The sequence below is a fragment of the Hydra vulgaris genome, chromosome 03, assembly GCF_038396675.1.
Source record: "Hydra vulgaris chromosome 03, alternate assembly HydraT2T_AEP".
NCBI classification, from domain to species: domain Eukaryota; kingdom Metazoa; phylum Cnidaria; class Hydrozoa; order Anthoathecata; family Hydridae; genus Hydra; species Hydra vulgaris.
The window spans coordinates 61,070,331-61,209,598 of record NC_088922.1 but is presented as its reverse complement, the minus strand read 5'-3'; the positions used below and the strand labels follow the sequence as shown (position 1 = coordinate 61,209,598).

The 139,268-nt window shown below is 28.2% G+C and overlaps 4 protein-coding genes across 6 annotated transcripts; 2 read left to right on the top strand and 2 right to left on the bottom strand.

Annotated features, from left to right (window-relative positions):
- Positions 1 to 18,095: 18,095 nt before the first annotated feature.
- Positions 18,096 to 20,318, top strand: LOC100209836 (innexin inx2). The gene is made up of 2 exons (XM_065793910.1): positions 18,096 to 18,650; positions 19,302 to 20,318. Exons 1-2 carry the CDS (start codon positions 18,428 to 18,430, stop codon positions 20,237 to 20,239), a joined length of 1,161 nt encoding a protein of 386 aa, XP_065649982.1. The 5' UTR covers positions 18,096 to 18,427; the 3' UTR covers positions 20,240 to 20,318.
- Positions 20,319 to 24,478: 4,160 nt separating this feature from the next.
- Positions 24,479 to 90,590, bottom strand: LOC100203856 (drebrin-like protein B). 3 transcript variants are annotated; one of them, XM_065793907.1, is made up of 16 exons: positions 90,395 to 90,590; positions 81,187 to 81,276; positions 66,760 to 66,815; positions 66,543 to 66,655; positions 66,287 to 66,361; positions 55,763 to 55,903; positions 50,255 to 50,332; positions 43,716 to 43,802; positions 43,576 to 43,640; positions 36,808 to 36,943; positions 36,182 to 36,652; positions 29,299 to 29,347; positions 28,901 to 29,136; positions 28,116 to 28,170; positions 25,918 to 26,121; positions 24,479 to 24,672 (listed from the first exon to the last, which is right to left on the bottom strand). In XM_065793907.1, exons 2-16 carry the CDS (start codon positions 81,267 to 81,269, stop codon positions 24,536 to 24,538), a joined length of 1,986 nt encoding a protein of 661 aa, XP_065649979.1. In that variant the 5' UTR covers positions 81,270 to 81,276; positions 90,395 to 90,590; the 3' UTR covers positions 24,479 to 24,535. The 3 variants fall into 3 exon arrangements, with proteins under 3 accessions (XP_065649979.1, XP_065649980.1, XP_065649981.1); XM_065793908.1 differs by lacking the exon at positions 90,395 to 90,590 and adding an exon at positions 90,031 to 90,188; XM_065793909.1 differs by lacking the exon at positions 90,395 to 90,590 and adding an exon at positions 89,999 to 90,076.
- Positions 90,591 to 96,374: 5,784 nt separating this feature from the next.
- Positions 96,375 to 114,521, bottom strand: LOC100207442 (heme A synthase COX15). The gene is made up of 8 exons (XM_065793906.1): positions 114,353 to 114,521; positions 110,177 to 110,363; positions 109,698 to 109,884; positions 103,492 to 103,662; positions 102,854 to 102,935; positions 97,223 to 97,377; positions 96,977 to 97,090; positions 96,375 to 96,792 (listed from the first exon to the last, which is right to left on the bottom strand). The coding sequence occupies exons 1-8, from the start codon at positions 114,459 to 114,461 to the stop codon at positions 96,655 to 96,657; spliced, it is 1,143 nt and encodes a 380-aa protein (XP_065649978.1). The 5' UTR covers positions 114,462 to 114,521; the 3' UTR covers positions 96,375 to 96,654.
- A 1,530-nt stretch (positions 114,522 to 116,051) lies between these two features.
- On the top strand, positions 116,052 to 116,991 carry LOC136078321 (uncharacterized). Its single transcript, XM_065793905.1, has 2 exons — positions 116,052 to 116,178; positions 116,273 to 116,991. Exon 2 carries the CDS (start codon positions 116,420 to 116,422, stop codon positions 116,864 to 116,866), a length of 447 nt encoding a protein of 148 aa, XP_065649977.1. The 5' UTR covers positions 116,052 to 116,178; positions 116,273 to 116,419; the 3' UTR covers positions 116,867 to 116,991.
- Positions 116,992 to 139,268: the final 22,277 nt, after the last annotated feature.

The following is a 139,268-nucleotide window of genomic DNA, read 5'->3' as shown; positions in this document are numbered from 1 at the left end:
TACCTATCATTACATTTTTTAGACCTAATTTTGTTTGCTGATGATTCCAATCTTTTTTGTTCTCACAGAGATTTTAAAACACTTTTTAAAATAGTTAATGAACAGTGTAAAGTTGTTATGTAAAGTTAATGTGTTATGTTAAGTTATGTAAAGTTAACTTTACATAACAGTGTTATGTAAAGTTAAGGAATAGTTCGTAAGTAACAAACTTTCACTAAATGTAGATAAAACAAAATATATACTTTTCAATAAAGTAAATAAATCAGAAAACATTCCTCTTAAATTACCAAATCTTATAGTTAATAATACTTATATTAAAAGCTAAATATACGCAAACTTTTTAGAACTGGATGAAAATTTACTGTATTCACATGTAAACTCAAATATAATTTGAAGTTAACACCCTATTCAATTATATACCGCGGACCTTATCTGTGGAAAAAATCCCCACATATTGTCAACAACAACAAGACTACATTAGAGCAATTTAAGAATGAATCAAAGCGATTACTACTGTTCAGGGATCTTAATTTATCCGACTTTTTTTTCCGATGTTTTTCTTATCCGATGTTTCTTTTAAAGTAAGCTCAATCAAATAAAAACAGATTCATTTATATTAATGAAATTTAAGTGATAATGTTAAAAATAGTAATTATGTTAATTACGAAATTTGTATTATATAAAAAAATTGTATAACTTTTTTTTTATTCAAAAATTTTTAAAGTGTTTCTTAAATATTTAAGCTTTTGTAAGCATTCTAACACTCCTTAATTATTTGTTATTTTCAATTTCTCGTTTATTTTGCTATTTTGAATTTCTCTTTCCTTTTGCTATTTTGAATTTCTTAGTTATTTTCTGTTTTAATTCTGATTTATGTTTTTATTAAAGATGTTATGGTTATATAGAATTTTTTATATATTTGGGCTCAGTGGTTAGGCAAATGTGCCTCCTTCTTGCTCCAGCCATTAATTTCAATATATGTATATGTAATGTTAACATTCTCTAACGGCGAAATAAATTACACGCACGTAAAAAAAAAAAAAGAATGTTATTCGATATAAAGCTTGATAAAATCATATAAAGATGTTTTTTATCTATAAATAAAAATCGTCTTTAAATAAAAAAAATCTCCTCTTAGTTTAACAATCGTATCCGACATAAAATTTAGTAAAATAGACCATAAATATCATTTTTTTACTTAGAATACATTGGCGGAACTACCATACCGCAAAACCCCGCAATATATTTATAGTTTGCAACTAGAGCAAAAATCAAGGTAGTATGATTCGGTTTCTTGTTTTTTATTTAATTTATATAGTTAAATAGAGTTGTTCGTGCTAAGCATATATTTGTATATACCATATATTTGTACTTAAATATACAAAAGTTAGTTATAACATAAACATAAACCGAAGAATCGCATTAAACTAAATGGAAATTAAACATAGCACGAACAACTCTATCTCACTATATCAATATTACCATTTTGAACCATTTCATGAACTATAGCAGTTGAACTATGTAAAAACTAAATATAAGGTGAATTATTTTTACTAATAACCAAGTAAACTAAATTATAACTAAAACGGATCTTTGTACTAAAGTATACAAAAATTAGTTCTAATATAAAATTAAAACGAAGAACCTCATTATACCATCTAAACTAAATGGAATTTAAACATAACATGAACAACTCTATTTAACTATATAAGTTAAATAAAAAACAAGAAACTGCATTATACTACCTTGATTTTTACTCTAGCTGCATACTATAATAATCACAGAATGTGAATAAATAATAATATATATAAAATAATATATATAAAATAAGAAAAGAATATATAAACACAATATGTTAAAAAATAAATCGGTAATGAGAGACTTTAAAAATGTAAAAGTCAGGGATAAAAAAATATTTTTGTACAAAATAGTATTTTTCAATTATAGTTAAATGACACAATTAGTTTAACTGTAATAAAAATTAAAAAAAACTTTATAAATAATACTAAAATATTTAAATTTTAATATTTAATAAATAGTTAAAAACACGATGTTATAGATCAAAAATTACCCCTTAAAATATTAAACAAACTTTAAAAAACCCGTTATATTTAAATTTTTTGGTAAATTATGATTTTAACGCTCACAATCACCACCAAATTTCCAAAGTGCGGTACATGAAAACAATGCCTTTACACATGTACAAAAAAACTCTACAACCTTTCTCTATTTTGCTGCCATATCGTATAAGTTCATTGCACATTTTGGAAACTTCCGGAATTGTCATCCAAACAATTTCGTATATATTTTCTTCCATTATCCAACCCCACTCAAATGGATGAGGCAATGATCGATTGTTATACAATGATTGTGCCCAGCAATACGAAGCTTGATAAACAGCTCTAGAGTAATTCAGTTGCAAAGCGTCTTGCGTTGGGGTATGGTATCTGATAAACTTCCTTTTTTGAAAATAAGTCTTTTCTGCATTCATTTACACTACTGTAAGAACTTGCAGGGTCATATAGTAGCACAATAAATCTTTCAATTAAGTTGAAAATACTACTGATATTATCCTTTGAGGGATAATTGGAAATTGATTGCTAGGCGTTAGTAAGATCTTTAAATTTTTCCCAAGTTTTACAGGAAAGTTTTTCCCTTTTTCCAGCAAAAAATGAACTTGATCGCAACTTGTTATTGCGTGAAATAGAGGTAAAAGTTTCTGTTTTATCAAGACGTGCAGTGAAATGAAGCTTTGATTTTCGCCAGTACCAAACCATATCCATAATTCTTCTTAATGTAGCTTATGAAAAAGTTCTAAACCTAAAATTAGAAAACCATGATCATGTGATTTTTAATAAAAATTATTTTCATGACTTGAAATATTTTCTGACTAAAGGATAAATAATAAGTTTTTCTACAGTTCTGAGCTTTTTTGAGTCCACTGCTTATAAGTAATAGCAGCATTATATGTGTGAAGAAGTACACTAATGTTTGCTTCTTCATGTTTGCAAGGATCAAGATTAGGTTTATTGATATTTTGGCTTGATATCACTAAGTCCTAGTAGGTCACAACAATCAATCTATCTGTTTGAAGACTAGATACTTGGACTGAAAAGAACTTAAATTAAAAACAAGGTAAAAGATGTGATTTATTTTCACTGTGTCCGTTTTTTGAAAGAGGCGGTGGAAAAGTGTGGTTTTTATGAGCAAAAACTCGTTAAGGTTGCCATCTCGGATCTAGTAGGAAATGTACGGTTGCAAAAACAATTGGCAGTTCTTTTTAAGCATAGATATTTGCGATTAATCTTTTAACTTCCTTTTTGTATTGACATAACTAAAATGTGGTAGCTTATTTCGTTTTATTGGATTAAAGATACACTCCTTTATTCCGTTTGGAAAAAAATGGTTAAATATTTTTTATCCGAAATTCTTAATTGAATTAACATTATTTACCACTTCTTTATCTTTGATATCATGGGTATCAAGCACAAGAAGATCTAGGCTTTCTACTTTTAATGGATTACCCATGTTTGAAATTGAAATCAACTAAATTCGTTCATTAAGAAACAAATTGATTTTGATGACTTTTGTTTTACTCATGATGTTTAAAACTTGTTTCCACAAAATCATCTTTATAATTTTCTGCGCCTGGTAAATTTGATTTAAATTCATATACGCATCGAGCTAACTTAGGTCCACAAATCATCCAACGGAGTAGTTCTTAAATATCTTTCGTCAATCCGATTGCGCCTTAGGTGTTTTACTTATAAATAAGAAACAAATACCAAAAAATTACTTAAGCAACTTCAAAAAATTTAATTTTTTCAGATAAGCTTCTATAATGGACATTTTTTTGTTATTGTAATAAAAAAACAGCCTCCTTCTCCTTTGACGCATTTGTTATTTTGCTCATGTTCATGGTCTAACCCAAAAATTTTTTTCGTTTTGTTTATAACAAACATGCCGTTCTAAAATAGTCTTGCAATTTCTGGATTTGTTTCTACCAGTTGAATTATATCTGCTAAATGTAAGGATAACCAGCGCAAGTAATGCGTATGGTCAGGTGAAAAAAACCAAAGCAGCAGTTGTTGAATGCACTGCCTATACAAATCAAAATTTCCAGTTTTTTCATTTGTTGCACAAAAGCGAATATTTTCAACTCAAATCTGAAATACAATGACTGAGGAATACAATGGCTGGTCAAAAGTAATAAAAGGTGTTTGACCTTTATTTAAAAAATCAATGATGTTTTGATCACATCCATTCCATGTTTGATCGGGATATAATGGGAGAAACGCCGAATGAACTATGACGGCATTAAACAAGTTTTTTAAACAACTGTCATGCCGAAAAAGACGTGTAATTAAGGAAATATTCAATTTTTTAATAATTTCAGAGGGAAAGTACTATGAGATTGATTGTCGTATCAAAGTGTTTTTATATAAGGAAGAGTAAAAAAAATAAACTTATTTTATATTTTAAATAAATAAAAATCTTTTAAAATTTTGCACATGGTCATTAAAAAAAAGAGAACTGAAATTTATAAATAGCACAAAGTTTGCACCAATTGGCTGCACTATAACTATTCCAGCCGGCATTTGGTCCTAAAAAGACAACTTATAAACGTTCAAAAGACGTACTGAACGTCTTTTGAACATTCAAAAGACGTCTTTTTAGGACCAAATGCCGACTGGGATTACACTAATACTTTTTCTAATATAATCGATTACTTCTTTTCTCTGAGGTATTTATGGGTAAATATGCTCCACTAGTAACTAGACTTACTTGTTCTAGTTGCAAACCTTATATAGAAACTAAATATAGAACGAATTATTTTACTAATAACCGTATAAACTAAATGTAAGCTAAAACGGATATTTTTACTAAAATATACAAAAGTTCCCAGATATCACATAGGAATCAGGCCGACATTGGTGTGACATAATGTAATTTTTACATGCTTTTGATGGTCGGCTGCTCATCAGCAGGACGTCGAAAAAGACGTCAAAATAACATTAGCGCAACATCCGCATCTGATCAAATAAAGATGTAATTTTTTATATATTTTTGATGGGCGACTGCTCATCAGCAAAACGTAAACGAAGACGTCAATATAACATCGGCTCGTTGTCCGCATTTGTACATTTTATTTACGTCCTGCTGATGAGCAGCTGACTATCAAAGTTACATATATATATGCGTGTGTGTGTGTGTGTGTGTGTGTGTGTGTGTGTGTGTGTGTGTGTGTGTGTGTGTGTGTGTGTATGGGACTTTATTATAAGTTTTATAAAAAGCCATATAAGATAAAATAATAACTAAAATAGTGGTGAATTTGTCAATAAATGCAAATAAAAACGTCAATAAACATATTTTCAAAAATATTAGATTTTGCTGGCAATTTTGTAAGTCTTTTAACAGTCCAAGGCATCCTCATAAACATAAAATCTTATAAATTCTTCAAGAAGTATGCTTTAATGTTATTATTGGCTCTACGTTAGAGTTACTTTATACTTTTGATTTCCTAATTATTACTGTAAGCTTGGTGTTTTATATCCAAAAGTCTTTAATTGAACAAGCCTCAGGAACATTTGCTTGGTCCTCAATTCTTTTTGCATGCAAGTTAATTTTTTCACTGTCAAGAGGTGTTGTGACTTTTTATTTATGATAAGATGATAACTGGCCAGGCTTAAAAATACTATTCAATTTTAATGACTGCCAGTTTAGCTTTAACTCCGAACGATTGTTACAAGTAAGTGAACAGCTACATAAAGTGTAAAAAGCTTCATCATTCAAAATAAAAGTACAAATTTTATAATTTTCATTAAGTTTATAGCACTTGCGTAACATTTGTTTTAACTGTGAAGCAATTTACTCATGATCTATATTTTTTATTGAACTTTAATGTTTTTTTTATTTTTTAACCAATTCTTCAATGTATTCTTAAAAACAATTTTATTTTTTAACCATTTGCTTTCGGCTTTTCCCACTGCTATGATTGAAGTATTTTTTTAAAGCAGTATATGTTCTTTTTAGTGTCTATTTCCATAAGATAATTGCTTCTAATTCTTTTATCCTCTGATTGATCTTGGTTAATAAACTTAATAAGTCTGTATACCGTTAATTTATTGTCGTTAAGGAAATGTTTGGCAACGATGGAATTTTTCTTTACATAATTTAATGCAATTTTTGAACATTGTGATATTGAGTCTAAAATATCAATTTCTATTAAAATTTAATATATTAACAAAATTTAGTATTTTAATAAATTTTAATATATTAACTTTATAATAAACAACATACAGTAAATTTGGGTAACCTTTAATTTGTTTTGCACAACTTATACATAATTTGTAAATATGCAAACTGGCATAAAACTTACTACAAGTTTTTTGCTAATTAATATTTCTCTGTAATGTCTAAATCTGTTTTAAATTTTATACACCAAAGTTTTAATCGCAAGTCATATCTTTTGTACGTACTATGAAACATGTCAAAACTAAAGAATATTATATATATATATATATATATATATATATATATATATATATATATATATATATATATATATATATATATATATATATATATATATATATGTATATATATACATATATATATATGGAATATTTTATGGTTTATTTTGTTTATCCAGCCGACATCGGCCCGAAATATAATATAAATATATATATATATATATATATATATATATATATATATATATATATATATATATATATATATATATATATATGTATATATATATATGTATATATATATATATATATATGTATATATATACATATGGAATATTTTATGGTTTATTTTGTTTATCCAGCCGACATCGGCCCGATGAAGTAAAAAGATACCGATCTAATACTGATGTAAAAGATATCGGCAAGACATCAAGGCCACGTCCATGTGTTATCTGGGTTAGCTATAATATAAATAAAAAACATAGAGTTGCATTAAACCATCTAAACTAAATGGAAATTAAACATAACACGAACAACTCGTATTAACTGTATAAGTTAAACAGAAAACGAGGAACCGCATCATACTGCCTTGATTGTTGCTCTAGCTGCGAACTATAATAATCACAAAATGTGTATAATTTGGTCATGATTTTGGCTGCCTTCAAAAATAAAATAAATATAAAACAAGGAAAAAAACAAATTAAGTAATAAGACGGATATAATGTTCCCACTTTCTTCTCTTAATTACCAGCTTTAACACTGGACATCTGCTCAAAGTAGTATAACTATTACACTTACACTTTTTCTAATATAATCAATCCCTTCTTTTCTCTACGGTTACATATGTTTCTCTTATTACGGCTACATATGTTTCTCTTGTTACGGCTACATATGTTTCTCTTATTACGGCTACATATGTTTCTCTTATTACGGCTACATATGTTTCTCTTATTACGGCTACATATGTTTCTCTTATTACGGCTACATATGTTTCTCTTATTACGGCTACATATGTTTACTGAACAGTTTTATAAAAAGAGGAGTTTAATAAAACTTCAACAAAGTATGGAACGGTTGAGAGGTTGCGGTTATGTTATTCTCCTAAACTAGATGCGGTCTATTGCGAGCCTTGTTGGTTATTTTCAAAACTTCATAATAACCGGCAAGCACGGGGAATTAGAGACTGGCAAGACCTTACAAAAAAACCAAAAGGACACGGAAAAAGTAATTATCATATGCAATCATATTGTATATATGATAAGTGGAAGTAAATTGAAACAATTTATAAAAGCTTATAGGAGGAAATTCGATATCAATCAAAATTTTGGTTACAAGTGTTAGAGCAACTTGTTAATATAACATTATCATTTTCTAAAAATTGTTTAACTTTCCGTGGTCATCGCGAATCATTTGAGGATGAATATAATGGTAATTTTATAACCCAAGTACATCTTTTATCAAAATATGATACTGCAATGAAAAAAGTTTTGATCATGCTCCATGGAACTATTAAAATTTAAGTCATTAAATCCAGGATGAAATTTTTCATTGACTTGCCACACATTTGAAGACAATGTTAATCACTATATTAACACTAGCAATGCTTCTTTTTGTACATATATCATGGATACCATGCAAGACATAGCAAACAAAGACCAACTAAGTCAAGTATTTACATATGTAGAAATAATAAAAATGAAAAAGAGGAACCAACATAATATATAAAAAAGCATTAAATCTGCTTGAAAATAATAGTATAACATTAAATAAATGTTATATTATTATTTTCAGGCTTACGACAGGCTTACGACAGAGCAAATGTTATGCGCGGGACTTACAATGGTATTCAGTCTCTTCTTAAACAAGATAAATCTAAAGCTATATACCTACATTTTGCAACTCATAACTTAAATCTAGTTATAAATGAAGCTGCGAAAAGTTGCCACGAAGTTTCGACAGTTTTTGTAACTCTAGAAAGTATTTATGCATTTTTTGGCAATAGTGTAAAAAGGTCAATGTGTTATCATAATTTACAGGTGAATCTCAGGTTATACTTAAAAGATTGCATCCAACTTGTTGTGCTGGAAGGTACTCTTCACTTTTGGCAGTTAAGCCTCGCTTTGTGGATGTAATGAAGCGCATGCTGAATTATCCTTGGCTTCAGAAAACATTTGAATTTGTATTTCTATGCGTAGTATGTTCAAAGATTTTGAGTGAAGTTAATTTACCATCAAAATTGTTACAAAAAAAAAATTTATATTTCATTACCTAAATTTGAACAAATATATTATATTTCATTACCTAAATTTGAACAAACTCAAGCTTTGGAACGAACGATTTTACACAGAGTTGTTAGTCCTTGGCTTTTGCCTTGCCCTTGCCTTAAGGCCAAAAATTGAGGTCTTAGCTTTGGTGTTGGCCTTGAAACTATTGAGGCCTTGGCCTTCAAAATTTTGACCTTGGCCTTGATTGTTTTGGCCTTGGCCTTAAAAAAAAAATTTTTTTCTTATTGACTTCGTTGAACTCTGCGCATAACCTTGGTCTATTTTTACAAAATGTTGTTTTATTGTTACAGCACTTGTTATTTACAGTTTTGTTGATAATTGGCCTTAACGTAAGACAAAAATTGAAGTGTTTGAACTTGAAAATGTTTGCGTAGGCCTTAGCCTAGAAAGTCTTAATCTTGGCCTCAACCTTAAAACTCTAGGCCTTGTAACTTTTGGCCTTGGTCTTGGCCTAGGCCTTGTAACGTGTGGCCTTGGCCTTGTCCTTGCTACTTTTAGCCTTGTTAACAACTCTGATTGTACATAAATGAGGACTTTAGTGAATATACTACCAAGTTACGAAAAAAACTTTTTAAAGACACAAAAGAATTAAGAAGTAAAGGTAAGTACGCTAAAGTAATTTATAATAAATTAATCACGCGTAACAAATAAAAAAAAAAAAGAAATTCTTATATTTTTTACACATTATAGTATACAAAAATGGATTCAAATCAAACTAAAAGTTTTGAATCAATTTTGGTTTGATTGAATTGATGATTTTTTAATTGATGATAAATCAGATCCAGATCTAAATTATTATAACGGAACTGGGGCTTTAAAAATTAATTGCAATTACTTTTATACTAACGAAATAAAAAGAGTTTCTTGAACCTGATAATTTAAACGGTTTGCATTTTAACATTAGAAGCTTAAAAAAAAATTTTGAAAATTTTTGTAATATAATTGAGGAAACTTTTGAAATTTTAACGTTATTTGCTTAAATGAAACGTAGTTTAATGATGATGACGCTTGTACTAATTTTAATTAGCAATGTTTTAATTTGATACCATTGGCGCGAAAAACTAAAAAACGCGGAGGCGGTTTGCTTTTTTACTTAAAAGAAAATTTACAATTTTTTATCAGGCATGACATGAGTATTTCTGACAACAATATAGAGGTTTTAACTATTGAAATCTTAACGAAAAGAACCAAAAAAATTTTAATTAGCTGTTGCTATCGGCCCCCATCTAGGGTAATTAAAAATTTTAATACATTTCTATTTCACAATATAATAAAAAAATGCAATCAAGAAAAAAAAAAATCTTCATATTAGGAGACTTTAATCTCGATTGCTTCGAATATCACGTCAAAAAAAAAATTAAAATGTTTTATAATGCTTCATTTGAAATCGGCTCCATTCCCCTAATTAATAAACCAACCCGAATCACTCAATCAACAACATCTCTTATAAATAATATAATAACTAATGATTTATTTAATGAAAGTATTCAAAAGAGCATAATTAAAAATGATATCTCAGATCATTTACGAATATTCTTCTCGATTATTAATAACAAAATATTGCCACATACAAACCAATGTCACATTAAACTTATTTCTAACGAAGCAAATTTAAAATCATTTAAGGAACAAATATCTTTACTCGTTGGGAACATATTATTACTCTAGATGATGTAAACTTAGTCTACAACACTTTTTTTAAAACGTTCTTTGAAATATACGAATCAAATTTCCCACAAATAAAAATTCATCTTAAACCAAAAAACAACAAATCACCATGGTTACCAAGGGACTAAGAAAATCTCCGAAAATTAAACAAAAACTATATATTAAATTTTTAAAATCAAAATCAGTAGAAAGTAAATCTATTTATAAAAACTACGCTAAAATCTTTGGGCGACAAAGAAAAAACCGTAAATATAAATACTATACTAATTTGTTAGAAAAATATAAACTAAATTCTAAACGCACTTGGGAAATCATTTGAGAAATTACAGGCATTAACAAAACAAAAATGGCTTTACCCAAAATGATTAAAATAAACAAAGAGTTCTTGATTAATCAAGAAAAGATGGTTGCTGAACTAAATAAATATTTTGTATCTGTTGGCTAAAACCTAACCAAAAAAGTTCAATCAACTAATATTTATGAAAAATATCTTTCTTTCCCCCTAACGTCACATCTTAACTCCTTTGAACTAACTTTTGATGAATTTGAATGTGCCTTTAAAATGCTCAAACCTAACAAAGCCGTTGGTCATGATGATATTGCGGCCGTGGCGCAGTGGTTAGAGCGCTTGCTTTATAAGCAGGAGATCCAGGTTCAAAACGAGCTCTGGACAAATTTTCGCGTCACGGTAAGGAAGTAGGCGTGAACTTCCTGGTTTAAATGCACTTCCGCGGTGCTCTGTGACAAGACCGTTAGAACTTCTTGGGGCACCTAAAATAAAAATTGAAAAAAAAAAAAAAAAAAATGATATCAATGAAAACATTGTTATTAATTTATATGTCTTAAAAGATATTCTTTTTAGGATATTTTCATGTTCCAACACACAAGGAGTTTTTCCTAATCAATTAAAAATAGCAAAGATTATACCAATATTTAAAGGAGGAGATTTAACTAATATTAGCAATTACCGTCCTATATCCATTCTTTCCGTTTTCTCAAAAGTTTTAGAAAGAATTTTTTATAATAGAATATACAATCACTTATTAAATAATAATCTCATATATATAACAACCAATATGGCTTTAAAAAAAATAATTCTACGGAACATGCAGTTATCCAGTTTTCAAAAAGTATAACTGAATCATTTAAAAATTCCCAAATTACTTTAGAAGTTTTCATAGATTTAGCAAAAGCATTTGATACCATACAGAGCCGGAACCAGCTTTTTTTGGTCTTTGAGATAACTAACTTCCATAAATGGAGCAAACTCCAAACATTTATATGTTTATAATTATGTCAAATAAGGATGCTTTGCGAAAAATTGCGATGATTGGAGGCTGGGAACAAAAAAGCCCCAAATTTTGTGCCCCCCTGCTCCAAACGTGAGAGCAACAAGTTGATGAAATATTTTTTGTACTGTTTTTAACTAGACTAATATTCATGGATAAATTTTAAATTTCATAGAAAAATATTTTAGTTTTCAAAAATTATGACCATATAAAGTTTAAACCCCCCTCAATTTGAGGGGGTTATAAATTTTATATGGTCATTATTTTTGAACGTTGAAAGATAATACTATGAAACTTAAAATTTATCGATGTATATAAGTCTAGTTAAGAACCGTTTAAAAAATAATTCATCAACTTGTTGCTCTCACGTTTGGAGCAGGGGGGGGGCACAAAATTCGGGGTTTTTTGTTCCCAGCCCCCAATCATCGCAATTTTTTTGCAAAGCATCCTTATTTGACATAAGTATAAACATATAAATGTTTGGCGTTTGCTCCATGTCTGGAAGTTAGCTATCTCAAAGACCAAAAAAAGCTGGTTTCGGCTCTGCCATAGATCATGAAATTCTTATAAAAATGTTACAATATTATGAAATAACTGGTAATGTTCTAAAATGGATTACAAACTATCTAAGTAATCGCAAGTAATGTCTACGATTCAAATTGACATAGAAATTTGCTTGATATAACATGTGGAGTACCCCAGGGATCAATATTAGGGCCCTTACTAATTCTTATTTACATCAATGATCAATATAAAGCCTCAAACTTAAAGACCATTATGTTCGCAGATGACACTTATCTGTTTTTATCTCGCAACAGCATATATTATCTACTTGAAAACATAAACAACGAACTAATTAAAATCTCTGATTGGTTTAAAATAAATAAAATCTCTCAATATTGATAAAACCAAATAGATTTTCTTCCACATTTTCTCATTTTAAAAAACACTTACTGCCAAATGGCATGTTTTTTCTTTTGATTGACAATTCTCTAATAGAAAAAATTAAGCTTTTTTTAATAATTCCAATACTTTTAGATATTTTATTGCCTCTAATTTGGGCAATAAAATATCTAAAATTATTGAAATATTATATAAAACAAAAAAACATCTTAAATAAGCACACCTTAACTCAACTATATCATTCATTTATCCAATGCCACCTAAACTATGCAAATGTTGCGTTGGGTAGTACAAATAAAAGTAAACTTGAACCTCTATATTGTCAAAAAAAACATGTTGCACGCCTTATTAATTTTAGGGATTGTTTTACTCATGCCAAGCCTCTCCTAATTGATATGAATGTTTTTAGTATATACGAGCTGAATATTTTCAATGTTCTTTACTCTATGTATAAATGTAAAAACAGTTTATCTTCTGAACCCTTTCAAAATATATTTACTTTAAAAGAAAAGAACAAATATATCTTAAGAAATGATAAAGCTATTCGACAATCTGCTTACTATACAAATTTTGGAAGGGGTATGTAAGGTAGACCGCGTAAATGCCGACACACGAGGCAAATTCGACACCCAGCTCTGTAGTTTTATTTTGTGAGTTAAGCGCTGTTGTATAGTGCTGCTACCTGGCGGACAACACTAAAACTAACCCTTAGTGAGTTTTATGCGAGTACGCGTACTGCTTGTTTTGCTATAAATAACTAGTTTTTTACGTTTTTCATGTTAAAACTCCTGGATGAACTGAGGTAAGATTCTAATTGTTAGTATTACTAAAAAACCACTTAGCTAAAAATTACATATTAAAACCAACATTTTGGCATAGCGGTTTTAGGATTTGGAGCTAGCAGTAGTTTGTAGGGTTAGGTTTCCGCCATCTTGTTCCACCTGGGTAACGCCGACACACCACCACGAGGCAGTGCCGACAGGTGTCGGTATTGCCCCATTATTTATAACTTATTTAAGGTGGTCCTATACTAGAAAAAATCGAAAAAATCATTTTTTTTAAAATTACAAATTCTGAAATTTCAAACATTTAACATTCCGATATATACAAATCATTATAATAAATTATATTTCAAATACTCTAAAATTGTAAGTTTTGTAACGTAGTTATAACTTTTCCTAAGCAACACCCCTAGCAACGGATTTTTTATATTATATAATAACAGAAAGCAACACTCCATAATCATGACAGGAACCCCTATGAAAGCAGTTTTGGAAGAAGCTAAAAAGAAAAAAGAAATTAAAGCCAAGCTTAGACTAGAAAAACTTATGGGCAACCCTAAGGTGATACCTAAAGTCAAACTTAAACTCTTAAAGAATAGGTCTAGCAATGTTGGAAAAATATTGAAAACTAAAATGAACACCCATCCTAAAAATAAGTCCGCAGCTAAAAGAAAAACAACAAAGAAGAGGTGTCGTAGACAAATTTCTTTTGAAGAATCAACTTCTGAGGAAGATATTGATGAAACTAAACTGTGTGATGATGACGAACTTAACGACGGGATTGATTTATTTTCAAAGGACACTGAGATGTGTCTAGTTTGTGGTTAATATAGAAAAAAAACTGAACTCTGGTATTGTTTTGTCTATTGTGGAAAATGGGTGCATGTAGATTGTAGCGATTATGAATCCCCTGAAAACTATATTTGTAACTTTTGCCCTACTCATTAACCTTCGATTTGAAAAAGTTTTTTTTTGTATCTCAAAGAGTTAACCTGTCTTACTTTGTTATTATCAATTATATACTACGTCTATTTACTCTATGTAACAATAAAATATGTTTGGTAAAATAATTGTCTTATTAATTACTAATGTCGGTATTACCCCAAAGTGGTGTCGCAATTACCCCGATGGCTTGGGAAATACCGACACTGTGCTTAAATTACGAAAAACATAAATGTAACAATTGTAATGTAAATAATTTTAAAACATTTCATATTAATTTGATGCAGAAAATTAGGACAAATCGTTAGGTACTTTCACCAAAATCGTAACTAACCTAAAAAAAATTATAAAAATCAAATTGTATTAAGGTGTCGGCATTCCCCCGGTCTACCCTATGTATGTGTATATATGTATGTGTATTTGCATCTATGTATATCCTGTAAACACAGATTGGTTCAGAATCGGTCAATATTTAGTCAAAATTAAACGAAAAATGGATAAAAAGTTTAGCGACCTATTATGCATTAAAAACTGAGGCTTGATTTAAAACGTATATTTCCAACTTTTTTATATATACGTTTACTAAACGTCGATCTTTATATACGATGTCGATATATACTTATATCAATATATACGTATACTAAACGTCGAAACGTTTAGAATATCGACTTACATTAGTCAATACTGTAAACTTTTAATCAACCTTAACTAAATGTAATTATTTATAGATTTAAAATCTACGCTTTAAATCTTTTAATACATACGTTTATTAAACGTCGATCAAACGTTAACAATATTGATTAATATAGGTCGTTTATCTAAACGTTTGATTGACGTCTAATAAACGTTTATTATATTATAATATAGTAATATAGCCATTGGTCAGAAGACTAATATAACAACTTATGTCACGCGGTTTAAATAGGCATAATTATAACGATATAAAAACTTATTAAAAACTTATTTTTTATTGGCTAAATAATTATATTAGACTTAAATGCAAGATTCACTTCCTTAAAACAACTGAAAGCAAAACAACTGATTGATAAATAATAAAAGAGTGTCGGGTGTGCCATTTTAATTCATGGAAGTTACTGATCTACCTTACTAATCTACCTTCCTAAATGTTAACGAATCAATGGACTCAAATGTTTTAGAAATTATTGATGGCGACATTGACAAAGTTAAAAAATATGAGTTACTAGTCTCTCGTTATGAAAGTCATGCTGCAAGAACGTTTTTCGTAAGTTTTATAAACAGTTTAAATTCATTTTGTAAACGCTAGTTTGATTGCGTAGCAGTAGGTATTCATCTTTGCTAAAGAAAATTGGTGGAACAGAGCTGGTAAAAACCACTGCATATATTATGTCGCGACGTTACTAATTTTTTTAAGTCAAAAATAAACATGGAGGGTACAGGAAATTTTGGAAACTTCCATTCAGAAAATCCTCTATACGTAAAGTTATTCTGTGTAATTTTAATTTTGATTCATGAATGAACATTTAAAATGCTAACTATTTTACGGTTAAGTTTTAACTAACCTAGTTTTTTGCGGTTACAAATCAGGTTACGAAATCAGACGATCAGGATACGAATGTAGAAGATGATGTTGCACAAGCAGGTGTATGATGTGCAAGCGGTAGACGGTATTCTAGGAAGATTTTTGATAATGCATAATCCAGAGAAAACAGTGATCCAAAATATTTATTTATGAGTTTATTAATTTTATTAGTAATCTTTGACATATTCTTAAAGTAAACTTTTATTTTGTGCTAATGAGAAAAATAGTTGATAGAAATTGTTACTATAAAATTTCCACTGCAAAAAGCTTGATCATTTAATTTTTTTTTAACTATCGAAACATAAACAAGTATAGTGCACAAACATTTTTTCTCTAACCCCCACTATATGAAAACCTTTTATAAGTTTATAACTTATATAAAATAAACTATTCAATAATGTGTTTCCAGAAGTGTTTTACAATGGTTGAAGAAAGTATCAGTTTTGAAGAAGAATGAAAAATTCGTCAAGAAAATTGTAATATAGGGGAAAGGCGCCTTGGCATACTTAAGATAGCATACTTAACTTTGAAGCTTCATTATTCACTACCCTGAAGACCAAAAATAAAAGTTTTGATATGGATACATTCCTTGTTACATGTAGAACAATAATATCCCTCGGTTTTCATCAGTTTTGTTTATTCTATAAGTTATTCCTATTTCAAAAAAAAGCACAAGTTTGCTATCATAGGCAATCAGTGCTCCTATGATGACATAGGGGAGGATGGGGCTGGTTAGGATCAAGGATAAACTGATGATTTCATTTAACCTTAGAGTCTTCCCTTAGAAAAGCCAGAAATTACTCGTAACCATCTTAGTTTACCATTTCATGCTACATAGCAGCATTGTAAAGTTTCACGCATGCGCATAGGATAAATTTATGTATTTTTTGGACCAAAAAAAACTTTTGGAGCATCGCTTTCTTTTTACTTTCCTTAAAAGTAAGTTTTTCTTATTAAAAAAAAAGTTTCCCCGACTCGTCAATATTGTAACACATCCAACTCGTCAGTATGCCATCATGGGAAGGAGTCATCGTGTTCATTAAAACAAGCTGTGTCTGTTTTGTTCAAAAAATAAAATTAAAGTAAGCATTCCACTAAATGCACAAAACTTGGATATAAAATTCATGAAAATTCCCTTTCTGATAATAATAAAATCACAATCTTAAAAATATGAAGGGAATGAAACTACAACAGCATATCCCAAAATCAATTTTTGTTGATTATAAAAACAATATTTGTGCACAAGGGATCTTATCACTTTTTCACCAAAACCAATTTTTATGGAAATATGACCGGTATTCAAGCTTCCATTTGTACGTTTGATTAATCAAATATAAAAGAATAGTGGGTTCACAAAAAATTACATTGTGGTGTTTTGTGCACAACCTTGTTTGTGAATAATTTTATTTTAATTTTAATGATTAAACACTTGTTGACTTTATCTTGAGGACTGCAAAAGCGACAAAGGATATGAAAACTTTAAAATTAAATCTTTTTTGAAAATTCCAATTTAACCAAAAACAACTTAAAAACAATATTTTTGAAAATAATTTAGTAATAAAAAAAAAGTCAATTGAAATAATCTTAATTTAAAATGTTGTCAAATCAAAATTTAAAACTTAAAACTAAAGTCCCTAAATAAATAAATAAAATCATTGTCGTATATCAGACAGGTCTGATTTACAACAAAGATCTTATTTATTTGTATGTCTCACATTGAGACAAAAACACACGAGAACGAAACACTGTTCTTTAGCAAATGTAACTTAATTAAGCTAAAGTGCATCTAAAATAAAAATAAGAAAGTCATTTGTCTTATCCAGAATTATAAAAAAAATTAAACTTTTATTTGCAGATTTAATTAATGAAGGAAATTTTCAATTAAAAAAAAGGGATAAAATTGTAAGTTAAAAAATAACAACAACAAAAAAGCTTTTTTATAATTTGTTTATAATATTTTTGGTTGTTTTTATTTAATTAATTTTTTTTTAATTTATTGTTTTTAAATAAAACTTTGTATTCAAAATATGGCAGTAATGGAGATGTTAATCATGTATAAAAAAAATTGTAATTGTATTATTCTCAAACATAACGCGGATCAACAGTTTAGACGTGTAAAATGAAAGTAATAAGTTTTTGAAAAGAAAGACTTGACAAGGATTTACTGACTCGGATAAATAAACAAAACATTTTAATTAATGTCTGGAGTGTTTAATCAAATAACGCTTAATTTTTTTTATTTTATGCATGGCAACAACCAGGATCTTTGTAATGTCATGCATTGACTGTCAAAACTTTCGCACAAAAGAATATTTATTAAATAAAATAAAAGTTCAAATCTCACGTTGTTTTTGAATTATTTCGATTACGGAATTAGAGGTTACAGCCAATCATTTTAAAGAAACATCAAGCCTATAAATGATTGCTAGCACTTGAAATTCTATTCACTTATAAAAGAGTAGAAGACAGCACCTAAATAGTAACTGCTTTGCTTTGAAAAGATACTTTCAAATATTTTTAAAAAATGTCTATCATTACTGGAAACCTTAAGTCGTTACTTACAATTAAGTTCAAACCAAGACATGATACGTTTACAGATCAATTTAATCGTATTTTTATGGTGAAAATGGCAATGGTTGCATCATTTTTACTTGGTTTAAATTGGTTTAAAGATACAATTACATGTATTGTTCCGGCATCAGCTGGAATAGATAAGGGTTATGTTGCACAGGGATGTTGGATCCAAGGTAAACTCGTATATATATACATATATGTATATACATATATATATATATGTATATACACATATATATATATATATATATATATATATATATATATATATATATATATATATATATATATATATATATATATTCTTTTAAAAAAATTTTCTAAATTCATTTTTTATTTAAATTTTTTTCTTCTGATAAATCTAATATTGCAATTAAAGCAACGAAAAGCCGTTTATTCACACAATTCGATATCGCATTTTATGTGGTAATGTTTTATGTAAAAAGCTATGGCTAGCATTTTTCAATAAGTCTTAAAGTCTTTTAAAAAGCTTTGTTTAATAGTTATAGTCCTTCGAACTACCTATTCCTGGCTTATTTCCAGTCCATCAAACTATCGAGCTTATTCCTAGTAGTTGAGTCAACTTTCTTACATGGTTTGTTTTTAAAATTTTTTACGCAAAAACCACCTAATGTTTCTAATTAATTTATAATTCTTGAAGGATCGGTCGGGGTTAAATTATAAATCCGAGTTGTATAAGTATAAGTACGACGCTGCTTCACATAAATTACAAACAAATTTTTTAATAAAAAAATTGAAAAATTTAGTATGAAAATATTTAATAACTGTTTTAAAACTGTGAACAAATTCAACCTGTGTTTTAGGTTTTTATATTTACAAAGAGCTTAAACGAGTTCCTGGTCTTCTTGGCTATTACGGCGTACCAAAAGATATATATCAAGACGGAATGTTTGAGGATGGTACTCTTTGCAAATCTAGCGAAAAAAACTGCATTCCAATGACAAAAACTTTTTATTTACAGTACCAATGGTTTCCTTTTTATATTGCCAGTCTCGGTTTGCTTTACTATTTTCCGTACATTGTTTTCCGTTTCGTAAATACCGACTTGATCAGCTTGAGAACTAGCATTAAAGCCATAAACGTAAACATTGACGATTTAGTGAAAAACTACTTTAATTACCAGATAAACCCACCAAACAGAATGCGCATGCGTCTCTTTGGAAATTTGGGAGTAAAGTTAAGTTATCTTATTGTAAACGTTGTTGCATTCACGGTCACTGATGGTCTTATTAACAATGACTTTGGGAGCTATGGTTTTAAGTGGTTAGGGTGGAGTAAAGGAACTAACCAAGAATCTTATGATTACACTGCAAGCCGAGGTTCCTATAAAGCCGGAGAAGTTCTATTGCCAAATTTTGGTTTCTGTGACTTACTTGAAATAAGTCAAGATATTAAACAGACAACATTCAACAACCATCGATTTGTGTGCGAAATATCTCAGAATATTCTTTACCAGTATGTTCTGGTCATTTTATGGTTTTTGTATATAATAGGAATGATTATAAGTTCGATAGGTTTTCTTTGGAAGCTAGTTAATCATTTCATTTTAGTAGGATTCCTTTATCAGGGATCTGAAGCAAAAAAAGTATATGAAATGTTAACTTTTCGCGAACGTGAATATTTAGAATTCGTTCGAAAAAAAAATATGACTATTTATGGAGAATTAATTCGTAAGCTCAAAGATGATCGTTTGCGTGACGTTGCAACTTTAAAGCTTCTTGAAGATTCAACTGGTTTTTGATTTATTTTTTATCATTAAATTTTTAATATTAGTGATTTTATATGAATTCAAATAAAAATAAAAAAATATATATTCTCAATTTTTTATTGTTATTACTTTCTTCAGTTTGATATTTTAGTCGTGACAGAGTAAAATATGATAATGAAAAATATTTACAGCCTGCTAACAATATGAACTGCTTTTCAGAATAAATATCACAAGGGTATAAAAAAGTAAACAAACATATTAAGTAATGTAGATTTAATTTACTGAATAGTTATAACAATAATATATAAACATATAAGCAATATAACATATAAACATTAACATATAATATAGATGTAATAATAATATAATATATGAAAGTGAAGAAGCTGAGTAGGCAATAGATCTTAGACACATCTAGACATAGGCATAGACTGCATTGAAAGTTATCAGGAAAAAAAATTAGCAATAAAGCTTATCTAAATAGTTGAATTATAAAATGACAAAAAGACTGTATTAAACAAATTATAAATTATGTAAAAAAACTTTTTCCCATAAAAAAATTAAATTATTTTTTAGTGAATACATAATAAACTAATTTAGGAAATAAGTAACTTCTTTCTTTTAAAACAATAAATTAGGTAAGCGTTAATGCCAAATGAAGTACATATTAATTTTGATATCGGCACATCTTGCATAAAATAAACTGGTAGTGATACGCAACGACAAGCTTATGAAAATGTATATATATATATATATATATATATATATATATATATATATATATAATATATATATATATATATATATATATATATATATATATATATAAATTAGTAAAAACACCTATCTGATTTTTGTCTTCAACAAGTTGTTTCTTCTTCAGTAGATTCATCAGGAAGAAGCATATATTTTCAAATCATTATAAAATATGCAAATTCAACAAAGCAATGAGATCTAGCGTCACCTTTTTTCCTAAACGAGAACTGGTCTAGCCGGTAAAGAAACAGTTTAAACAAATTTTTATGAATACAATAACATTAATGACAACTTTATATAGCTTTAAGCAACAGAATTCCTCGCAGCAAATTAAAGATATGCGCCTCTTAAAACCATTTGTTATAATTATTTAAATTCATTCAGTTAAGGAAGGTTTAATGTAGCTTTCAAAAGAAATTTATTACGTTCCCCGAAAGAAAATTACGTTTGAAGTTTGAAATGTACTTACAGTTACGCAAATAAGTGTAAGTAGATTTTATTAAACTTATATAAATTATCTAAAGATATAATAAATTAATGACGAACGCCACTACAGCTAATTATAAAATACCTATTTAAAAATAAAAGATTACATTCGTAAAGAAGGAACAATAGTTCTAAAAACCAAAATGTTTTCAACAAATCCCATATAAATATATTTTCCACCTGTTTACTCACAATTAAAACAAACAAAACAAATTAAGCAATGCTGAATAGTTAGCGAGTACTTATAACGTTATTTTAGCAACAACAGTAGCTGCAAAATATATACAAAGTTCATTATTATCATTAACAAATGTAGACCAGAGAGCCTATATACTGAGTATATAGGCTTTCTAAAGACTAGTTAAAATGTTTTTTAAAGTGATAAATTTTAATGAAGCTGATAAAGGTAAATATTTAAAAAATTATAATTTATACATTTATTATTGTAAGAGGTGTGAAATGATAGGGTATGTTTGGGTAATATCAGCATCTTGGTAATATGAGCATACCAAAAGATTTCTAAGATGTTGGTAGCGAATTTAAAGTTGCTTTGTATTTTTTGAACCAAATTTATGTGGTGATAACAGGAATCAGTATAATTAGCGTAAATTTATATGCAGTAATTAGCGGTTTTTATCTAATTAAAACACTATTCAATTTTTGACGTTGTTAGAATATTATCAATACTCATGAAAGAAACTGTGGCGCAAAATTTTAATGTTAAAATAAAAAAATTTAATTTTTCATAAAGAAAAATATGTTAGCTAGAAATTTGTTCCATTTTTGTTTGAAAACCAATGCCTAGAAACATTTATTTTTGACTTCATTAAAAGATACATTGGTCAAAGATATAACACTACGTTGTACCTTTGACCGATGCGTGTTGTTCTTTTGACCAAAATGTCACTATTAAAGAATTATGCAATGTTCGGAACTTTTTAATATTTTTTTAATAATATTGTCAGACTGACAAAAAGTAATATGCTTTGCACTTTTTTTTCTTTTTCTTGAAGAGGACTTCTTACATTGTTGGTTATCAAATTTTGAATCTAGAATAAGCTTAATTTCAGGTGTATCAGTTAAAATACGCGATTTTCCTTACACCTTTTTGTAGAACTTTTTTTTCTTAACTTGGTTTTGGGATGAGGTTGTATTATTTCAGGTGAAACAATGAATGATATTGATGGTAAACTCACAAGAGCCATTTCCACTTAAACAATAGACAATGTTGATGGTAAACTGGCAGGAAAGCCAATATCAGTAAAAAAAATTTCAGTCATGCTCCCTATTTTTATTTTTCTATTTGGAGCTAGAATTTTTGGTGGTACGTGGACTGTGGTAACTCCTGTTTCATCGCAGTTCTAAATGTTTGATGGTTCAAAATGATAACATTCTAAAACATTTTTGTAATTTCTATATACAGTTCTTACGGTTTCTTTATTGAACGCAGAAGATCTACCAAGACTTGTAGGCTGTGTTTAGATAGAGATAACTTATTATTATGTCTTTTGGGAAAATACTTTCAGCCATTATACAACAGCACTTTTATTACTCATCCATAAAGTTTCAATTTTCTTATGATTTGTTAAACCTTTCTCATATGCAAATAACATGATCTGCTTTAATGTAAGTTCATAATGCATAATTGCAGCATCTGCAAGTGGTTTACCAAAATTAATTCTTTTGTTGAGAATACTTTTTTAGTTTTGTTTGTGAAATTGAGTATTTGCAATTTCCTGATTTTTTATACTGCTTCAACTGATATATTAAAGTTGATTTTTTAATGTCTTGCAGCTTTAATTAGACTTATTTTTTGTTCAAGCACAAAATTTACTGCATTAGCATATGTTTCAAAAATCTTGCGAAAAACACCAACCTTGTTTCTTGGCATTTTATAACTAAAGTGTATTAACAGAATTGATTAAGTATTTTTATGCTTTTAATTCCCAACAGCTGTGGCTGAGATTAAGTAATAAAATGAACTTAATAGTCGAAGCATAGGAGAAAATCACTCCAGAAGAAACCAAATCTCTTGTGGAATCGTTGCCTCGACATCTGCAAGCAGTTTTTCTGGCAAAGGGTGGCCCTACTAAATATTGATATACTAATTTTTTGTCTAATTTTGGAATTTTTCTTATTCGTGCCATTTTTTTTGCGAGAAAATATTTGATCAATATAAGTACAGTTGATTTTTATACGTCATATGAACTTATATTTAACAATTTTTGAATAGGATACTTAAATATAATAATTATTAAATCAAATAATTCATAGTTTTTTCCCTTGAAAACAAAGATCAACTACCGTTTTTTAATCATTTTATACAAATTTTTTCAAAAAAAAAGTTTGTGCCATTTATTTTTTTGCTTAGTGTATATAAATATATATATATATATATATATATATATATATATATATATATATATATATATATATACATACATATATATATATATATATATATATATATATATATAGATACATATATATATATATATATATATATAGATACATATATATATATATATATATATATATATATATATATATATATATATATATATATATATATATATATATATATATATATATATATATATATATATATATACAGATACATACATATATATATATTTATTTTTGACTCCAAATATATATATTAGCAGCCAAAAAAAAAAAAAAATCTTTGGAAGCTTTCTGATAAAATATTTACCTTCTGAAACGAACAAGTAGATAAAACAAGCTATTAAAAAACTTTATAAAAAAGAAAATATTTTTTACATTCAAGAATTATTGAACATCTAAAAAATGTAGTTTAATATTTATCTACATAAGCACACGCGCATAGACATATTATATATGTTTTTAATCTTATTTAATGAAATACAAAATCAGAGAAATATAAAAAACATAGTAAACGTAGATAAAAAACACACTACATAATAACTAAAACATAATAAAAAAGCACATAAGATATTTTGTGATTTCACTTTTTACACAACTTGAAATAAATTAAAATAACACGACAAATAAAATAAAAATTTTTTTTATTAATTTTTTAAAAAATAACATATTCATATGATATATCTACAATAACTCAACATAATTGGCAGGAAAAAGACCTATGTTACCATCAGGTCCCATTCCTTTCCACCAGCCCTCGTCAATTTTTTCAATATTTATGATAATATCATCAGGGTCGAATGTGATTTCTGAGTCGTCAGCTGAAAACAAGAACAGAATATATATATATATATATATATATATATATGCACAAACATACAAAAATATATAGATATAATAAAATTAAGTTATGAAATATATTACATGAGGTATGTATGTGAAAAATGTTCTAAGATGCATTAAACTAAATAAAAAAATTAATTGATAGAGCCTATCCTAAAATCTGTGTCTCTCTACTCAAATATCCAAAAGATGCTTACTATGCTTATATAAAAAAATTTACTATTATATCAGATCGAAAACCCAAAAAACTTTCAAATAGACAAACTGAAATTATATTTAAACTCCATCATAAAACTAAATTTTTATTAAAAAATTACAAAGCTCCAAACCTAACAATTCTTATTTTATTGCATCTTTAACAATTAATACTTTATTTTATAAAAAAAAAAGACAAAAAAAGCATAACTTCAAAAAATGAAAATTGCAACATTCTTAACAAAGTCAAAAAAGAGCGTTGGCTGTGTAGTAAGCATGTGCTGTATAGTAACCATAGCAACTATATGCTGTGAGATAAAGTCAGATTCGTACCTTAAATCTTAAAAGCCTTAAATATTCTAAAGTGAAACAATATTTTATCACATAAAAGTACCATGTGAAAAGTAAAAAACCTGCATGTGAAATCAATTGCAAAAAAAGATAAAAGTGGTGCAATGAGCACAAAAATTATTTGAACAGTACGTCAAAGTTATCAATTTTATTTTTTGTTTTTTTTCAAGGTTGATCTCATAGTAATAAAGAAAGTTTTTTGAATATGTTAGGTTATAATAAATATATTTTACAGGTTAAAACTTATCCATTTTTTGCCACTAATTTTTATTTTTTGTACTATATAAATATGTAATAAATAAAAAAGGTCATAAAGACACTCTTTGACCCACTTTTTAACACTAGTTAACCCAAAAATAAATTTGCAGGTTAACCCATGGTTAAAAGAGAAGAAATAATCTTTCTTCTTGAAGCCTACCCAAAAACAAAATTTAATTTTTATATCATTAGTTTTAGAAATATCATTTGCTTTTAACATTATTAGTTCTCTTTATCAGTGGTAGGTAAAATATTTTAAGACTAATTCCTTACTGTGTATTGAAAAAGTATATAATCTGACAAAATATACATTTTTTACACATAAATCAAAAAAATATAATGCCATTTTTTTACAAACATTTTTGCTTATTATAAATTTAACATTTATTTGTAATGTAAAAAAGTTTAAAATAATCTACCGGCTTGATAGTCGTATAAGGCACGTGCTCTAATATCACCAAGTGGTTTTGGTGAGGGAAGACTTTCATGTATTTCTTCAACATAATTAGAAGGGAATAAGCCGTAATCACCACTAGGATTTATGCCTCTCCACCAACCTTCATCAATTACCTCAATATGTGTAATAATGTCATTAGGATCAAAAGAAATTTCTGTGTTGTCAGCTGTAAAACATTTAAACATTTGTAAAATTAAAAAAAAAAAATGTATATTATACATGTGTATATATATATATATTATATATATACATATATATATTATACACATGTATAATATATATATATATAATATATATATATTATACATGTGTATATATATATATTATATATATATATATATATATATATATATATATATATATATATATATATATATATATATATATATATATATATATATATATATATATATATATATATATATATATATATATATACAATTGCGACAAAATAAATAGCGCAGATTGATGTTAAATATGTAATGATATATTTTCTAGCGATCTGAGTTTTTGAGATCTTAATTTTTTAGCCTAATAAAATTTTAGTTTCAGAAGATAACATTACTGAGTGAAAAAATAAATTAACTTGAAAGAATTCGATCATATAAATAATTTTGAGGTACAGAATAAGAGGCCAATTTAAATAGCACACTCTGTTAAGGAATTATCATTTTGTCCCTTTGCTATAAAAATTATAGAAGTTCTTTGTATAAATAGTTAAAAAAAACTTTATTTGAGGTAAACTAATATTTAGTGGTGCATCCTTTTGAGTCAATAACTGCTTTACAACAATGGCCCATTGACAAGATCAATTTTGGGCATTGTTAAGGCGTAATGGCGTCCCAAGCAGCCTTTATTTTGATCTAAAATTGGTCTAAATTTGTGACAGTTGATTGATTTATGTTTCTGTCAACTTCCTTCCACAAATTTTCTATCTGATTAGGGTCTAGTGACTGTGCGGGCCACTCCAAAACATCGATTTTGTTAGCATTAAACCACATTTTAACACTTTTGGGGGTGTGCTTTGGGTCGTTGTCTTGTTGGAATATTCAAACAGAAGGAAAATTTTCTTTGGCATAAGGCAACACGACGTTTTCTAGTATTTCTTTGTACATGTGTTGATCCATTGTCCCTTGAATTCTATGCAATGAGCCCACGTCACACCATAAAAAACTGCCCCAAACAATCACCATGCCACCACTGTGTTTTACAGTCTTTAAAGTATAACAATGACTGAGTTCTTAGTTTTGGGGACAACAGACATTGTTTTCCGTCGGATCCAAAGCAATTGAACTTAGACTCATTAGTCTAAAGCACATTTTTCAAAAAACGTAACTCTTTGTGTACGTACTGTTTTGCAAACTTCAAACGACTGACAAGATTACATTTTAAGTCCAATGGTTTTTCTCGGGCAACTCTTCCAAATAGCTTATTTTTGCATAAGCAACTTATGACAGTGGTGACAGACAGATTGACTTGTAAATTTTGAACATTTTGATGTTTAATTTTTGGTGTGTCAGCAAAAGCATTTAGCTTAGCGATATTTTTCATTCGCGAGACTTGCGTTTTATGTTGCTTAATGAACCAGTACTGTTAAATAAATTAATAGCATTGATAACTTTTTTACAATAACAACCCAATCTTCTAGCTATTTCAGAGTTGTTCAATTCTTGATCTTGAAATGCCTGTACTTGTCCTTGAAAGACAGCTGTTCCATGCTTACCTCATTCCATAGTTGAAAGAATATGATTTTTGAAAAATGAATTACAAGTTTATCCTTAAAATACTGAGTATAATGGTTTTCTTTTGATAAAATATAAGAACTTTGGTTTATTTTTAAAAATAAATGTGTGCTATTTAAAACGACCTCAAAAATTTAAACGCGACTGCTAAAATGACTCAAAACAAGGAATTTTGATAGTTGAAAAAGTTTAATGAGTAGTTCTGTTCAAAAAGTAAGCATTGTTCATGCTATAAAAAATAACAGCAAATGCTATAAAAACATAAAACTTGATATCAACATTTTAAACCAACTGATCATGAAAGTGTGCTATTTATATTATCGCCACTGTGTATATATATATATATATATATATATATATATATATATATATATATATATATAAAATACAGCATAGAAGGTTAAAAAAGCTTTTTAACCAGCTTGGTAGTCGTAGAGAGCTATTGCTTTCCTAACAGATGCAACATCATATACCTAAAGTAAAAAGCAAATAAATGAAGAATCAAACAAAAACACTTATATATATAAGAAAAAATAAAACAAAAACACTTATATATACTATTTTTTTTTTTTGTTATTCACCTCCTCAAGGCTGAGAAGGCCACTACAGATGAGGAGGCTACTTAATAGTGGTTATAACCCTCTCTCAACTCTATAACTCCAAAACACGGACCTTGACGAACAAGGCCGCTGCGCGGAGAAACAAGTTGAGCGCGGAACTTCCAGGGACGTGGTGGGGATTGAACTCGGAACTTCTCGCTTATGAAGCGAACGCTTTACCACTACACCACTACCGCGATATATATATAAGAAAAAATAAAACAAAAACACTTATATATATATATATATATATATATATATATATATATATATATATATATATATATATATATATATATATATATATATATACATATATATATATATATATATATATATATATATATATATATATATATATATATATATATATATAAATATATATATATATATATATATATATATATATATATATATATATATATATATATATATATATATATATATATATATATAAAATAATTAAGTATATAAAAGAAAAAAAAAATGTTCCAATAAATATTATGAGGACTAAAAACAATGGAAAAAAAAATTAACAAAAAAAGCAAACATTTTGACATTTAAATTAAATTAATAGAACTAAAAACTCAATATAAAAACAAACATTGTGACTTGTAAAAGCTTCTGCTTTTGTAGATTCTTGAACAGCTGAAGAAGAAAATGATGGTTGAGTATTTTTTTCATAAGCGACAGACGATATTTCCTCAATAAGTTCTACATAGTTAGCAGGAAACAAGCCATAAGTACCATCTGGCCCAGTACCTCTCCACCACCCATCATCAATGAATTCAATATTTATTATCAAATCACCAGGAAGAAAAGTTATTTCAGTGTCATCAGCTAAATAAAATGCAGTTAAAATTAAAACTAAAATAATTTAATTTAGAAACAAATGAACAAGCGCCACTGCATTGCAATATAACAAAACAAGTAAATGAAAAAACAAAAAAAAATATCATAAGTTAAACAAAATGCAGAATTATAAACTATAAAATTTCATACTTGCACTATAATCAAACAATGCTTTTGCAGTGTTACTTTTATTGGAAACCTAAAAAATTGCATTACAAATAAAAGATGTTTTATAAATGTATCATATTAACTAAAATGAACCTCATTTTTTAAAGTCAGCTATTTCATGTTTTTCTTGATTTTGAATTGTTAACATTATTTTGTTATATATTAACAAACAGGTTTTATCCACTTTTATAGAAACAGCCTTTACAATTGTATAGGAACACAGAAATAAATTTTCCAATTTTATAAAAACGTAGAAACAAGTTTTTCCACTTTTATAGGAACATAGAAAAAGATGTCCTTTTTATAGGAACATAAAAATAGGTTTGTCCACCTGGATAGAAACATAAACTTGGTTGTTTCAAGTGTATAGAAATGAATGAGGTTTGTCAAATTCTACAAATAGAAACAAAAAGAGATTTAAAAAAGATTGTGAACATGCAACATTAAAGAAATCATCCAAGAAAACACAAGTGTTAAACAAAAGTACACAAGTGTAAAACAAAAGAACACAAGTTTTAAACAAAAGTACAAATAGCTTAAAAATTCTTTATATTCACAAATTCATATTCACCTTTCAAATTCAGAAATTAAAAATTAAAACTTAATATGTCTAAACCATTTTTTGTTAAACAAAGAAGCTGTTGCAGTAGTGAAAAGTATTTTTTAAGCTTTGAAGATGGTCTAAGAAAGAAAAAACAATGGTAAAATCATTTGGAAACAATTGGAAAATCATGTTGAATAAAAATTAAAAAACATTTAAAAGCACATGCTTAATGTATATAGCATACTTTAGTATATAGCTTTATGACATCTACGAAATATTTTCTGTGACTTAAAAAACAGTTATCAAATTAAACTTTCTATACATTGTGTGATCTAATGATGGATTGGATCAGTCAAGACCACATTTTTATTTTATTAAGATAAGACAAGTCTAGTAAAACTCATAAATTATCATTACACTTTCCTGTTTCCTTTATTTAAAATAATAGTGACATTCTAAAATTAGACAATGTTCTTGCTCTAAGTCTAAAAAAAAATCTTCAACAGCGCCATTAACAAAGGTAAGTCTAACATTCTATCTCTAATTCATGCAACTGGTCTTATTACCTCTCTAAAGGATAAGGCTAAACTATTTGCAAATAATTTTTTTTCTAATTTGACTCTTGAATTTTATGGTCATACTCTTTCTTCCATTCTAGTTAAAAAGGTTAACCCATTGTTAGAGATTCTAATCACTCCAGCTTCCATTGCTAAAGTCATATCTCAATTAAACTCTTCTACAGGTTGTAGTCAAGATAACATTCTTGTCATAGTTTTTTTAATTTGAATTCACCTACCCAAGGCTATAAAGACAACTACAGCCAAGGAGGCTACTTAAGTTGTGCCTACAACCCTCTTTCAACTCTATAACTCCAAAACACAAATCTTGACGAACAAGGCAGCTGCATGGAGAAACAAGTTAAGTGTGGTACCACCAGAACATGGTGGGGATCAAACTCAGAACTTTTTGTTTATGAGGTGAGCATTCTACTATTACCACATTAAAACTAACAAAATCGCATTAATCTTACAAAAGTGTTCTCCAGAAATCCTTTCAATTGTCTTTAAACTATTTAATAAGTGCTTGATTGAATCTTATTTTACAACCTGCTGGAATATGGCATCTGCAGTTCCTATTTTTAAAAAACTCTGGAGAACATACTGATCCCTCCAATTATTGTCTGATCTACTAGAATATGGCATCTGTTGTTCCAATTTTAAAAAACACTGGAGAACATACTAACCCCTCTAATTACCGCCCAATCAATCTTCTATCTGATATTAATAAGGCTATTATTTCTTTAATCAACAGATTTTTAACATCCCACCTTGAGTTAATAAACTTACTGTGAGACAACCGCTTTTGATCTACTTGCTCTACAACTCGCTGACTGCTTTGACTAAAAGATTTTATTTTGTATTAGTTAAATAGAAGTTGGCATGCTGGTCTACTCCATAAGCTAGCTTTATATGGTGTATCTAGGGAAGTTTTTAAGATTATCAAATCATTTTTTTCTAACTGCTTTATTAAAGTTATCCTTGAAGGCTAACACTCTTCTTTATTTCCAGTAACTTCTGGGGTGTCTAAAGGTTCTATTTATGGCCCAGTTTTGTTTTTATCTTCATTAATTATCTTCCTGACAACCTTACATCTAAAGTGGCTCTATTTGCTGATGACTCATCTTTATACTCCTGTCTTGACAAAAAAAACTTTTCTTTCTAATTGCTGTAACAGGTTGGGGCTTGCAATGGCTTGTGAATTTTAACTCCAATAAAACTTTGTCATTTACTGCAAACAACTATTGCAATACTGTCAACATTCCTATATTGATGAAAAGGTATCCTCTCAATTCAAAGAGTCCTCTTTATGTCTTCTTGGATTATTGTTCACAACTGACCTCCCATAAAAACCATACATACAATCGATTGATAAATTAGCATCTACTAAGGTTGCTTCTCTTTATTGTGCTAGCCATTTTCTTACTCCTGATTTCATTCTCTACCTCTACAAATCTCTTGTTTATCTCTGTATGGAATATTGTTATCTTATTTGGGTTGGTTCTTCTTATGATTTTCTTTCTCTTCTAGACAAGTTCCAAAAACCCAATATAATTGGACTTTCGTTATCTGCCAAGCTTGAGCCTCTCTTCCAATTTTGTAAAGTTGCATCTCTTTCTCTTTCCTACAAATACTATCATGGTTGCTGCTCAAAGGAGCTATCATCTCTAGTTCCATCAATCAAAATTAATGCTCTGCTCTTTATTCTTTAAATATTTAATTTAATCTCTTTATTCTTTGTTTTCTAGTCCCAACTAAATAGTGGTTGCTTGGCTGCAGCCTTGTTGCAAATGAGTCAAAATAATTATAATAATAATAATAATAATAATAATAATAATAATAAAAGTCATGATGAATCATTTATGATCCTAAGGATCACAATTCTTGACCTTTCATTTAGTTCTTGATCTTCCATTTAGACCTATACATCTTTTTAGGTTTATAAAACAAGAAATGGCATTATACTAACTTCATGATAAAAAAAAAAGTTTTTTTTTTAAACATAAAAATTGTAATTCTTATGGTTTTTAAAAACAAACATTTCAACTAAACAGTAAAATCGAAAATACACGTACTGTTTGGAAAAAAAGAACATGATCAAAAATATAGTTAAATTTGAATTAAACATACGTAGTAAATGTATACAAAAAAACCTTATTGTTTTTGTCAAATGCCAAATACCATTTTATTAAAAGTTCTTAGCCTGCAACACACACTTTTTTAAATGCAAACAACTCATATTTAGTTTAGTACTTGACATTGTTAAGACTTTGATTTAATTCTTTATAACATTTTTATTATTTTCATTTCTTTTTCTTATCAAAACTTACAATTTATAAATAATTTCTTTGTGACTTTTTAATTATTTTATGAAACAAACTTGGTACTTTTTAGAAACAATCAGGCAAAATTTTTTAGTATGTTAATGCTTTACATATTAGGAGGTAAATTTCAAAAAAAAATTACAGTATTAGTCTCAGAATATAACTCAAAAAAAGAGTTCTGGTGGATTAGGGCAACTTTGGTGATCTCATAATAGCTAAAGCGCTGGGTTAAATTCTTTATTAAGTAAAGTACTTAAAATATAAAAAAAACCCATAGATAAAAGTCTTAAGATTAGTGATTGACTGAAAATGATATTTTGCTGGAACCAGAACCAAAAAAAAATATTTTTATTATTCATAACCAAAACCACAACCCAAAACCAATTATTAATTTAGTTCTTTAAAGTTAATTATATTAACAAAACATTAATTAATAATAACAGCTAATAAAAGAATTTAACAACTGGAAGATTTTCTCGACAAAAAAGAAGTTTTTTCAAATTTTTTGGAAGGATTCTGTTTTTTTTGTTTGAGAGAATATCTGCAGCTGTAAAAAACAGTCTTTCGACATCTGTGGATGTAGGAGGTGGTGTGAGGTACTTTTTTGCCACTTTAGTCAATGCTAACTTGATTTTAGAATTTACATTTTCTTCATACCTTTTAAAACTCAATACATTGAGAAGCCATTGAACAATTCAAAAAATCGTTCAACCCTTCTTTTATCATTTTGGAAGATGAATGTGCATTATGTGCTATTTGAGTTTGAAATTGTAAATAATTTTTGAGATGTACTTTTTTCATTCTCTTCAGATAGATTTAGAGTTGAATCAGCAAATTCATCTCTAACAAGTTCTAGAATACAGGAACTGATGCAAGAGCCAACATCTGACAACATTTTTGTTGGTCACCTAAAAACACCTTAATAATCACCACTTTTTTACAGAGACTGTCTTAAGACTTCTCTTACAGAATAATCTTAAGCAGAAAATTCGATTCCCACTTAAGGATATTTGATTAAGGTGGCAGCAATGGCTAGCTTCAGGTGTAAAGTTCAGTCAAGCATATAGAGTTTCATCACAGTGACAACATCCATTTTTTAGCCAAGACTGTCTTTTATTTCCATTTGGATTTCTTGCTGTCTGTAGGCTTAGCTTTAAATTCAATGATTTTTTTAAATAAAAAATATTTTATGGTTTTTTTCTTGTTTTATAGAGAATTTTTTACATTAAATAAATATATAAAAATAGAGAAAAAATATTTTGAAAAGTTAAAAAAAAAAAAAAAAAAAAAAAAGAAGATTTTTATAAAGAAAAAAAAACTTTTTCCCTTTTTTTAATTGGGGAAAAGTAAAGTAGTTAAATTTTAGTAATATGAAAACTTATTAGAAGTTAAGTTCACAAAAAAACTATTTTAATCAAATACGCAAAAAAAAACTATTCTTTAATTAAATAAATTTGAGTTGTTTCATGGTCAGAAGCAGATCCGGGGTATTTCTTCATGCAACTCTTAACTAATTTTTTGTTTTTTACGGTAAACAGCATTGACAAAGTCCAAGAGTTGCCACTAAAAGCTTCACATTGATGCAACATGTTGTTTTGAGTTAGCTTCTTTCCAAACTCTGTGACATTTTTTGTACCGTCTGATGTCTTTGTATTGTCTTGGTTTTTATAAATCTTGTACTTGCTGAGTTTCATCTGAAGCTAAATTTAAGTCAATTTTACATTTCTTTAATTGGTTTGACTCTTTAGCCTCATTGTTATGCTTTAGTTTCTTAAGCACCTCGGATGTACATAGACACTTCAATGCTCTGAATGTTGTCTCTTTTGGAATTTTGGAATATGTCACCAGAGCTCTGTAAGTTTTTTTGCCTCTAACTTGTCTAACATTGTAAGTAACATGTCTGTCCAAGACTAAAATCTGAATAACTGTAATTGAAAAAATTATTTGATTAATTGATTCAACTATCAATTTAGGTTGACCAAACTAATTACCTGGAATTAATTTGACTGTTAGTATGAATACTTTAGTGAGCAATTGAATAAATTGTTTCTCTTCCATCCAACCCGACATGGAAGTTGTAAATACAGTGTTTGGTGATCCCCCTACACACCAGTCTTTGTATAGATGTGATATTAATTTGTAATCTTCGAATGGTGGCACAAAGGCACCAGTAACGTTGACACAATTAATGACTGTGTAATTAATTTTTTTGTTGCTACCAACCAATTTCAGAGGGCGTTTAGCACCTTGCAAATGAAATGCAGAGGGCGTTTAGCAGGCTGCAAATGATATGCTGTTTACCTAGATCGCCTGAAAATCCAATTTCCTCAAAATTTAACAAACTGCATGAAGTGTTATTGTTAATACTTGCTTTAAGAAACTGTTTTTGAAGTGTATTTTGTTAATTTGTCCTTGGTACAAGAAAAAGCTCTGAGAGACAAAATATTGCCTGGTACTCTGAGGCCTTATTTATGACTCCATCGTTTCAAGAAACCTTGAAACCATTCTTGTCCTGGTATACCATTTTGATGAAAACAGATGACTTTGATTTGTAGATAACCCCTAAATATGGGCATGGGTTTTGCGTGTGTCTCTGTTTTTATGACAAAGCAACTCAACCTATTATCTCCTTAATGAGGGTACAGCTCTATAACTCAATTTTATGGTTCAAGATAGGCTTATCAATTTAATATTGATAAGCCTATCCTGTCAAATATTCATGAATAATAATAATAATAAAAATAATAATAATAATGAAATGTCAATATCAATTTTTGAAAACAAATTTTTACTGTAAACCTAGGGCTTTAGCTATTATAAGGTTGTAAAAATTACACTAATCGACAAGATATCCCTTTTTGTGATTTTAACATCTCGTAATTTCTCGTAAGTATATTAGATGAAGATTTATAATAATAATAAAAACTTATGGGTTACTTGCATCTTTAGATGAAAATGAAGATAAAAAATGACAAAAATTCTATTTTTGCGTACTTTTGAATCATAGTATCAAGACATGCTAAAATGTTTACTTTACCTATTTTTATCACTTTTGTTCTAAACTAGCCAATATACAATAATATGTGAAATACCCATCGAAAAATATATAGTTAGTTCCATTTTAAAGTTTAAAAATGATCTCAGCTACATTTGGTCAAAATTTCATAAATATTTATTCGAACTTTAAAATCCAATATCTAGAGAACTAATAAATATTTATTGAAAAATTTTGAAATATAGAAAATGAAATCTCAACAATTAAATAAACAACAGCTCATTGAACTAATTTGGATAACTAAATTGGTTCAAAACTCCAAAGAGAATTTATAAAACAAAACATTAGAGAAAATACTGTGCAATAAAAAAAACAAAAATACATCCAAGTGCAAACTTTAATGCTCACACACATGTTTGTTATATATATATATATAAAATCTTACAATAGATTGCTTTGGCATAGCAGTAGTTGGGTTTTGCATGGTGGCAGCTGGGTTTTGCACTGTGGAAGCTGAGTTTTGCATGTTAGTAACTTGATTTTGTATAACAGCATCTGGGGCTTTTACTGGCTCTTGATTTAGTTCTTTTGATTTTACTGGCTCTTGTTTTGGTTCTCTTGATTTTACTGGCTCTTGACTTGGTTCTCTTTGTTTTACTGGCTCTTGTTTTGGTTCTTTTGATTTTACTGGCTCCTGAACTGGGTTTTTTTCAGGTTCTTGTTTTTTTTTTTTTGAATTATCTTGAACTTCTGATTGTGGTAGAGATTCAGCAGGTTTTGGTTGTTTTTTCTGAACAGCAGGCGGAAGTTTTTTCACATTACTTATTGTAGGCATTGGCTTTGAAGCAGGTTCTTCAGTCTTTTTGAAACTTTCTTTTGGAGACTCTTCACGAGACTGAATTAATTTGTTTGCCTCCTGTTATTTATAAAAAAATTGATTTTACAATTTTCACTATTTTATTAAAAATCTCTAATTAGATTATATATTATAAATTCTTTCTGCAATTGGATTGGTCAGAAATTGGATAGTAAAGTTAAAATTGAAACATTTTTTTTTAAAAAAAGCAATACCTGTAAGCGTTTTTTTCTTTCTTCTTCTGATCTTTTTTTAAACATTTCATCATCATGTTCTGCTTCCTTTAATGTCTTTTGGTATCTGATTCTTTCTTCCTCTGCTTTTTTCTTTTCCAAAGTTTTTGCATTTTCTCTGCAAAAATATAATATATTTTAGGAATAAATATATATATATATATATATATATATATATATATATATATATATATATATATATAATAATAAAAATAATAATAAATTGCGGCAAGAAAACATAAGGACTAAGCTAAATAAAAGTTTGTGCTAAATTTAGCGCAAAGTAAATATGTTTCTTGTTTTTTCTCTCTCTTGTTTAAAAATGGTAGCAACCTTTTAGGTCCTTATCAGATGACAATGAGCTGTAGCAGCATTTCGGTGGATAATTATAATGCAAGTGCTAACTAAAGTGTCTGTTTGAAGAGTGCTAAACTAAAGTGTTATTTTGAAGAGACACTGAGAGTGTCCTCAAGTTATTCGATCATATGGCTAATATGTGGGTTAAGCCAACAAATATTTTCTAAGTTATTAATAAACTTGAAGTTGTAGATTAAATCATCTTGATTGCAACTTTTATTTAGTAAGATGAGATAAAGATGTGATAATCTGGCTTTGCTGGATAAGGCTCTAAGAAGTGGAATTTCCTTGATGGCATGGTTTTGAACTTTTTCAATTTTTTTAATGTTGTGTACAGATAGATAATTCCATACAAGCGCAACATATTTGAGATAAGGTCTGACCAGGGATGTGTAAAAACTCTTCCGGACTTGTGCATTTTTATAGATAAAAGTTTTATTTAGTTGACAGAGGACAGAGTTAGCTTTTGATGATATTATTTTTACATGCATATTTGAGGTTGTGCGAAATGCAAAAGCCAAGATTTCTTTTGTTGTAAGAAGAATTGAAAAGATGCATTCGCTGTGGAGTCAAGACATTAACAGTTGAGATTTTTGTAGTTAAGACATAAGGGCCAGGTTGTAGTCCAAGATGAATTTGATTTGTCATTCTAGAGCATAATTGGATTGGTCAAGGGTCAAATTGGTGGAAAAAATCTGTGGCCATTGGTCAATTTGTGATAATTGCAAATCTCTGGCCATTTGTCAATTTATAATAAGTGCAAAATTGACCATTTTGAGATAAGTATACAGTTTTTTTATGTTTCGTTAGATCTTTCATTTGGTCAAACTATGATTGCTGTAGTTTAAAAAATATATATATTTTTATAAAAAATAATTTATTTTTCATTATTAACAGATTTATGACAACAAATCAAATTTTCAAACTCTTCTCCTGCAAAATGTCATATTTGCACTTATCATAAATTGACCAATCAATGTATTTACTGCGCTAATTCCTAATGTAAGCACTTGCAATGTATGCATTCCCAATGTATGCATGTAATCTATGTATGTATGCGATGTATGCATGTAATGTATGTATGCAATATATATATGTAATGCATGCATTGTGTGTATGTGTGTAATATTTGTATGTAATATATGCATTCCCAATGTATGCACTACGCTAATTCCTAAATAAATTAGTAAAACAAAAATAAAAAAAGAATTAAACAAAACAAATAAAACTAAAAATAAAAACAGTAAAAAAACAAAAACAAACATCTGAATTAAAAAAGTTTCTAGTTGTATTTTTGTGGTTTTTTTAAGACCCTATGAAATACAAAATTTAAACATTGAATCAATATCTCAAATATATTTACCTATATATTAGCAAATCGCATATTATACAAAATCGCAAATCGCATATTATACAAAATATATTTACCTATATATTCGCAACTCAAATCTCAAATAAAAGTTAGTTTTTTTCTAATTTCAACTATTCATTAAGGTGCATCCAACGCCCCATACTTTCAAAAATTGATCTGTCCCTATTCTTAAAACTTTCTATTGGTTCTCACAAGAAACTTAAAAAAAATTTTTTTTAAGTTAAATAATATTTAGGGGGGCAACTACAAGTCTTAAAATTGCAACAAGACCTGAAATGCAAAAAAAAGGTTTTTCAAATGTATGTCATGTTGGGTCTCAAAAGAAGCAAAACTTTATAAAAATTTCAAAAATAATTATCATTTTTTGTTAAAATACCTTGAAAAAAAACCTCAACAAAAACCACGAATATATGTTTTTTTTTTAATTTTTTGTTAAAAAATAATAATTTTTATGCAATAAAACTTAATATTTTTTATAATAATAATTCTATTGTAAAATTTTTTTTATTTTTGAAATTTTTATAAAATTTCACTTCTTTTGAGACCCAACATGACCTACATTTAAAAAACTTTATTTTCTTCTGTTTAGTGTCTCATTGCAAGTTTCAGATTTGAAGCAGCTCCCCTAAATCTCATTCAATTTTGAAAAAAATTTAACAGAGAGTCTTGTGAAAACCAATAGAAAATTTTAAGAACAGATCAATTTTTGAATGTATTGGGCATGTATGGGAATGTATGGGGTTGGATGCACCCTACTATTTATAAAAACATATTGACCCCAAAATGAGGGATCTGAATTTTAAACTAAAATTTACACAGTAATAATTTTCAAAAACAATAATACAATTACATGAAATTGAAAATTAAAAAACTGTAGATAAATTTATTATAAAGAATAAAGACTAAATATTTCATTAACTTATTTGCCTTCACATTTGGGCACCTCACATTTGCCATCACATTGGGCACCTCACATTTGACCACCTCACATTTGGGCAGAAAAGATGAGCTAGTAGCTGCATTTTTAATCCCAGGCTACAACTAACAAAATTTTTTGCAAAATATTTTGATTTGATCTAAGCATTAGCATACTTTAGTTAGGTTAAAAAATTATGTTTTTTAAACAAACTATATAAACATCAATACACACACTTAAGTGTATAAATGAGCCGTTTATTTTGAAATATATATATATATATATATATATATATATTTTGTAAATATATATATATATTTTGTAAATATATATATATATACTTTGTAAATATATATATATATATATATATATATATATATATATATATATATATATATATATACATACATATATATATATATATATATATTATATATATATATATATATATATATATATATATATATATATATATATATATATATATATATATATATATATATATATATATATATATATATATATATATATATATATATATATATATATATTATTTATAGGGGCAACCAACCATTATTCATTTTTACTAAAAAATCAACACACACACACAGAGAGAGAGAGTGAGAAAGAGGGTGGAGCATAATTATTAGAGAATATCTAAAGTAAAAGACTCAATAAGAGCTAGCTATCAATATAGCAAAATCAGTAATATCTGAAATTTTAATTAAAATTCACCAGCTACTTCAAGCCCTAAGGTACCACATAGGAGTGATTACACTTGAGATCAGCTGCCTGTTTTAAATGATCAAAAGGTGATGAATTTTTGTCAAGACTGGAGTATATAGTTGAGTCAGTGGCATGTTGTCTGGACAACAACCTGTAGATGTGTTTAAGCAAGAAATAAATTAACAATGGAAACAGGAATAATTTGGATGTCTAAAAATGGATTAACCTGTTACTCTGGAATGACAGGAAAAAGGTGGTCATTAGATTTAAGAGATGAATTAGAGTAAATAGTTCTGCCTTATCTTTGGGAGAGGTAATAAAATCAGACTTATGAATAAGAAATCTAAAACTAGATTTTTCTTTTTATTATCTACTAACTTGTATTTTAAAAAAATGTACAAAATATAAAAAAGTAAAAAATCTAAAAAGGTAAATCAACAAGATTATATACAATTTTATAAGTCATATCAAGATCAAATTTGACTCTGCGATATTCATGAGACTCAAGTTAGAAGACAATAAATTTTGATATGTAATCAGTGTACGCAATATGATATCTTTTGCAGATAATTCTGGTAAAATATTTTTTAACTTTTTCTATGCAAATTATATCTTTTAAAAGACAAGGGCTCCAAAATGGGAAGCAAGATTCTAATACAGACCACACATAAACTTTGTAGGCTTTTAACAAAAGTTAAGAATTGTTAGAATTGAAGGATTTTTAAAGTAGGTAAATGCAAGAGTGTGCAATGCTTGAGATACAAGAGCAGTGTTTATAGAACTTCATATCAAAGGACACGGTGATTCCTATATCCTGAATTGAATAAACAGTTTCAATATTGGTAACAGAGTTTAATAAATAAGGATGAGTAGGTATATTATATCTTCCGTAGCATAAATAAAAACATTTGTTTGTTGATATTTTTAGTTGCCAACCATTGGACCATGCCCAGATTTTTTTTAAATTGTTTACAAGATGAATGCTTTTGTAATCATTTCTCAATTGATACAACTTAACATCATCTTAATGCCACAATCTCCATCAGTACAGTAAACTATGTTGTTAATAAATAGTGAAAACAATATAGGTCCTAATACAGTTTATTGTGGTATTCCACTCTTAACTGGAATGTTTTCGGAATATGAGATACCAACATACACATTGAGAGCAATAAGTTACAAAATTTTTAATCCAATTGAACAATCTATATTTAATACCATAGTGTTGAGTCAAGTGCATTACTATTGACATTTCGAACAAATTAGAAAGAGGAATTGCAATGATATTTGCAATTGATTTTGTTAATGAAACTGCTAAAAAAATCCTAAAACATCGTAGAACCTAATTTATAAGGTAAAATATGAAACTTTGTAATTTGGAAATAATGAAGCTGAACATAAGATAGCACATTTCGATTTCATGCAATGATAAAAAGACACTTGTTTTCAAGAGAGTAGATCTTGTGCAGCCAAAGTGCAGTGAAAACCATGGAACAAAATGTGGCTTGGTTGAAGCTAACAAAAAAGAATAAAAACTTCCATACCTACCTAAATCCAGGAGAACACACAGGAGGCGCAATTATCAGCAGAAAAATAAAACAATATCCCAAAGACCATCACAAAGAAAACTATAAATGAATTCTCAGTCAGCCTTAAGATAGCAGTAAAAAGTAGGCAATAAAATAATATATAAAATTATAATAGGGTGAGTGTTGAGAAGAGGTACAGCATAAACTTTTAGTGAGATTTTAATAGGTCTGAACCAACCAAAGCAGAAGAAGGAACAACTGAACACAAGCTAGGGTCAGAGATAAAACAAAAACCAAAGAGAAAAGGTAAGTAATAATGGTTGTCTGGAAAATGAATCAGATAATTGATAATCTGAGTCAAATTTTGAGCTTTAGTGATGGCAGAATCAGTATTAGACCCAAGCCAGTTAGTGTGATGACCAATAAAGTCACAAATAATAAAAATATTGGCTAAAGGATAAAAAAAAAGGGTTTGGTCAGTTTGATCAGAAGTAAAATCAAAAAAAGTGCAGACTTGAGAAGGAAAGTAATAAAAAACAAAGCGAAAGTTGAGTGAAGAGGTACTAACTGGAAACAGACTAAAAAGCAGTCAGAGAATTCAACGAAAGACAAATAATTAATACACCCAGTATACACCCATACCAAACATTTGACTATCAGAGTCTTAATGAAGAAAAGGATAATAGTTACCAACAATGACATCTGAAGATGAAGCAGCTGAAATCAATTTACTCTCACAAAGAGCAAGTAAGTTTAGTAAATTTTGCAAGTGGTAAGATCCAACAGATAAAAAGTTACTTTGAACAAATATTTATAAAAGATAGATTAAAACTATTAGGCGGTAATGATGATTTTTGACAATAGTGGCGAAGATGGTGGTGGCTTTTTATGTTTAATATTTTAGGATACAATAGTTATGTTTTATGTTTGTTATAGAACTTAACTAATTCATACATGATGCATGATGCACCTCTAGCTATGCAATTACTTTAGATCTGCTAATTAACCTAAAGTCATAACAAAGAGCCGTTTTTATGGTCTTAACAATGCGCATCAAAAACACTAGGAGGGATACAATCCATGCACAACAAAGCACTATTAATACTTTAATACTTCACAGCTGTTGATGAGATTAGCCTCTCTAAAAGCTATCATAAAATTTGGAAAGTTTTACTACCAGAGAAGATATTACTACCAGACCACCTCAGAACTGTTAAACTGATTTTAGCACTTTCAGTAGAAGATAACAAAAAGAGTTGCATAAATATTAAAAGGAGGCACAAGCAAAAATCCATGAGTCAAGAGGATCCAGCATTCATCATGCCAACCTAGTAGATTAAAAAGAGATGCAAGGCTGGTCAACAGGCATTTTCTGCTTCCACTAAAGTCTTTGCCAAGGAGGCCTTCTACAATACACTAGCCAATGCAGTTAACACCAGGCAATGATGAGCTTTTACTAAACCAAAAGCTCTAAGACAGTAGGTATTTTTTGTGTTAACTTCTCCTAGCCTTTACCTATAAAAGCAAGCCTACATGTTTTATTCATGAATATCTTGTCATCAGACTATGAACAATCTATAACTAAATTAATTATTTAAATGATTTTTTTGGGATAACATGAATTAGTTATAAAAATAATATGATAGCTAAGCAAAGTTTGAACTGTGAAACCTGTGAAGCGCCTTCTAACTTCCACATATCTTCAATGAAAATTTAGTTGTAATAATAATATTATTAAAAAATAATGTACATAATTATTTACAGTAATATATTATTAAAATATAAATTTTCTTTTTTTTAAACAGTATATTTAGAATAAAAGTCAAACATAACTAAGCATAGTTAAATACCTTTGTTCATCAATAGATTTTGATCTTTCTCGTATCATTGCTTCTCTGGCCATTTCTTCTTTTTTCTAGAAAGAACACTTAATAATTCAAGTTTTTGTCTAAAAATATTTCTGGATTTTTAATTATTTATAAACTCATACTTCTCTTTCAGCTCTTAACCTCGATTCTTTCATTCGCTGCTCTTCTAGGGCTTTTTCTTCTTCAATCTTGCGTTGTCTTTCTTCTTTCTGCAATTTTTTAACAGAGAAAAATAATACTGTGTGTGTATGTATGTATGCGTGTATTTATATATATTAGGGCCTATTCTAGGAAAAAAATTCAGGCAGCGATACCCCCTCATTCAAATTAAAATTTGGGCGCCACCCAAATATGGTTGATGCTATCAAAAAGGGTCTAGAATAGCCCCTTTTTGATAGCAGCTTATATAAATACATACATATTTTTTTTATCCATTTATTTAGCTATCAAAAAGGGTCTAGAATAGCCCCTGTGTGTGTGTATGTATATATATATATATATATATATATATATATATATATATATATATATATATATATATATATATATATATATATATATATATATATAAATACATACATATTTTTTTTATCCATTTATTTAGCCATAAAATTGAAAAAAATTACAGATTTATTTATAATTTTACAAAATTAGGTTTGATGTCACTCGTATAGTTAAAAACTAGTCATTGGAGTGAAATCTTAATAAAATAAACAAATAAAGCAAAAAACAAACAAACAACAAAAAGAAATAATATAGATAGTGACTAAAAAATAATTATAATAAAAAAAGACTAATAACTATTAAAAAAGTCAGACTAATAACAAAAAAGGAAAAAATGAATAAGCTGAATGAATAACAAAACGTTTAATGATCAGAAGGGTGATAGAAACTAAAAAATAAAACAAAAAGATTTATTTAAATATTATGAGACAAAAAAAATATGAAATCACTTGAATAATAGCAACAAATGTAAACGCAACAGTAATAAAAATAATTACCAACAACATAACAACAACAAAAAATACACGACAATATAAATAATACACATGAACACATCAATATAAACAATGCACAAAATTACACGACAGTATAAAAAAAAATTGAGATGCACAAACAAATAATTTTTTCCTTTAACTTTGCTTTTAGTTGCTCTGTTTATTTAATAATTTTCTTCAATTTATATATTTTAATATTTTCATTGTTTTCACTTCATTAATTTTTTTGTAATTCTTCTATTCTTAACAACTGTTATTTGCGTTTTCTTTTTTTCTTGCTTCTATTTTTCAGCTTTTCGCCGTTAAAAAAATACTTCCTCCATTTGTGATGTCATTGCAAAGAAGGATATGTATATATATTTTTTTAGTACAAAACTTTTGTTGTTCTCAAGCTTGACTTGACTTGAGTTTTATTTAATAATAGTAATTATTGGACAAAATTTGAAGCATATCGGATAATATTTAGGGGCTGCCATGGGTTGTCACGTTTTTGGTGCAAAGTGGAAAATATATATATATATACTAAATATATATATATATATATATATATATATATATATATATATATATATATATATTAATATTAGGTATGTAACTTTTTATAGGATGTAACTATAAAAAATACATAAAAAATATGACCAGTAGTGGTTGGCCAATTAATCAATAATTAATTGGCTATTTTCAGCCAATTAACTAATAATTAATCAGCTTAACTATCGGCTAATATTAATACTGATTATTTGGCATTTGCCAAGAAACCAACATTGGTTAATGGGCAAAACCACTACTAGCACATAGTCGCAACTTATATATGCAAATTACATTGAAGTTTATAAGCAAAATAATGATTGACAGACAACTTAAAAGATTGCAAATTATATGACTCAAGTAAGAAAGATGAAAAAAGTGAATTCAAAAGAACTGATGCTCGAGGAAAAAAACTAGACAAATAAGAGTTTTTGGAGCACTTTAGAACAGCCAGAGAAAAAGGATAAGACTTAATTGAATGACAAGTAACAGTTTTAGTAGAAGGCACAAGAGACACTAGACCTTTAGAGAAGTGCCCATTATAGTATTTGTAGAAAAGAAAATAAGAAGCAACATAACGACGATGCACTAATGGTTGCAGGTTAGCTGAAAGAGCAAGACCAACTATGTTTACAATGCATTTTCACACCTTGTCTAAAGGAGAAAGGGCATCTTTGGAAGATCCGCCCAAGATATGGCAACAGTACTCTATATAAGAAAGATTTTGAGATTTATCCAGATAAAGAATAGAATCTCTAGAGTAAGAAAGTGTAGAACACGATTAAGTGATGCAACCCTAGCAGATGCTAATTTTAAAACCAATTTGATATATGATTTCCAAGAGAGATTGAGAAAAAAAGTTAATCTGAGAAGATGTGTATGACTCATCAAGTACATAACTGTTCATAAATATAGGAAGAACTAAATTATTCGATAACAATTGCTTAAAAAAAAAGAGAGGGTTTTATCTGTTCACCAGCCACTGTGAGCCCTATGCTGTAGCAGATAAGAGATTCTTTTAAAGCTTGAATGCCCCCTCCAAGTTATCAGAAAGTGTTGGCTTCTCATCAAGATAAGAATATATGGTTGTGTCGTCAGAGAATAATGCCACCTTAGGTGTGAGAATATCTGGAAGATTGTTAATGTAAATTAAAAAGAGTATAGGACCAAGGATTGAACCTTCAGGAACCCCTGAAGTTACAGAATAAGAAGAAGAGTGCAGTTCATTGAAGACAACTTCTATACTATGATTAGAAAGGAATTAAATATGTTACCTGATAAACCGTAAGAAAAAAGCTTATGGAGAAGACCAGCATGCCAAACTTTATTAAAAGGTTTAGAAATGTCAAGAGCGATAGCCATAACCTCTCCACAACTATCTAATCCATAATAAAACTTATTGGTTATTATTGTTAGCAAATCAGCTGTAAAATGAGAAGATCAAAATCTATATTGATGATCAGAAAATAAGTTATTTGATTCAAGATAAGAGATTAAGTGTTTGTTAATTAAAGATTCAAAAACCTTGCTTATGAGAGTAAGAAGACTAATGGGACAGTAGTTGGAAGAGTTAGATTGCTCTCCAGAGTTTTTAAAAATAAGAATAACAGATGCTGCTATTATGCATGTTGGAAAACAAGACTCTGATAAGCACTTGTTAAATATTTTTAAAAAATTTGAAGCATATAAGACAGGTGGAATAACAGATTTTCCCTTATTATTGATACTGTTAGAGTTTTTCCAAAAGGTACAAGAGCCTAACTTTTGAGATAAAATTAGAGATTTCATGACCTGGGAATAGCGGGCTTTGGCGTTAGACAAAACCTTTTTACAATGGTTTCTAGCAATAGTAAACAGGCATCTGTTTTCTGAAGATGTTTTACTGATAGATATAGAAGTAATGGCTTTAAGGTCGTTGTAAGAGGTACAATGATAAGGGGATTCTGATGATGGAGAAGAATAAGATAATGGTTTTAAAGAGATCAAACCGTTATCAGAAGCACCTAATGGTGAATGAGGAGAAACTGAGCACTGACTAGGATCAGAAACAAGACATAAGTCAAGTAGAGAAGGTAAATGACTCGAGTTGTCAGAAAAGCGAGTTGGAAAGTTGACAACTTGAGTTTAAGATTGAAAAAGGAAAAAAATTGTGGACCTTAACGCCTGCAGAGTCACTGACATCAGGGCCAAGCCATTTAGTGTGATGAGCATTAAAGTCACCAACAACAAAGATATCAGCTGATGGATAATGAGAGAGGGCTTGGTAAATTTGATCCGAAATAACATCGAAAAGAGAGCAATCTAGAGATGAAGGAGAGCGATATAGAGCAAAAGGAAAGGATATAGAGTGAAGTGGTGACAAATGAAAGTACATAAAAGAATAGTCATTGGATTTAAACCTAGTTTCCCGACAAATGGGTGAATTCTTACAAATGTAAATGCCCAGGCTAACATGTGACTATTGGAGTCTTGACGAATTAAAGGAAGATAACCATCGACACAATGATCACAATATGAGACAGCCAAAATCATATAAGTGAACTTTGCAAGAGATAAGACTCAACAGAAGAAAAGTTACTTCGAAGACCACGAATATTAGTGAATGATAGGTTTAGAGAACTTAGTGATGATGGTTTTTTGTATTTTATTGTTTTTGGTACATTATTCATTTTTAAATTTGTTAAAGAACTTGACTCAAAGCATAGATATAACTCAGTACACTATTTAATAGTCCAAACAATTGTAAAATTATTATTAATAAAACCTAAGTCATAACAAAGGGCTCCAAGTTGCCTCGACACTGCACACCAAAAGTACGAACAGGGACACCATCCATGCGCAACATGGCATTATTAGTACTCTGATATTTTACAGCTGTTGACGGAATCAGCCTCTCTGAGAGCTATCACAGAGTTCAGGAATCCTGACTACCAGCCTGCCTTAGACCCATAAAACTGAGTTTTAGAGCTGTACCCTCATTAGGAGATAATAGAATGAGTTGCCTAGTCATAAAAATAGAGACACAAGCAAAACCATGCATTGACTTGAGAAGATCTAGCCGTCAATATCCTAAACTGAAATCAATGTATTATAAATACATCTGTGCCAGCCTAATAGATGAAGAAAGGGTGCAAGGCTGGTCAACAGATAGAATCTGTTCACCTCTTAAGTCTTTGCCTAGGAGGCCTTCTACAAGACAGTAGCTGGATGTGTTTAATATCTGCTCAAAATGAGTATTTTTATCGAGACATCATCTCTACTCTTTACTTAACCAAGAGCCCTAAGGCAGGGTGTGTTTAAGTTGGAGTTGGCTTCTCCTAACTTTGCTTAAAAAAAGGGTATCTTAGAAAGCAGCAGGACATGAAGCAGGTTGTACTGGATTACATGTTACCAATAGCAGGATGACCTGACTTAAAAGATATATACTTTTTATATTACGAATATATATATATATATATATATATATATATATATATATATATATATATATATATATATATATATATATATATATATATATATATATATATATATATATATATATATTTGTATGTATATTGGATTACAGAATGGACAAGAATATGGCAAATGCAACTCAACCAAAGCAAGCATAAAGTTATGCATATTATAGGGAGTTCTTATTTACTAAAATTTGATTACTACATAAATGACCTTAGCACACACCAGAGAACTAAGCTCAAAATTAAAAAAAAAAAGGCTTCAAAGATACCACACAATTTTCATAACCTTAATTACTCTATTCCCTGCAATTAAATGCTTATCATTAGAAAATAGATGGAGAAAACAGGAAGATTTAATTCAAAAATAAAAACTAGAGAACTTTAAAAATTAAGTAGCCTGGCACAGAGAACCTATGAAGACTTCTCTACAAGTTGACCAAGATTTAAAATACCACCGAGATATTATAAAGAATTGTGCTCAACAGTATCATTTCTTTAACAACAGAGTTGCTTCCATTTGGAATTCACTACCAGATGATGTTGTCATGCAGAAAAGTACTAACTCTTTTAAAAATAGATTGGACAATTACACTGAACAAAGTCTAAACTTAATAATCTAACAAAACTGCAAAATGAAAATGCAGTCCCGAAGTTACTATAGCTTTCTCAATCTTTGGCGTTTGCATTGTTGCCAGCAACAGATGAGATGCTTTACACAAAAAATAACAATAAAACTGTTTTTGTGTGTAACTTATGTTACTAATACTAATACTTGTATATGTATACATATATATATATACATATATAAATATACATACATATATATATATGTATATATATGTATATATATATATGTATATATATATGTATATACATATATAAATATACATACATATATGTATATATATATATATGTATATACATATATAAACATACATACATACATATATATATATATATATATATATATATATATGTATATACATATATAAACATACATACATACATACATATATATATATATATATATATATATATATATATATATATATATATATACACACACACATACATATATATAAATTTTTTTTCCAAATACAACTCATCTTAGATACTGCCTGCCAAAAACCACAGAAATATATATATATATATATATATATATATATATATATATATATATATATATATATATACTTCAGTAACATTAGCAGTGACATTACTTTAACTCAAGAACTTGTTTTATCAAAGTTTGTATTTCTGAGCTTAAAAGTTTAGAAAAAGTTGCAACAACAATAAATGAAAAAGTAGTCTCCTCAACCCGCATCTATTTGGCGAATGTAATAAAAAAAAAAGGTTTTATGTAAACTTCATGATTGACCACACTCATGTCTATAAATCTTATGATCAGTTAAATATGTGTGTAATTTTAAGTGGAAGTAATGAACTGACATACTTTTGTGTTTCTAAAAATCTAGAAATTTGTGTGTGAAACATTTTACTTTATAAAAACTAATTTTTTTTTTTTTAAACTTTCCATAATAAGATAATTGGAATTTTTAGGTACTGATACTTGGTTAGGCTTTGGTTATTGATACTTCTATTGATTCTAGATTATTGTATATTGTATTAATTCTACATTATTAACATTAAAAGATTAATTTGTAAATAAATTACCTCAGTTTTTGACCAAAACTCGTTTTTTTTTTGAATATCAATCTCTTTGTCAGGTCGTTTCTTTTCATAATTTGTGCCCTAAAAAAAATTTAAATAATCTATTATTTTTCTAGATAAAAAAGATCAAACATCCAAGACAACTTGAAATATGGAACATTATACAGGATAAGTAACACATACTCAGTATGTCAATACTGTTTTTTCATAAATGTTATCTGATAAAATACACAAGTTAAAACTAAAGATCAAAAAGTTGCACATCAAAAAATAAAAGATGACACAGTTAAAAAGAAAATGGTTAGACATGACATCAGTAAAAAACGAATTTTTATTTAAAGTTATTTATAATAAGTGAACGGGGTTAAAATTTGACCGGGGTCAGGTTTGTGACTGGAGCTGCATAAACATTGATACATCCTAAAGTATATTTATTATGCAAAATTCATGTTATATTTTATATATGATGATCATGATGATGATCATCATCATAATCATCATCATCATCATCATCACTATCATCATCACCAAGCTTTAGTCTTCCCTTTTTATACTGTTTCTCTAAAATAAATAGCATAAATGTCAAGCATTTTCTTTCCTTAACTCAGGCTTGTTCATACCATATGGGCATAGTTTTGAGTCTGGCCAAAAGAGGGCGAACTTATTACTGAAAATTTCACTTAACTTACGTTACCAAGGAAACATGGTAAAAAAATTATTTTAATTTTTAGGTCAGATTTCTGCAAATCAGTAAAAGGGATTATATTGAAAACTTTCACAAGATGTTGAAAATTCTATACCAAATAAAAAAGTATTTAAAAATTCATCAGAGATCAGTCAAGGTAAATAAACTTGTTTTTTGATAAACTCAAGTTACAGAGCAATTTTTTTATCGTGGATTTTTTATATCTATTATTAAGAGTTAGATTTTTTAGAATTACATAACAAAAGAAAAATTATTGAACTCATCAAAAGTAATCAACAATAGCAATTTTAAAAAACTGTTCATACTCTTCCTGGGTGATTTTTCATAACATTTATAAAGTTATCAAATCGAAAACAGTTTTTTCTGCATGACCAAGAGCAACTTTAATAAATTACTTTAGTATGACAACTTTATTATTATTAAAATTTAAATAAGAAAATCTTTAAGTTTGTCAAAAATTTTACTTACACTTCTTATGCTTATGTGTAATGCCTTATTTTCATTAGGTTGAATTTTTAAAATGCTGCAAAGTATTTATGCTTAAATCAATTTTAAAACATTTTTGACATAAAAACTGCTATCTCAGTTTAGAAGGGAGAGGGAGTGCAGGTATATGTGATAATTTGTGACAGGAGAAAAGGGTCTATCAATTGACAATTATGGAGCTACCCGATTTGCATATTAAGGTATTGATATGCAGACTCTTGTTAGCTTTCCATTTTAAAAGTCATACTTCAAAAAATGGAGTTACCCAATTTGCATATTAGGGTATCGATATGTAATGCACTTTCTCCAAGTTTCCTTTCTACTACCTCTACCACTTACTCCTAAAGCTCTCAACATGCTGATACCAAAACTACTTTAACCTTTTCTGACAAACATTGTTTGACACAATGTTTTTTTTCTAATCTCTGCTAAAGATTATGGTAGCTTTTCTTGTCTTGTTAGAGTCATACCGCAAATTCATCTAATCATCATCTTCTCTTTCAATGAATACTACATCTTATAATTACTTAAGGTTGCATAAATATGTAAAATTATTGTAAGCCAGCATCTAAATATGAAGCAAACATATATGTTTATATCCATATATATATCCATATTATGTATGCATAAATATGGAGATATATATATATATATATGCGTCTCTTCTCTAACCTCCATAATCCAAGCAGGTATGTAAGCTGTTATTCCTTCTTTTGGATTTTAAACTAAGCCTCATTCTACTCTACGCTTTTCACCTTCTTGTGCATTTGCTATATTAAACCATTATTATTTTTTTCATCTTTTTTACAAAACATCTCTTTTGAGAGCAAATATTTTTTTATTATTGCAAGTAGTTAATGTAAAAAGGTCCTGTCTGATGCTAAGCTCTGTTATTCTCAGTTCACTAAATTTTGTACCCTATCTCAGATGTTGGGTTCTAGAGACTGCTGGAAAATCTTTAACAGTGTCACTAAGCAAAGTAAGTCTAATATTCCATCTCTAATTCATGGGTCTGATCTAATTATTTTCCCTCAGAATAAGGCAGAGTTATTTGCAAAGAACTTTTCCTCTAATTTGACTCTTGAAGCTAAAGGCCATTCTCTTCCTGCCATTCCAGTTAAACAAGTTAACTCATAACTTAATAGTGGTTGCTTGCTATCTTGTCTGAACTGAATTAAAAAAATATATATATTAACTTATGCCAGTATTTAATAATGTATGCGTAAATTTATAATATAAAACGTATTAAAATTTCTGGCTAAATCTTATAATTTTGCCAGATTCGGGGTTGTGTTTGTAAAAACTCTGATTTTTAGACGGGGCCTGGTTACTTACTACTTATAATACTGATGCAAGAAAACTTTGTTTTTAAACAAGAATATATATCAAAAGCCCACATATAAATATGAAATACTTATGCACAAAATTTGTCAAAAATGAACAGTTATACAAATATATTTACAAATCATAATCAAAACTAATTTCCATATTAAATTGTATAGATAATCAAAATAAAAAGTATAATAATAATTTTAGTCTCACTATTTTTTTCACTTTTTAAGTCAGAATATAAAAAGTAAATATAAACTTTTAATACAGAACTTTTTTAGTTAGAAAAAGTAAATATAAACTAATTAGTCATTTTTAAAAAATACATTTTTTTAATTTTTCAACTGTTTTTAAAAAATACTGATATATAACAAGAGAATTCTTTCATCATCCCATCTTCATCTAGCAGGCTAGCGCAAATGTATTTTTAATATATTGTTTCTAGTTATATTCTAGCTAATATATTGTTTCAATGCATAGGTTTTGCTTGTGGCACTGCTTTTATGACTAGGCAACTCATTCTATTTTCTCCTAATGAGGGTACAGCTCTAAAACTAAGTTTTATGGTTCTAAGGCCAGCTAGTATTCAGGTTTCCTGAACTCTGTGGTAGCTCTCAGATAGGCTGATTTCATCAACAGCTGAAAAAATATCAGAGTATTAACAATGCCATGTTGATCATGAATGATGTCCCTGTTTGTACTTTTGGTGTGCATTGTCAAGGCCACTGCACTCTTTTTGATGTTATTTCTGATCAAATTTACCAAGCCATCTCTCTTTATCCATTAGTCAATATCGCTGTTGGTGATTTTAATGCTCATCACACTGAATAGCTTGGCTTTAGTATCAGTGACTCTGCAGGCATTAAGGCCCACAACTTTTGCCTTTCTCAATCTCTAACTCAAATAGTCAACTTTCCAACTCACTTTCCAGACAACCCGAATCATTTACCTTCTCTACTCGACTGATGTCTTGTTTCTGATGCTAGTCAGTGCTCAGTTTCTCCACATTCACCCTTAGGTGCTTTCAATCACAGTTTGATCTCTCAAAAACTATTATCTTATTCTTCTTTATCATCTGGTAACCCTGGTATCCCCCTACCATCATAACTTTTACAACTACCTTAGAGCTGACTGGGACTCTTTCTGCAAAACAATTTTCCAGAAAACAGACATCTGTTTTGTCTAACGCCAAAGCCCGCTATTCCCAGGTTATGAAATCTCATATTTCACCACAAAAATTAGACTCCTGACTCCTGGAGAATCTTTAACAGTATCAATAAGGGCAAATCTGTTATATTACCTCTCTTGTACGTTCAGACTCTGTCACCTCACCTAAAAACAAAGCTGAATTATTTGCGAAGAGTTTTTTATCAATATCATCTCTTTATTCCACTAATTGCATTCTACCTGATTTAGCCGCCAAACAGGTTGATCCATTGTTTGACATCACTCCAATTTCTGTATCAAAAGCAATTTCCTACTTAGACTCTACTACAGCTTGTGCTACAGTAATAACAGATAAGTTTTATTGTGCATTAGATAAAGGTGGAGAGGTCAAGGTTATCGCTCTTGACATTTCTAAAGCTTTTGATAAAGTTTGGCATGCTGGTCTTCTCCATAAGGTTTTTTCTTATGGTATATCTGATAACATCTTAAGATTATTGAATCCTCCCTTTCTAATTGTGGTATAAAATTTGTCCTCAATAGACAGCACTCTTCTTCATATCCTGTAACTTTAGGGGTTCTTCAAAGTTCAATCTTGGTCCTATACTCTTTTTAATTTACACTAACAATCTTCCAGATATTCTCACATCTAAGGTGGCATTGTTCGCTGATGATACTACCATTTATTCTTGTCATGAGAAGAAGCCAACACTCTCTGATTGCTTGGAGGGGGCTTTTGAGCTAGAAAAGGATCTCATGCTACAGCATGGGACTCACAGTGGTTGGTGAACTGTAATTCAGATAAAACCCAATTTTTTTAGCTAATCACAATAATCTAGATCTTCCTATATTTATGAACAGTAATGTACTCTATGAGCCATCTACCCTTCATCTTCTAGGATTAACTCTTAATTCCAATATTTCTTGGAAACCGTATATCATATCCATTGCAAAATTAGCATCTGCTAAGGTTGCATCTCTTTATCACGCTTGCCACTTTCTTACTCTGAATTCTTTTCTTTATCTCTATAAATCTTAAATCTATACTTGTATGGAATACTGTTGCCATATCTGGGGCAGATCTTCTAATGATGTCCTTTCTTTTTAGACAAGGTGCAAAAACGCATCACAAACATAGTTAGACCTGCTCTTGCAGCCAACCTCCAACTATTATTACATTGTCATAATGTTGCTTTTTATTCTCTTTCCTAAAAATACTATAATGGGCACTGCTCTAAAGAGCTAGCATCTCTTGTTCCATCTACTAAAATTTATTCTTGCGTTAATGGTCATTCAATTAAGTCTCATCCTTTTTCTTTGACTGTTCATAAGTGCTCCAAAAACTCTTATTTGTTTAGTTTTTTTCCTCAAACATCAGTTCTTCGGAACTTGCTTCCTTCATCTTGCTTTCCTAACTCATACAATTTGCAATCTTTTAAGTCGCCTGTCAATTGTTATCTTGCTCTACAAACTTCATCTTGATTCTGTCAGTAACATCTAACTCTAACAGTGGTTGCTTGCAGTCTTGTTGGAAGTGAAGATGTTGAAAAAAAAAAGGAATATTATTGAAGATGAACTCCTTAAGTTTCCACAACGATATGTAAAATTAAACATGGGCGGTAGTAAAGATGAATGGTAGTAAAGATGAATGGTAATCTAAATTTATTGGGAAAAAAAGAATAAACCTGGCCTTCAACACTATTTTTTTAAACTGCTGCAGGAAATAAATGACTCAATAATTTTAAAACACCCCATAATTTTTAAAAACTAAAGATAACAAAAACTGAAAATAAACAAATAAAAAGCTATAAAAACTGATAACTTACAATCTGACCTTGCGGAACAAATTCTTTTGGTGCTTCTTTGTGAAAACTATAGTTAGCACCTGATGCATTTTTTACTTTCTCCATAATAGATTTTTCATCAACATCATCTTCTGATCGAGCATTAACTTGCACATGTGCTCCCTTCACAAAAATAAAAAAACAACATAAAACAAAAAATTAAAAAAAACAACTGGTTTTTAGTTGTACTTCTGCATTTGATTTTTATATTTATTGGGTTTTAGTAGTATTTCTTTACTTGGTTTTTATACGTTTTTTAAAACTAACATGTGTAACTTACCACATGCTATTTCTAAACACAATTACACTTTAATCAGATAAATAATTTTAATCTTACGCTTAACCAGACAAATAATTTTAATCAGGAGGTTAAATTAGTGCAAATTTCATAAGTGCAAACTGGCATAAGTGCAAGTTTGGAAAAACATAAGTATGGCAAAAAAATTTGAAAATGTTGGCATAGGATTTGCACTTATGTCAAACTTTGCAAATTTTTTCAAATTGCCAGAAATTATGCCTTGGAACTTCTTGCTTATAAGGCGAGTGCCAATACACCACTACTACACTAAATCACAACTGCTTTGCACTTCTGTCCGCTCACACTTATGCCAATTCGCACTTATGCTGATTTGCTGTTATGAAATTAACACTTAATCAATTAATAAGCACTTAATCAATTGTCCTGTATAAACACTACCTATGTGATGTCTAGGACATAGGATAATGTGATATCATTAGATTACTTTGTTAGTTATAAGAACAAGAAGACTCAGTATTATAAATAAGTTTAATTTAAGAGTTAGGTTTGTATTTCCAAAATGATTTTTATCCAGATATCAAATTAGATCAGACAACTTCATTCTTCATGCAATGACATGTTCTTTTAACGGTTTAAGAAGTTCATTGCTCTGTGAAAACTTAAATTCATTTAGATTGTCAAATATAATCATTGCACCAGCAGAAATTAACTTGGTTATCTTGCATCAAAGTGACTCAAATGCTAATTTTTTCAACAAAGGTGCTGTGATAGCATCTGAAACTGTTTCAAAATAAGTAAAATTTATATTTATTTTAAATCAATATCTGATTTTTGATTGCATGATTTTAATTTGTAAAAATGCTTGAACATTGTTAATATGCTATTCCATCTAGTTTTTGAATCTGTGATAAAGAATATTCTTTGAATTGATATTAATTGAATTATTCTAGGTGTGATTTTTTCCTAGCGCTGCTTCTGTTTAATATAAAATTTCTTTAGTTTTCAAACTACACATTAAACAAATTTATTTTGTCTTAAAACACTACTTGTTAAAAAAAAAATTCAAATTGTCAATGGTGAATAAATTTTATAATTCACCATAAGCTAAATTAAATTATTATGATTCTAAATATATAAATGTAAACATAAACTTCAATGTTTAAAGTTAACATGAAAAAAATAAATACATAGGTTTACCCAATAAATTATTATATAATTAAAAGTTTCAATTTTCAAGACTTTTGGTGAAATAGTTTGCCATTAACCATTAAATATGATTTTAGCTTTTCTTATAAATAGCTGTGTTTTTTTTTGTTATGAATGATATTTGGAAGTATATTCCAAAGTTTTGGACCATAGTGAGACAATGCTTGATTACCAAAATGATAACTGCATTTTGTTTTCTATAAACTAGTGCACTACATTGAAATGAAGAAAGGTTTTTAGAGTAATATTTAGAATAAACAGCTGTGGTGTAGTGATTAGAGTTCCAGCTTCAGAACTAAAGTGTGTGGTTTGAAGCCAGCTTGGACCATACATGCATCACTGGTAAGGAAAGAGCCGTAAACTTCCTTATTTAAATGTAACTCTACGGTGTTCTGTGATAAAACTTCTTTTAGCAACTAAAAAAAAAAAAGTTTGATTATCATCTGAGCATCTAAAAGTTTTAACATTGATTATGTTCAGATATTTGTATAGTGGTCTCAAAAAGATACTAAAGAGTTTTGAACCTTGTGGTGCAGCATATTTTAGATTTTGGTTAATGAAATATGAGTTACAGATTTTAGCTTTTTGAATACAGTTAACTAAAAATGTTAATTCAGTGTCAAACGCAGCATCTACGTCAAGTAACATTAGAACTTAAGGTAAATTTGTTTGTTAAAAAGTTCATATATATATATATATATATATATATATATATATATATATATATATATATATATATATATATATATATATATATATATATGTATATATATATATATATATATATATATATATATATATATATATATGTATATATATATATATATATATATATATATATATATATATATATATATATATATATATATATATATCATTGGTAAGCTTAAGTAAAAATGTTCTGTTGAATGATGTTTTTTTATCCATATTGATATTTTGTATGAGGATTGTTAGTTGTCAAGTGTAAATCAAGACGATTTAAAACTATTCTTTCTCTTAGTTAGGTAGTGAATACTAAATTAGAAACTGGTTTATAATTTTGAAAGTTTTTAGTATCATTGGCAGTCTAACTTTTTTATTGTTGGTCTTTATTATCCCTAGAATCTAGAAATATGGATTGACAATCAATACTGCAGATCATCTGGAGAAAATTTTACTCCAAATAACATGATAATTTTGTAATTTTCCTTTTTTTTATCTTATTTTGTGACGCAAAACATTCCCATAACATTTTTCATTTCTGTTGCATTATTTTTATTAATTTTATATTTATATTATATTTCTAGAAGTCATGCATATTTTGGTAATAAAAACAGGATTCCTGTCTAGTAAATTTTTGATTACATCTGGGAGTTTATTATTAATAGAGTAAACATTCCATTGTCAAAATGAGCATTATGTCCATCTAAAACACAGCTAACACAGTTTTTATACATCAAAAAGTAAAAATAAGTGTATTTTTTGCTACATTTAGCAATTTATTGGATCTTATTTTTGCATTTTTTTATCATATTTTTGCATTAACTCACATAATGTTCAAAGCTTTGATAGTTAAAACAAAGCTTTACATTGAGGTTGTCATATATTCTGCAGGAAGTTAATCTGAGAGTGACTTTTGTTTTTATAACATTGAATTTTTGTAATATTTTACTTATTTTTACTTAAAGATTTAAAACATTGATGGTGTATTGTTTTTACAGGTTTGATAGCTTTTATTTTAAAATAATCTTTAATGTTGTTCACCTTGATAAACTCTTCTATGAAACAGTTCAGTAAGCAAAACATACTAAAGTTGTGGTACAAAACTTACATGGCATACCAAAGTTGTGGTAAGTATTTAAAGAAAAAGATTAAACTTTTAAACATATATTAAACATATACTAAATATGAATGTATCACATATTCACTTGTTTATTTTCTCACCAAACAACTTAGTAGCAAAATAAGCAGTAAAAGCAAAGATGAAAGGTTTATAAAGACTGTTTAAAAATATTCATAATTGTATTTTAATATTAACATAAATATTATTTAATCAAATTCAAATTAAAGATTTCATTAAAAAAAGTAATAATGACTACGAATATTGTTTAAAAATAATGGTTAAAAAAAACAACAATTTACAAATGTTATGACCATGTAGATTTTACCCATTTTAGGGGTAAAATCTACATAGTAGTTTTTCAATATTTTAAGAAGGGTGGAAAGTTTACAAGGTGTACAAACTTTGACAATTAGTTTTAGTATAAAAAACAGTATAAAAAAACTTATTAACTTATTACCTAACCCAAATAAGGTTAGGTGGGCAATAAGTTTGTAATTTATTTCCCAGGGTCCAATCACTGCAATTAATTTTTTGAAAAAATGTCAGTATTTGATATAAGCATAAATATGTCCAAGTTTGAAATTTACTCCATGCAATGTTGCATATGTTACATAATGCAAAAGAATAAAAAGTCCAAAGAATAATCTGAATGATCTTTATTGATATACTTAATTAAAGACATTAATACTTTGTATTTAAAAATAATTACAAATAAAGTAATTGGGCCAGTGATAAGTAAATTTTTAAAAATGCTTTTAAAAGATCACCAACTAAAAATAATAACTGTATTTAAAAATATGTAAAAAAAAAAAAAATGATTTTGAAAAAAATATTCCATTTAATCAAAGATTTACTAAACACAAGATCTTAAAAAAGCAAAACAAAAGTGGAACATTTGTTTTGTTTATTCTTTAACAAATTTTCTTAAAAGTTAAAAAAAGTGTGGCAGAGTGAGATAAAAATACAAAAGGGCAGATGTCCAGTGGAAAATAAAGAGTCTCTAAGTAGAAAAATACTAAAAATTCAAGTAAAGTGTAGTAAATATAAAATGAAACAATAAACAAGAGTTTACTGTTGACAAACAAAAACTGACATTATCCTTGTTATGCATACAAAACAATACACAACAATAGTTTTAATTTCATTTGATCCTAATCCTATCAATAACAAAATCAAATGAAATAAAAACAATTTTTTATTTATTTAAACAAGTTTACAGATTATCTAAAGAAATTTGTTTATTAACATTTTAATTTTTGAAATTTTTTGTTGTTTGAAAGAGGTATTTGATTTTAAATACTTTTTTATTATTTATTTAACTTATTTATTAATTTTCTTTTTTTTTCTTTTTTTAAAAAATAAAAATAAAAAACAAACAAACAAAAAAACTTGTTTTGTCGTCTGACAACAAAACAAGAATGCATTAACTGGCTATTTCAGTATGACATCAGATTCAGCATGACGGCAGTCTGACGTCGTACTGAATTTTTTTAATTATTTTTTGCTTTTTCTCTTTTCTTTTTTTTGAAACAGCCATATGGAATAAATTAAGCAAAAAAAGTTGCCAAATGAAGATTTAAATCTACCTTTATAAGTATAGGTTTATATATATATAATTATTAATGTTGTTATTATTATTATTATTATTATTATTATTATTATTATTATTATTATTATTATTATTATTATTATTATTGTTATTACTATTATTAGAATACATGAAAAAATACAACATCGTGATGAAACTTAAAGTTTCATCATCAGTAATATCTATTTTCTAAATCAAGAAAAAAATACAAAAAAACAATAACAAAGCAAAGAATGAATTCTGAGGTCAAAACAAATTAAATTAGAAAATTGGTTAATCACCAATTGGGCAAGAACAGATATGTTTCTATGCCTCCACTTAGATATCATTTAATAGATTTAGATTTTTGAAAAATAGAATTTTAAATTTTTCATTTATGCATAATTTAGAGCATAATTTACAATTTCATGATAGATTTATGAGTTGCACTATTTAATTATTTTCCATTTGACAACTGGGTTTAAATTTGCATCTATTAATTTCTGATTTTTCTTTGATAGTTCAGTGTCCCTTTTTTTTACTTAGGAATATTAAAGGATTTTATACAGTTGGTACATCTAATTTTAAATCTTGTTTTGCTTATGTAAAATTTATTGATAGAAGTGTGAGCAGGATTATTAGAACTTACATTAACTTAGCACACAATGTTGTTTGTTAGGTATTGGTTTGATAACAGCCAGGTATTCTTTTTAAGGCAGTTGCAATTGGTTTTAGGTTAAATTTTATTGTTGTTTATAAAGTGACAATCGTGTGCATTCAAAATAGATTTCATATTTGGCATACAGCTGTAACTTACTTCTATCGTGTTTCTATTAAAAATTTGTTTATTAATTAAGGTTAAAAAGGTTTTTCCTACATTAGTGCTGACATCTTTACTGAAAAGAAGGTTAAACGTAATGATGTTGCGTTTACACTACTTTGTGTGAGGTAAATTTAAATTAGGGTAGTATGAAATTTTGTAATTAAAGTCAGATTTTAACAGTGCATCATTGTACTTAGGTGTAGATCTTTGAAAAAAATTTTTACTCAGTTTACTCAAACTTTAACCAATTTGCAGACAATCTGAACTTGATTGAATGCAGAAGCTGTTATAAATAATGGGCAGGTGGTTTGAATCAGAGTGAATATAGTTTAAAGAATTTCTGGGCTTGGAATATGATTGAAAAGTATGGTCATTGAGATTTAATATATCAAGGTAATTTATATCTTTCATGTTGCACTGTATTGATATAGTGAGATCATTTCATTTAAATATATCTACAAAATGTTGTTCATTTGGGGTCCACTTATGTTTTTAAAAATTGCTAATCCAAAATCAAGGTATAATCCAAAATCATTTTTATTATAAAACTGTTCAATTTGAAACAAAAGGTAAACTCCCAAAAGTTCACATACTTTTGCACCATCAAATGCTCCCATTGAAAAATCAAATAATCTGTCCTTATTCTTATAACCCTACCACAAACCCTGTAAACTAAGCCTAATTATATATATAACATTGTGTTAAACTTAGTACTCACCTGGTCTAGCAAAGAAACAAGTGATAACCAATTTAAAATAATTTGAAATGCAATTTTTAGGCTTGTTCAAAGCATATTTAGAGGTGTTGATTAATAATATTTCTAAGTATAGAGACAAAATCTTTTAATGCTTGAATAAGATTTGAACTATAAACTATTATTATTACTTGCTTGCACAATCGTGTAATTAAAAAAGTTAAACTAAAAACATGTCTTGTTATACACAGTGCAACAATAAAATCAAAACTTGTTATTCAGTAGAAGAAGCAGTAGCAGATTAAATAATTTATTAATATTTTATGACATTTTTTGGACAGAGAATAAAAAACTTTTATTAAGTACCACAGGAATAAAAAACTTTTATAAAGTATCCATGCCAAGATTTCACATTTCATAACATTTAAAGAAAAATCAGTTTTTGCTTTTATTAAAACGCTAAATAAACAAGTTTTTTCTTCAAGTTGTTCATCATAGTTCCTATTATGATTCTCATAAAGGATAAACAATATGGCTGAATAAAAATTTCTACTTAATAAGTCTAAAACCTGGATATAGACATTATAATTTTTTGCCCCAATATTTGATTATCAAAGAAAACAAATGAACAAATACTAGTTTTTATCGATGCAATTATAACCAGCTTCTTCTTTTAATAATTTTCTGTCTTCCTTTCTTGTACCCAAAGAATATCATGATACCAAAAAATTCTACACAATTATTATAATATTTGGTTGCCTAAAGGAAATGATGTTTTTCTGTAATGGACTAACTTTTTCTTTGAAATGCTATATAAACTTGTGAACTAAGCGACATTTTGAATTAACCAACAGCCATATTTTATGTTTAATAAAATTTGTAATTAAATAAATTTGATAAAACTCCAATTAAGCAGGGTCTATGTTATAGAGGAAGTCCGAATTTTAATTTAACTTTTTTTCTCTTTATTTATTATTTAAAATGCAAGTTATTAAAATGATACACAGTCTAGTGTAATAAAACTGGGGGTGTCCATTGATATATTTTGATATATACTTGTTGTTACTAACTAGTTTTACCTCCTGATAATAGTTAAACAATTAAACTTTTTAAAAACTTTACTCAGGGTGTATGTAAAAAGGGGAGTCCAAAATTTGTTTTAACTAAAATAATCATTTTGATTTTTTTTAAACTAATGAAAGAAAAAATTTAAAAAATAAAGTTTTATATAACAAAATAAAATAAGGTCAATAATGTCAATTCAAGTTTCTAATTAAGTTATTTAACTCAAAAGTTAGTTTAACCTCCATCAAAATATTGTAATTATTATTTTTAAACAATCGCAAAATTATGAAACTGAAATACTATTATGTTTTCCGGTTTTTAATTTATTCCCAACTGTTTCAGATAATTAACCATGCATAATTAGTTTAAGTAATAATAGTAATAGTAACATGTAGTAAAACTTTTTTCAACAATATAATCATGTTGAAAACTTTTAAATTTTTTTGGGTACGTCCAACGACGTAGCAGACATCCCTTAGACATTTGTGTGTGTGTGTGTGTGTGTGTGTGTGTGTGTGTGTGTGTGTGTGTGTGTGTGTGTGTGTGTGTGTGTGTGTGTGTGTATGAATATATATATATATATATATATATATATATATATATATATATATATATATATATATATATATATATATATATATATATATATATATATATATATATATATATATATATATATGTATATATATATACAGTGGCGGCACAAAGTAAGGATAAATACAGCAGAAATCCAATCACTGCAACTTTTGTCCAAATAATTACCAGATGAAAGCGTCATAACTACAATTATTGATCTCTGTTGTGTTGACACATCAAAATCTTTGCACTTCCTGTTTACCTTAGCAACAAGCACATGTTTTTTTAGATAAATTAATATAACACATTGGAAAGTTGTTTATCATATTTTAAGCATAGGAAACAAGACAGTAAAGGTAAGCGCAGTGCCTTCATTGAGATATTAATGTCATCATTATTAATTGGTAGAAAATATGTGTTCATTGTATTACCAATCACATATTGAGTCAGTATATACCATTTAAGGTCATTTAAGGTCATCTAAAGCCTGATATGGTTACTGAGAACCAGCAGTCAAGGGTAACTATTGAGTTTTAAGGTATTCTCCACCAAGCTTTTTTACTTAAGCCAATTTTTTTGTGTTTTATTAGCATCTGCTTCCATTTTGACAGCTTCACTATCAGTATTAATATTATTTTGTCTGTTTTAGTTTAATTTAATGATCTAATATCAGTATTTTTTGTTGTAGAAAAAATGATAAAATATCGTCGCTTGTCCCAGGAAGAGCGCCTCCGTGCTGTTTTCATGGCAGAAAATGGTGAAAATTATAGTAAAATTGCAACAATTCTTGGTTCTACTGCAAGCGGCATCAGGAAAATTGTTAAGAAATATCAGAATTCAGGTTCTACAGCAGACAAGGCACGTTCCGGAAGGCCAAAGAAGACTACGGCTCTTACCGATCGGGTGCTGGTCCGCATATCACTTCAGGATCTTCGCCTGACTGCACTACAACTAAGCCGGAGACTGTCGGAGGAACATGGAGTTAATTTGGCCTCCAGAAATGTGCGGAAGAGACTACAAAAGGCCGGATTAAGAGGGTGTGTGGCAGCAAAGAAACTTTTGCTCTCTGCCGCCAATGTCCGGCGACGGTTGGTCTTTGCCAGGGAGCACAAAGACTGGACTTTCAAGGACTGGAAAAACGTTATTTTTTCCGATGAAAGTTTATTTCAACTATTCTGTGGGGTAAAGAGACTGATTGTTAGAAGAAGAGTTGGTGAAAAGTTTAAAAAAGACTGTATTGCACCAACTGTGAAGCATGGCGGTGGTAGTGTTATGATTTAGGGGTGCATGTCTGGACATGGGGTAGGGCAGTTGTATCGGTGCATTGGGTCCATGAACCAAGACCAATACATTGGAGTGCTTCAGGACTCAATGCTACCATCTGCTGATACTCTGTTTGGACAAGAAAATCGGTTTATCTTCCAGCATGACAATGCGCCATGTCATAAAGCAAAGAAGGTAACCAGTTTCCTTCGTCAAAATGAAGTGGATGTGCTCGACTGGCCTGCTCAGACATGAACCCCATCGAGAATTTATGGAGTGTCATGTCTAAGAGCATTGAGGGAAAAAAACCATCCAATTTGGATGACCTGTGGGTATTGTTACAAGGTGCGTGGAACAATATCCCACAGACAACAATCGATGGTCTTTTTGCCTCAATGCCTAGCCGTATGAGGTGTGTGATTAAACCATACCAAATAATTATAAAAAAATGTTTATTTTACATGTGTTCACTCTGTATGTAGTGCTCAATAATTTAGATAAGAAAACACACATCTCTTAAAATTTCTTTCGTTAGAACCTCTTAAATGTAAAAAATGCTATATTCTGTCGGATTTGTCCTTACTTTGTGCCGCCACTGTATATATATATATATATATATATATATATATATATATATATATATATATATATATATATATATATATATATATATAAATGCGGTATTGGGTAATATAAATTGCGGTAAAATAGAAATGGTATTAATTAAAACATAAGTGAGAAGTTCTGAATTCATTCCCCACCATGTCCCTGGTAGTACTGTACTCAGCTTGTTTCTCCGCACAGTGGCCTTGTTTGTCAAGGTTTGTGTTTTGGAATTATAGAGTTGAGAGAGAGTTGTAATCAAAACTAAAGTAGCCTCCTTGAGTAGTGGCCTTCTCAGGCTTGGGGAGGTGAACTATCATTAAAAAAAAACAACTACAAACTCTAAATATATATGATATAAAGCATCAAAATTCTTATCATGAATTATTTTATAATCATACAATCGAATTCTTGAATTAATTTGAAAACTTAGAATTTAAAAATATTAAACTATTAAACAAAATATTCAAAGCTAATCTCTATTAATAAGTTTTCTTGTTTTGTAAAAGACTTAAAATGGCATTAAATCTTTTAACCAATTTTTTTCATACTTGTTTACTTTTTTTAAAACCCCACATAGTACATAAACACATATCTATTTTTTTAAAGTTTAGCTTCAACTACTTACACGAAAAAGTCCAGTAATGTCACGAAGATGGTTTGCACATTTACCTTTTACTGAAGAGGGAACTCCTTCACCTTGCTATATATAAATATTTAATATATATAATAAAAAATATATAATTTAAAAAAATAATATAATTTAATATATATATTAAAAAACATATAAAAATTTATATTTAATATATATTTAAAAAAATTAAACAAATCTTGAAAATTACTTTTTAATATTAATTGAATAACTAACATTTGTTTTGTCTTACCCAATTAATAAAGACTATTTTAGGTAAATTTGTATTTGGATCAATGACTCTTAAACCAGCATATAACATTTTTCCTCCGCTTAAATCATCAACGAGCTCTTCCAAACCATCTTCTAAAAAGTTAAAATGTAATAAAAATTAAAGTATTAACTTTTAAAAATATAAACTTATATAAATATATATTTATATATTTTTTCAATTAAAACAATAAAAATACCTCCATCATTAACAACTTTTAAGTCAAAAGTTGAACCATCATAACCAAACAATACCCTGTATACATAAATAAAAATTGAAACAATCATGATATACCAAAAAAAATTTAAAAAATCAAGCTCAAATTAAAAAGCTTACAGTCAAACCCAACTAAAAATATTGGGTTTTGTTTTAAATATAGATCAAACAAAACTCAAATTATTTGGTGTTGTTTTAGATTTAGTGTTTATTATCTATAGAGTTTCCATATAAATATATATTTTTTGATTAAAAATAAAAAATGCAAAAAATTGATTTTCGCAACTATATACTATATAAATTTTTATATAAATAAAAAACAATTGAAAGTGAAGATTAAGCAGAAGAATGACTTCTTTATCTTGCAGTTGTATCTTATCTATCCAGTTGTTTATCTTGCAGTTTTCTTCTTTATCTTGCAGTTTTCTTCTTTATCTTGCAGCTTCTTTATCCTGCTTTTGTGTCTTGCTTTTGTAATTGGTTTAAACTAAAGGATTGTGATGCATTTCCAACAAGAATGTTGAGCAATCAAATTATATCAACAATATTGTGCAGTAATATAACAATTGATTAATTATTAAACAGATTAAAAAAAAATAATCAGTTGAAAAAATCTCTAAAAAACCCACATTTTCTAGGTTTTATAAAATTTTTTATGGCAGGTTTATTTGTTATTTAGTTTATTTGTTATTTAGTATGTTTAGTATGTTTATTTGTTATTTAGTTTTTAATTTTAAAAACTATGATGTAGTAACAGTAAGAGTCACAAAAATTAGATGTAGTTTCACTTCTTGGAAAAAACAAAAAGAAACCAAAATAAAAGCAAACCTTGTAAACAAAATAAAAAGAAATCATGCAAACAAAAGAACGCCAGAAAAATTACATAAGAGAAAAAAAGCAAAGTAGAACAAGACAAATATTTCTACTATGATCATTTAAAGTAACAAGAAAGAAGATCAACAAAGACCTTGAAGACTTTAATATATCTCCTTTAAAATTATATTCAAAATCTTTAAAACAAATGTACTTATAAGAAAAGCAAAAGTGGACATTTTTTTGTATCTCCAACACTGCTGTTGGAGATACAAAAAAATGTTGTCCAATTTCTGTTGAATTTATTAGCTACTTAAGAGTGTTTTTATTATTCAAGGTAATAATACCATGGTTACCATGGCAATTCTTTGAATCTTTTTAGTTTTCTAGTTATTAATAATTTTACAGGAATATTAGTGGAAGAAGCTTATATGGCTTAAGTGGTAGAAGCTTATATGGCTTAAGTGGAAGAAACTTATATGGCTTAAGTGGTAGAAGCTTATATGGCTTAAGTGCTAGAAGCTTATATGGCTTAAGTGGTAGAAGCTTATATGGCTTAAGTGGTAGAAGCTTATATGGCTTAAGTGGTAGAAGCTTATATGGCTTAAGTGGTAGAAGCTTATATGGCTTAAGTGGTAGAAGCTTATATGGCTTAAGTGGTAGAAGCTTATATGGCTTAAGTGGTAGAAGCTTATATGGCTTAAGTGGTAGAAGCTTATATGGCTTAAGTGGTAGAAGCTTACATGGCTTAAGTGGTAGAAGCTTATATGGCTTAAGTGGTAGAAGCTTGGAAATCATGAATGTTGTCTTACCTTTTGACAAACCAATGTTTTAATATTTGTGTCAGAGGCACTGAATTGTTTCTTTTGTTTTTGTTTTTGCTTTAACAGGTTTTTTTTAATATGATTGATAGCAAGGGTATATTTACTCCCTTGAAATATTATAAAAAGTCATCTTCTAATAAGGGAATGAATTCATATAAAAAGGTTTTTAATTCAATTTTGTTATCAAAATCTTTAAAGATGTCTCTTAAAACATATACTTGTTTTTTTTCTGTGCTAATAATTAGTAATATTAATACATGCTTATGAATACTCTCCTTACATTGCATTTTTTGATTCATACATATTGGACTTTCTTAAGTTTAAAACAAAAAGTGATGCAGTATTTAGATTGCTTGTATAGAAAAAAAAGAAGAGGAAAAACAATCATTTTAGGTCTATTACATAGTAAATTTTGAAAATGCTTAACAAAAAACCTTGACAAGCAAGGCCACTGCACAGAGAAACAATTCCTGTAATGCATCAAGAATGTAGTGCTGATCAAAATCAGAACTTTGCATTTTCAAAGCATTTTGTTCCATTATACCAATCTCAAATTATTACATCATTATTACAACTTACATAATTGGCAATGCTGCAACATGAAAAAAAAAACAAAGATATCGAAACTTAATGTCTGTTCTAGGAAGTAACCGAGCCTTGGCCCCAGCCAAATAGAGGTCTTTCACAACCCTGGCTCTGCCCCCAGCTAAACAATAATTTTAGCAGGGGTTATTAGCTGAGGGTAGGATATTTTGTATATATCAAAGGTGTACACTTGTGGTTGCTCAACAGTACCAGATGACCGAATTTTGTGAAGTGCGGCTAAAAATATTCCTTTGATGCAATAAAGTCGCCCAAAAAGATAACTATTGATTTTTTTTTGTTCTTTTTTTTATTCAAGAATTCTATAAAAAGAAAAGTAACTAAAATATTAATCTAAAATAATAAAAGCATCAAAGTTTGTTTTACGCATTCTATATTATTAATTAGAACATAAAAAACAGAGATCATCTGGGCCATATTCAAAAAATCTAGAAAATATTTTGCTAAAAAAATCTAGAAATTATTTTCCTTTTATTTGTCCTAATTTAACTTTAAACTAATAACTTTCTCAATATTTTTGAAACTTTTTTTTTTGGATACGTAAAAAAAAAGGAAAAACAATAAAGTACAAACTTATACTTCATACTATGTGTCTATGTGAATTTTTATATATTGATATGAATAAAATTAGAGTATAAAGACGATAAGACTACCAAAACCTGTAGGTTATACATATTACTACTACTACTACTACTACTACTACTACTACTACTACTACTACTACTACTACTACTACTACTACTACTACTACTACTACTACTACTACTACTACTACTACTATTACTAAATAAAAACTAAAAAGTTTTATTGTTTAAACAAAAATATTTTATCGTTTAAACAAAAACTATTTTATTTTTAATTTTTTACAAATTTTTACAAAAACTTTTTTGTAAAATGGAAACATCAAAAACATTCAGTTAGACAAAAACTTTTTTATGGAATAACTAAATTATCTTTTAACATCATTTATGTGACATTTATTCAGAAAATATTAGTAAAAAAAAAGCAACTGAGAATTTTTTAAAGAAATGAAATGTTTTATAAAAAAAAATTTAATTTTTAAAGACTTTAAATTAAATATAATCTTATAAAATTAAATTTAGTTTTGGACAAATTCAAAATGTAAAATGTAAATATTAGTTTGAAATAAATGTAAAATAGTTTTGCATTTTTTATTAAAGAAGTTTTTTCTAATTGCCTGCTAACTAAATCATTACATAAAATATAAGTCTCTTTACCATAGATATCATAGATTATTATAAGCAAAAAGAAATTTAAAAATTTTTTTCTTATAAAAAGAGAAAAGGCTTTTGTTTAAGGGAATTCTTTTCACTAATGTAAAGTTCTTTTACGTAATACGTTTATGAACATAAATTAGGTTTACAAATATTGTAACTGATAGAATCTATCTATAAATTGATAAAATGAATAAATTGAATAATTATATATATATATATATATATATATATATATATATATATATATATATATATATATATATATATATATATATATATAGATATATAAATATATATATTTATATTTATATATATATATAGATATATATATATTTATATTTATATATATATATATATATATAGATATATATATATATTTATATATATATATATATATTTATATTTATATATATATATATATATATATATATATATATATATATATATATATATATATATATATATATATATATATATATATATATATATACAGGGTGTATACTTAATTTCTGACCCCCTATATCTCGGTTTAAGAATACGGTATTTCAACACATACCATTTTATTACTGTCATATCAATTTAATTAGACAAAGAATATATGTTAATAGTCAGTAATCAGTATTTTGTCCATTTCTTTCTATGCATTGGGTAATTCTCCTTGGCAGGCTTTCTACTAGGCGAAAACACTCTTCTTGCGTAATGGCAGCCCACTCCTGTTCAACACGTCTGATCAACTGTTCACGATTACGAGGTCGAGGATTGTGTAAAACACTGTCCTGGAATCTTGACCAAATATGTTTGATGACATTTAAGTCGGGCGAGTTGCCAGGCCAGTCGGTCCACACTGCTGGAAAGTCTCTGTTGATCACATTCATTGTTGCTCTTGCTGTGTGGCAAGTTGCTCCATCTTGCATCAGAATAACTTTATTTCTCACAGGAAAGATGGTCTTATCATCAGCTGCACGTTTGTACACAGGTAGAATAATATCACGGTAATATTTTCCATCAACAGTTTTATTTTGCTCAACAACAACCAGATCAGTTTTGCCATATCGAGAAATGCCGCCGGCTATCATAATCTTGAGACCGAATTTCGGACGTCGAACATAAGGTATTGACTCTGGTGTTGCTGTACGTACTCTTTGATTTTGACGGTTTGGAGCCAGATATAATTCAATTGGACTCTCATCAGTCCACAATACGTGAGCTCGTTTCACTTTACCATCCGGTGAGTCATCTGCAAATCCCTCTTCTTGCAAACGAGTACAAAAATTTACGCGATCAGTGATGTTTTTCTGCGACAACATGGGTTTCACTTTCTGTGTATAGGCATGCTTTCCCCATGTGGTCTTGCGCAAGTATTTACTGATAGCACTGTGTGAAATTGTTTTTCCTCTTTCTTTGTAACTGTCTGAAAAATTCAGTTTCTTAGCTACAGTTCTCGTTCCAACTCCGACTTTGTGTTTGACCCACTTTCTGACCTTGTCCTTGGTTCTTGGTGAAAACTTTGTTGGCTTTCCAGGTCGCTGAGCATCTGTGACGTCACCCTCTTGTTTTCTTGCCCACTTCCTTACAGTATTTCGAGAAACTTTACACTGTCTAGTGATTTCTTTAATGCTTAATCCTTGACTACATAAAACTTGAATTCGGTGACGAAGTAACTGTTTATCAGAACTCATTTTCAGAGTAAATTGCTAAAAAACACATGTTATATAATACATGTTAGTAACATATACATATAATACATATAAATACACACAGAGTAATTAATGTAAATCATAAACAGACACCAAGTATCACTGATATAAATAAGGCAAATAAAAATAATGCTGATTATTTCTTGTAGCCAAAATGCTAAACATTAAAAAAGTGTTAACTTAATTTCTGACCCCGGTTTCGAAGAGTAGCAATACATCATAAACAGTGAAGAAAAAATGTGTTATTAATTGGCAAACTAAGATCACATATTAAGGAGTAATAAGGACAATTTACTTAAAAATCGTGCTAAAACTATAGTCATAATGCCAAAGGCCGTGGAAGATAAGGAGAATGAAAATATCATTTTTATGTATGTTGACAAAATGGCTCCCATAAACATTTTCTGAGGTCATATCCTATCTGAAGTGAGCGTTTTACGTGCAGAAAGTATAGTTACACCAAAATACATACTATAGTATTTTTCGGGCTAAAGTAGCATTTAAGAGAGCAACCCAAAATCTTGTGTTTGTAACATGTGGGGGGTCAGAAATTAAGTATACACCCTGTATATATATATATATATATATATATATATATATATATATATATATATATATATATATATATATATATATATATATATATATATATATATACATACATACAGGGCTTGTGATGAAGCGAGCGCAATCGCGGTCCGCTCGTAAAACGCGCTCGTAAACCGTATTTTCAAACGTTCTAGGCGCGATAAACAACGCTTGTTCAGCTTATAACGAGCGTATAAAATAACGCTCGTCCAATAGTTCAGGATTATTTTTTTATTTTCATAAAATATTTAGAAAAGATTTTTATTAAATTATTCTATTATCAAAGCACTGATATAAAATATAAAAAGCACTACGTCGTTCTCTTTTGCACTAACGTAATGAATGAGCAGTCTGAAGTCGTTAATAGTCACTAATTTCAATAATGGAATAATGTGCTCGTGGAAACACAATGTGAATACAAAAGTGCGCAAATAAAATAAAAATAGAAAATTAGAAAACCATTATAAGAAAATAGAAACTGCAGAGTATTTTTAATCTTGTGGAAATATCAAGTAAGATTTATCTGATTTATTGTTTGTAATATTCCACACATCGTTTATAATAAAAATAAATATTAATAATAGAGTAATTTTTAAAATTAGTTCTTGTTCATAGTATAGGTTTTTTATTAACTATTATTTATTTTAACTCAAATTTAAAACGATTCTGTTGTTTAGAATGTTCGCAATTAAGGACACTCGAAAAGAAAAAAAAGTAATGATGTCAACATTTATTAAATAAAAAGCTGATAGAATATAGCTATAATTTAGATACATAGCTATCTAAAAAAATTAAATAATTAATTTGAAAAAATATCAAGAAATATAAAAACCATTAACCATTAATTAAGTTAACAGCGTAACATTTTAAAATACATATATCAAAACAACGAAGCAAAACTAAGTCACTAAATTATACTTCAATACTAAATCAATAAGAAGTTGCATTTTTGTTTGATATTATTTTTTTAAAACATAAATAGTTAAAAACAAAATCGCGATCTGACAATATACAAGAAGTTTGGAAGTATAAAAATCTGCTTTGTTGAAGTAGTTTCATGAGTGTGAAAATACTAATTCAAACATTTTTGGACGAAAGAATTATGTAACAAATAAAAAAAAGATATAAAAAGATATAAAAAAGCTTTTTATGAGCATCGCCTTCAGCAATTTTCATGATCGCGCTCGCCGACGTTATCTCGAGCGCACATAATCACGCTCGATAAAGACATATTCTAATTATACAAGTGCGATATAACACGCTTGACAATTTTCTTCATCACAAGCCCTCTACATATATATATATATATATATATATATATATATATATATATATATATACATATACATATACATATACATATATATATATATATATATATATATATATATATATATATATATACATATACATATACATATATATATATATATATATATATATATATATATATATATATATATATATATATATATATATATATATATATATATATATGTATATGTATATGTATATGTATATGTATATGTATATGTATATGTATATGTATATATATATATTTATATATATATATATATTTATATATATATATATATATATATATATATATTTATATATATATATATATATGTATATATATAATATAAAATGTAAATCAAGCCTTCCTGGAAAGCCTGTGCAATTGCACGCCTTGCTTGTCCATGTTTAAAGTTATTTTTTTTAGACACATTGACCATGGCAGTTCACATCTTTTAACTTTTTAAGTGTTTTAATAATTCGCAACAAAAAAGCTAAACCTATCTACTAAGAAAAAAAACTAAAAAACTAAAAAAAGGAAGCAAAAATGTAACTAAACAAATTTTAATTAGACAAACTAGAAAAATTTGATAATTAAAAAAAAAGTTGAAAACTTTTTTTTTATAAAATGTTTATACAATTTTTGTATTCTTTTTTTTTAGGGTGGTTGTTATTTTTAGCTATCAAATTTGATACAAGCTAAGGAAAAAAACATATACTTTATAACAACTTTACAAAAAGTGAATGTTTTGATATGCAATTTATTCACGATGTTTATCAGCCCGTGTAACTAAGAAGCTAATTTTCTGTATGCGCTAGAACTATGAGAGATTTTGTTAAGTTTTTTTTCTTACATTTATTTGTTTCACATCTTTTCTCTTCTAAAATTTTTTTGACTATATTTGACATTTTTTCTCAATAATTGTATAGTAGTACTTATTAGTATACAGGCCTTGTTACGAGATTTCGCTGCGTAGCGAAAACGCATAGCGCATTTCTAAGTAACTCAACTCAGCAAATATATTTTGCATCGTTAGAAGTTATATTGCGTCACTAGCGTCTTTTCAAGTACCGCATTGTAATTAAAGTTATTTTATTAACGCGTTAAAAATCATACAAACAGTTTGTTTTTTTCTCACTATAACAAAAGTTACAAATAAAATCTAAGTTCTTATTAAAAAAATCATTTTTATTATTTTTTTTAAATATGAACTAAATTTTATTTTGAAAAAAATATTTTTTTCATGAAACGTAAAATATTTGTTTATTTTCTTATGATTTTATATTTGGTTTTTGGTTATTTTATTAACTGTTAATACATTTTTTCTTATTTAATTTGTGAACTCTTTTTAATAATGTTTTTAAACAATAAAGTTTTTTTTTGTTATTTATCAGTTACCGATAACATATTCGTGATCATAATTTATTTTCATAAATTAAATGAACGTCATTAAAACTTTACGTTATTGAATTAACAATAAACAAAATATCTTATTAATAAAATATTTACATCAAAATAAATCGTGCATTTTTTAAACTTATTATGACTAAAAATAATTTTTATATTTAAAAGGAATTTATATATTTAATTCCTTAAGATAAAACTTAAAACACTTTTTTTTTTAACTAATTTTTAATAACAAAAAAAAAATTATGAAACAAACTGTTTCTTTAACAAAAAAATCTATTATTTTACAATTGCGGTTAAATTTACTTACGACTTTATTTCTTCTGAATAAACGTCACGTTAACAGTAATCAAAAGATAATTTAAATATTCTAAAAGATATAAGTTTTTGCGTAGCGCAAAACTGCTGAACGCGTAGGCAAATCGCCTTTTCGCAAGCTAAATGGGAGCTGCGTAGCGCTTCTTAACAAGGCCTGAGTATAGTATAGTAGTACTTATATAATACTTATATAAGTACTGCTACTTATGTAAGTACTAAAATGTGGTAGTGGTGTAGTGGTAGAGCGCTCGCTTTATAAGGGAGAGGTTTCGAGTTTGATCCCCACCAGGTCCCTGGTAGTACCACACTCAGCTTGTTTCTCCACGCAGCAGTCTTGTTCATCAAGGTTTGTGTTTCAGAATTATAGAGTCGAGAGAGGGTTATAACCACAAATAAGTAGCCTCTTTGTCTGTAGTGGCTTTTTTGGCCTTGGGAAATTGACATTAAAAAAATAATAATAATATAGTAGGAAAATGAGAAAATAAATTGATATTTATTTGTAAAATATATTATTTGATTTTTTAAATGTAATAAGATTATAATGAAAAAATTAATAAAAACTCATTTAAACTAGCAATGAATAAAACTAATAAATCTAAATTATTTAATTATAATCACTATCATCATTGGTAAATTCACCATTGCCTACATTTTCACTTTCTTGTTAATCTGACCCCGATATACTATTGTCGTTGGAACTGTTGGTCACTGTCCTCAGATTCTTGAAATTGTTTATCTATACCAGATAATTCATTTTCAGAAAAACTTATTCCACTTTTAACTGGTATAGATTTAATGTCTTGGTTCAATATTTTTCGTTGAATAGAAAATTTAAGAATTTGACATTTTTTTATATATTCATATACTGTTTTTTTTCTTCAAATATTTCATTAAATTGGTCATCCGTCCATACATGGCTATTTCCAGCAATCAACATGGATTGTTCTAATGTACGTTTCATACTAAGTTGCTGATCTGTTAGGATTGTAGTAAGCGCTCTGAATCATCCTTCAACTGCCCTATTAGACAAAGATAAGCAACTCCAATAATAAAAGAATATTTGGGAAATCTTTTTTTTTTATAAATGTAAATAGTTTTTCCCAAATTTCTAAGCAAGGTGAGTTTTTATAAAATTATCTTACCATTAATTGTAAAAACTTTCATTCCTCGAAAACCATTGCTTCTTGAAAGTTTACATTTTCAAGCAGTTCGCGAAAATGTTCCATATGATATATTTATATTTTTCAAGCCATTATCCTGATCATATGTCCAATATTTAGGATCTAGCCATGTCATAGATGTGAACACAGAATTAACTTTATATGTTGCGAATTGACTATTAATTAAAAGTATCGATACGTTTATGCAATCTTTTTATAGCTCCAAAGCTCTTTCAAAATCCTCTTGTTTTGCATTCATCATGCCATCAAGTTTGATGTCAAAATTTTTCTCTGTATTTTCTTATAGCTTTATTTTGCCCCAAATTTTTAAAACGCTTACTATATAAAAACGTGGTCAATTTGTCTAAAAAAAATACTTTAAGTATGGATGAACAAGGCGTGCAACTGCACACGCTTCCCAGGAAGGTTTGTAAGTAAAAAATATATGTAATATATACAAATATATATATATATATATATATATATATATATATATATATATATATATATATATATATATATATATATATATATATATATATATATATATATATATATATATATAATGAGACCAAGTTTTTTAAGTTTTATTTTCAAAATAATAAATGAATAAAAAAATAGTTCAATAGAAAATAAAGAGTAAAGCTTAATTTTTAAAGTAATATATTGATCAATATCCGGTCATGTGTCTTAGGACTTCTATACATTTTTGAACACCACAGTTCATACTGTCAATTAATGACTTCAAATAATCCAAGGAAAATCCATTCCAAACTTCTTGAATTGCAGCTTCTAAATCATCTAAATTTTTTAATTTTTTCTTTTCTACTTCTTTTTTTATTAACCTCCACACATTTTTATTCGGGTTTGGATCCAGTGAATTAGTGGGCCAAGAAGAAATTTACCATTTAAAATACTTTAAAAATATCAATAGTTTTTAAGCTCCAGCAACAAAATAGATATTAATAATTACAGATTAAACACATTAAAACCAAAAGGTTTTAAAGTACTAGTAAACTATTTTTTTATATTCGTTATTCTTTGTTGTTGTAAATAAGAGAGCATATTTTTTTGATAAAATGGTGCTCAATTTAATTGATTCGAATTGAAAAACCTAATGGCGTATATATTGGAATTTATTTAAAAGTAAAAAAGTAAATGTTATTAATAGTTTACAATATTACTTTTTATTACTTCTATTCAACTCAAAAAGTCAGTGGGCGACCAATAAACGAACTGCTTACTTTCAGTCACCTACTGGTGACCGACCAAAAGTCTGAGTGTACATTCTTACATAGCTCGAAATAGGTGCCGGACATCGGACATTTATACAAAACAAAAAGTGTTCATAAAATTAATCAAAAAAAAGTTTGAAAAGTTTGATAAAAAAAATACATATTTATATAAATGCAGGCTTGGACAGGAAGGCGTGCGATTTCACGCGATAGTATGACCACACAAACAGTTTTTATTTTTAAATCATTTTGAAAGCTTGACCGCGGCTGTTAAAATGCTTTGTTTACATTTTAAAAATTGCCAAAAAAAAAAAGTATCTAAGCTATGAGGAAACTTAAAAAAAAACTTACATGATTATTTTATATTTAACTTATTATTTTATATTTAATATATATACATATATATTAATATACCTATATAATATATTTATTTTTTTAATTTATAAAGTTATGCATATTTTATGATTATAAACGCTTATAAACTAATTCTATTATTTATTCTATAAACGTCATTCATAGAAAATGTAAACGTTTTTCGTTGACATATTTCTCACAAAAGAAACAATTTAGTTATTTTTTCTTTTGTTTTTACTACGAAGAATTGTTAAGAATCTTTTTTTGTTAAATGCGCGTATTTATTAAACAATCGTTAGAAGTAAGTTGTTACTTTTTTTAAAAGAGTTTCGTATAATATTATAAAAACATTAGCAACGATAAAAGTTTAAAAGTTCCAAACGTAATTATAAACTTAATTTAGCGTTATAGTTTATTATTTATTTTAGCCAAGTATTTTTTCGGTTTTTTTTATTTTAGTTTCAGTTAAGTTTTTTTTATTTTTCATTATTTTCTTTTACGAAGATTTCTTTTCTTTTTTCAAAATAAATTTTGTTTAAGTTTATTTATTTAAGATAAAAGTTTCTTAAGTTAAGATAAAAGTTTTTTGGCGCATTTTTAAAATGAAAAAAACAAATGTAAATGTAAACAAAGTCTTAACAGACGCGGTCAGTTTTTCAAAATGATTTAAAAACAACAAATATTTGCGTGGTCATATTTGCACTCCAAATCGCACGCCTTCCTGTCCAAGCCTGTAAATGTAATTATGTATACTATTTTTTGATAATTTAAATAAAATGGGTTTATTGTAAACAATCATTATAATTAATTTCTTACTTTATTTAATAAAGTAATAAATAAACTTAATAATTTATGTATTTAATATATTTATAATAATTTACAAAGCATTTTACATAGTATATTAATTTTTGAAAAAACATAACAAATATATTTTCCTTTTCAAATTTTAGTTTTTTGAGCTTAGATTTTTTCTAAATAAAATATTTTATGCGTAATCAGAACTGGCGTTCGATCACACTCTTTAATTTTTATCAGACATCCCCGTCAAATTTTAGTATTTATCGGACTAATTGTCCAGAACAAAAAAGTTTGTTATTTCAAGCCCTGCCCCTGTATGTATGTATATATATACAGGCCTTATTTTATATAAAAAATGTCTAATGCATTAGCTTAACGCGATATTTGACGTCACATAACTATCTTTATTTTTTTATAGATGTTAAGTGTTTTAACTACCGCAATAAATAAGTAACCGCAAACTAGTTCAATTTAACAATTAACTCAAATAACTAAAAGAATGCATAAACGTTGTAAATATATTATGAAAAGTTTGTTATGCTTTCAATTGTTATTCTAATATTAATTTTAGTTCAATATTTAGTAAAATATATATATATATATTTTTCATTATTTCTGAAATTTGTTTTTGAATAATTACTGTTATTGAACTGTTATTGAATAAAAAAAATAAACTATTTTTTATCTTTTTAAATTTTGGGAGTAAACAAAAACCCTTGTTAATTATTTAAACAACGATTTTGTTTGACTAGTAAAGAATAATTTAGGTTTTCAAGAATTTTTTAAATTCATGTTGCTTTTTCACTTGCATTATATAAAATCATAAAAAAGTTTAATGTCTGTTTTGAGCATATTTTTTATACATAGTTAGAACGCATTCGCCAGGAATTTAATGCATAAATGTTTTACATTATCATAAAAATGTTTTACATTTAGACAAATCACAAACAAACACAGAGCTATAGAGAAGAATCGTTTTTAACGATTAAATTTTTTTTTAATTTTACTTTCTTTTTTTTGAGTTTTATTAAATTAAAATTTTAATTAAATATAAAAGTCTTCATTGTGCAAGCTCTTTTGTTAATTATTCTTAAAACAAAAAAATTTTAAACACTTCTACGCAATATTTTAATATGCAAACTATTTGACTAGTTTTTTAATTTTTATTTTCTAAATAAAAATTAAAAAACTTGTCAAATATCTCAAATAAATGCTGTCATTTACCAAAATTATTATTCAAAAATTAAGGAATTTGTAAAACGTTATTTCAATAGGAGAATAAAAATATTATAGTGATAAATGGCCTAGATAAAACTAGAAAAAAAGTTTACATTGTTTACATAAAAATAAAAAAGATTCAGAACATAAAAAAAGGCGATCAAAGTCCTTTTTATGTTTATTTTTTTATGACAATACAATAAAAACCTTTATTTGGCTCTTGCGCTTAGGAGAGTACAATAAAGATTTTATTTGGCTCTTGCACTCTATAAAAAAACATTCTTATATTTGGTTTTCTTTAAAACTTATAGAAAAGCCATCAATTGATAAGAAACGCCTATTTAAAATATATTTATGTATACATAATGTTATATAAAATTAATATTAAATCATATCAAAGATAAAATTATCCTGGCGATTGTTATATCATTTCAATTGTTTCACTAATAAAATCTAAAAAGCAAAGGTGTTAATTTATTTTTAAATTTCATAAATATATTTTGAGATTTATTGAAAATTTAGTGAAAATTAATAAGTCCGTTAATTTTGTTCAAAAAAAAAACATGTATATTTTAAAGACTTCAAACTCGGACTAAAATGGAGAACGCAAACTTTATCTACACAAAGTTTGTTTTCTTGGTACATGTTTCTTCTTTAGTTTTAAAAAAATTTAGCCCAAACATTTAAAAAAAATTTTTTTGAATATGAACACAACTTTCTTGGGACTTAAGAAAAGAAGTCAACAGAAATTAAGAAAAGAAGACAACAATTTTTATAAAAACTATCAATCTATACCATAAGTATGTGATTATAATATATTTAAACATGTCATAAGCAAATTAGGAAAATAAAATACAAACCAATTTTTTTTACTACTTGGGTTACACAAATCTTCCCATGCTTTCACAAGAGCAGTTTTGTTTTTTGTTAAGTTCACTGACATGATTTTTCTAAAATTGTATACCACTATTATTAAAACTCTTAACTAATGTCATTAAAAGGTTCTTATTCAATAATACTTATTATATACTATATATATATATATATATATATATATATATATATATATATATATATATATATATATATATATATATATATATATATATATGGTAGTTTATATATATATATATACGGTATATACGGTTTATATTTACATATAAGTATATATATATTAGGGTGGTTCAGATTAGGTAAAAAAATTTTTTCAAACTAGAGTGGAAGCTTATTAGGTGCGCAGACCTTTGTTTTATATGTAAGATTTTTTTTTTTTTAGTTTCAAAAAAGTTTAAGAGTGGTACATGGCACAAAAGTACTTCTTTTTTTCTACCCTTTTTTGATATTTTTGACCCACCTTTCAACATTATTTAATTTAATTTTTTTTTCTATATATATTCTCACAATGACTAATATTGAAAAAAAAAATTTGGCATTCTTTCTGTATACCTTTTTTTTCAAAACTGAAAAAGTTATCGAAAAAGTAATAACATAGACAAAAAAAAAATATTTCCCTATTTCTACGGTCTTTTTTATTACAAAATCCACTTTAATTAGTCAAATTATAAATAAGTTATTAAAACATGCTATATTATTTTGGATATCGAACTTAGTGAAGTATCTAATGTAAGGTAGATCAGCTCTCCCCTATTAATATACTTTTCTTTCAAGTTGCAGGAGGTCAAGTGAGAAAAACAAAATCATAAAATTCTATTAGATTGTAAACTGCTTTGAAGAGCATTTCTACGGCACCTGATTCAATATAAAGAATGCCTAGTAGCTTTTCCCAATCACTTACACTAGTACAGTTAATCTATCTCTTGTGGCTGAAACATAATGATGATTCAGATTTTAAAAAATCATATATTTCTCCTCCTAAGATAGCTATAACACTGCTTATGATAGTAGTACGCTGGTTGACAGAAAGTCCTTCTACTAGAGCAATTATCACTGTATGCTTTAGAATATCTTTAGGCAGTATTATACTTTGTTCTTCTTTGTGGGTGTTATCATTTAGCTCACTTTAACAAAATTCATTGCATTCTGAGATTAAATAATCAGTGAAATCACTTTCTGAGCTATAAGATATATGTAAGTCTTTATTTTCCGAGGATTCCCTTTTTTTTTTTGCAGACCTCTCAGCACTCTTTCTAAAGCTAATATTAGAACAGCCTAGACAACGATGTCTTTTTTCCTTATGCATTTTCAAAAACATAATGTCTATACATTTAGTTTCTTTTATTCTTTTTCTATCCATTGTTATTTCGATCATGATTTTTATGTCATGTCCCAACCAAAATACCTTTTTAAATTCTATTAAAAAGATCTTTTTATCCTTTATTGCTCATGGTGTCAATCTGTTTTTAAGGGATTGCAGCTTTTTATATTTTATTATTAGAGTTTCAACTTCTTTCCTAAAATTAAAATTAGTTAGACCGTAAAACGCATTGTATACTACCAGTTCTGTGTCCTCCAAGTTCCCAGGGAGCCTTTAGCTCAGATATAATGCAGCAGTTCTCTTCCGCTTCTGGACAATTTGGTGTAAATGTAAAACCTTTGTCTGAACAACAAACTAAGTTTTTAAGAGAAACGGATGGTTTGGACTCTTGTTGATAAAGATAATACTAGATTATTTCTTCAACAGTTAAAAACTGAATAGATGATAGTGTCTTCCTAGTTTTTTTTAACTAAGAATATTTCTTTGTCTCTATTTCTTATTTTACCAAGAGATTTTGGTATAACTTTTTATTTCATTTAAATGAACTATAATAACATAAATTTAAATATACTTTTAATTCTAAAAACAAACTTTATTGAGTATCATGTAAGAACCATTTTACCCATGTTTAGGCTTTGTTAAATCTTATTAAAACAGCAGATGTTGAAATTTGAACATGGTTAATACATTAGTACAATGAAATCACACTGCTGTCATGGAAACAGTTTAGTGTACAAAACTAATTTAAATTGAAAAAAAAATGTCTTGAGTCTTTTTTAATGACTTTTTTTTATCAAATTTATTAAAATCTTATACTGCTGATTTAGGTGAGCAGCGTGACATAATAGTGAAATAGCCTGCTGCCGGGGGCTTCAGTACATACATCAAAATAGTAAATAGTGTATCAAAGCTAATGTCAATAAATTCCACGTGCATATTTGAGCCATGTGATAGGTAAAAATTTAAAATGTCTTTTAAAATAAGAACTGGCACAAAAATGCTATGGTTTTTCTTAAATCCAAATTGGTTGGGAGTCCCAGTGAAACTTTCATTAATGCGTGAGACAAAAATATGTTCCAAAATCTTGGAGAAAATTGTCACCAAAGCAATTGAACGATAATTAGCAGAATCGGAGATGTCGCTATTCTTATCGTTAACCACAGGAGAAATAACAGAGTGTGAAGCACCAATAGACATGTATCCATGGCAAAGCATGGAGGAAAAACACAAAGAAAAAATATTAAAGTAATTTGGGCTAGCATAGAGAAAATGCTCCAACTGAAGTCCAAAATGGTTAGCTACTTTTCCACAGGACATACGATTTATGATAGATTGGACTTCATCAGGAGTGACAAGATAGGCATCATCTTTAAGAAGGTTACAGTGTTTAACTATAAAGTTGTCATTTATATTACATGTTGGCTTGACTGAGTTGAACAGGGTGGAATAGTTATTATACCACATGTGGCATACAATATCAGGACCTGAGGCAGAGACAACAGAAGGTGGAAGACTACATTTATCGCTGCGAATAGAAGTCACGATAGACCAGAAACTGGTATAGTTCTTATTTGCTAAACTGTTCACTAGCTTTTCGACTTTTATAGTATCTTCTTTTTTTTTTCAGAAACGAATGGCATATTTATATAAGGCTCTTGAATTTTTAAAAAGATTGAAGATTGGGACAAATTTTGGTTTATTATAGCTACGCCATAAGCAGAACGCATCTTTAGCAGCCTTATGAGCATCTTTAACATAATCTGTCTAACCTGTCATAGGTTGTTTTCTATTTAAACTTGATTTAGAATAATTAAGACACTGAGATAAAGATTGAGTAAGACATTTATTCAGGATATTGTACAGGTGGTTAATCTGCTTAACATGCTCATGTGAGTTACAATGTACATTATTACAGTTAATTACTTCAAACTGACCCCTGTTAATTGAAGAAACTAAGTTAGACACAGTGGAAGTATACTCCTTTATCATAATGGTCAACAAAGCATTAAAATTTATTTTAGGAGATCTTGTCAAAGTAGGGTGAGCAGTAAAGGAAGAGTATATTTTAATTTTAAACGAGATATCAAACGCTAAAGGTAAATGATCAGATGAACTAGTTGACTGAATTATTTCAAAGTTATTAACATTGCATAGAGAACTTTGGGAGACAAGAATCACGACACAGGATAGCAACACCACCAAATGGTCTGCCACGAATAAAACCTGCTGAAGAATCAGTTGGAGACACTCCAGAGCCAAAAAAAACCAGGTACAATGTTGTTCAAGAAACTAAGTTCAGTATTGAGTAACTAAATCTCTTGGAGATAGATGATATCATATGTTGCAGACAAGAGTACTAATTTGTGTGAGGAACTTTGGACACCAAGACAATTAAAACTACAAATTCTTACTGCCATTTTCAAAGAAACGACGCACAAGCGCATTTTTTAGTCATTTGCTACAGTCGTAGAGTCTGACAGCATCTCTAGCAGAGACAGATACTTTAAAGGAAGAGTGATATTTACTTGTGACCATTTTTAACAAGTGGCTTTAGTTTTGAATGTTATGTTGATAAATTCAGCTAATTCTTCAGCAGAGGCAGTTGGCGATAAACGAGAGACAAATATAGAAGTAGTTTTAGAGCAATCATACGAAGAGAGTGGTTTTAGCATACATAAATTGTTTAAAATTTTTCCAGAACCAATAAGCACTTTTTGCTTTTGCTTTTTCTTTAGATGAGAAATAGTTTGGAAATCAACAGGGTCCAATACTGGTTGAGAGGTCTCATAAGATAAAGGATGACCAGATAAATGAAAATCGTTACCACAGTTATTAGCATGATCAACAAATATGTACGCATCAGTAATTGAGTCCTTTGATATCGAATTTAGCTCAATTTTGTTAGTTGAATTAGATGAAAAATTAACTTGACTTTGAGGGTAGGGATCAAGGATGGTTGATTTTACATTAGCAGTTGGAAGGAATGGCCAGTCATTGACAGGAAGTTGGGTCTGCTTGTCATAAATAGGAAGTTGGGTCTGTTTGTGTTTTTTTTTAATGGATTTAACAGGTTTCTCAAGATCAGTGAATAAATTATGTAACCTTTTACTGATCAACTCCATGAATTGATTCGAAAAAGATTTTAGCTCGATAGTCATATTATAAAGTCATATTATAGTCATATTATTAACTAGCTCAGTCAGATACGAAGCAAGGGGGGGTAGCACATTCAACAGAGTGAGAACTTGTGGAATTTACGAAGATACGAAGCAAGGGCAGCACATTCAACAGAGTGAGAACTTGTGGAATTTAAGTTGCTATTTACATTTATTGGATTACCTGTGGCACAAAGATTAAGAACGTCAGCCTGCATGCGGTGTATCTGCTGCGATATAGTAGTGACATCAATGTAATCAGTATCCACAAAGGGAAGACGTGACAAATCTTTTGCATGGAATTCAAGACATTTTATATCGGTAGCATCGTTAGGAGAAGTTATGTCAAGCATCAGTCTACAGATATCTTGGACATCTTTTATTTTTTTATCGGGACCTTTATGTTTTGACAAACACTTGGATTCAGTTATCTTTTTAACAGGATCTATCGACAAAAGGGTTGAAAGTGCTATTTCAATTTCTTTGTCAGTAAAGAAGCGAGAAACGATCTTAACCAAAACTTCAAAGGGCAGAGTATCAACTTTGTTGAAGATATAGCATAAGAGCTCATTAACAATCATAAAGTCCTTGCATAGAGTGGTATTAGTAAGACTATTACAAGCTTTCAAATGTAAATTATTTTTTCGTCTATCAATTCCAGCAAGCTTCTTTACCATTTTAACTAAAAAATATAGAGCGAAATAATCAGAGTAAACAATAAAAGAGTTAAAATTTGGTTGCCATTATTGTTATTATTTAAAGCATGGCCAGCAGCCATATTGCGTTCACGGCAAAATATAAATATATATATATATATATATATATATATATATATATATATATATATATATATATATATATATATATATATATACTATAATGCAGTAGTGGTGTTGTGGTAAAGCAATATAAATAAGTTGGTTTAGAGATTCCCACTGGGTAAACTGTTCACTCACCAGATAGTTGATTTGTAGTCACATGCTGATCACATGTTTTGTATTAATTTGTAATTGTATAATACGCAAGTTAATTTGTAAATTAACTTGCGTATTATACAATTTATCTTGATGAATGAAGTGATTAAAAAAAACTGTTAATTCTTAACCTTGTAAGCAATGTTACATACATCTACATTCATTACTTTTATTTTAAAATCATTTGTTCACAAGACAAAAGAACTTCTCTAATGTGATAAGCCCAACCAGGGGACTACACCATCAAATTACCACCAGATTTAATGATAATTAATGCCATCAGGTTAAGTTGGCTTTAAACATCTGAAGGTAAAAATACTATTTCTCTTTGTCTTTATTTCATTACTGATTGGGAATAATAAGGATACTTTTCAATTTTTTAAAAAATGTGTATGTTTATCTAAAGTGCACTGGTAACACAAACCATAATACACAATAGGCACACAATTGGACAAGACTTTTATTTGACTATAAAGCAACAAATTAATATTAAAGCTTTAATAAAAACAGTAATTAAAAGATTTGAGCATTAATATTATAAATTTTAAATAAAGTATGATTAAGTAAAACATAAATGAGAATAGCTTAAGAGGAATTTGTCCTCAACTTGCAGAGAAAAAAAGTATACATACACCATCGTATTTTGAAAAGCTTAATCGATTTAGCCAAGATATAACTTTTGGTTCTTTTCTTAGTTGTGGACATAATTGCCAACAACTTACATGTTCACTTTTTTATTAATGAAAGGCACACATTTCACACTTATGTACTCCTTTTTGTCTTTATCGGGTTATTCACCATGTGCATCATGCTCTTCAGATTAAATTTCATTTTTATCAGCATCAATGGAGTTTTTATTATTCTGTCCACTTTTACATACCCTTCTTCCTTATCTGAACTATTTTAAAGCTCTCCCCATTTCACTATTATTACTATTACTACTACCATTAGTAGTACTATCGTCATTGATTGCCATCTCTTTTGTCTCACTATTGCTAGTATTCTAATTTTGTTTATATTTATAATCTTTGCCTATGACAATCTTTCTTGGCTGAACATCACTTCAAGAGTGATGAGTCCAAATTACGTAGAGTTTGTAACTGTAACAGCTTAACACATAAACACAATAAAAGTTTGTATTTCATCCAATTTGTTTTTAAATAAATAAATGTTCATCCAATTTGTTTTTGAACTGGTCGATACTGCTGCATCTATTGTTTCTTGGTGAAAAAATTATGTTGTTTTATATTTCCTGTATATTACCTTCTCAGTTTACTACTGTGACCTTTAGTTTTATAGCTGTTATCTAGCATTTCAGGTTTTGTGTAAAAATTTATACCATACCATATCAAATATTTGAACATTTGTATTATATCACCCCTTCTTCTGTTCTCCAATGATAGTAAATCCAACTTTTTTTAATCTCTCTTCATAACTGTATCCTTTCAAACTTTAATTCTAAAAGCTCTTTGTTGGACACTCTCTAGCTTATCTTTATCATACTGCCAATAAGGATTCCAGATGACTCATTCAACCATTCCATTAATAAGTCTATATCTTGTTGAAGTTCAATAATATCATTATCGTTTTTTATTGCTCTAAAGATTCTTGTGTTGTCAGTAAAAAGTTTACAGCTTGATTTCAGCTAAAAATAATAGTAGTCCAAGCACTAATCCTTGTGGTACTCTATTCACAAGCTCTTTCCATTCTGATTTATTATTTCCTACTACCACTCATTGAAGTCTGTTCTTTAAAAATCCCTGACACCAGTCTAATAATTTTGATTTAAAACCAAGAGCATTCCATTTTAACAATAATCGTTCATGATCAACCAAATCAAACGTTTTGGCAATATCTAGAAACAAGACTATTACATCCTAACCTTTGTCAATTGAAGTTGTCATAAAATTTAGAGGTTCCAATAAGTTCATCACAGAACTTTTATTATTAACAAACCCATGTTGGTTTTTATTGATTAATTTATCTTCTACTAAAAATTTCATCATTTTATCTCTAATTATCTTTTCCATGACTTTACAAACTACAGATGCTAAAGATACATGTTTGTAGTTGCATGGGTTCAACTAAATCTAAAAAACTTTTCTGGATTCTGTTCCTATTCACACCATTTAGTGATACATCATTTAATGATTTATTTTTTTCAACTATCAAAAATAAAGGCAATGAATGTTGAAACAAATATACTTATTTTCAGTGATCAAGGAAGAAAAAAATAGGTTGTTTTCATTTTCATTTATAGAATAATAAGAACATAGAACAATAAAATTTTTGTTCCAGGTAATACTAGCATAAATCATACTATTATGTCTTATAATTATATACAGTACAACCTTTCTAATTCGAATCTCCTTAATTCAAAAACCTCCATAATTCGATTAAGCATTAAGTTACTGTGAAATGTCACCGTAAAAAGTCAACTTTCTATAATTTGAAAATCTCTCTAATTCGAACTTTTATTTTTTCCGATAATGTTCGAATTAAAGAGATTGTACTGTATATACTGTATATATAATTTTACATATACTATATCTACAGTGAGAAAGTCAGCGCTTCTTCTAAACATTTTTTATATTGGAAATATTAATATATGCTGTTAGCTGATTGCTAGTGTAAGACCATGTATGTAGACATAATAAATGATAAATATATATTTTAAAATATATAATTTTTAAGATATAAAATATTTTCTGAGCAAGGTGGAGTTATCATTTAAAATTAAACTTTAGGCTATTAATATCTTTCTTTTATGTTATATTTAGGAAGATGAAAACTTTTTTTATATCTTAAATTTTCAAGATTAATTATAGATGAATTACTGTAACTATAAATACATTTGTAAAATTGCAAATGTTAACACACATGTTATAATTATTATTATAAAAAAAATCACATTTGAGGTAAACAATAAATAAATTAATGGAGTTTTAATGATTTCGTTTTAAAGTTTTAAAATTTATAACTCAAAAGCATTTTGAAATAGGCTAGATTAAAACTTGGATGTATATGTCTACATAAAATAAGTTCAGGTTGAATATTGAAATTATAATAAAAGAAAACGAAGACAAGTAATTAATTAAATACAAACTAAAGATAATTTTAAAAAAGTTGAATTTAAAATTAAAACTTTTTTTTGAAAAATCTAAAATAAAATTTTGAAAAAAAACTATTGATCTGATTTACTGAAAACATCATAACACATCTCTTTAAACAGTAACAAGCTGAAATAGTACATAAACAAAACATACAAGAAACAGGTAAAAAAAACACACACACAAGCAAGTTAAACAAAACAGTACTAAGTTAAAACCTCAAAACAAATAACAAGTACCAAACTCTTACAATGAAAATCTTTCTTTCAAATCTTATAACAAGTACGAGATTAAAAAACAATTATTTATTGAAATTTTACTTTCAAAATAATTTCTTTTTATTATCGTATAACTAAGAAAAAATTTGTTTACTCTAAAAACAAACTGCCGAAATTCTAGATTGAATTTAGAATTTCCAACCTAAGATTGAACAATCACTTCAAAATTAACTGAGTTTTTTCATTTAAAATAACTAAAAAGTTCTCTCGCGCGTTTCTTTAGCATTATAATACTCATTTAGAAATAGCTTAGATGCGCATCACACTGTTTCTAAAAAAATAATGATATTTGAATGTATATTTTCATGTATTATTTACATGTAATATATAATGTACCTCTACATAATAAATTTCCTTGTGCAACTTATCAACAAAATATCCACCCAAATCACAGCAAATAAAGTTTAACCAGCGCACTGAATAAACATTTAAATCCGCCGGGCGTAAATGGACATTTAAATTTAAAAATTAACTTAAGTATTAAAAAAACAAAAAAAAACAATCGTTATTGTAATTGAATCAGTGTTTTTTAAAAGGGCGGCTTAGCTCAAAACTTCTTGAGCAAATCTGCCCTTTTAAAAAACACTGATTCAATTGTAATTCGTATTTTTAGTTAAATAATGAGGAATTTCAATGACACTTAGACACTAAGCGTGAATCATCTAGAGACACTCAAAAAATCCAAAAAGTTTGTTTTTTATAATTTAGCAATGAACAATATAGAAAATAAAGAAGCTAACATTCTGAAATCTAAAAAATTTGAAAATTTTAAAAGATGGAAGTATATAACATGCATATATATCATTTCTAAAAAATCACGCACGGAACTCGTATAATTTTTTTCTATTATTTTCATAATAATAAAACTAGCTATTTCCAATTTACTCTTATTTAACCTATATAAATACTTTGTAAACAAAGACTAGTATTTATTAGCAGGGCCTTCGAGAGCGCTTATGGCGCCCGGCTTCCCTTTTTCAAACCAAAAAATTTTATATTTTAAAGTCTTGTGAACGCAGCAGCTATCTATTTCTGATAATTATCTGGATTGAAAAACAGTTCATTAATCAAAACTGATATATGAATCAAAATATTAGTTTTAAAACTAATGAATGAAAAGTCAATCAATAAAATCTTTGAGAAAGGTAAATAAGGCGCTTAGAAATGAATTTTTTGAGCTTTTCAGGAAAAAATGGAAAATTTTGCAACCAAGAGCCCCCTAATCCGTTTGAGGTCTTCTAGCAGCTGTCCAATCATGGTAATGGTTTCAGTTTGCAGAAGACGAGTTACGTTGTTAACAGCAGTAAGGGTATTGTATCAAATCGTAATTACCAAGATAAATTCAAATTTTTTTAAAGCTCTTGTTTGGCTGAGCTGCTCACTGATAAGATCCAGATTTTCCATGGCATGTTTAAGAGCTGCTAACATTTCTCTCGGCCTCTTGACAATTCGTTGGATCGCGTATGCATAAGAGCTCCATCTTGTCACAAAAAGTCTTTGCAGAGAAATTCCTGTTGCTTTAGTGAAGATTTTCCATCGGGCAGAACTTGAACTAAAAAATACGTACAAAGATTTGGCATTTCCAAAGAATACTTTGATCTCAATGGCTGATTTAACTGTGTGCACACCAGCCAAATTCAAATTGTGAGCGATACAGGGAACGTACAGAGTTTCCGAATAATTTTTACCTTAAAGTTTGAACTCACTCGTAAACACCTGGCATATTGGATCCATTATCGTATTTTGAATATCCAAACCGAGCCTTGCAATCACACCAATGATAGGCTTAGCTATATTGACTCCTTTCTTCTTCTCAAAAGCTTCACAAACATACAGAATCGTTCTTTGATTTTCCAGCAATTAGTTTCTCTTTCATAGAAGAAAAAATGAATAGCAAAAGTTGTCTGCTCAGTCTGTGATGTATTGGGGGTACCATGCGAATATTGCTTTTGTGCCCAAGATAGAGCAAGAGAAACAGTAGACAGCCTTTGTGATCGAGCCACAAGCCAAAAAATCACTTTTTACTTTTTCCTTATCAGGTTTATCAAGATTAATATCAAGATTATCAAGATTAATAAAACACATTTAAAGGAAATATTCTCTTTCCTTTGTGAACCAACGAGAACCAACCTTATCAAGATTAATAAAACACATTTAAAGGAAATATTTTCTTTCCTTTAAATGTGAACCAACGAGATTATTCCCATGATTCTATTTTTAAGAATCATGGAAATAATCTCGCTTTAAAGAATGTGAAGGGCTCCCTTTAAAATGATTACATCTTGATCTTTTTTACTCAAAACAAATGGCCGAAAAGAGGGTTCAGCATTAATTATTACAAAGTCAGGTAATAGTTAATGCTTACCCATAAAGGGTCAGCATTATTTACTGTATAATCATTAATTAGAGTATCAAATTCTACCCTGCTGGATAAAGTTCCTTCTTCTAACTTTGATTAAAACTCATAGACTGACTGGGAGTCCTGGTCATTATAAGAAGGATTATTAAAAAAAAAAAGGTATTAATAAGAACAAAGATTATAATACTAGAGGTCAAGAAGAAAAAAATGGTACAAAAAATAGTTAACTTACTGGAGGGCTTAATTGATTGTTCTTAAAAGAAGCATTTTCTTTGGTCTGTGTCATGGTTGCTAATCCTATACCCTCTAAAGCCTGTCTATTTCGCTTCTTTTGCTACTTTTTTAGTAGCTCTAGACCCATTTTTCAAAAACACCTAAAATGTTTTGTAATTTAATATTAGTTAAACAAAAGTTCCAATATCATATTTCCGCATTTGCAATATCAGATTTCCGATCTGCGTATTCCGAAGATAGGAAGTTTTACTCAAAAAACATAAATGTTTTTATAAAATAATTGGATAAAAGAACGTAAATTAGTTTTTATTTAATTACGATTTTGGCGTAATAGTATTGGCTTCTTAGTTTATTGGTATTTTCTTTCGTTTAAAAACAATTCTATTGTTTTGTTTTTTATTGTTGAAGATACCGTTTAAATTTCTTTAATTTCCAGCAAATTCGTCCTATTCTATACCTTAAAATACATCAATTCCCAAGGGACACTCCGTTGTAAACAAAATATTAGCTTGTTTTTTCTTCTAACTTGGCAACCGCAAAAATAACAATATAAAACAAAAATTAAAATATTTTTACATCTTTTTTAGGTGCCCCAAGAAGTCATTACGGTCTTCCCACAGAGCACTTTATTCCTAACCTATCTCGCATAACTTGCCCAATGATGGTTTTGAACCACCGAACTTGTGCTTTTGAGGCAAACGCACTACCAATATCTAAAAAGTATATATAAAATTTTCAAAATCCTATTTAAATTATCAACTTATTTTTTTAACCTTTAATTATCAGCTATAAAATAAAAAAATAAAAAAAATAAATCAACTTACTTAACCAAATACTTATTTAATCAACATCAACACTTATCCTAGCCGTAAACCAAAAGCCTCAATTCAATAAGATTCATCAACGCATCAAATTGAAATTTTTTTTCTTATTGGGTTTAAAGTATGCATTCCGTCCACTTTACACCCGATGCAAAAACTCAAATACTAGATAATTGATCGAGTTCTGGTAAAGGCAAGGTGGCTTATTTGCCTAAAAAATAAGACGCTATGGTTCTCTCTCTTCTGCTTCAACAACCAAATACTACTCAGAAAAAGTAGCAATTTTATCGTGAAATTATCAACAACTGTCTCGTTGGCTTCAACTTCTTTAACAACCGCGTTACTTACCCATGAAATTCACTACCTAACAAAGTTGTCAGTGCTAAAAGTATTAGGATATTAAAAAAAAAAACAAGAAAGAATCAGTGAATAATTTTAATCTAAACCTTGATGAAATCTTTAATGAAAATCTTGGAATATAAAAGGATTTTAAATTTGCGCGTGCGCATTAGGGACATGACTATTTTTAAAAGATTATTTTTGTGGATTTTTTGTGAATCAAGAAAATGCTGGTTGCAAGTGTCAACTTTTAAAAAATGTCACGCCCCAAGTCACTCAATGAATGGTGGGTGCCGTACATTTCCAAAAAAATTTTTCCCTTTAAGTATATCAAGTTGCGTCTTGAAAGAAGCAAAGTTTTATAGAAAGTTTAAATAAATTATTATTATTTTTTAAATAAAAATCAATTTTTTAAAATTTAAAAACTAATATTTTCAAACAAGTATTTTGAAAAAGAAATTTTTTAGAGACATTTTTGAACAAATTGTTTTTTAAGGTAAATTGAAATAAGATAATTATTTATAAAATCTCTATAAAATTTTACTTCTTTAAAAATCCAACTTGATATAGACTGAGAGAAAAATAACTGTCGTCAGATATCATGGGGCGTGACCTTTTCTATGAGTTTTATCTGTTTATATATATATTTCAGATTTCATGGGGCGTGACACTTTTCTGTGGTTTTATCAGTTTACACATATATATTTCTTCCTGATATTTTAACGTGGAAAATAAGAAATAATTAAATATTTTTAGTCGTATCTCTTGTGCGCGTGGAGTTGGGTTTGCTTAGGGAGAATGACAGAAAACAATTGAGTTCAAATTACATGACTTTGAAGACTAAGTTCATTTGGTTTCATTATTTATTGTTGTAATATTTGAGCAAATTTAATGAAAGAACGCTCTTCTCAACGACTAAAACCAGGATGGTATTAAATTTTCTTTCAAATTTTATTAAGACATTTCTGTTAGATTCTGTTAGACAACTTAATCGAAGAAAGGGATTCTATTTGTCTTAAAGTGCTTGATTGCATGAGAATATCTAGATGGCAGATTTTTTAATCAACTTTTCCAAAATTTTTTACCTAGAGTTTTGCTAAGGTAGCACAAATTTCTTTGTGCTACCTTAAGATAAATACTTTTTATTCTTTTTTTTTAATTTATTATCCATTATTTAAAAGTTTTAATTTTAATATGGAAAAATTTTGCAAATTAAAAATATTTACTTATTATTATTGCCAAAAACATCTTTAGGAAAATCAGTTATTTAAAGTTTTTTTTTTTTTTAATCTTATTAATCAGATAAGTTTAAAAAATATCTTTTTTTTAATCTCATTAATCAGATAAGTTTAAAAAATATATTTTTTTTAATCTTATTTATCAGATAAGTTTAAAAAATATTTTTTTTTTAATCTTAATAATCAGAAAAGTTAAATTTTTTTTTTTTAAAATCTTATTAATCAGCAGTTTAAAAAATATTTTGCTTTTTTTTGCCACTTGTTCATTTTGATTTAATATTCAGATGCTTGAAATAGTCATTCATAGCTTTTTAAGGAAAATTTCCATTCACAAAAATAGATACCGTTTACAATATAGTATAAATATTACAATAATATTTTTATTAATCATGTGCGAAAAACTGTCATACAGAAAGGAGTCAAAAAAAGCACGGTCATCAAATTTAATTTCTTCTTCCCTAAAGAGAAAAATTAAAAATAAAAAAAACAAGATTTATAACAGAATATTTATAACAGAATGTTCATTTGGTATGTAAGATTTATATTTATAACAGAATGTTCATTTATTTCTAATCAAAAAATTCGTTTGGATTATTTGAATAGTACACTTCACACTTTTTCTCCAAAGAATGACCCATGAAATGAAAATCTAAATGAGATCATACATAAAGCTATCCTATAGATTTCGGGAAATCTTTGCTAATATTTAAAATATTATTTAAAAAATAAAAGTATACTGCTAAAACTTGTATTTTCCGAGATCATTTTTGAGTTCCTATTTGTTTTTGGGCCTAATTGCATATAAAATTTAAAAAGATATAACAATGGTTTGGCATGAGTATAAAAATCTCAAAGTTTATTAGACGTACTAATAAATACATGTAACTTTCCAGTTCATTTTTTATTACTTCATATATCAGCCATTGGAGCAAGTATCAATTTAATTCTAATATCAACAGCTGATAGCGACGATACAAATTACCGATAAACTATGGCTTATTAGACATGCTTGCATGTGAATACTAGCTTTTAAGAGTTTGATCTCGTCAACGGGATTTAACAAAAACCTTTATTGCGTTTATTATTTCAATGTTTATAAAGAACTTATTTGAGACCTGGGTAATAAGAAAAAAACATCGACTAAAATCTAAAGTAAAAGTAAGAAACAGAAAGAAAAACATCAGGTAAACAAGTTTTACTCATTAAAACTTTTTTTTTTTAAAATAAGAAACTTCTTTAGCTAAACATTTCTTTGCGGCTTTCGGTTAATATTGGTGTTTCTCGTGTCAAAAAACAAGCCAACGACGACATAAAATAATGATATATTGGGACGAGCTTTTAAAGAATATTTTTGCAAATTTATAAGAATACACTTTTAGAATCGTGTAAAAATACTCTCGCCGAAAGTGTATACGCTTTGAGGTATGAAAACAAATTGCTACAAGTTTTGGAAGAGAATCATATTAACCGTAAACGATGATCGATTTAAACCGATTACGTTACGATAATTTCTTTGCATGGCATTCGGTACGTTACAATAACAACTACTCCTCTTAATATTCGGTTACTTCGGATGTTACCTTCGTAACTACGTTTGTTTTTTGGTTATTTTGGAACTTTAGCGGATTTTAATTCATGGTTAAACCAAATTGCCATAGAAAGTAATGTAAGAGATCCAAATTGGTGAGTAGCCGCCAAATGCATTGGCACATACATTAGCAGGGTAGCAATACCAAGTCCAACCTAAAATTAAAAAGCGGTGACGAGTTATAATAATAAAGCTGTTTATTTCAACTACAACTATTTACTTAACATACTATTTACTTCAACAAAAAGTAATGAGAAATTACTAATTCTAGTATTATAAAGTTAGTAGATACCAATAATTATTTGCATACTTAAATTAGTAAATCAAAAATCTATTTACCTGAGCACAACCAACACCAAGAAAGCAATTCATTGCTATTTTAGTTCTGCGTGGTAAGCCTACAGGTGTAGCTAAGGCAAATGTAACAAGAATGCTTGAAAGTGTTGTAATAGCCTGCATAAATAAAGTTAAATCGTTATTTTTATCATTGGAAGAAAATTATTAAAAGTAAATATCATTATTAAACGAAAAGAAAAAATATATAAATACAAATTACTATAAGTAAATTTAAAAAAAAAAAATTACTAAGACTCTGTGATTAAACTGAGCCGTTGTCGGATTTTCAAACATGTTTTTCCACCATGGCTTTATTGTTGATAAGTCATCAGGTATCCATTGATCAGCAAATTTTGGAAAAGAATTATAAACTAAACCACCATCCAAACCAGCAACAAAGGCTCCTAAAAATACATGTTCACATTTAATTATCGCAAAACAAGAACGCCATATATAACAAAACTATTATCCTTAGAACAGTTGTTGTTGAAAAAAATCACAGAGAGCATTTATTTTTTAATTTAGTTTATTTTCAACAATAGTTTAATATTTAGATTTGTTATTAATGTTTGTTTTATTTCTATCTCAAAACTTTAAAAACTACCTAAAAAACAACCCTTTAAAAATTGAAACACCACTTTTGGATAACATACTAGAATAAATATTCTAGAATTTGCAATTCTTTCTTTACAAGTTAAATCTGTGATTTCAATTTAATAAAACCTAAAAGAACTGGTATATGATTAACAACTGCAGATTATAAGTTTAAAAATATGCTGTGATTTAAAAAAAATAGGTCACCAGGATTTTTTTTTAAAATGCTGATGATCTATTTAAAAAAAAAAAATGCTGTTGATAAATATTTTGGTAGGTTTGTATGTGAGCTTATGAAGCTTTAATTATACTTGTACTTTTGCAACAGCTTAGTCATTAGACAACTTTCCTAATAACATTAGCCTGCTCATGGTATAGTCAGTTCGTATAACATAAATCAATGAAAACTATGATTGGGTAAGAGTTTTTTTGCAAAATTCTAGATATAACTATTGATGTTTAAAAATTACTTGCATTATAAAATACAGTTGTTCTTTATCCTTTATCAACAGTCTATTACCTGTTTGCACAAGAGCTACCCCATGCTCAACAGTGCCATTAACAAATTTTCAACTCCTCACAGAAAAGACGCTTGGCACTTAGGGTTTTCATAAGTTCCTCTTCATCTGTTTTGCCTTAAAAGCTTGGTTACCATGCTTTGATTCAGTTGAAACCACAACATCAAAAAAAGGAAATAGCTATATTTAAAAGCTTAATGAGTAGGTTGATTAAGCTAAATTACCCAGATCAGATCAGGTTCAGGATCATGATGATCGCCCTGCTACAGGTACTATGTAACCCAGTACTACCTGTCTCATTCCCTGTTGCCTTTTAGAGTGTGTTTTTTAGGCAAAGGCTAGGAGAAATAAACTCCCACTTAAAAATCCCCTGACTCGGGGCTCTTGGTTGAGTAAAGGCTAGATGGTGCCTCAATAAAATAATCATCTTGGGAAGATGCTAACTGCATCCAGCTAAAATTCTCCTGCAATGGGGCTCTTGTTTGATTTAAGGCTAGAGATAGTGTCTTGACGAAAATATTCATCTTGTAGGAGGCCTCTAAGACAAAGACTTTAAGCAGAATAATTCTGCAAACCAGCCTTGAACCCCTTCTTTATCTATTAGGCTGGCGTAGATGTAAACCTATGTTACAATGTTTCTTGCCTAGGATGATAAATGCTGGATCAGCTGCAAAATATCAGAGTATTAATAGCGCCATGTTGTGCATGGATGGTGTCCCTGTTAATGCTTTTGGTGAGCATTGTCGAGACCACATAAGGAGCCCTATGTTATGAATAAGGGCTAATTAACAGGACTGAGACAATTGCACAGTTCCTTACTTAGGAGGCGGTGCTTTATCTATAAATGAGTCAAGTTCTCTTAAAAATTAAATCATGCCAAAAGTAACCCAACCATTACCTAACTGTTTTAATATAACTTTTACTAATATTTGTGGTCTGCAAAGCAACCTTCCATCAGCTGAATCTTACCTCTTGCAAATTCACCAGACTTGCTTCCTCTTAGTGAGACTAATTTAAATTCTGCTATTCCTTTCTTCTGATTTCAGTGTTGATGGGTACAATCTTTCGATTGCACTCATATAGTCACATGCTTGGCTTGGAGGTATACATATGTATTAATTCACCTAATTGTTGTGAAATCAAGTTAGAAACTTTTGACCATTCTTTTATATTTTTCTGCTAAGCACCTTTTCACTATCTCTTTTTTCTCTTAGCTCTTTATCACTTTCCCCCCAAACTGCACTCTTTTAGATTTTTGATCAAATTGACCATCCCTTCTGCCAATATTGTTGTTATTGGTGACTTTAATGCTCATCACACTGAATGGCTTGGCTACAATGTCACTGACCCTGCTGGCAATTAAGCCTATAACCTCTGCATTTCTCAATCTCTTACTCAGATAGTTAACTTTGTGACTTGTTTTCCTGACAACCCTAATCATTTACTTTCACTCCTTGATTCATGTCTGGTCTCCGATCCTAGCTTATGTTCAGTTTCTCCTTTTTCTCCTTTAAGTGATTTTAACCATGCAATAATCTTTTTACATCTTTCACCTCGTACTTCCTTTTTTAACTCTTAAGGTTCTCTGCTTGTTCCTGTTTTGTTTCTACATTAATAATCTTTTTGACAATCTTACATCTAAAGTAGCTCTTTTTGCTGAAAACTCAACTTTATACTCCTGTTTTGACAAAAAGTCTTCTCTTTTTGATCACTTAGAACAGGCAGCCGATCTTAAATCTGATCAGTACATAAGGAAGAGAACTCAGTGAGACGGTTATCATCTGTTTGATGATAACCATCTCACTGAGTTCTCTTCTTTATGTCTTGTTGGATTATTGTTTACTACTGATCTTTCATGGAAACCATATACACAATGGATTGCTAAATTAGCATCTGCTTAGGTTGCTTCTCTCTATCATGCTCACTATTTTCTTTCTCCTGATTCCATTCTCTACCTCAACAAATCTCTTGTTCGTCCATGTATGAAATACTGTTGTCATATTTGGGCTGGTTCTTCTAATGATCTTTCCCTTCTAGACAAGGTTCAAAAACGAACTGTAAACGTAGTTGGACCCGCTTTATCTGCTAAGCCTCTTTCTCATCGTTGTCAAGTTGCATCTCTTTCTCTTTTCTACAAATCATGGTCGCTGCTCAAAGGAGCTATCATATCTAGTTCCATCAACTGAAACTCAATCTCGTTTGACTTGCATACAGCAAAGTCTCATTCTTTTATTATATCTGCCCCTGCATGCTCTAAAAACTTTTATTCGGAGTCCAGGAGTCCCTACTTTTACCACAAGTCCTGCCCGTCATAAAAACTGTTGGGTCTCTGGGATTTTTTTAACTTTATGCCATAGATAATTTTATATGAACGTTTCCTAACTAACCCTTATTAACTTCTATAACCCTTATTAACTTCTTAATTCTTTAAAACCCTTATTAAGTTTATTAATTTAAACTTGTTTAGCCACCAGTTACGTAACTTTAAACCAGTATAAGCACAAACACATTGAATAATGCTGCGTATGGCAAACCCTCTAGCATATAAATTATTCAAAAACGTACAGTGCTATAGCAGACATTGCTTTTAAAGAATATAAGAGGCAAATCACAGCATATACAATACACAAAATCTTTGGTGTACACTGATAGATAGTTGCTGAATTATGTTTAGACTATGGTTGTCATTATTTAGGATTTTTTTAGAAGAACATGATAAAAATTTGAGTTCTAATTAGTTAAGCGTTTCACTTTCTTTAGAAAAAAACTGACACTAGGTTGATTAGGCATAAATATTTCCACTCAGTTGTGGCAAAGTGATTAGAATTCTGACTCAGACCTAGATCTGAGGTTACAAAGTACAAATGTAGCAATTAAAGTCTATTGAATGTGACTGAGCACGTCGTCAGAATAAAACTCGTAATATTTTTACGCTATAATTCATTAATTATATTAAATAAAATGCATTACAACATTTTGGTTTAAATATGAGATTAGTTTACAAGTTACGATAACAATAAGTTACAAATAATGATTTTAATAACTATTTTTGTGAGTTAATTAACTAATTACAGTAGCGTGACAAGGTAACTGGACAAGCGCATAACTTGACATTACTTTTGAATGAAAAGTCCAATTTCTTTCAAATTTTCACAGGAATGTCAAAGAATTCATTACAATTCTAAAAACAAATGAATTTTTACTAAATCTAAGCAACCTAATCTTAATAGTTCATTTTATTGAAATTTAAAAATTCAAATTTTGCGTGTGCAAAAGTATCCAGGCAGAAAAAAATACTTGAAGTAGATTTTTTTAAAAACATTTTTTAAATTAATATTGTTGTAATTTAAAGTAAATTTCCTTTAATACTTTGTCGGGAAACCCTTAGCATTGATTACTGCATACTATCTATGTACATATTTTTGTCCATTATGCCATTAATTAAATGGATAGGACCAACACAATCTCTATTGAAGCAACCGCAGACCATAACGTTTCCACCTCTGTGCTTTACTGTTGGCAGTTGGTATTCAGGATCGTTTCTTTGGTCTTTTGGTCGAAGAACATATCTAATACCATCAGATCCAAATAACATAAACTTAGATTCATCACTAAAAACTACCTTCAACCATTGTTCTCTTGACTAATTCAAATGTTCATTAGCAAATCTCAAGCATGCTTTTCGATTCTTTATAGAAATAAAAGCTTTCTTTATGGGACGCCTTCCAAATAGTTTTGCAGACCTCAAACGACGACAAAAGTATTGGAATTTTATTATTTTAGTTCAGCACGGATACTTTAGCACGCGCATATTGGAATAAAATGAACTTTTAAGATCAGATTGCTTAGATTTAGTAAAAATTCATTTGTTTTGAAATTGTAATCAATTTTTTGACATTCCAGTGAAAATTTGAAAGAAATTGGACTTTTCATTTAAAAGTTATATCAAGTTATGCACATTTCCAGTTACTTTTGCACAAATTTAAAAATAGTTAGGCATTCATAGGCAAACATTCAACATCCGTGTTTTAGTTCATTAATGGTTCTTGACTTATTTTTAAGTTAAAAGTAGTTTATAAACAATTTCAAAACAATCTAAAAAACAATTTCAAAAACAATTCCAACATAATTTCAAAAATGATACCAAAAAAAATCTGCGCTATAAACAATCAAAGCGATCTTACTAGAAAATCTGCATCAAAGTTTACTTTAAATTTAAAGATGACAGGCTTGGGAGTTACAAGAGATGTGAACTTCAATAATATTAAAACAAATCACTCAAAACAAAAGTATGAGTTTTAAACTCATTAACTATTCGTGTAACGTTTTTGAGCAGTAGTAAGAAAATAAGATTTCTAGCGTACATTTTGAATGGGATGCATTAGAAAGGAAGTTTCCCTAAGACTTATTATTTACAAGAAATTCTTTTGTATTCCTACCAATGCCTCGAAATAACACTTATATACTTAAACTCATTAATAAGTTGTTTGCATATCTTTGTATGTTTCAGAAAAAACACATTGCAAATGACAATAAATATTTTACTAAAAACTAAGCTGACATCAATTAAACAGTTCCATTCTTTCAATTGTTTTAAAACAAAATCTCTTTGTTATTGTTACAGCCATTTTGTCTCTGAAAACCACAAAATGCGATTACTTGTTTTATAAATCTTGAGTGACTGGGTGTGGAGGAAGTAAGTAATTGTCAATGGTGTTTTCAAAGAAAAATATTTTTTAAAGTTATAATAATGACAAATAACAAATACCTGACACAGCAGTTAGGAAGGTGAGGGTCATAGACGTGTGAGCAAACTTCTTGATTCTTGAAATTTGTGGAGTGCATGTTATCTAAAAATATTGTAATCAAAATTAGGTTTATGTGTTTTATGCATATAATGCATATATGAGATCTATAACATAGACTTTTCATCATAAAGATTACTTTGCCTTGAAAAATCTATTTCACAATGATAAAAATCTATCAAAGCAAAAAAGGTATTTTCAAAATCCTTTTTGTCTCTAAATTTAGGTCTGTACTTAATAACCTAAAAGTACCTAAATCTGCAGAAGAGTGAAGATTGCTACATAATTAGAATATCCATAGTGGAAAAAGTCATTCAGTATACAATGTTATATTGCAAGTAATGTTTTTATGCTACAATACTTTGTATAAGTAATTTTAAAATTATTCTCTCTTAAAGCTATAACCCTAAAATTTGTAATAAAACAAATAGATCACTTTTTATTATACCATTAATTTTTTTTCTTGAGGAAACTTTTGTGTGAGGTTTTAATAGCTCTGCTGTGAGACATTACATATCCTATCTATATAAACAGGCTATACAAAAAAATGAAATAACATTTTATCTAACAAATAATGTTATTAAATAAACTTTATACTAACAGCATTTTCTTTTAGTATATGAGACAAAGCTTGCCATAATAGTCCAGAATAAACAACAAAAGCTAATCCTAGATGAGCTGCAAGCCTGTACTGACTCACACGAGGAGAATCAGTATTAGCAGCAGTTTCTTCTTTCAAACCACTTTTTACCATATACCAACCTAGCAGCCCCTAGTACAAAAAAAAAAAAAATGCATCATAAACATTTTAGGTTAATTACAATAATCTCATTTTATTTTTTACTTGATATTATCTGTTTATATATAAATTTTTAAGATCATATATAAATTATTATAGATCAGTGCAAATTTGTATTTAATAATAAATCTAATAAAAATAAATCTTCAACAGCAGCAATGCACTTTACGTATTACTGTGACTAGTAGAATTAATTGACTTTAGAAGAAAAAATTAAAAAACAAAAACAATTTTATTCCCAACAAGCCTGCAAGCAACCACTAATAGTAAGGGAAATAAGAGTAAATATTCAGTAAAATATTTTAAATTGTGATAACAGCTTGAAACTTTCAGGAAATTGTCTATGAATTAAAGGAATTCAAAATTAAAAGATCCTGTTCTAAAAATATTTTTTAATCTTATAAAATTATTTAATCTTATAAACCGATGATCTAAGGTTGCATTAAGAGCAGAATTTAAAGAAGAAACAACTTCAAATAAACAACTATACAACATTACTAAAATAAGATTAAAAGCATAAAACAAAGTTGTATTTGTATATATTTCAATGAAATGAAACAAATTTTTCTCAAAATTTGGTAATAAGTTAATAAAAATAAGATTTATTCATTTTATTACATTTGCATTGCATTCTGCAACTAATCTTGCACCCACAATTTATTAACTCTACACATAATTTTGATGTCTCAAGTAGAGTCTTCTACAAAGGAGTCATTGCATTATTTGCTTTTTTTCCAACCCCATTTAGTAGCATCAGGTAAAATCTGTTGTGGCAGCAAGTATTGTTTCCATATGAAACTAAATGAATAATTATATGAAAATACAATTTTCAAATATTTGATTCAATAGAATTTTTAGAATGAACTAATAATTTCATGTAAATGTTAAAAAAAATATGTACCTTCCTTGAAACACAGCTCTTTTTAAATACTGAAAGAGTGCGTCTTTTGTAGGTGGTAACTTTTTACTGTCGTGATTTTTTAGTGAACTTTCTAAGAACATTCTGCAGCATATGACAAGATCAGTAGTGGAACTTGTCTTATCATAAAGTAGAATCAAGTAGTGCTCAAACTGCATCAGGAGAAATAACTCTAGTATTTGAAGATCACAAGCTAAATAATATAATAAAACAACATATTTTCTAAAATTGCACAAAAAAGCAGCCTATAAGAATATAATTTTTGAAGTTAGCAGCTAACAAATCTACAGTAAATGCCTTTTTACAACTATATAAACATAGATTACCTGCAAAATGCTCTAATAACAAAAAACATATTAAAATTTCTTATACTGAAACTCTTAATAAGTAACAAGACTATTGCATGTAACTCCATAGCATGTAACTTCATAGCAGTAATTCCATAGCATGTAACTCCATAGTATGTAACTCCATAGCATGTAATTCTAAATCATATAACTCCATAGCATGCAACTACATAGCATGTAACTCCATAGCATGTATTCAGCTTGTCCAGAAATTGTTAAAACAGCTTTAGTTATGGGCATCATATGGTAAGCAAGTTCAGTAGCACAGGTAGAGCCACTGAACTTGTTTACCTACTGCATATTGCATGGTTTTTTCAGCAGTTAATATGGGGACTTGATCTAGGTTGATTTTTGCAAAAACCCTTTAAACTATGTTAAAAGTTTGTCTTACCATAAATGTTGGGTTAATCAATTCATTAATGATTGGCAACAAAACAGAAATATTTTTTTGTTTTCTGCTTATCTATGATTGCCTTTGATTGAAGTTCAAATTTCCTGACAAATTGAAATTTAGAATATTTCCTGAAAGTTTCAAGCCGGTATCACAATTTGAAATATTTTACTGAATATTTACTCTTATTTACCCCACTATTAGTGGTTGCTTGCAGCCCAATAAATTTGCACTGTTTTTTCTCCTTTTGATTTGTTTTGTAAAACTTTAACTGCAGCTGTGTGACCATTCTCTCAAGTCACTAGAAGCATTTAAGTTTTCAAATTGGTGGAAATTCATTGTTTGTTGGATATATATATATATATATATATATATATATATATATATATATATATATATATACACATATATACATATATATATACATATATATAATTGCATATTATATAGAATGTTCTTTAGGAGTTTATTTTATTTTTAGTTTTTGTTTTATTTTTTAGTCTTTTAGTAGCTACGAAATCATCTTCACTAAGCTTTGCATAACTTAGCATCTGATAAAATTTCAGCACAGCTGCAAACCTTTTTATCTAGTTCAATAGTTATTACTTGAGCTAGATTTTTATTATCCATTTTCTCACATAAAAAACAATTTTCTTGATAGTTGTTGGCCTGAAACTTTGATTTTGTACCATGGCTTGGGATTGATATTTCTTCTGTTACATCTAATGTCTTTCTTTGTTTAGGCACTCTCTGGTGTTGATAGTTATCAAAATTTGTGTAATATTTTTTGTGATTTAACATATTGTTGCAAAGTTATTGCAGCAAATCTTCGCATTACAGTCAGGAAGTTAAACCAGCAAACTACCTGTATAAGATAAACCTGAACTTTCAGCAAAATATTGCTCATTAGATTCTTTGAGATAAATACTCTCCACTCATATAATATAAAAATGTAATAGAGATAGAGTTGCTTTAAACAAAGTTTGATTAAATTTAGTTTAAGAGTAACAAAAAGAAAATTTGCTTCAACAATTGAGAAAGTACGACAGCAGAACATGATTTATACATAAGAAGACAATATCAGCCTTTATCTGATAAATTAACTCACTTATCCTATGTCAAAAATAAGATGTATTTAAAAAAAAATATTTTGTTATATAGTCAAACCTCTTTGAATCTTTGAACTTCTTGAGGTTACTAAGTAATGTCATATACCCAGCATTTCTTTGCTGTTTTTTTGATTTAAAAAGATTAATAATGACACTATTGATTGATGATTGCTCTTCAAGTGGCATAAATGTTTCATATTGACATATGAAACATTTATGCCACTTTATTGTATTACTTGTTGTTGTTGGTAATTCATAACCTAAAGCATGAGATCGAAAAAAATGAGAAAGGAAAATCTTTTTAAAAATATTTAAATAACTGTTTTTTACAAATTTATTTAATTTTTATTTAAAGTTAAGAAATTAAAGAGTATAAAAATACTTTTAGTTTCAAACATAACTGGTGATGGTGACCATTAATTTCGGCACAATTGTTATTGTCATTTTCTCGCTTATGTTTAACCCTGCCTTCAGCATTTTTTGTACTGAATTATCAGTTTTGCCTACATTACGCAAATATTCTTTGCCAATATCCCAATATTTTTCGACGGGCCAGAATTGAGGGCAATTTAGTGGATTGAGCCTTTTTTGTACAAAATTAACCTTTCTCAATTTATACCACTCTAAAGTTTTTTTAGCGTAGTGGCACAAAGCAAAGTCAGGCCAAAAGAAACAAGATCTAGCATGTGGTTGAATGAATGGTAAAAGTCGCTTTTGAAGGCACTCTTGAATATAAATTTCTGATGTCAAAGTTAATGATGCCACAAAAGCTCTACTCTTTTTTCCACAACTATAAATTGCTTGCCATAAAAGCAATTTATTTCCATATTTGTCCACAAGTTTGTATTTATACTTGTTGCTTACCCTTCCACAAACGAAGTTTGGAAGTTGACTAAAGTCACATTTTATGTAAGTCTTGTGGTCCATTAAAATGCAGCCACTCTATTTTGTCAAAACTTGGGTGTAAAGCTTTCATGCTTCTGTTTTGGCCGTAGAATTTTGTTTATCAGAATGATTTGGGTATTTAATTGCTAGGAAAGACTAATTGTAGTATTTCTTTACTTTCCTTACCAAAAAATTAGAAACTTGGTACTTTTCAGCTCTTTCTCTGTTAGACAAGCCTGAATTTCTTTAAATGAACAAATCTTATTTACCACTGATTTATTGTTAAAAACTTTTTTTTCTTCCTGATCCTTTAGCTTGTTGGATGGATCAAGTCTTCTTATATTGTTTTCCTTTCTGACAGTAGATATAGGATATACCCTTTCTGACAGTAGATATAGGATATACCCTTTCTGACAGTAGATATAGGAATTCTAATAGCTTTTGTAACTTATTTGTAGTTCCATGATGGATTTTCTTCATGAATGTGCAAGATTTTTTTCCGATTTTCAAATTGTTTTGAAGACATTTTAATAAATTGTAATTTGAATATCTTTTTTTTATGTTTTTTTTTTTTTACAACTACTATCATTACTTTATTAAAATATTATTATTGCTTTTTTTTTAAATGTGTTAGTAATTTATTTTGAAAGTGGCTTCCACTTCTTTTTTTTTTTTTATCTCATGCTTTATTGCAGCATTAACAACTTTTTTATTTTTCATTTACAGCTATTCTGAGACATTACAATTTATTATTAACTTCTATCGTTATTTTTGTAATTTTGTTTTATATGGATTTTTATAGGTTTCACTTATTTTACATAAACATAGCGAAATAACAGTAAAAACAAATTAAAATAGCTAGCTTTATAAAGTTGGCAAAAGTTTGGAAATGGTTAAAAATTAAAAAAAAACAAACAAAAAAACCCAGCAAATTTATAAGTAAATTATAATAAGTCTTGATAAACTGAAAAAATAATGTGTGACTCATACATACAGGAAAGTTACTTATCACAAAAGATACATTTACTAATTATTATCATCATGATCGGTTGAAATTTGGATGATTTTAAATTAAGTTTTCTCAAAAACCACTTAATCAATTGTTATGAATTCTTTTTATAATGATGCTAACATAACTTTTTCTTGTGTGTGAGTGTAGTTATGCTTACTCCTCATTAGTTTTTGCAATGTTGAGTGGAGAGTCAGCAAATTAAAAAAAAATTTTAAAATTTTACATATAAAATACATTGTTCTCATATTCCATGATTTCAAAAGCATTTAAAGTTCCAAAATCAATTTCAAATTGATTTTGGAACTTTACATACTTTTGAAATCATGGATTTCAAAAGCATGTAAAATTTCAACCCATCATAGTGATAACAAACATTTTTCTTGTTTACTTACACTTACCTAAAAAAATAAAGAACTGTGTTGTAAAACGTTTACAGTATGACCACAAGCATTGTTTCCATTGTTATTTAAAACTGATTTTACACTATCAGGTGATTCATAAGTCTTTGCCGATATTTTTTTATGTCTATATCTTGAAGTAATAGCAACTTATTCTAAATTTTTTAGATTTTTTTTAGATTTTATTTCTTACATAAAAAAAAATGAAGAAAAGAAAGTTTTATCTTAATTACTAATAATGTCAAATTTGTTCCAAAGGATAATCCTCTAAATGTTCCTCAAGCCCGTCCAATTGAAAACTTTTTGAATGGTCTACAAAAACAAAGCATCAATTGATCAGATGTATATTTTTTTTTTGTTGTGAGAGAATTCAATTTAAATGAGTTACAAAGTCATATGGTGAAAGTAAAATATAAACTTCATAAAATACCCAACCATGGCCTTTAATTTACAATAACTAAAGTTTATTTTTATTTAATAATTAATATTTACTAGAATAAAGCTAGTAAAGTAGCTTAAAATTAAAGTTTAGCAAAGATTTACGAATCACTCATTATAAGATAAAGTTCTTCAAGACCAGTTTTTAGTTTAAAAATTGAAGACTCAACAACTCGAAACCAAAAACATTTATAAACAGAGTCCTTTTCTCTATTCATTTTTTTGGTTGTTGACAACAATTTTGTCAATTTTCATGCTGGTATCACAACTTGAACTATTTTACGCTTATATCCTCCACTATGATTAAGTTGGGAGATAACAGAAAATAAAAAAGAGATTTTAAAAGCTGTTGACAGAAGAATTTAAAAACTGTGAATTTTATAAATTAAAAAAAACTTAAGACAGGAGAGAATTTAAACCATCAATGTTAAAGTGGTGGGAGGCAACAAAAATTAAACAGAACATTAATTGTCAAAAAAAAGAGGTAAATAACAAATATAAAAGCATACTTGTGATAATATGAGACCTCCGTAAATCAATACCCTTGTTTTCATTGCTTTACCAAAGTAACCTTTATACCAAAAATACATAGCAGGTAAATAAAATGCCAGTCCAACACCTCTGCCATACATCCTGTGAATCCATTCCATATGGAAAATTGATTTAAATTCGCTTAGTGTCATATCACTTCTAGCTCTAAAAAAAAAAATCATCATCAGCAGCAGCATCATTATGATTAAGGTGCTACACACCCTTCTAATTTTTCAAAAAAATCTGTTCCTTTTCTAAAAAGCTTCAAATGATTCTCAAGAGTAACTTTGTTGAAATTTTCAAAAACTTAAATACATTATGCTCCTAATTATTATGATCATCATCATCATCATCATCATCATCATCATCATCATCATCATCATCATCATCATCATCATCATCATCATCATCATCATCATCATCATCATCATCAACATCATCATTTAGATATTCATACAGTTTAAATTCTGGAAAATTTTTGTAGCGCTCAAACTCTGCAAGCCACTCTTCATGAGAACGAGGAGGTTTCATATCTCTTATTAAATGCCAATCAGTCATTGACAGACCAGATCGAGTTAGACGAGTAATACCACCCAAAACAACTGCGCCTGCAACTGTGCCAGAACAACCCAATAACCAGTATCCTTAAAAAAATTATAAAAAGCTTTAAAAAAAATCTTAACACATTTTGGCAATAACTACTAAATAATTTTATTATCAATGCAAACTAGTTAAAAAAGTGATTGAAAAACAAAGTTAATTGAATATTACACAATTTTGTGTAATAGTATCTAATGATATCTTTATATATTAATTTTAAAGCTCATTAAAAGATATTTCTGAAAAACAATTTTAAATGAAATTTAAAATGTGCTAAAATGAGATTTCTAAATCAACAAAATCTTTAGAATGGGGCAAGAAAGCAATATTTTGCTGATCTGAATTTTTTATAGGCCAACCTCAACAAGTCTAAATTTAATAATAATAAAACTTAGCAGTAAATTTACCAGTAAATTTACTGCTGTAAAGTTGTAAACAAAAACAAGCAACTACTATTAAGTTGGGAATTATTAGAAAAAAAGAATAGAGTTATAGAGCAAGGAAAAGGTTGACAGAAGTCTCGATAAGTTGAAGGTTGTATGAGTCAGAATGACATGAAGATGGGAGAGAGTTCCAAAGAGTTGAAAGGCAGGGGGAAAAACTAGACAAATAGTGGTTTTTAGAGCATGCAGGGGCAGATACAGTAAAAGAATAAGACTTTGCTGAATGATGAGTCAAGCAAGAATGATTATATTTAATGGAACTAGAGATGATAGCTTCTTTGAACAGCGATCATGATAGTATTTTTACAAAAGAGAATGAGATGCAACTTACGACGATGGGAAAAAGGCTCAAGTTTAGCAGATAGAGTGGGTCCATTTTTGTTTACAATGGGTTTTTAGACCCTGTCTATAAAAGAAAGAGCATTATTAGAAGAACCAGCCCAAAATGACAACAGTATTCCATACAGGGATGAATAAGAGATTTGTAGAGACAGTATAGAATCAGGAGTAAGAAAATGGTGAGCATGATAAAGAGAAGCAACCTTAGTGGATGCTAATTTAAGAATCAATTGCATACATGGTTTCCATGACAGGTCAGTAGTAAACAATAATCCAAGAAGAAGTAAAGAAGAGGACTGTGTAAGAGGGTTACCACTCATTAATATAGAAATGTTGATATTATTGTGATAGTTGTTTGCAATAAACAACTGAGTTTTGTTGGAGTTAAAATTTCATCCCTCAAAATTAGGAAAAATGAGGTCAGCAATAATTTGCTGACCACAATCTTTTATAGGTTGGCATCAGGTCGACAAAACATAATTCAATACAAAGGTCTTACTATAAAATATTGAAACGAGGTCAACAATTTTTTGACAACCTTAAACACATTGAGATCAGCAGTTAGGTTGACATTGCCGAATGCTAACCCTAATTTTGAGGATGACTTTAATATAGCGGTTGGAAAAAAACGATTTGATAATCTCAAACACTTTCCCAAATACACCATATGAAGCTAGCTTGTGGAGAAGACCAGCATACCAAACTTTGTTGAAAGCTTTAGATATGTCAAAAGAAATAACCCTAGCCTTACCATCTACATCTAATGCACAATAAAATTGTGCATTAGATGTAGATGGAGATTTATCAAAGATTCAAAGACCAAATAACAGAAAGAAGACTGATCGGACAATAATTGGAGGGATTGGAATGTTCACTGGAAATGTTGAAAATTGTAACAACAGATGCCATTTTCCAGCAGGCAGGAAAACAAGACTCAATCAAAACTTATTAAATAGTTTTGAGAGAGTTATAGAGAGTTCTGGAGTACAATTTTGTAAGACTATGACAGGAATGTTACTGGACCACAACCTGCAGAAGGGTTTAATTGAGGTATGACTTTAGGAACGGAAGCTGTAGTGATTTGAATGTCAAACAATGGGTTAACCTGTTTAATTGGAATGAAAGGAAGAGAATGGCCATAAGATCCAAAAGTTGAATTTAAGGAAAAGTTCTTTGCAAACAGTTCTGCCTTATCCTTGGGAGATGTAATTAGATCAGTATCATAAATAAGAAATGGAATGCTAACATTTACCTACCCTTATTAGTGATGCTAACGAAGATTTTCCAAAAGCCTGTAGAGCCTAACTTCTGAGATAAGATACAAGATTTAGTGAACTGAGAAAAATGGAGCTTAGCATCAGTCAGCATCTTTTTACATCAATATCTTGCAATAGTTAACAGCTGCTTGTTGTTAAGAGAGTTGTTCTTTTGAAAAAGATAAAAAAAAAAGGTTATAATTAGATTTAGCAGCTGCAAAAGAAGGTGAAAACCATGGAGTAGAATAAGGTTTGACTTGGAACCGACAAGAAGGAATAAAAGTTTCCATTCCTGCCTGAATCACAATCATATATAACAAAAAAGTCCCATTGAAATAGGGTGTGCTAATTTTTTTTTATCATCAAAGAAAAGAAGCAAAAAATTTTCATTTTACACTTAGTTTAATACAGGAAAATTTCAAAAATATTGTAAATTTTCATTTGAATAATGGTCACTTTTTTTTATCTATTAGCATGGTATACGTTGTACACCATGTATAGGCATATGAAAAGTAGGAGATTTTTTTTTTTTTTTTCTAACAAACATTACTATAAGCCCTAAAATTTATTGAGAAACTACATTCTTCTCTGCCTACATTTTTCACTATTATTAATTTACTCTAAATATTTTTAGCTTGGCGCACATGATTTTAAAATGTAATTTTAATTTGCTATTTCAGTTAAAATAAAAAAGGCAAAACAAACTTTTTATTCAATTTCTAAATAAAAATGACTAAAACAAAAAAAGGTAAAAAAACGTTTTATTAACCCCAAATAAAATAATAAAAATAAAAATGGAAAAACAAATGTTTTATCTTAATTCTAAGTTTTAAATTAATTTAAAATGCAAAACAAAAATTTTATTGTATAATATAGTAAGAAAATTACCTTATTAATTTTTATTAAAAACATATTCTTTAACAATTATTTTTAAAATAAATAAATTTAATTTAAAGAATTAAAAGAAGAAAAAAAACATTTGCCCTAATTAAAAAAATGCTCATACTTTTATTATGAGCATTAAAATAAGATAACTGCATCTAAATCTAGTGAAAAAACTTTAATTTAAAAAAACTTTGCATGTGTTCACAAAAATTGCGATCAGAATGTTTAAGCTGGTTTCTTTTCATATCTTTAAATATTTTTTATTTCATAATTTAAATATTAAATATTATTTAAAATATAATATCTTTAAATATTTTCATATCTTTAAATACAAATGTTATTTAATAAAAAATAAATGTTAAATAACAAACTCAAAAACAAAATTAGTGAAATGCTACATTTGTTTTTTAAATTTTTAAGCAAGTGTTGACGCTTGAGTAAAAAAATTATAATTACTATATATTATAAAAGTAATAATACCAGTGTAGTCAGGAACTTCCAATAAAAATCAAATTTTGAATATTGAAAAATAGCTTAAGGCTGAAAATAAAACTAAAAAGTAATGCTTGTTTTTTCCCTGAGTATATATATTTTCAAAATAACCTCCCTGAATTATCTAGGTATTGACTAATTTTCTGAATTTTCAAAACTTTTCCCAGCGCCATGAAAGCTTTATGGCGCTGGGAGAGTTAGACTTTAATAGTTAAAAATTCTTGAAAAGTAAAATAAAAGTCTATAAACTTCTTGTAGTCCTTAAATTCTTTTTCTTGTAATAAAAGTCCTATAAATTCTTGTGGTCCTTAAATTCTTAATAGTTTTGAAAATAAAAAGTCTTGAAAATATGTATAAAAAATTTATCTACCAATTAACTAGGGAGGTTCCAATGATGCTTAACTAGGAAACCAGAAAGGTTTCCAAGTTAAGCATCAGATTAATAAACCAGATAGGTTTGTATACAACTTTTGCCACTTTGTAGCATTAGAAAATTTACATTATACTAAAATCATTAATGTACCTTTTATATGTATATTATTGCTTTAAAAAATACTATCAATATTATTTCTAACATAATAAACACTATTTATAAGATATACACATTTATTAGCTTACCAACCATCTTTGTGTGTTTTAATTTGCTTCCAGTTGTAACTTGCTTTAATGAAAGAGTCTCAGCAGCTGAAGCTACTGTGGCAAGTAATTTCAATTGAGATTTATACATTTTTTCTTAACAGAAAAAAAAATCTTCACATGTAATACAAAATTTTTGTTTATTATTAGCTGATTTTAAATAATTTCATTTATTAATGAACTGATTATATATATTGTTTTTTATTAATTTATCATTGTATTTATCACATATATAAATACATATTACAAGTGGCAAATAATATATTTATAAAAAAAAGTATTAAACATTATAAAAACAGCAGTCTTATTATCATAAAAATAAATATAAAGGAGAAATAACACTCTGTTTTAAACAACTATGTAACTCTTTTCTATTTTCACACATGCTAATATTTTTTTAAATGTGGAAATAAGTCTTATTTTGAGTAAATAAGAATTTCTTATAAGATATTCTTATTATAAGAAAATCTTATAACATATTCTTAGTTTTTATATTTTAAGCTTAAGATATACAAATGCAAAAATAAAAGATCGTTCAGGGTGGTTTGCAATAGAATATCGCATTACCCTAGAATATCACCACACCATAGTCAAAAGAAATACAAGGACTTATGACTCTTATGACTATTACAACGCCGATAGAAAAATCATCGAAATTACATAACATATAATAAATATAAAAATATAAAAAAACTAAATTGCGTTTTAAAGCAATAGAACTTAGTAGAGATGTGCGCCCGAACACTGTATAACGAACTCGTAAAAAAACGGGTCTTTCTAGATCTGTTCCACACCAACCTTTTCTATACTTTTTTTTCTTCTTATATATATCCTATCTTTTCGGACCTGTAAAATACGGGTCGATACCAAACCGACTATTTTTATATCTATTCCTTATTTACTTCAATATTTTTTTAGCATAAAAATTCATTCTGAAAAATTGCATTAAGGTAAAAAAAAAGACGTTTAAGACTTGCAGACGTTTGTACGTAACGATATGCACATGGCGGAACTAAGAAGATAACGTAATTATATATATATATATATATATATATATATATATATATATATATATATATATATATATATATATATATATATATATATATATATATATATATATATATATATATATATATATATATATATATATATATATGTATATATATATATGCATATATGTATATTTATATATATGAAATTTGTTTTAACATTACATAAGTTGAAGTTTACATAAGTTAGATATTTGCTTACAATTCCGTTTACCTTTTGTTATAAAAAAAAAAGTGACGCGACTCTCTCTCGCCATTACCTTGGCTTTAATGGTTGCCAAGAGTTCCTGTCAAACGCGCTTAATATGGCACTACTACTAACACTAGAGAGCCTATATACGCAGAGAGCGGTCCAAGAGTTCATGTCAAACGCGCTTAATATGGCACTACTACTAACACTAGAGAGCCTATATACGCAGAGAGCGGACATACGTGTGATCGTTTTTGATTGGTTGTATGATTTTTTTAATTTTAAACGCCATGTTTTTGCCAAAAAAAACTAACTGAGAGTAAAAACTACAACAAAACTTTTTCTAATATTTGACCTAAAAGGTAAAAGTATGCCTGGTTGTGCTGCAGTAGCCTGCCATAACAGACCCGAGAAAGGATTTTTAATGAGAAATAATAACAGACCCGAGAAATGAAAAACAGAGGGCTATTTCAAATAGCCCTCTGTTTAGAAGTCCAAATAGTATTTGGACTTCTAAAGTTAAACGACTTAACTGGATACCTACAAACACAAGCTTTTTATGTGAAGTAAGCATAACAAAATATTATGTAATTCATCCTAAGAATAATTTATTGTAGAATCAATAAAAATACAAAATGTTCGTTCAATTTTTTTATTTAGGCACATTTTGATGCTGATCAATGGGAAAAGACCAGAGAAGATGGATCAAGTAAATTCAAACTTAATGCCATTCCTACTATCTTTAACCACGTTAGTCCGAAACAAAAGCGAAAAAATCCGGTCAAGCGCTTTCCAATACCAAAAAAAATGAAAAATAGTTGTATAGAAAGTGAAGAAGTCGTGGAAAATATTTTGATTGAAGTAAATAACAATGAAGTATCTAAATCACTTTTTGCTACTGACGTTGATAAAAATTCACTTATACAAGATTTAAATGTAAAATTGGAGAAATTGAACAAAAAAGTAATTATTCAAACGAAAAAGATAAACATTTTAAAATCTAAAGCAAGAATAAATGCTATTCAAAAGCATAATTTTAAAAAGAGAGATAAATTTAGTGTTCTCAAAACAATATTTAAAGAAGATCAAATTTTATCCCTTAGTAGAAAAAATACGAAATTCATTAAATGGTCAAATGATACTATAAATGAAGCATTAGAACTCAAATTTACATGTGGTCAAAGTGGTTATGAAAACTTACTTCGTTTAAATTTACCATATCCATCATTACGTACCCTACAACGAAGATTATAAAGTCTAAAATTCCAAAGTGGCATTTTGACAGAAGTCTTTGACTTTATGAAAACTAAAGTTGATGTTATGAAAATTCACGAAAAAGAATGTATTTTAATTTTAGATGAAATGTCTATAACTGAAAGTGTTGACTATGACACATCTACAAGCTCTTATTATGGATTTGTTACATTACCTGAACATTATGGTCAAGCTAACCATGCTTTAGTTTTTATGCTTGGATGAATATCTACAAAGTGGAAACAAACTGTTGCATATTATTATACTGGAAGTTCTGTTAATGGGGGTGTTTTAAAAAACATTGTCCTATCTATAATAAATTGTACTGAAGAAATAGGATTAAAAATTATTAGTGTTACTTCTGATATGGGTGCCATCAACCAGGCAATGTGGAAATCTTTTAATATTAGCACTAAAAGTACTAATATTGTATTGTACTAATATTGTACTAAAAGTGGCATTATTTCTAGTTCAATTAAACACCCATGTGATCCAAATCGTACTATTGATTTTTTAACAGATGTGCCACATTTATTAAAGAATATAAGAACATCTTTTTTATGTAATAAACATTTCATAATAACGGCTAAGATTCAAGAAAAGTATAAACTTCAATCACCAATTATAGATTCAAAACACCTTAACAAGCTTGTAGACTATCAAGAAGGAATGGATTTGAAGTTTGCTTATAAACTTGCATCAGATCATCTTGATGAGAAACATTTCAACAAAATGAAAGTATCAAGAGCGACATTTGTTATAAATCATGATGTAAGTTGCGGATTAAAATTTATTGCAAATGAAATAAAAGACGATTCTATGCTCACAACTGCTTGGTTTATAGGAATTATTGATAAATGGTTTACATTAATGACTTCCCGAAACCCTGATATGGCTCTTAGTATGAAAAATAACAAAGTTTACAATGAAACAATAACCTTCTTAAATGAGGTCATAGAGATATTTCGTGGTTTAAAAGTATTAAGCCAAAGTGGAAAAATAATGTGGAAACCTATTCAATTTGGTGTTATATTATCAACAACATCAGTTATTAACTTGCAAAATAAGTTTCTTCTAGAAAAAAAGTTTGATTTTCTAATGACATCACGATTTACCAGGACTGCTTAGAAAATCTTTTTTCACTGGTACGTGCAAAACAAGTAGTTCCTGCTGCTCTTCAAATCAAAAATAACTTGAAACTTATTTGCGTTGCCCAATTTTAAAAAAAATCATCAAAGGGCAGTTATGATATAGATGACCGTCAATTCTTATCAGGTTTTCTTGATATAGTCAATAGTAAGGTGCTTAAGCCACAGCAGAGAGAGTGCATTGTGTTACCCAAAGATTGGGATAAAACTTCCACCTTAATCCTAAGTGATGCTGAGAAAAATTGTTTGTTTAATATTGCAGGGTACATAATTTCTAGAGTTAAAAAAGTTGAAAAAATTTGCACAATTTGTTTTGAATCTCTAGGTTCTAAAAATAGAGTAAATGCTGATTATGCAAAGTTTGTTTTAGACAAAGAGCACAAATTGGGAAATTTATTTTTTGCAAATGAAACAACTTTTGCATTTTTTTTTACAAATGGAGTTAATATTCAGATCATTTGAGTCATACCTTGTTTCCCAAAAGAATTGTAATACTATGCTTAAAGAGAAAATTAATTCTGATGAACAAATTAAAAGTTTAACTTTGTATCCTATTTGTTATCAAATTAAATTGAAGCTACAAAACAGGTTTATAACATTTAGACTTAAAATATTTAGCCTTAAAAAAAAAGCGTTTATTATGTAAAAAGAAAAGAAATAAAAAAAGTTCTTGTGAATTTGGCAGCAAGAGTATGGCAATGCATGCATTGGCACTAAAAGTTTAAGTTCAACTTAAGAACTAATTTATAAAAAAAATTGTAAAACCTTTGTCAAGTTATTTTGTAGATAACAACTATTTTTTTGCTGTTTTTTTTAAGTAATTTGCCAAATAAATTTTTGTCAAAAAATTGTTTTGAAAAAAAAATATAAAAAGTTTTACTTTTTAAAATCTTTTGTTTTTGTTTAAAATAAAATTATGTGTTTAATTGTTTTTTATTATGTTTTTAAGTTTCAATTGATTTTACTTGAATTCATGTGTCATATGCTAGTTTGGCAAAAACATGGCCGCCGTTTTCCGTATGTCCGCTCTCTGAGTATATAGGCTCTTTAACTAATACTACCATTAAGTTCGGCAATAATATAAAGAGATATTAAACCTGCTTTTCCGTTTGCATGTTGTTCTGTGCTTTGGTTTCCGGTCTTTTTACCGTTGCTCGAGTTCTAATACTGGTATGGTTTAACTAATTCACTATCACTGCTGACTTTACTTTTTATTTTAGGATATTGGTACTCTAAAAAAGAAAAAAAAAGAAAAAGATTTTTACCAAATTTCAATTTAACGGTCTTATTTTTTCAGTATTTTTATTCAGTTGAAAATAAGACGAGGAAATGAACGGGCGTGTTTCTGCAGCGTGGTTGTTCTGAACTTTTAAAAAATTTGTTTTTTTAATGTTTGGAATTATTTTAAAAAAAATATACATATTTATATTTTTAAATACAAAGATATTGGTTTTAACTTGTTAATAATTGATTGTAATCAACTCACCATCAGATGTAGATTTTTTACAAGCTGATATCAATGAAGCTGTTGAATGGTCAAGAATTTGGCAGATAAAGTTTAATATAACAAAATGCAAGGTCGTGCATTACGGTCAAGGATCAACTAAATCAAATCAAAAATACTATATGTAAGTTAAGATGCAAGTAGATTCTGCTGCTATGAAGGCCAATCAAATACTTGGAATTTTTAAAAAAGTATTTCAGCACAGAGGTTTAAATTTGTGAAAATCGCTTTATATAACCTATATTAGACCACTATTAGAATTTGCAGTTCAAGCATATTCACCATATCAAGTTAGAAACATCAATATTTTAAAAAAGATTCAAAGAAAAACTACAAAAGTAATTTTTTTCGATTTCAAAACTGTCTTACAATGAAAAACTCAAAAAAGGACTTATCACCCTGACTGAGAGAAGGATCAGAAGTGATATGATAAAGCATTTTAAAATAATAAGTCAGATTGATGTCATTAACTGGCATCACCCACCGGTGTATCTTTCCTCCTTTCTTTGCGATGGACCGGCTGGTGGTACTCCTGGTCAAGATATGCGATTAAAGTGTCAACTGGTGAAGCATTGCGAACAGAGGCGATATTTTTTTACAAATCGTATAGCGAAACACTGGAACTCTATGCCAGAGCAAATTATTGATGCTCCAGGATTGAGAAATTTTAAGGAGCTATATGATAGTCATGTTGTAAGAAGAAACATTATAGACTGATTTATTATGTTAGTGTTACTTTGGTAGTGCAACAACTTTGGGTTCTGCACAGAAATGCTAATACCATTCCTTCACAAGTCTTTTTATTTTTGCAAAATAACTTGTTCAGAAAATATCTAATAATAAAATGGAAAAAAATAAAAGTACTGATAAAAAAGAAGTTTAATCAAATACAAAACCTTCAGAAATATCTGTGAAATTAGTTAAGCAAAGGATCCGAAATCAATAAAAAACGGAGTCGAGAGAAATCGAGAAAAAAACTCCGTCGGAGTCGAGAAAAAATCGGAGTTTCGATAAAGTTTTGCAATAAAATAAAAGATTAAACTATCAAATTGATAATTAAACATTGTTCTTGTATTATTATTTTTTTAATATATATTTTAATTTATGATTCATTATAAATTTAACTAAAGAAATATTTTTTTTATTTCTTAGTACATAAGTATTTTTTCTAACACAATTCTTTCACGAACAGGTTTTATCTAATAAATGGCTTAAATTCTGTGGAGTGCAATTTTTTGGCTTTTTTGCTGTTGATTTATTTTGATTCAGACCTGCTTGAACTTCGGTTCTTGTTTGCCTCTAGCGCAATCATCAAATTTTGCTCGGAGACTATTTTCTTTTGTTGCAAATGTTTGATCAAAAAATTTAACTGCAGAAACTTGATATCTTTTTTCGAAGCGTGAAAAAGTGTGTGGTTTTTATTAAAAAAAAAAAAATCGGTTGCTAACATATGTTTTAACGGTTTTCGTAACTAGAGGTTAACACCTCTGCAAATTTAGAGCTAATGTTTGTTTCTACAATCTTCAATTTGATAACTAACGTTTGCATAACAATGTCACACTCCAATACTGTTGTACATTGTTTTTCCTAGCGAAATACAGCAATGACTTTTAATAAATCAGACAGTGATTTCAACTAATCCAAGTCGATGTCATTTAACATGTTAAGGCAGTTTAGTTCCTCGGGTGTCTTTTTTTACACCTTCTAAGCTGTAAAAAAAAAACACATCCAAAAATCTTTATATTGTCTCAAAAAAACTGTTCCATATAGTGCGGTTGTCGAGCAGCAGTCCTTTGTCATGCAAAGATCTGTAAATTTCGTATATGTTTCTTTTAGAACTTCATATCAAAACAATGAATATTTCAAGAACTTAATTAGTATTCGAAGTTTATTTAAAACTTTTTAAATATTATAATATATATAAGCTCAATCTTTTCCTCCAAATAATTAATAAGCGTCTCCGTAGTTTTAATTGCAATATCTTCACTATCTAAGCCAAATTCTTTTAACTTTTCCATAATAAAAAAATGCTCACATGTTTCAGCAAAGCAAATTACGTATTGTTTAAGAAAGGTGAAATTGCCCTCTCTATGATGGCAATTTCACCTTTCTTAAGCAGTACGTGAAGTCGTGGTGAATATTTAAATTATAGTATCTTTTCCCTCTATTGCTACACCATTCGTCACCTGTTAATCCTCAGATATTTGTTTTTAGTTAAATTAAATTAAATAACTTAGCTTTGAATTAGTTAATAAAAATACATTAATTTAAATACAATTTAACTATTAGATAAATTAACTTAATATTTTTATTTTTTATTTTTGTTTGTTTTTAAAATTAAATTTTTTATATTATAAAGATTTTTGCCAACTGTGACGTCACATTTGTTTGTTATTGAAAAAATATATATCTAAGGAGCGTACAATTTCAGAACAACAGCTTAGAATTATTGTAAAATCAACGTAGAAAAAAAAAAATTAGTTATTTTACCAGTAAAAAAATGATATTTTTCAAAAACTTTGTCAAATTTCTCGATTTTTCTCGAACTCCGAAAAACCGAGAAAAAATCCGACGAGGTGGAGTTCCGAGTGGATCCTTTGCTTATAAGTGGAAATTTAAAAATTACAAATGAAAGAATCGATGGACTGTTAAAGAAATAAAAGAAATTAAAGAAACTTGCAAAAATTTACAAAATGAAAATAATCTAAAAAGTCTAAAAATATTAAACACACAATAAAAGATATCAAAAACAGTTCACTTTTTCACAAGATACCAAAGAAAAAATCAATAAAATTGAAGAAAAAGTTGTTATATAAGTAGCGTTTAATGCAGAAAAGAAGAAAAAAAAAAGAAAGCTGCGACTACTGGAAGATTGACTGAGAAGAAACAATTTTCGGCTTCAAGAAATAACTGAAAGTGAATCTGAAAATTAGAACCAATCTGAAGAAAATACTCTAAGTATATTTGAAAAGAAACTAAATATAAATGGTGTAGTTATTGAAAGGGCACATAGGACCGGAAAAACGGAGCAAAGTAAACCTCGATCAATCGTAATAAAACTACTGAACTATAAAGATAAAATTAGCATATTAAAGAATTCAAAAAAGTTAAAAGGAAAAGGAATATTTATAAACAAGAACTACTCTTTGGATACCCTAACTATACGGAAAAATCTCTTTGAAGAAATATGAACTCACAGGACTAACGGCAAACACTCTGTTGTTATTTATGATAAATTAGCAGTTAAAGATTTTAAAAAATTACATAAGAATTGATAAAGTTTATTTTCTTTTGTTATTTTTGTGTTTTAAATAATATTTTTAGTTATTATTGTTAAAATGGCGGAAGCCAACAATATTATTATTTTCTTACTGATATGTCAAAGACATTAGTTTTAGACATATCAGTAAGCAAAAAACACTCCAAACCTAATTAATAACGCTGATAAAAACATTTTTTTTGACGAAATTTCAATAAAAACGGCTTGTTACAATGTTCACGATATTGAACATGTTCTTAGATTCTTCATCATCTTATTTTTCATTATTACATTTAAACATAAGAAGCATAAAAAAAACTTTGAATGCTCAAAGTTAATGTTAAATAATATAAATAAGTTTAGTATTACCTGTCTGACAGAAACTTGGTGTCATCGAGACACTATTAATTCTAACTTTTAATTATCAGAATATAAACCCATCCATCAATTAAGAGAAAACGAGTCTATTTTTGTCCAAAACTCATTGACTCTTAAGCATGTTGATAATCTCGGAGTAAATGACGTTGATTATAAGGCATTTACTATTGAAATAATTAATAAAACAAATATAAATAATAACTACAATTTTTTATTCGCGTGTTCTCTAAGCAATACGAAAAGGCCTTTAAAATAAAAAGAAGTTATAAAAATTTGTTAAGTCCGCGGAAAACAAAATGACTAATCAAGTCGTCAAAAAAGAAATAAAAGCTGTACCAAAAATTTTTTTTAGAAAAAGAACTTGTAATTGTTTTTTTTAAGAAATGAAATAAAATACAAAAAATATAAAAATTCTTTTGAAAAGTTAAAAAAGCAATCCAAAAAAAATTACTTGTCTTTATCGCTTAATATAAAATTTAGGAAAACAAGGAAAACACGGATTGTAATTAAAGAAATGACAGAAGTGGGAAATGTGAACAAAAAATATGATATTTGCAAATGTAATACTTGCCAAAAAGTTTGCAAAGAGATAATAATAGTTCCTACAATCTCCGGAAAGACATTAACAACAGTTAATACTATTGCAAATTTGATCTGTACCTGGATACTTGTTTATATTAGGAGAGTAAATTGGATTTCAGAATTCATCAGTTTTTAGGTTTTTAAATGTTAGTTCGTTGTTGAAATTAGTTAGATAAGTTTCATATGAGTTGTTTGGATGAGGGATTTTTGAAGCCAGATTTGGGCATGTCGAAAAAAAAGCTTTTCTGATCAGGCTATTTGTCAGTCGATGGCATGACAAATAGCCCCCGGTAACAGGCTATTTAAGTGTAACTTCAGAGTGCTCATCTAAACTAGCAATTTATGTTTTACATATATATTTTACATAAATACATATATATATTTTTTATTTTTATTTTATTATTAATTTATTTTGTTCAGGATGTGCAGCAGGTTAGGATGATTAAGGATAAAGATGGAAATGTGTTGTCTAGTGAGGAGAGTGTCTTGGGAAGGTGGAAGGAGTATTTTGAGGAACTGATGAACCAAGAGAATGATAGGGAAGGAAGGTTAGACAGAGGTTGTGAATCAGGAGGTTCCCCAGGCAAGCAAGGAGGAAGTAAGGGCTGCAATTCGGAGAATGAAGTGTGGTAAGGCAGTTGGACCAGACGATATTCCAGTGGAGGCATGGAAATGTTTGGGAGAGATAGCAGTGGAGTTTTTGACAGGGTTATTTAACAGAATCTTAGAAGGTCAGAAGATGCCTGAGGAGTGGAGACATAGCATAATGGTGCCAATTTTCAAGAATAAGGGCGACATTCAGAGTTGTAGTAATTATAGGAGAGTAAAGTTAATCAGTCACAGCCTGAAAATCTGGGAAAGAGTAGTGGAAACTCGGCTTAGAGGAAAAGTAGAGATCTGTGAGCAGTAGTATGGTTTCATGCCAGCTAAGTGCACCACAGATGCTATGTTTGCTCTGAGAGTGTTAATGGAGAAGTATAGGGAAGGACAGAAGGAGTTACATTGTGTGTTTGTGGACTTAGAGAAAGATTATGATAGAGTTCCGAGACAGGAGCTGTGGTATTGTATGAGGAGGTCAGGAGTAGCGGAAAGGTATGTGAGGGTGGTGCAGGATATGTATGAGAACAGTTTGACAGCAGTGAGATGTGCAGTAGGAATAACAGACAGGTTTAAAGTGGAGGTAGGACTACATCAGGGATCATCCCTGAGTCCCTTCCTGTTCGCAATTGTCATGGACAGACTGACAGTCGAAGTTAGACAGGAGTCCCCTTGGACTATGATGTTTGCTGATGACATTGTGATCTGTTGTGAGAGTAAGGAGCAAGTGGAGGTAAACTTGGAAAGATGGAGGTATGCTTTGGAAAGCAGGGGAATGAAAGTGAGCAGAAGTAAAACAGAGTACATATGTGTGAATGAGAGGGCAGACGGTGGACAGGTCCAGTTACAAGGAGTTGATTTGGTGAAGGACGACGAGTTTACCTACTTAGGGTCGAGGGTACAGAGTAATGGAGGAAGTGAAAGAGAGGTAAAGAAGAGAGTACAAGCAGGGTGGTGTGGATGGCACAAAGTGTCTGTGATAGAAGGGTGTCGGCTAGAATGAAGGGTAAGATCTATAGGACAGTAGTGAGACTTGCTATGTTGTATGGACTGGAGACAGTGGCACTGAAAAAGAGACAAGTGAGGGAGATGGAGGTGTCTGAGATGAAGATGTTAAGATTCTCATTTGGAGTAACGAAGAAGGATAGGATCAGAAATGAGTTTATTAGAGGATCAGCACATGTAGCATGTTTTGGAGATAAAGTTAGAGAATCGAGGTTGAGATGGTTTGGATATGTACAGAGGAGACAGGAGAGCTATATTGGCAGGAAGGTTTTGGGGATGGAACTTCCAGGTAAGAGGGGGAGAGGTAGACCTAAGAGGAGGTTTATAGATGCAGTGGTGGAGGATATGGGAGTGGCTGGTGTGTCAGTGGAGGACACTCACGACAGGGCAAGATGGAGGAGTTTGATCCGCTGTGACAACCCCTAAACGGGAAATGCCGAAAGAAAAAGAAGAAGAAGATTATTTTACTTTGTCGTGTTTTAAAAATTGCAAAAAAAGATATTACATTAATAGAAAATCCTGGCCGGAGCAAGAAGAAGACAAGTTGTCTTATCACCGAGCCCCGTTACATTAGTGCTCTAAAACGTGTTTAAAATTTAGATACGTGATAAATAATAAATAAAACAGTATAAATACAAATTTCAGAAATAAAATAATTTTTTGCTAACAATATTCAGCGAAATAATTTTAAAAATAAATAAGTGCAAACAAGAGAAAGTCATAAAAGTTATCAATCCACAAAAAATCATTTTGTATAAAAATGCATAACATATAAACAAGAGTTATGTTTTATTAAAAATAATGCAAATATCAACAAAAACATAAACGTAAAAGCAGGTTTGCTTTTATGTATATCATTCGTTACTAATGGTTTGTAAACCATTAGTAACAAAAGGTAAAGAAAATGCAAAAGTTTAACTGATTACTTTAAGTGATTTAATTCAAACCTTATTAAATTGTCAAAAAAGATATTAAAAAAGATATTTGATATCTAATATATCAAAGTCCATGTTTAGCAAATTCCGTTTTAAATTCGCCTTAAAGTTTTCCAAAGTGTAATTTAAAACGAAGTTTTGTTTTTCATTAAAAATTGGATAAAAATTTTTCCAAACAAAAGGTCCCCGATATTGAATTTGGTACGAACTTAATTTAAGATGTATTATTGGAACGACAAAGTTATTCTCTGAAAATTTGGTCGGATATTTATGAGAGATTTCATTAAAATAGGATTGAAATGTTACTGGAGATAACCCACGTTTTGCTTTAAACATAAACAGTAAAATTTGATGAATATTAAGCTTATAAATATTTAAAACTCCAAGCTGACGTAAGAGAGGTTCACATTGTGCATTTCTTGTTCCCCAAAATATTATCCTGCAAGCATGTTTTTGTTTGTTATAAATATTCTTAAGTTTAGTGTGATTAGTGCTACCCCAGGCAACGTTACAATATGAAAGATAACTGTGTATAAACGAAAAATAAAGATTTTTTAAAGACTCTATTAAGAAAAGGTTTTGTTCGATATACAATGGAAATAATTTTTGAGATTTTACCTTCAATATATTTGAAATGAAATTTCCATGACAATTTTTCATATAAAAGCACTCCCAGAAAGTTTTTAGTCAATTCCCTTTTAATTATTATGTTATTGATTAAAAGACTGGGTAATTTAAAACGATCAGCAAAGTTAATTATGCGAATTGTCCATTTCTGACAGCGATAAAGACGTTGTAGTTTACTTTTTTCAGTACTTCCCCAGGGAATATTTGCATAGTTTAAGTAACAATGAATAAATGAGAAATAGAGTTGTTTTAAATTTATCTTATTGAGATAATTTCGAGCTTTGTATAAAACTCCAATGTTTTTAGAGACTTTAGAGCATATATAATTAATGTGTTGATTCCAAGTAATGTTCTCATCGAGATAAACACCTAGAAATTTGGTGACGGGATCTTTTTTAATTTCAATATTGTCAATAAAGATTTGAGGTAAGTTTGAGGGCAAAGAATTTTTTTTCTTAAGGGAATGAAAAAGTGTCCATTTCGGTGTTTAGTGTTAGTTTATTAGATTTGAACCAGTGGGATAAATGTTCAAGTTCTTTATTTGCTGTAACAAAAAGTTCGTTAATATCACTCTTAGAGACAAATAAATTAATATCATCTGCGAACATGATTGCTTTATTTAGATCGTTTATATAGATTAAAAAAAGGAGTGGTCCAAGGATTGAACCTTGTGGAACCCCGCATGTTAAATTTAGACAATTGTTTTGATCTATGCCTGCTCTTTTATTTTTTTTTAGGCTATTAAAAGCATTATGCAGTTCACTTTTGTTTAAAATTGGTACGTCCATGATTATATCAGTCTTAGTAAGATAGAAATCAAATTTTTTTTGTTCAAATGGAATTTTTGTTGCTAAGTTTGGACCAACATTAGGGAAGAAACTGTTTAATTTCTCAATAATAACTTCTTTACGATAAACTAGTTTTCCATCAATAATAAGTTTTTTGGGTAAGTTGTTTTTGCATTTTTTTCCTTCCCAATTAAATCTCTGTTAACATTCCACGTTTTTCGAGCGTTTCCTTTGTTTTTTTCAATTTGGTGGATTTAAACTGCTTACCATTTTCATAGACCTTTCTAGAATGTATTTCCCCTAGATTTTTAGTTAGGTTAAGATCTGGACTACATGAAGGCTATTCCATTACGTGAATATTTTTTACTCTAAACCAAGTTTTTGTAAGTTTTGAATTATGGATAGCAGCATTATCTTGTTGAAAAGTGAAATTTTCACCCATCAATTCCTAAGCATGATCAAGCAAACTTATTTGTAATAAGTCAATGTAGTCCTGTGAATTGGTATTTGTTCAAAATCCATGCCAGTGGGAGTTTTCCAGCAAGGAAAAAAGCCCCACAAACTATAACAGTTTTACCACCAAAGTTACAACTTGATCGAGTTTCTTTCTCTTTTCAAAGATCGTGCCAGTAATGCTGATTGCCATCTGGACCATCTAGATTGAACTTTTTTTCATCACTAAAGAGAACTTGATGCCACTCTACCTGCCAAGACATGTATTCTTTTGCAAAATGTAATCTAACTTCTTTATGACGAGTAGTAAGTTTTGTTTTGGTCTCCGCTTTTTCCAAACTGTGTTTGGATCTTCATGTAAGATTTGTCTCACTCGTTGAACAGATACAGGTAATTGTAAATCAGCACGAATTTGAGATGCAGTCATGTGCTGAGCAGCAGCACGACGTGCAATAACTCATTTAGTACGATTATCAATTTTACGTTTGCCACCACTTCCCTTATAAGTCCCATATTTAAAGCCAATCTTGAAATAATTATTAACCACTTTTGGAGATCTTTTAATTTTCTTTGCAATTTCCCAATTAGATAAGCCTGTATCTTTGTATGCTTTAATTACACTAATTCTTCATTCGTTAAACGCTTACCACGTTTAATTTCAATAGAAGGTATTAAAAACCAAATGTTAAAAACTTTATGAGCACTGATTTCACAGTCTTTGTTTAATTTACAAATAATAATAAAAAATAATAATAAAAGTCGCAAATGCGTAGATCAAAATTTACAAGATCAAAATATACAAGTAAACTGAAAATAATTATTGATGAGGCTAATTCTATTTGTTACAGCAAATATCAAGTATTATACACTTTATGGTTTTATTAAATGTACCGCAGTTTAATTATGCTATATTATAATCTAAAAAGTTGTTGTTTGTAACAATAATTATATGTGTGTGTGTATACAAAAGATGCACCGCATAAACTTGCTTACAGATTTACAAAACATTGGATCAGTACATGGTGAGGCTAATTCTATTTTCTCCACTGTAATAATTTAGCTTAACAATTAACTTTTGATCGTTTTTTAGTTTTTTCAAATAAGTTTTTATAATGTTTGTAATTAATTTCATTTTTATAAGTTTTATTTTTTAAATATTTATCATACGATTTCTGTTTTAGAAGGCCTTTGGTCATCCACGGGGATATAAATGACTTTGAATTTATTCCTTTTGCTTTTAAAGGAAATGCGTTTTCATACATTAAAAAAAATTGGTTTAGAAATATATCATAAGCATTAATAACATCGTGGGATTGCAGTATAAGATTCCAATCGACGGCATCATTTAATAATTCTTTAAATTGGCTTATGGAGCTTTCATTGATTTGTCTCATGAATACTGTTGATTTAAGGGTATCATTATTTAAAGTAGCGCTATCAGTAATAAGAAATATAGGGAAATGATCTGTTAAGTCAGTCCTGATTTTATCAGTTTTATAACTATTATGAATATTGTAACGTTGTATAAGTAACGTTGTATAAGTAACAATGTATAAGTAACGTTGATGTTAGTTATTACATTATCTAGTGACGTCGATAATCTCTTGGTTACTCTTGTTGCTTTGTTTATAGTTGGGATAAGGTTGTATTCAAGAAGAGTACCAATAAAAGTTTTTGCTTCACTATTTAAAGCATGGTTAAGTGCTTGTAATAGTGAAGCAAAATGTTTACACCACCACCACCCATATATATATATATATATATATATATATATATATATATATATATATATATATATATATATATATATATATATATATATATATATATATATATAATTAATTAGTAAAAAATACTTATCTAACTTTTATCTTCGACTCGGAGTTTCACCATCGCTGGATCATAAGGAAGGGTGATCAGGTGGATAATCAGGCGGGATCGTAAGGACGAGGTAGCTGGATCATAAGGAAGGGAACTCTTCCTGATGATCCAGCGATGGTTAAACTCCGAGTTGAAGATAAAAGTTAGATAAGTGTTTTTTACTAATTAATTATTGCTCTGTTCTTTAAGAACATTGAGCACTCTATTTGTAAAATACACTAACATAATTTACATATATATATATATATATATATATATATATATATATATATATATATATATATATATATATATATATATATATATATATATATATATATATATATATATATATATATGTATATATATATCGTTTTATCTTAAAACTTATTTATTCTTTTATTTATTACCTACCGTAAGGTTGCAAAAAGATGTAATCTTACGGTTGTTAGCTACAAAGCTATCTAGAATAAATAAAATTTTAAGCATTTGACATATTGTGATAATATCGTTAGCTTCAAAACAATATGTTGCTAAAATCTAATAAAATAAATAAAAAAAACTTTTTAAAAATAGCTTTCTATTCAATCGACTAAAAAGTAAAAAATAACTTTTTTCTGTTTCTGGTACTCGTGGAAATCATTTACTTAGTAATAATCACTTTTGTAAAGCCAATACTGAAAGACATTGAAGGCAATTCATGTACGTATGTAAACAAACAAACTCATCGAAGTAAAGGAATAGAAAGTTTGGCGCCTTTTAAGTCAGATGCTTTCAAAATCAAATTCGTTTTAAATGTACATAAAGCTAAAGGCGCCAAACTTTCTATTCCTTTACTTCGATGAGTTTGTTTGTTTACATACGTACATGAATTGCCTTCAATGTCTTCCAGTATTGGCTTTACAAAAGTGATTATTACTAAGTACATGATTTCCATGAGTACCAGAAACAGAAAAAAGTTATTTTCTACTTTTTAGTCGATTGAATAGAAAGCTATTTTTAAAAAGTTTTTTTTATTTATTTTATTTTCTTCTTTTCTTTCAATACTTAATGTTTATTGCACTAATCCTTTGTTAACTAACTTTAAATCACTAAATTTTCTTGATTTTCATTTCTTTCAATGTATATAACCAAATGTAAACATAAAGGAGCATTTACATTTATTTTCAAAATGTAAACACACCTGGACTTTTATTTGTTTGAATTTCTGAAAACCGTTACGCTAACTTGCCATTACAAATTTATCGCTCTCTTAAAAAACAAATTAATTCATTTTACTAAATCTAAAAGACTTATTGAATCAAATGTAACAAATATAGCTATTGTTAGTCGGCAAAAGATTATTTGTAAAATTTCAGGGCTGTACGATCAAAAGAATTGCTTCAAAAAGCGTTGTGAAGTTTTGGCCTCCACAAAAAAAAAATGCGGACTCGTTAGTGAGTGAATAGAAAGCTATAAAATAGCTTCAAAGCAATATGTTGCTAAAATCGCAATTTTAATTTTGCATTTCCTTTATAAAAATTTTGATTTTAAGTGTTGCTTTTATGTATCAAAGAAAGTAGTAGAACTTTAAATATTTAAAATTCAACTATTTTTTTTTATATACAAAGCTAAAACTTAAAATTAAAATTTTTAAGAAATAAATGATAAAAATAAAAAATGTTTATAATCATTCTTTTAAATATTCCTTAGTAACTTAAGCATTAGGAATTAAGAATTTTTGCATGTAGATTGAATTTATTGCAAACACCTTTTTCTAACGGTAGTTGCTCTTCTTTTTTTTTTTTCTTGTTCTTTATTCCATTTTAAAACATTACGTTAATATTTCTTAAAATTTTAAAGCTAAATTAAAATAATATAAACAATTACAAGTGAAGGTACTTATTATATATATATAAAAAAAGAACGCGGAAACTTGTAGAATACCGTATGGTCTTATCTTATCGTCAAGTACCGCTGTAAAAAGACGTTGAATTTTTACATGTTAAATATTTTTCGCAGTAATTAAAAATAAAAAAAAGTGTTTTGCAATAATAAAAGAATAAAAAAATTTAAATAAAAAAATTTGCAAAAAAATAAAAAGTTCACAAAATATTTCTTAAAGATAATTTGACAAATAATAACACAGTAATATAGGCTTGCAGATCGTAAATAATTGAATTACAAACCATATCAAGAAAAAAGAGATTTAAATAAAAATTAAAAAAATTTACAAAAATTTACAAAATATTTCTCATAGATAATTTGACAAATAATATAACACATAATATAGGCTTGCGGATCGTAAATAATTAAAACACAAATCATACAATTAAAATCATACACTACAAATCAAATAAACCGATATAAATAACTGATAAAAAGAATTTCAAAAGGTTTTAAAAGTACATATAGTATATTGTCGATTTCAAAAACTACTTCTTTCAACTTTTTTTAAAAGATATGTAATTCCATTCAAACGAAAAATCAAAGTTATTTAAATCAAAGTTTTGTTCCAAGATACGGTCCACGAAATGATATGCAAAATTTTCAATGATTAGTTTTCGAAAATGGTTGCATCAAAAAATCATCATTTCGTAGATCATATTTTTTTGTTTTGTTATAAATAAACAATAAAAAAAAGACAGATAACTTCGTTTTACATTTGTACATATAACAAAGAATATTATATACGTTAAGTTAATATATGTTTAAAACATTTATTTTTCTTAAGAGAGGCTTTGAATGAGTTTGTCGATCACAAGAATTAACTAAACGTGCTATATTTTTTTGATGACGATGAAGAGGTTCTAGTTTACTGTTTTTAGTACTGCCCCACGCAATATTTACATAATTAATATGGCAGTGAATACGTAAATAATACAGTTGCATTAAAGTGCGCATGTTTAAATAGCTTTTTGATTTGTATAATATTCCAATACTTTTTGAAATTTTGTTGCTTAAATTATCGATATGCTGTCTCCATGTAAGATTTTCATCAATATTTATTTCTAAAAACTGAGTAGTTTTTACTCTTTTTACTTGAATATTATCAATGAATATAGATGGCGTTTCGTATGGTATTAGTTTTTTTTGGAAAGTGGGTGAAATAGAGTCCAGTTAGTTTTGTCAATATTTAATAAAAGTTAATTTACTTTGAACCAGTCGGAAATTTTTTCTTTAACAAATGAAACAAATACTAAACAACAAAAAAACGTCATCTAAATCAAAAAACCGTATTCTTCAACTGAGCAGGTTTTTATTTTTGCTACTACAGATCTGGTATCTTCCTGAATATTGGAAAAATATTAGGAATGTGACATAAAATCTTTAAATTGATAAAATTAATGATGAGGGGCGCTACAACACCCTTTAATAACATTAATAAAATTGTTTATTTTGTTAATTAAAAACTTTTTTCTAATAAAATTAGGATTTTTATTTGCATATTTTTTTATATTCTACTTAAACAATAACAAATATGATTGAGATACTTGGAGTTGGGTGGGTAAAAGTAACAAGTTTCTCTCCACCCTGGTGTATATAAATACCGACATTAGGCCGGGTGAATAAAAAAAAAATTGGTTTTACTCAGTATTTGCTTATCTTAACGCGAATAAAGTTTTAAGCAATTTCGCTCAAATTTTTATTCACGTAAAGTGGAGCAATTACTCAGCGTTTTTGGAGTAAGTTGCTCAGTTTTTCGTGAATAAAATTTGGGCAATTTTGCTTAAATTTTTCTTTACATAAAGCTGAGCAGTTATTCCAAAAAAGCTTAGTAAAATCTATTGCTTTTTTTATTCATCCGGCCTAAAATGTACTTATTTTAGGCGGGTTAGTAGGGCGAGGTTTTTTCTTAATGAAATACAGCAGATAGTAAGAAAAGGTTTTTGAAGATGAAAAAATAAAAAATGACATTTCCTTGATGTAAATTTGATGCAGTAAATACAAAGAAGATTTATATAAGATAAAAAAAAGTGTATTAAAATAAATAAAAATTAAGCAAAATTAAAGTTAAACTGTTATAGTATTTAAAAAGTAAATTTGTTGATACATATTTCTAAAAACTAACACATGTTTATACCACGCCACTCTTAAAAAATCTTTAAAAAAAAACTTTGTGACACAAAATTTTGCCAAAAAAAAATGTTTCCGTAATAACCGGATTTGCGTATACCAACAATAGTACATCTTAAAACTGGTTCTAATTTACTATTTGACTAAAAGATAAATTTATTACTAGCCAAGTATTTATTAAAAACGTTTTATTATAGATGTTGTATAAAGGTGTAAAAAGACCAACTGTTAGCATTTCTTTTTACAGTTCTAAAATTTGATTCGGACTCTAAAAGGGATAGATCTGGTGTTATGTATCAAATCTTGTCATGGAATTATTAAAATGATAAAAAATGAAATATTATCAGTCAATAGATTTGAAAGTAAAATATGTTTTTGTAATTTGTTCCTCTTGATCCTATGCCCCTGATGTGACTCAAGGAGTATAAATTTAAATAACGGTTATACATCAAGCACCAACTTTCTAAATTGTGTTTTTCTTTTTAAATGAGTTTAGTAACAGTTTTGTAACAATAATTAGTTTTTATAATCTGACAAATAGCTGCAAGATATTATCATATGATCCTACGGGTGCTTGTGAAGGGTCCTACTACCGCCCCCGCAACCACCCACCCCCTCCCCCACGAAGGTGATTTTTAAGTTACAGTCGGTTTTTTGAGGAATTTAGTCAATTTGACGCATTTCGTTTGGGTAGTTTTAATGACTTTTTTTTTACTTTTTTAAGAAAGTATTTTCTAAAAATTTGCCTCTTCCCGCTCATTTTATTCTAGAATTGCCCTCGAATATTACACAAACTAACTTATTTGCATTGAATGTATATCCCTAATAAGATTAAAATTCAAACTTAATAAAAATTAATGGAAAATGTTTTAAGCTTGTTGCAAGTTGTTAACGTCAAAACTTAATAAAGAAATGTTTTGATCTCAACCAAGACTAATTTTCATTGTAATAAAAACGCATCCCACATTCCAGTGACGTAATTGCTTAAAAACGATTTTATCATTATAATTATTATTTTAAGGGACCTTTAAAAAATGCTTAAAAAATGTTTTTTTATACGCACTGCGCATGTGCAACTTTACCTAAAAATGGAGTACTTTCATTTCTCTACGAACTTTAACGACTATAAAGTAAATTCTATGATAAAACTTACTAAGATATCAACAACTTACTTGACTTATGCCCTGGGTATGCTGTGAAACATAGTATATCTTATAACAATATTAGGTCTCAAATAATGTTTTTTAAAAGGTATTAAACCCTTGTAAATAACCTTTGCTTTACATTATCTAACATGGTTCTCACATTCACTATGCAGTATAAACACCTAGGTCACTTGATCTCAAACGATATGCAGGATAAAAAAGATATTTTAAAACAAATACGTTCTATCAATGCTAAAGCTAACAAAAATACAAACAAAGGTCGTGTTACTTAATGCCTTTTGTAATCCAATTTATGGATGCCAGTTATGGTACACCTTGCGAAAAGAATCATTCTATCGTCTATGTGACAGTTATAATAATGCACTTCGTTTGATATTAAATATGACACCATAGAAAAGTGCTAGGAAATCATTTGTGAAGCATGGTGCCTATTCACTATGTTGGTATTCATGAGCAACAATATTCATTATTGCTACTGCTACAAAATAGTGAGAACCTCATCATAAAAACTTTTGTCAACTCTGACAGGTTCTTGAAGTCTCCATTGATGTTTAAATGGAGAGCTGAGTTACATTTTTAATACTTTAAATTTTTTTACTCTTTGGGTTTTGTTTATTATGCATTATTTTTTTTCAATTCACCTTTTTTTTACCCATTGTATATTTATTATCTCGGGCCTTGAGTCTGTCAATAAATTTAATTGATTGATATATATATATATATATGTATATGTATATATATATATATATATATATATATATATATATATATATATATATATATATATATATATATATATATATATATATATATATATTTATATATATATATATATATATATATATATATATATATATATATATATATATATATATATATATATATATATACAGGGCGTCCGGGTTGAAAATGAAGAGCGGCGCCCTTAATTCAAACCATTTAAAGAAGTTAAAATTTCAAGAAAGGTAAATAAAGCGCTTAAAAATAAACTTTTTGAGCTTTTATGGCCGCCCAAATATTGATGACATTGTCGTAGCTCACCTTGTTAGCTAAAATCTTTAATCAAAATAATAAAATATCAGTAACGCAATCCTCGCCTATGGTGGAACGCACTACCTAACGAAGTTGTCAGTTCTATTAGTGTTGACTGCTTTAAAGCGATATTTGATCAGTTTTTTTTGTAGTTATTTTAATTGCTCCCAGAAGTCCTTACGGTCTTATCACAGAGCACCGCGGGAGAGCATTTGACAGTAAGCTCTGAGTTCGAAGCCAGAACTCTAACCACTGCGCCACGGCTGCTTTAGTTACCATTATAATACACCTTTTTGTTATGTCAGTTTCGGTCTTTATATTGTACACTTTTTTCGACCAAATTCAGAACAAACATTGGCAGTAAGGACGTAGTTGCGTTTTAACAAAAATCAAGCATCTTTTACAAACCATGGTATACACTTGTGTCGTGTCGTTAAAGATTACCATAATTCTATTAGAGATATTATCAATTGGAAGAATGTATTCTGTGAAGAACATGGGTGTCTTAAAACATCTGTTTTATGTTCCTGTAATACACCTTTCAGGTTTGTTGTTGAGGCTAACTAACTAACTCAACTTGAGTTAAAAGTGTTAATTTTAAAACTTTAGAAATAAATATATTTTTTTAAATCTTGGATATAATGCAGGTGAAAAATCTGGGATGCTTTTATCTACAGGCAAAAAAAGAATTATTAACTATCAGAATGAACCTTCTAATGAAGTAAAATTTTTATCTAATTCTAGTGAATCTGAAAGTTTTGAACTAGTGAATAATGTACAAAACTTTATGACATGAAAAATCATATTACAATTTTAAAAAAATTAAAAAGTTTTTGAGCATTAATGATTTATTATTTACAATATTGGTATCTATTATTTAGAGTTTAACTAAACATATACTTCAACTTAAAGAACAATTAACTTGTGTAAAACCACTTTATAAAAAACTATTAACTGAAAAAAATATAAAGTTTTATACTAATCTTGAAAATTTAGGAATATTTCACAAACTTCATGAAAAAATTTCACCTCTAATAAAGAGACATTATAGTCAAAGGGATGATAGCAAAGAAAGGCGTAATTTTCAATCAATACTAGAAAAAATGGCACCGCCAAGAAAGTTGGTTTCACAAGATAAAATGCTTTTATGTTTGATGAAACTCCAACTAGGTTTACTAACAACAGATTTATCAGACCGCTTTGGTATTTCAGAAGGATTATGCAGTAGTATTTTCAAATTTTGGTTAAGGGCCTTAGCAGAGTATTTAAAATGTTTTGTTTATGCGCCTGACCTTGGAACAATAATTACAACAACACCTGAAAGATTTCATTAATTTAAAAACTTATTTGTCATTATTGATTGTTCGGAAATTTTAATAGAAACATCAAAAGCTTATAATTTCAGAGTGCAAATCTGAAAATAAACATCATAATATGTTAAAGTTTCTTATTTGTGTTGCACCAAATTCAAGTATTATATTTGTGTCAAAAGCATTTACAGGTCGAATTAGTGACAAAAAGATAACACTTGACTCTAAGTTTCTTGATCTAGTTCCAAATTATAGTACATTGATGGCTGATAAAGGGTTTAACCTTATTGAAAAGTGTGTTGCAAGAAAAATTTATTTTATTACTCCACCTAAAGTTAGAATATTAGTTGAACAGGTTATAAGAAGATTAAAAAACTTATGAATTATATCCCAGGAAGTACCAATAAATTTAATACCTTGTATTGATGATATTCTGGTAGTTTGCGCTGCATTGTGCAATTTTAAAGAACCCATCATGACAGATTAAATTTATTTTTAAGTTTATTTAACTTCATTTTTCAGTAATAAATTAAATAGAAATAAAAGCAATAAATACTTGTAAAAATTTTTAACTTTATTTCTATATCTTTTTTAAACTTCTATCTTTTCTTGAAAGGATACTCGAAAGTCTTTCCAGTTTTTTGTTTTTATTTGATGTATTAAAAGTATGTATTTATAGTATTAAAAGTACTTATTTATAGTATTAAAAGTATGTATTTATAGTATTAAAAGTATGTATTTGTAGTATTAAAAGTATGTATTTATATTATTAAAAGTATGTATTTATAGTATTAAAAGTATGTATTTATAGTATTAAAAGTATGTAGGGGAGAGTGGGGTATTGGCGAACACCTAAGCGGGAATGCGAATTATAGACACCGGTTATACAAAATTGACCATATTTATTGCTTATCAATTAGTTTACCTATTCAGTCGCAAACCCTAAAAAGCAATTATTGTTAATCTTTCTATAAAATAAAAATTTATGGGGAAAATAAAACCATTGGTGTTCGGAGTTACCCTACGTTCGTTGGGTAATTCCGAACACACCGGGGGGCAATCACAATCACTGTTGTGTAATAACGAATAAAATGCTAGTTGTAATAGCTGCAAAAATTATACAATTATATTGATAGCAACAAAAAGAAGGAGTGGTTTTATATCCATAGAAGCTACAACAGAATATTACTCATGAAAAAAGTTGCATAAAATTATCAGAAAAAGTTGAAATCAAATTATAGTGAACAACAATCGCAGCTTTATTACACTACTGTACGTCTGGAACTTAGCATGGGATCCCCTCTCAGCAGGTAAAAAGAAATTGTCAAATTTATTTTTCTATAATGCTGTTTTGACCATGTTCGGAGTTACCCTGCGCACGCCATTACCCCACTCTCCCCTATTTATAGTATTAAAAGTATGTATTTATAGTATTAAAAGCATGTATTTATAGTATTAAAAGTATTTATTTATAGTATTAAAAGTATGCATTTATAGTATTAAAAGTATGTATTTATAGTATTAAAAGTATGTATTTATAGTATTAAAAGTATTTATTTATAGTATTAAAAGTATGTATTTATAGTTTTAAAAAAAAGTTTTCTTGATAATAATGAAAGAGCCATTTTTTAATTAAATATGGATTTTAATTGAATTAGTTCAGTTGGTATTTAAGAAAGGTTTAAAAATTTTATGACTTTGA

Coding starts and splice junctions, on each gene's coding strand:
- LOC100207442 (XM_065793906.1), bottom strand. CDS start 114,461: ATGTATAAATCTCAATTGAAATTACTTGCCACAGTAGCTTCAGCTGCT. Junction 103,663..109,697: donor GAGGTCTCATATTATCACAA/GTATGCTTTTAT, acceptor TTTTTGTACTAG/GGGCTGCTAGGTTGGTATAT. Junction 102,936..103,491: donor ATATACTAAAAGAAAATGCT/GTTAGTATAAAG, acceptor CAATATTTTTAG/ATAACATGCACTCCACAAAT.
- LOC136078321 (XM_065793905.1), top strand. CDS start 116,420: ATGAAAAATAGTTGTATAGAAAGTGAAGAAGTCGTGGAAAATATTTTG.
- LOC100209836 (XM_065793910.1), top strand. CDS start 18,428: ATGTCTATCATTACTGGAAACCTTAAGTCGTTACTTACAATTAAGTTC. Junction 18,651..19,301: donor ACAGGGATGTTGGATCCAAG/GTAAACTCGTAT, acceptor CCTGTGTTTTAG/GTTTTTATATTTACAAAGAG.
- LOC100203856 (XM_065793907.1), bottom strand. CDS start 81,269: ATGTCAGTGAACTTAACAAAAAACAAAACTGCTCTTGTGAAAGCATGG. Junction 43,803..50,254: donor AGTTTTGGTCAAAAACTGAG/GTAATTTATTTA, acceptor AAAAAATTGCAG/AAAGAAGAAAGACAACGCAA. Junction 36,653..36,807: donor AAAGAAAAAAACGCTTACAG/GTATTGCTTTTT, acceptor TATAAATAACAG/GAGGCAAACAAATTAATTCA.